Source organism: Episyrphus balteatus, chromosome 2 (assembly GCF_945859705.1).
Source record: "Episyrphus balteatus chromosome 2, idEpiBalt1.1, whole genome shotgun sequence".
Taxonomy (NCBI): domain Eukaryota; kingdom Metazoa; phylum Arthropoda; class Insecta; order Diptera; family Syrphidae; genus Episyrphus; species Episyrphus balteatus.
The window spans coordinates 87357669-87501847 of NC_079135.1; the positions used below are offsets into that span (position 1 = coordinate 87357669).

At 31.5% G+C, this 144179-nt stretch overlaps 4 protein-coding genes across 8 annotated transcripts; 2 read left to right on the forward strand and 2 right to left on the reverse strand.

Annotated features, from left to right (window-relative positions):
- Positions 1-37224: 37224 nt before the first annotated feature.
- Positions 37225-100955, reverse strand: LOC129909283 (autophagy protein 5). The gene is made up of 7 exons (XM_055986357.1): positions 100730-100955; positions 100571-100670; positions 100390-100495; positions 100196-100320; positions 100033-100130; positions 90261-90366; positions 37225-37580 (listed from the first exon to the last, which is right to left on the reverse strand). The coding sequence occupies exons 1-7, from the start codon at positions 100883-100885 to the stop codon at positions 37462-37464; spliced, it is 810 nt and encodes a 269-aa protein (XP_055842332.1). The 5' UTR covers positions 100886-100955; the 3' UTR covers positions 37225-37461.
- Positions 100956-103250: 2295 nt separating this feature from the next.
- LOC129909279 (protein ABHD11) lies at positions 103251-104590 on the forward strand. Its single transcript, XM_055986353.1, has 5 exons — positions 103251-103595; positions 103657-103830; positions 103898-104127; positions 104188-104316; positions 104378-104590. The coding sequence occupies exons 1-5, from the start codon at positions 103263-103265 to the stop codon at positions 104508-104510; spliced, it is 999 nt and encodes a 332-aa protein (XP_055842328.1). The 5' UTR covers positions 103251-103262; the 3' UTR covers positions 104511-104590.
- Positions 104591-108105: 3515 nt separating this feature from the next.
- LOC129909284 (protein unc-119 homolog) lies at positions 108106-114145 on the reverse strand. Its single transcript, XM_055986358.1, has 3 exons — positions 113500-114145; positions 108474-108646; positions 108106-108373 (listed from the first exon to the last, which is right to left on the reverse strand). The coding sequence occupies exons 1-3, from the start codon at positions 113898-113900 to the stop codon at positions 108255-108257; spliced, it is 693 nt and encodes a 230-aa protein (XP_055842333.1). The 5' UTR covers positions 113901-114145; the 3' UTR covers positions 108106-108254.
- Positions 114146-123435: 9290 nt separating this feature from the next.
- Positions 123436-135532, forward strand: LOC129909271 (zinc finger CCCH domain-containing protein 18). Of its 5 annotated transcripts, none has more exons than XM_055986339.1 (6): positions 123436-123680; positions 129619-131467; positions 131528-132062; positions 134215-134388; positions 134451-134591; positions 134661-135532. In XM_055986339.1, exons 2-6 carry the CDS (start codon positions 129683-129685, stop codon positions 134867-134869), a joined length of 2844 nt encoding a protein of 947 aa, XP_055842314.1. In that variant the 5' UTR covers positions 123436-123680; positions 129619-129682; the 3' UTR covers positions 134870-135532. The 5 variants fall into 5 exon arrangements, with proteins under 5 accessions (XP_055842314.1, XP_055842317.1, XP_055842316.1 ...); XM_055986342.1 differs by having other exon boundaries at positions 123437-123680; positions 134233-134388; XM_055986341.1 differs by having other exon boundaries at positions 123439-123680; positions 134215-134382.
- Positions 135533-144179: the final 8647 nt, after the last annotated feature.

The window sequence follows — 144179 nt, forward strand, 5'->3', positions numbered from 1 at the left end:
TGACGCGCATCGCGCATCTGTTTTGTCAAGATATCTTAGAGAGAGACAACTAAGCCATGGTCATTCTAAATGGGTTATAAGTTCGCAATTGATGGGCTTAAAATCCACAGGAATTTTATGTAAACTTTTGGCACACATGGGTGGGCTATGCGTTCATAATTGATTTGTGGACTTATAACCCACCCAAGTGGGTCAATAGTGCATTATGGACTTATGGCCTAAAATGAGATCATATAAGTATTTTGGGGTATAAATGGAAATTTATCACAACATCATAATGAAAAATGTACTAATTTTTAAAATTGAGTAAAAATGTTTTATGGAAATCAAGAATAAAAACAACTTTGAGGTAAAAGCCATTTATAATTTTACTTGAATTTATTGAGCCTTGGAGCTTTTATTTTACGAAAATCGTCTCCTTACTTTAAATTATCTCAAAAATCCGGCTGAAGGGAATATCAAGAAACTTCAATAGTTCTTTTTAAATATTGCTTATCACGTTTTGATCCCATCAAAGCTACAAAATGATCTTAAGTCCACTTTAATATTGTTTTGTAAGATTAAAAAAATCGAGATATACTGTATGATAAAATTTTTTGCGTCTATTAACATATAACAATAATCCTTTAAAAGGATATTTTAAATATAAATATTGTGATCTTGATTTACAAACAGATATACAAATTCTCAAGAGGGATTTTCTAATTTGCTTCAGTATCAAAGACAACCTAGTTTAGAATCAATAAGCCAATTCTGAAAAAGTTTAGTTTTCTCAAAAACGGCTATTACTATTTTTATAAAGAGAGAATCTATCTACACACTTTTTTAATTTCTAACTTTCTTCGTGATTTCAAAGGAAGATTTAAATGAAATATTTTTGTGTTGGTTGGGGAAAAAACGGTTTACCACGATGTTGTAAGTATTACTGTTGATTTTCAATAATCTATTTACTATTCTAAAGCAAGTTTTTTTTAGAAAATTTAATCCTTAGGAGGGAAGATACCTCCTCTTTAAAATAAGTGATTATCGAAAAAGTGAAATAATTTTTTTTTTCTAAGATCAATACTCGATGATAGGTGTGAAATAAAATACCAACAAAAATCAAAACGGTATCAAAGCGGATCTAGAGGTGCAAATGTGGTTTTCAGCTCATGTATTGGTAGTCTTTTGAATTCTGAAGTCAAAATGCATCTGAATTTCTTTTTTACAGAAAAGTAGATACCTACATTTAATTATACATTTTGGTATTTTCTGTTTTAATGATTTTTCAATTAAAAAATTTATATAATCAGCCAACTTTTTTTATATTTTGGAAGGGTGACATGCTTGAACTTTAAACGATCATGGTGAGATTCCTACAAAAAGTATAAAGTAGTCTTTTCAATCAAATCAAAAGTAACGTAATTAATAGAGAAAAACTTGTCACAAAATGTACATTTAATCGAATTTTGATTGGCAAAAGCTGCTTTGTCAAATTCATGGTCATTTCCCAGAGGGTCTTTACTTTACTAAGGCAACCCTAAACCACGTGCACCATAACATTTGATTTAAAAAACAATCTCAAGCACAAAATATCTTATCCAGCTCAATCCGCATTTGTTAAATATTATTTATACCAATCCATCACAACGACCACAATTTGTGGACATAGCATTTAATAACCAGTAATAATGATTTTCCAAGTCGTTCAATAAAACATAGTCCTCGAAAAATTGTAACTCAATATTAAAGCCACATTTGCATTCCTATGTGGAAAAAAAAATAATAAAAAATTAAGCTTTGTCGGTAAAATACACATGTCAATGGATCAAGTTTCATTTATTAAATAAAAACAATATTAAATATAAAAAACTTCAACCTATATATGTATATGTGAATAAAAACTATACTTAATCATAGATGAGATGGTAATAAAGATTAATACTAACGACAATAAATCGATAAAATTTCATTCTTTAAATTTGCGGTTCGTAGGCTATACCTATATAATACAATACAGGTAAAAGGTGTTTTCTATCATCTTATACTAACTAAACTACCTGTTTGCGGAAATTCCAATTTCAATAATATTTAGGTACAAAGTCTCAAATAGGTCATAAAACAAATTGTTTGGGGAAAAACCCATAAACAAATTTTCTTTTATTGCTCGGAAGTTATTGAATTGTTTTCTTGTGTACTATACCTACCCGATATATAGATGTGCCTTTTTAAACAACCTTTACCTGGATTTTGTAAGCACCAAAAGTCATTGATTCACATTCACAACAACACCTCTAAACAGTTCTCCTAGACATTCTGTCGGCACAAAAAATATATATTAGATACATTTTGTGTTCGTGTTTCTAGCTTGGGCTTGCATAACATACAATTTTTGTGTTTTTTTTTTTTGTGTTTTAGATATAGAACCTACACATGAAAAAAACAATCTGATTAGTGGTTTGTTTTTTTTTTTTTTTTGAGATTTAAGTGCTAATATTTGCAGTTTTAAAATTATTACATTTTATTTTTGTCAAGGGGAGTCAATTTGAAAAATGAACTTATGCAGTTTCTAAGTGTTATAATGGCCACGTTCTTTGGAGGTGGTAGATTATTAGTAGATTTAGTAATACTATCTGCACATGATCTTCTGGAAGGGTAGATAGGAATGTTTATTGGTAGAACTAGATTTCTACTAATTAGTAGTCCAAAAAAACGCAACTAATATAGAAATATTTAGGATAAGCTTTTTAGTGTAGATTTAACCTTAAGTTTACATTTGACTAGTTAACCTTTTTTTGTTAAGAGTTTTTAAGTGCAAGACTAACAAGTCCATGAGCATCAACTTTTCAGTAGCAACAAAAAACTGTTTTTTTTTATGTTAAAATTCCACAACACTTCAAATTTAGAGTATGCCGAGTTATAATCTAGCTTAAGATGCATTTAAAAAACTTAAAAATATAAACTTTTTTGTAAGTCTTTAAAGTCGCTGGACTTATGTCTTAAACTTAAGTTTTTATCTAGCTATAGCTTTTGAACCCTGCTTCCGATTTTAATAAATAAAAAAGCAGTAGATAAAATAAATCATAATACATAACATTTTCATAGGGTGTCATGACGGCTGCTAAAATAGTTTCAAACTGGTAAAATGTCATATAGTCAACAGTTAAAAATGCAGCCACCGCGAAAACATTTGAACCCTGAGTTCAATTTTAACGTTTTGAATATATATTAATAGAGTAATTCCTTACCTTTTTATAGATGTATAACAAAAGGGCGTACGTGTCAAGATTTCTGGGAAAATAATTTAAAACTGGTAAAAAATCATGCATTTTACAGCCAAAATTGTTGTTTTGATTTTTGAACCCTTTACTTTCAGTTTTTGTATTTTGAGAGGTCTGACATACTTAATTTCTTTTTAGAAAATGAATAATATACAATGAGAAATTTCAAAAAAAAAAAAAAAAAAAAAAAAATTATGAAAACTGGACTTATCTATGTTGTTTCTGAAATAAACGATTCAACTAGTCATTGAGTTCAGAATGTTTAATGGAGGTGTAACCTAAGTTTTTATAGTTAATGCATAGGTCTCGTAGTGTCTCTGCTTTCAAAAGATTTTGCACATTTTCTTTAAACAAAACCTGATGGTTAACCATTTAACAAATGTTATCTGAAATTTATAAGATTCTTGCTGTTTGCTTTCCTGCTATTGAAGCAATTTTAGAACCAGTTGTACAAAAGTGGTGCATTCTTGGTTAAAGTTTTAAACTCATCTATTTCGGTATGAAGATTGAATCAGACTTAAAACTTAGGTATACCTCAGCTTTTAAAATAATTCTACAATTGGCCCTTATGTTTTGTCTAGACATAAACCTATGTTAGGTTAGGAAAAGTTAAGTTAGGTTTATTAATGTTTTTTTTTTTTGGGTTATGGGTACCCTCTTATACTCTTGGTTTATAAATTTTAACGTTTTAGAATTGAAAGTAAATAAATCAAGGAAATGTGCCCTTTTGTTCAAATCAGCGATAAGTGGTGGTGTAATAACAAGTGAGCTTTAAGTTTATAATGGAGTTACTAATGCTTAAAAAAATGAATGAAATATTAGGGAAGCGGATTTTGATAATCTTTTTGTTCAAACATCAGAAATTTATAATACTTTAACTTCTATAAATTAAAAATTGCTGTTGCAAAGTTGTTTTTTTTTTTTTTTTTAATTAAAACTAAGAATTTTATGAACAAAAACAATGTTTTTCAAAAACTGTTTATATTTTTTTTTAATGTGTAACATTATATTGTAGGTGTCACCGTTCTGTTCAAATATTTTTTTATTTTTGAAGTCAAGAGAAAACTTTTTAATTTAATATAAATAAATTTTAAAAAATTGTTAAAATTTTTTTTTTTTTTTAAATCAATTTTAAAAATAATCCAAAAGTCTTTTTTTTTTGTTGAAATCGGTTGAATCGTTTACGAGTTAGTCAGAAATGTAAAAAACGGTTCTATGAAAGGTTCCATTAACCGTCTGTAGGCACACCTCTATTTTGCGAATTTGTTTTACATATACTTTTTCATGTCGCTAGAACTTTTGAAATTGATGTAGAATTTTCAGAGGAATTCAAATAGTGTATTAACAATAAAAAAAAAAGTATTTTCACCCTAAAGACACTTTTGTGTGACCACTTTTTATTTTTGTCCTGCCAAATTCGCACCCGTGTGCCGACAGAGAGTTAATTATAATGAATTAAAAACTTTTTTTTTAATTCAAAAGTACGAAGTTAACAGTTCACCCAAAACGCAATTTTTTTTTCATTTTGGTTATAGGTATGTCAAGTACCGTTTATTGTGGTCCTAAATATAAAATATTAATTTAATAAAATAAAAATCTCTTTAGCCATTTAAAATGCAGTTCAAGATAGTTATAGATAGACAGAATTGCGGAACCCATTTTTGTTTGTATTCTCTATCATCGTAATGATATAATTAATCAAGAATTGTTGCTTGTTCTATAGAGTTCATCTTACATATATCTCATGTAAAAAAAAAAAAACAGATAACACTGGTCGACAAAATTTAACTTTTTTTGCCACAAGAACCAAAATATACTTTTCTAGTAGTTTTTGGGGTGCTGAATCCGAATCTGAAGTCAGAAAAATTTAATTGGCCTTCGTTTTTGAAATATTACCGTTAGAAAATGTCAAAAAACGTAATTTTGGCTGTTTTCGAGGTTCTGTTTTTATGTGGGGTAATTCACTATAAACAAATTTGTAACGGCTATTATAAGAACAGATATTCTTCTTTCAAAAACTGTTTAAATTTTCCCGATATCTCTTTTATTGCTCGAGATATCTTAAGTTTCATTTAATAAGTCAAAGAGAAACTAAACTTAATCTAAAGTTTAAGTCACTGGTCACAGAATTTTTGCCACAAGAACCAAAATATACTTTTCTGAAGGTTTTTGAGTTGCTGAACACAAATCCGCAATCGGAAAAATTCTATTAGCCTCCGTTCTTGAAAAAAAACCTTTTTTTTTTCATTTTATAACGGTAATATTTCAAGAACGAAGGCTAATAGAATTTTTCTGATTGTGGATTCGAGTTCAGCAACCCAAAACCTTCAGAAAAGTATATTTTGATTCTTGTGACAAAAAAAGTTTAATTTGGTTGGCCAGTGTTGTTTTTGATTCAAAGACCGCTACTTAAATTTTAAATATCTCGGGCAATAAAAGAGATATCGGAAAGATTTAAACATTTTTTGAAAGAATAAAACTAGTTCTTATAGGCACCGTTACAAATTTGTTTATAATGAATTACTCCACATAAAAACATAACCTTGAAAATAGCCAAAATTACGTTTTCGGATTCAGTACCCCAAAAACTACTAGAAAAGTATATTTTGGTTTTTGTGGCAAAAACCTTGTTGACCAGTGTAATCTCTAATTTGACAAGCCTTCAACTTTTTTAAATATAAAAAAAAAAAAATGTGTAAAATTGTAAATTATATAATCAAATTGGTATGTGTATGTGTACTGAAGCTGAAGGTAAATTCTTTTTTGTTTAGGGTAAATTTCAATACGAGCAATTTCACAAGAACCAAGAAGTAATGAATCCAGGATGTTTACTTTAAAATAAATATAAGACATCTTTCTTTCGCGTTGATTTAGTCATCGGATCAAATAGTGTGATCTCGTTTGTAGACTGTGCCGGCATGCCGCCTAATTAAACGGCGCAGTTAAGTCTATAACACAACTCTATTCGCCTCGTCATCTATTACTACATACACATATCCATAGCACTGTGCAGATAGAAGTCTAACTGACAGATAAGATAGCAATATTTTCTTTTTTGCAATACATATATTTTTATAAGTAGGTAAGGCACTGTTCGATAATACGTTAGCGATCGTTGAAAAATCTATATATTAAAAAAAAAAAAAATGCTCTATAATGGCAAACAATAACTTAACAATTATAATATTGAACATTTGAACTTTTCTATATATGTATTGATTGCAAAATGTATAAGATAAGAGTGCGGCAAGTTTGCAAAATCAAATTAAAAGAATTCCAAAGCTCTTATCATTATTTATTATAACAAAGAAACCTTAAAAATGAAATGAAATACTTGTAAAGAAAAAAAAAAAAAATACCTTTAATGAAGTAAATTACGTCAGGCCTTTAAAAAAGACATAATTATTGCTATCAAATTGCTTTGTCCAATAAAAGAAGTTTATTGAAAATATAGAACACTGATTGAGTATTTGTTTTATATTTTTTTTTTATTCATTCATTTATAAACGTAATTTGTTTGTGTGTTTTTTTTAATTATTTCGAGTGAATGTAATTAATTAAATAATATCAAATAGATGTTTAACTTTTTATTTGTTTTGTGTTAATTTTAAGTAGGTACTACTAACTTATTAATGAATCAAGAATTTCCGTAAGGGTTTTTTTAGAGAATTCTTGAGCCATATTGTCGCCAATCTTTTTCACGTGTTATCAAGGTGTAAAAAAGTACTTGAAATACTTGCATATTTTGTTTCTAAGAGTTTTTCAGCTGCTAAAGGGTTAAATTATGAGCTTCACTTTGAGCTGTACGAAATAGAATAACTTGATCTGTTGTCGGTAATGCTTATTAATTTAAGATACTGTAATCGACAATGATACTGTAATCCTCAACTATTTTCTTAGCTTAAGAAAGCAGATTAGAGAAAAAGTGAAGTTACTTTGCTTCTGACTGCACCTTGCAGCAAATACTGTAGACTCCATGCAATATCCCACAGTGATATACCACCCTCCTCCACAAACAGTAGTGAAATAACTTCCTTATTCTTACGTTACGAACAAAATGTATGTAATAAGTCTTTGGCCACTTTAATAAATAAACTACAGGCCTAAGACCCAAAAATTGTGGACTTATGTCCCACATTACAAGAACATAATAAATCTTTTTAAGTATGTTTTTTTAAGTAGATCAGTATTCCATAATGTATAAAGATGTGAAATGTGTTAACAAGTTACAAGTGAAGCATCTTAATCTTGGAGGTCAAAACTGAAATATTGCGAAAATTAATGGAGGTTCATGACTGGGTTTATTTATAAGTTCTCAAAACCATGAAACTCAATCTTTTTTTTTCATAAACTCAATAAACTAGGCTGTAGCACTAATGCAATTTAATATATATGTATATTTTTTTTTCAGAAACTTCTTTGTGCAACTGGAGAACAACAAATCAATAATGAAGTGTATTAGAGCTGCTCTTGCTCAAGGTTCAAAACTTGAACCATATCTGTACAAAATCTTGACGTCCCACATGCTGTCGACTAACTCACGTACTCCACACCCCCTACCCCTACGACCTTACTGGTCGTTTTCCTTCATAAGTTTACAAAATAAGCAGAAGCCGTACCAATGGGAGAAGTAACTTTCCTATAGGAAAAGATAATTTTTTAATTTGGTATGCCAAGAATATTAATGTCCGAAAATGGTTAATAATAATAGCAATTTACAAGTTACCAATTCTAAAAGTACCTTAAAGGAAATGGTTATCCAGCAAATGCTTACAACCCCATATACACCACAAGAAATCTCCATGGAAAGACTAAACCGGGTACTTGAGACCATGATTGTACAATATGTCCAAGAAAATCACCGCACGTGGGAGGAACATCTGCCGGAGCTTATTTTTGCCATGAATACCAGCAACCAAACCTCAAACGGGTATACCCGAGTTTTCCTTAACTACGGAAAGAAATTAAGAATGCCTCGGCAGCACCAACTGCCAAACAGCTGCCTATAAGAGACCCCAGAAAGCATAATCATCCGACAAGAGAGGCTGAAGAACTTGTACGAACTCCAAATAGCTGCTGTATTTATAACTGAGTTGACGAACCTCGAGAAGGCAATTGACCAGCAAAGCCCTCTCTCGAGCAACTAAGGTGTCCCTATACATGACCCTTATCATCCCAGTCCTGCTATATGGTGCAGAAGCATAGACTTTAACGAAGACGGATGAAAACATCTTGGATTGTTTCGAGAGAAAAGTTCTTCGTGCGATTTTTGGTCCTGTGTGTATAGATGGTGATTGGAGAAGAAGATACAACAACGAGCTTTACGGGTTGTACAAGGACGCTAACCTAGCCAAGAGAGTGAAGGTGCAGCGCCTGAGATGGCTAGGTCACGTGGAGTGCATGGACAACAATGCTCCGGCCCGGAAAGTTTTCGACTCCAACCCAGAGGGACGGCGCAGTAAAGGAAGACCTCGTCTGAGGTGGCGCAACCATGTGGAAGGGTTCCTCAATCAACTTGGCGTGCGCAACTGGAAGCAGCGAGCTAAGGATAGAGCTGGCTGGCGAAGCTTGTTTGTTGAGGCCCAAATCCACAGCGGATTGTAGCCGCCTTACGGCGCTGGTCACCCTAAGTAAGTAAGTAAAGTGACGAACACGAACCTCGAAACCGAGCATAGGAGAATTTGTATACAAGAAAGTGCAAGTTCTCTCTCCTTCCGGAAAGCATATTACAGAATAACTAGCTTCCCGATACGAAGGGCCATATCAAGTAGGTACTAAAATTTGTTTTGAAGAGAGTGGGCAAAGGAGTAGATTTGCGAACTCCCCCACTAAGCTGTAATTTGAAAGATATAAAAGGAAGCAGTTTTGATGAAAGAAACTTCAGAAACTTCAGCAAAAAAAAAAAAAAAAGAATAAAAATAATAACCAACAGGAGGAGCAACAGGCAAAGGACGGAACCCTGCAGACAGGCACCTTTCCGCGGCCACAATCAGTTATACGATCATGTATTGTAATTTCCCCGTTGGCATATCCTACTAAAAAGAAGCTAAAAGGAAGGTGTTAAAGAAAAAGGAAGTAAGAAAGTATGGTGTCAACTTTTAACGAGTCAAGTCATAATCGCGAATATACTAACCATAAGGCTCCCCCCACCAGATGTAAGGGGTCTTATTAAAACTATAATCTTTGCCAGATCGTCCGTTGATTTGCTGGATTCGTCTGTCGATTTGCCGGGTGCGTGCTTAAATTTTTCAGGCTCACCTGTTGATTTGCGGGATTTGTCCGTCCATTTTCCGGGTTCGTTCGTTGATTTGCCGGATTCGTCCGTCGATTTTCCGGGTTCGTTCATCAATTTTGCCAGATTAACCTGTTGATTTTCCGGATCCATCCCTTGATTTCCCAGGGCTAACAAACCAGAACCCAAGAGCTATGAATACGAGCTAAACCTCAGCCTTAGAACAAAATTACAACACAAATTGGAAATGACTTGGCGAGTAACTCCTAATCCCAAGGCACGCTTTTCTATTATTTGACAAGTAATATTGAGAAATGCCTTAATTTCGACGTATTCGGTGAATTCGGGTGTTCTCTTACGTGAATAGTCGTCAAGATCAAAACCACCGCTTCCAATGAATGTTTGGTGGAAAAGACTACAGGCATATAACTCTACATTTCACCACTAATATGTCTTTATTTATTTTGTTATGGTTTGGATATGTCAAAATTGAACAGCACTTACTTCTGGAGCAGTTATTTTCAAACAGCGGGAACTTAATTGCGCACCTGATAACTTATATTCGTTCTTACCTAATGTGATAGAATTCGATTTTTCGATAGTATTTAATCATGAAATCTTCGTTGAAACTGGCTGTGAATTATATTTTGACAGAAAATTGATTAATGTTTTTGCCGGTTTGAGCAAATGGCCACCATTTAACGGCTAAGAGAAAAAAATAAATACAATAATTAACTGCAACAATTTTTACAATATTTTTGAAGGTTTTTAATACTTAAAAAAAATACTTATACTTGTCAATTAAAAGTAGAAAAACATGCAAACTTGAATTTTCTTCTTATAGATACCACAGAATAATATTGATGATCCAACATTTAATGACTTCTCAGAGAAACCAGCCAACAAGGTTCCCTCATGTCCAAGATACCTATTACTTCTTCTAGATAGTGGGCACATTATATTTCCGGAGATCATCGTCATTTAAGGGTCGCCCAAAGGCCATATCAGATAGCGTGGCTGTTATTTTCAGCTCAAACTACCTCAAGCCTTCAAATCTTGTCTCATGGTCAAGCTATCTACTAAGTTATTTATGTATCTTCAAATTTGAATTTTAAAATTTTGACCATTTTAAGCGCCAGTTTCGTATCAAATAATGCTATAAAAAAAACGCCCGTGTATCTTTCTCTACCCACACACTAAAACTAGAATTTTATCAAATCGAGAGACCTTATATACAAACACATATGAGAGCCTACAAGTTATCCCTATAGTATATACATTGATCATTACGTCCCTACTACTTGTGGATTCTCAAAATGTACATAAGTAGATAGGTATATGAATCTTTTTTGGAAATCATAAAAATTCCATTGAAGATACTCTACCTACTCGTACCTATATCAAATGCCTTTTCAATTAATAATAATCAAACAACAAAGAATACCAAATCCAAACTCCAACATAGCCTATAACTCCTTATGCCATCAGGTATCTATGTGTGTCTGAGTGTAGTGTATGATGATGACCTTAACGACCGACCGCCGCACTCGCCTAGAAAAAGAGACCTGAGCGAGCCCAGAGCCCACCTGAAGAGCTATGCCTGCAACACCAGGCCAGAGGCACCACCACCGAATGAAATACTTATCATTGGAAGAGACAACACAGGAGGTTCAATTCGAAGACAAAGCAGTAGTATCGCCAGACAGTATGTCGCCACCAAGTCTAACCTAACCAACGAATTCGAATCCGAAAACGAACGAAGTAAAAGAGCCCACAAAAAAAAACACACAGAAGAAAAAAAAAACAAAGAGAGGGATAAATAAAATGAATAAAATAAGCAAACCAAAGACCAAACTGAACGAACCGACAAGACACAAGAGTAGAGAGGGATGATGAGACGAAGAAGGCAAGAAGTGTACACGTTTGCCACCAATCATAATCCCCCGACGCCTATGGATTCTCAGAAAATTCAACAAGTTATCGCCTTACAATTTCTATAAATACTCCGAACTCGAGTACGGCTGCATTGATCCGCACATAATACATACGTTGGGTGAGTGCCAGTGCTAGAGCCAGAGCCAGAGCAGAGCCCACCATATAGTCAGAGAACCAATCGTTGTTTTTGTTGTTGCTGTTGGTGTTGTTGTAGTCGTTGCCGCCACTGGCCGCACCAAACCCGGGCATAGTATGCTTAGAAAGGAAACCAAATGAATGAGCTAACATCGGAATTATCGATGGTGCTGATGGATAGATGTGGTGCTGTGGAGGCGGAGGAAACCATGGTCGTATTATTGAGAACGTAACGTTTTGTTCTAGAAGGCGAAATCAACGATAAAATTGAGAAGAACTTATCTGAGACCTACTCAAATTAATTGGATTGCTGATTCCAAATTGTGTATTCATTTTTACAAATTCTGAAGTAGCAAGCTTTTATGGGAAATTATTACCACAACAGGAATATTCAGCAAATAGGAATGACCTTTATGTTAGACGAAAGGTAGGCTGAGGCTTGTCCTGAATTCTGAGGTCAACCCGGAGAGTTATGCCCCCTCGACATCAAAATCATAACAGCGCCGAATAAAAGAAGGACAGAAGAAAAAGAAGCAATGATCGGTTTGGTATAGACAAAGGAACAGAATTTGATTTCAGAATTTTTAATGAACTGATTGGTCTGCGAATGTCAAAAAAAATCTACAATTTGATAAACCTAACATTGGTTTATCTTTGACGTTTAAAACTTTTGAAATATTTTATTGACATAATAAGTCACACTCAGGCTGAGACCCCCTTATTTAATTGTATTTAGTTATTTCTGGTCTGAATCTGTTCCCAAATTAAAAATTTGTGTTATTTTTCGTAGAAGAGAGCGCTCACGATAGAGTAAAAAATTTCCCCCACCTTGAAAAACTCAAAAACTCTCAAAAGCTTGTGAAAACTGAGTTTAGGTTTATTTAATAAATCTGAATTTTCTGCGGAAAAGCGTCTAGAGCTCTTCTTTCAAAAATTCGGAAGAGTGACATTCATTTTTTTGTTTTTCGATCTATCCCGACTTTTAAGACCTGTATGGCAGGCCTACTGACAGCTCTGTAGATTATGAGATTTGAATACTGACCTCTATGACGGTGATCTCATTGGACTCAGTCCTTCGACTCATTTTGAGCCTCTGTACTGCTTTTTCACAGGCACTTTATTGTATGTTGACATTTTCTGTTTTTTCTCTCAATTTGTTGGGTTCCTCAAAACTGAATTACGTCTTCGACAATTACAATCTATAAGAATTATTTTATTTAGGTAAAGTCTAAAAATGTGAACGTGATGGGAAATATATCTTTACTTAAATGCATTATATTAACGTATCATTTATGTGTTATTATATTTTATTTGAGTAGATACACTATAGACTATAGAGTTTTTGAAAAAGATATAAATTTCAAATAAAATCACCAAGCCCGATGATGGATTACTAATCCGAAACGCGTCGCAAATTATTTAAAATCAAATTTTAAAGAAAATAAATGGTGTTTTCTATTAAGTTTTTAAAACTAAAATAAATTTAAAATAAAATAAATTATCTTTTAACCCTTTCGGACCCAGCGTTACTCTCATGTAACATTTTTTTAAAAATTCGTAAAAAATATTAAATTAAACAATTTTTTAGGTTACGATGGCTTAATTGAAAGATAATAATGCCTAGTTACTGGATTATTACAAAATGTTAGTCAAATATCATACCTTTAATTTTTTTTATCGAGAAAGGGACTGAAATTCATTTTTTTTTTTGCAAAAAAAAATTTTTGTATATATGGTCATAATTTAAAAAAAAAAAGATATAAAAAATGTTAATGCAGAAAGTGTTTTGTTTTTTTGCTTAGAAGAAGTAGCATACATTATAGTTTCATAAAAAGTTATTTTCTCAGTTCTCCGACTTTTTTTGGTGGTCATAGGCAGTGCATATTACTTACATATAACATGAGAAAAACACATTAGTTTTGCTATTTATTATTTTGGAAAATAACTTTTTGCTATTAATATTTCTTAGTTGTGATGTTTTTGACCCGATAATACCGAAAAAACATTTTTTAATATTGATTTTCATAGCTTGGTTTCGAAAGGGTTAAATAATAAAAATTTTCTTTTAAATTTATATCTTTTTCATATAATTTATAATATGGAGACAACACCACAAAATGTATAGAGTTTTTGTTTTGATTTTAGAAATAATTGAAATGGAACCATAGACTATATTCATATCGGTCTCAATCTCCCGACCTATTTTAACCCTCTACTGCATGAATTAATATTAGCGGACGAAAAAATTAAAAAAATGCTTTACATGGGTTCTTTGGGTTGTTTCAAAACGGTTTTCATTAAAAAAATTTGTTTAAATTAATTTTTTTAAAAAATTTTTTTATAAGCCAAATTTGGCTTCGTATGCATTAAGCGGTAAGAAATTTTACTAATTTTATTTATTCAGATTATGTAAAAAATACAATTAAAAATATCAAAATATAAATATTCATCATTTAAAAACAAAATCTTCTTCTTCCTTTTTCTCGGCGCTGTTATGATCTCGATGTCGAGGGGATCATAACTATCCCACGTAACTGCTTCACACTAGTGATCCGCCTGTGGGGTTCGCCGGGTTGACCTCAGAAATCGGCGGCAAGCCTCCCGGTTTTGTATTGTTCCATTTCTAAGGCCAACTGAATGCTGGTGGTTTTGCATTTGCTTGTACCAGGAGTTTTTAGGCCTACCTTTCTTTTTATTTCGTGTTGGAACGTTGTATGATATTGCTTTTTTGACGGGGTTCTCAGGATCTCTCCTTTGAACATGGCAATACCAACTGAGTCGGTCGTGTTCAATTTTTTGGGAGATGGTGTTTTTAACATGAAGGCTTCCTCGGATCTTCGTACTTCTAATTCTATCAAGCATTTAAAAACAAAATAAAGTAAAATAAATACATTGCATTACAAAAGGTTAAGAAATAATTCAAATTTGGCGCATTTTAAAACATGGAACCGAGAAAAGCAATTTGTTTTTGTCCGTTATATATATTTTTTCTGGTTCATATTCTTTCCACTGTCAAAGTGAGTCTTGCTCCAATATTTTCACCCACTCCCAGATCTTACAAAAACTATAAAGTAATAAAATGGTTGAAAAATATTATAGGTGAGCCCCCCTCCCCCTTAAATTTTTGTGGTTTCGCCGCTGGAATAGGGTTAACATGAGAAAAATGTCTCTAAAAGCGAAGGGGCTTCATTTCTGAAGTAAAACATAGCTTCCAAGCAAAATAACAATGAAAAGAAACAAAATTTTCTAACAAAAAAATTTAACAAATTGTGTAGATTTACACCCCCTTAATGCATACGAAGCCAAATTTGGTTTCCGTACTTTTTGCCCTCCCAAGATCAGGCCAATATTTTTTTTTTCAATAAGAATTGGTTAATAGCATACATAATTAGACAATCGATCAAAAATAAATTTTTAATTCCACTTTACTTTCCAAACAAACGCAGGAATTAACACTTAAAGTATGAATATATTCTACACTTTCGATTTCAATGCACACTTGTGATCATAAAATACACCCTTATATTGTGTCGGACACACAAAAAACTATCTCTATGGTTTCTCAGAAACACAAAGAAGGGGATTGTATTGAATCTTCACCATTTTTTTGTGACAGAGAAGAGAAAATTGCATACAAACAGACAAAACCATATTTGGCTTCGTATGCAGTAGAGGGTTAAGGTCCCTGTATTTTATTCCACTCGTGTAGACGGTCATATAACCGTCTGGGATTTGAAATGATTTGCATTGCTTCTACACGTGAAGTTTTCATAGCCAGACTAGGCTAGAGCATATAAGAAACAGTTGAAGATCTCTTTTCCGATTGACCAGGACTCGAGGTTGAAGTGCAAGACTGGAGAAGGCTGTCTAATAGAGATCTAGTTGTAGCGCTGGCTGTAGCGCAGAACTTGTGCTTGAACAAAATTGGGTCGCTTGCTGACCAAGTAAATTGGTTGAGTTCCTGTGAAAACTAACATTAACAGCTGATGCGACATAGTGGAGAAAATTTAACCCTACTTTAAACTTTTCTCTTCGGCATATCCATTGACATCAGTGGTCAGTAGAAGCTCAGTTCTACTGTATATAATTCTGCGAAGCTCGCAGTTTTTAAACCTTGGGTTACACTTGGTCTGTGCTAAGTTGATATTTTTCCTTAAAAGGGAAATTCAAATTAGAAGGAGCATTTAAGTTAAAGTATTTGAACAGTGGCAGGAATATTTCTCTTGGAAAATCAGCTGAGATTTCTAGTTTTGGATAAACAAAAAGCTTAACTTAAATCACAGCTTATATGAGCCAGACTGATCGAATTCAAAACTATCGTTATCGTTTTGATTATTGCTGTCTCTTTGTAATCAGTAGAAAAAGATAGGGACCCATAGCGACCATACGTGAACGAACGTCTACCGTGATTCGACCCCTGGCTGTTTTATTTGGTTCTATTTGTTTACTTTGTAAAAATCCGTCCCTGTGCTCATATAAGGCAATCTTTGTAGCCACCATTGCGACCGACATAAATGCACCGAAGCCCATGTCCATGTCCATAACGTATGCACTTCTGTTCTGGCTAAAGGCATATAGGCACAGCAAGTCAACAGCAACATGTAGGTATATACCTTATTCGATGAAGCTAGCTGCTGCTGTTGCTGCTGAGCAAGCTCTAGAATCAAGAATTGCAGTCATGGCTGTTAGTTGTGGCGGTTGGCGGACATTGTTGTTACCGTGAATAGAATGGAATGAGTTTGAACACTGTGACTCGGATAACAACTACCTTAGAGTGTAAGTGAACAACATGCAGACGCAGAGGAGAGATGAGTATCGATGACCGCATGTGATTAGAAGAGGATGCCAGTGCCAGTGCCAGGCCAAGCGCTCCATTGCTATTCACATCCAAGTTCGGAGCAAACAAACTGAAAAACGACCCAGACGTAGAGACGTCGACGTTGCTTATAGTCATCGTCGTCGTCGGTCGTTCGGCGGCGCACAGCGTTTACGCTTCTTTTAATGAATATACCTATACACAACATAATATGGGTATAGGGTGAGGAGACATTGTTTGGTCTCTCTTCATGTAGGTGTATTAGCTGCCACTGTTGAATTGCAGCTTAGAACGGAGACGGATGAGCCGATGATAATGGAACTTATAGTTAATTCACCAGAAGTGGGGCTTGGTTCTTGGGAATTTTGTGGCTATATACCTTGAATGGTGTAATAGGAAAGTTTGTATGATTTTTTTTTTGTTTTGTTTATTTTTTAAGGAGAAGTCATAGGATCAGTTTTTTGTTGTTCTAATGAGTTCCTTGTCTGGGGAAGGTGCAATGAGCTAAGGTCGTGACTTTTAAGAGGATATGAGGCTAGACATTTAAAGGTGGTGGTTTTATTTGAATACTTACATCAGGATTTGAGCTTAATCATGGTTTACTTTACCACTAATGAATTAAAACTTAAAATGGTTAAGACAGTAAGAAAAAATTAAGAGCAAACAAGGAAACATTTATTAAGTTTTTTTTAACTTTATATTATTTTTTTTTTTGTTGTGAGGGTAGGTATCAGATTAGGGGTAGGTATTTGAATCTAGTTTTTTAAGTTTATTAATCGTGTTTCAAGCAACTTCTGTGGGTTTCCTAAAGTTTATTGGTAAAGAGGCTATGCAGCAATTAAAATTAAGTTAGTTGTTTAAATGAGGCAATACAATTTTATTAATCACAGGTAATTACTTAAATGCGCATATAGTCATATCTTTTTTTCATTTGAAATTGAAACTTTTAACATTCTATGTTTTTGAAATACAATAAACAATAGACACTCGCAGTTATCTGATGGATATAAAGGAAGCCTTGAAGACAATAATAATAATAAAAATCCAAACTGATTAGATATGAGTTTATCAAAACAACATACGAGTTGTTTACTTTAACGATAAAATATAAACTGTTGATAAAAAAATACATTAATCTTTCTCACGATTAATTTCTTGGTAAAGTTTTTCTATTAAGTTTTGTTTTTAGAAATGATGATATTTATAAGTAATCCATTCCTAACTCAAATTACACTTGTGTAATAATTTTTTTTAGAGAAATGGAAGGATTATATTTACGTGTTAAAATGTTAATAAAATGTAACATTCAACTCTTGAACCATGAACATGCTAAAACAATACAGAAAAGATTTGTAAGTATTAGAAGTATTTGTATTATATGCCCACCTTTATATAGGAAAAACTATTCCGTTTTAAATTTTTTGAAAAATTGTATGTCCTGCGTCGGCTGTCTTTTTCCGTCTGTAAGTTAGGAGTCGTCCATTGACTTTTGTGAAGAATTTCGGGGTATTCTTCACAAAGTCAACAAACAAAAAATTCATTTTTTTGAAATTAGATTCTGCCTTCGAGCATAGACGATCGGACTGACCCAGGAAAGATCTTGACCATATTTTCCCGTTCTCAAGAATATTGCTTCACTTTGGCAAAACCCTTTCGAAAGATTTTCTGGATGTCCTATTCTACTGGAATTTTCCCTTTTGGATGGACAACGCTGATCAATTTTCAAATAAAAAAAAATATCTTGGAGAACGCAGCAATATGTCAAATGGCGATATGATGGTGTATCTAACCCAACAAAGGGACAAATTTTTACATCGTTTTGGATTTGCTGAAAACAAGTTTATAACGCTCAATAGTTCAAATGCGTTTGATAGAGCTTGGCATTGGCATCAAAGTCTCGTATTAAAATTACACGCATTTAGGCTAGGCGCACACATGCGATTTTAGTCGCGCGATTATTTAGTCGCAAAAATGGATCACACGGATTTCGATGCCGATGAACACACATGCTTCCCGCGATTAAAAATTTGAAAATTGTGTCTACAGTCATTAAAATTGTTGTCATCTAATTTGCGACTGAATAATCGCGCGATCAAAATCGCATGTGTGCGCCTAGCCTTAGAATCGATTATTATTCTTTTCTTAATTGGATTAGAAATTTCGTTTCGAACAGTTCAAGTTCAATGCAGTTCGTACTGGATGGATTCTAAGGTTCTGTTTTGTCTCCGACTCTCTTCTTTATTTTTTCAATGATCTCTCTGAAATTTCTAATCACATAATGAGCTGATGATAATATCTTCAGCTTCTCATATTCGTTTGTGGATTTGCACTCGTGTTCTTCGGATGTTGTACTTCAATGACAAAATGTGATAATGTAGTAATTATTATCTCGACAACATGGTCCAATGGAGAATAAGAAATAGCTTGGGATTTTAATGTTTTTTTAAAACTCAATACCTATAACCATGGTATAAAATGACAAGGTATGATCATTAGAGCCGCCATCTTACAAAATGGGGTAATAATGTTTTGACGTTTGGCATCTGGCAAAGTCAAAAGCAACAACAATTTCCAAGACAAATTTGTTTACAACAACAATTTCAATGGGCTGGGCTGTCAAAACCTTAAGTAGTTTTGACAGTTCTCGCTACTGAGTTTTTTCTAATGATCATACCTTCTCTTTTTATACCATGACCTATAACTTACTCTCAATAAAACGGAACCTTCCCTAATTCCACATTGAATAAACGAGGGTACAAAGCTTATTATCGATAAAAGCTTGCGCACAATTCCCACATCTTGACAAGTGCTCCAAAAACTCATTTGAGCTTTTTTGATAAAATCTTTTCTTTTTTCCTTCTATCTTAATATCCAGAAAATTCCTTTCTATTCTCCTTAAGCTATTACTGTGTATAAAGGGTAGTCTTATCCTTTAGTGCAAGCAAATCGCAATTTAACAGAACTGTTTTATTGTAAATTCTGGGTGAAAGGCTGTTAATTTTCAAAAACTTTGCAATAGTGTTTTCCGCTTGAATACGAAGCAGTTCTTTTGCATTTAAACGCAGAAATGCTTTAAAATTTGTACCAAAATATTTTGTGTTAAACTCAAAATAGACCTGAATGTATTGACTAAATCAAACGTACATAATGTACTAAAACACCGATTACCCCAGAGAGTGATTATTCGCGACTGCCTTATTACTTTTCTTACTTGCCGTCACTGATATTGCTAACAAAATTATGGCATTAGAGACGATTCTTCACATAAAAATAGTGTCGCAAGGGGTTTTTGAAGCTGTCGCTAGTTTGGAAGATTTTAAGGTTTGAAAGATTCAGTTTTAATTCTCTTTCAATAGCAGTCAGTGGCAGAGCGATTTAACTTGCATATTAACTAGTATACATAAATGTAATTGCCTTTTTCGAGAAAAAATTCTTCTACATTTTGTTGTTCTTGGTTCGTTATTTTGAAGAAATATCACGAATAAAATAACAGTCCTATCCTACGTTTCATATTTAAAATATGTTTGAATGTCTACTTCGAAAACAGAATCTTCTAACTAATCCTGTACTGATTTAAAATAGCTTTAAATAATAACTAGTTGTCATTAACATTTTAAACATCTTAAATTCACCAAGTAAAAAGTGTTTTGAAGTGTACATTTAGCCTTTGATCCAAATTAACAGTGTTTTTTTTTTAATAGCTCATGCACTCTTATGACTAAGAAAAAAAATACAAAACGCCATCCAAAGCACCTAAATTTCACCGAATATTCTAGCCAGACAGGTTGGAGTCAGTGTGTAAAATACCCTGGCACCAAGTAGGTACTGATACACATACACAATATAAGTATGTATCAAAATATACTTCAATCTATATGTACATTACTATATACAATACATATATATCTACAACACGATCGAATCAGGATGGATGGATGTACATATCTGTCCCGTAACGTATGTCTCTGCAGAAAAAAAACGGCTCGACTACGGACGGACTTCTTAAAAGGGTACAGTTTCAAGTTCTTTCATTCTCGAACTGTTGTTCTGCGCCTTCTATTTTTTTTTCTCTTCAGCCTTTTTCCTTCTTTGACTTCTTTAATGTTGTTTTAGTTTTTTTACTCCAATGCTTATAAAGAATGAAAATGTTTACAAAAAAATAAAAAATAAAATACTAAAAGAAGGAGGCTGAGAGGACAAAAAAAAAGAATTCTTTTAAAACTCCAGTTTCGTCCGGAACCAAAGCAAGTTCTTCTCTCTTTATCAAGATTGCCACTTTGAAGAAATATCTTTTCAGAAAATGTTCAGGGACATCGAAATGATGATATTCACAAAAAAAAAAAAAAAAATGTATAACTTTCTGCTTAAAACATAGAGGCTTCGCAGTCTATCAATAAACTTGAGCATTGAGCAAGGCTAAAATGATTTTTATAAACTAGTTTGGAGCTTAAATTGTTAAACACGTCTAAAAAAATATATTTCACTATAAAAAGTAAACAAACATACCTTCTTTAATTTTATAAAATGACAAATGTCAAAATGACACTTCGAAGAAGTAAGAAAAGGTACGTTCGCTTGCTGATTTTAATTTGAATAAAGAGTTTTTATGACAAATCTGGTAAATCTGTAAGACTGTAAAATATTTATCAAGGCTAAGTAGCTTTTTTTTTACCAAAGTGGCAATCATGATCTTGGTATGGCGATCGCAAAGGCACATTGGTTTTAAAGATGTGATTCCTCCTCTTATGGCAACCACAAGAGCCCCCTGGGGTCTATTAGAACGTTTTTTTTTTTGTTTGTTGTTGTTGCCGTTGCGTACCAAAGAGTGTACCTATAATATGTTCATATACATATATAAGTATCTATAGCATGTTCTATAATAAAGTGTGTTGGTATAATTTGTTTTGGAACCACAATGCCTCATAACATAAGTTTTTGTATTTCATATTGGTTCGCTGCTGCTTGATTTTCCCGCTTTAAGCGGTTTCACTGGCTGGCTTTTGCTGATGGCTCCACCATCCAATGCGCTCTATACCATACCAGTCATGCCTCATGCATCCTCATCCTCATGGTCGGTCTTTGAGATCACTTGAGATTGAGAATTCTTTTTAGGATCTGGTTATTTTCCTCAGGTCCATGATCGTGTTGTTTATCTGCCGAATGCCTTACCCATGGTTACTCCATATAAAGTCAAACATAGAATATCCATCCATATACCTATATACATTTATTTAGGTACTCATGCATAAATGGGTGTATTGGTGTGTATGTGTGATTTTGGACCGCGCCAGAAAACGCACACCACCCGACCGGACTGGCGACGCTATGTCTCGGATGACGATCTCAAATGCCGTGCGCTGGATTTTTTTTTTTGTTTTTTTTTGGGACTCGAGTGCAAGTGGATGCTTCCTTTTCTTTATGTTTTGTTTTTATTAGTTTTTTTTTTATTATTTTTTTTTTAACATGAGATCACATAAAAAAAAATAAAAGAAATGAAGACGCACGGATTTGAGACTTTACGAGTTGAAAAAATGAATTATCGGGTGCTAAAAACTAAAGATTTTTTTTTTCAGAACAAATGGTGCAGAGTGGTGTGGTGCAATGGTGGCCGGCCAGCAATAGAACGATCTGCACATTTTTTTTCTCAAGTTTCTTCTCATGATGAGAGAGGTATTATATGGCACATGAGTTGAGTACCCATAGCCATATACCCATCCATACCCATAATGGTTTGATGTTTCAGCTAACTGCATGCGGTTTTTTAAGATGCTTTCGAGTGAGCGGATGTGCACGTTTGTTTTGAAGAGTCTGAAAGATTTAGCTATTAAGATTGTTTTTTTTTTTTTTTCTAAAATAATAAATAATATGATCATATTCCTCATAGAAACTTGAAAGTATGCTCGAATATATATTTTGATATAGTTGCCTGAAAGTTGCATGATAGTTGCAATAAAGAAATCAAAAATTTTTTATAAACATTATTATTATTAGGAGGAAATTTATTAAACTGCATTTTTTTCGTCAAACAAAATTTGTAGCACTAAAAAATTAAAAAAATTTTTTTACCTCGGATCGGTCATTTTACTTGCTCTATAGGGCAAGTAGGTACTGGTTTCGTGTCGAAAAAAAATTTGAGGTTATTATTCAAAATCAACATTACGATGATGGAGAATTCCGAAAATGTGAGTCTCGCAATTCCGTCTGTGCGTCCATCTGCACCAATTTCCACAGCCTAAATGCGTGGACGGATTTTCTTTGGTACAGATGATTTTTATAGAATTCTGAAAGTTGTTTTTTTTTTTTGTTTTTTTTTTTTTTATACGTGTACCTCCCATACAATTTTTTCAAGTTATACCAAATAACTCGAAAACGGCTCTAACGATTTTGATAAAAAAATTTGTGTATAATTTTAAAAAACAAGATCCAACTTTTGATTTAAAAAAAAATTTTAAAGGTTACTAATGGTACCTGCCATAGAACCGTTTTTTTTTTTTTCAAAATATCTCTTACAATATTAACCCGATTTTAACGAAAAATTTTTATACAAAAGTGTTTAATTAACCGTAATATTAAAACTTTCAAAAAGAATACACTTCTGGATTTTTAAAAATATTTCAATTTTTTTTTTTTTTGAAAAATCTATTTTTTGAAAAAGGGTTTTTGAAATGTTTCGAAATTTTGTTTTTAAGTGCAAATTAATTATTTCTTCAAAATGGCATATCCCGTAAACAATAATGGCATGACAAATTGACCCCTTTGAACTGTTAGAGCTCGTCTTACAAAATATACTACGAATAGTATAAATTGAAAAAAAAACATTACGCATACACCCCAGTGACCCTCTTATTTGTATTTCATTTAAACGGTGACAAAGTACTGAGACAAGTTGAGTTTGCACTCTTTGCCATTTATAAATAAACATGGTAGTTGAGTCAAAATTTTACATGTGTGATTCAAAGATCTCATAGCCTTTAAAAAACAATATCGCCTAACCCATTTAAAAAATGAACCACTAACAAAAAAAAAAAAAAATGGCGAAAGTTGCGGAACTTCTCATTTACTAATCTGATATACAATAATAAGACGGAGATTTCTATGTATGGTATTAACAGCATAAGTCCATTTTTTCGAAAATGAGTTGAGTATGCAGAACTACTTAAAAAAAATCTATTTTCGTTTGGTCTTAACAGCATAACTCTAAGTAAAATAGTTCCAAAGATATTCAATGGCCCTTACCACACTCCTTTTTTAGAATTATGTTTGATCATAATGGCATAACTGCAACTTGTGCTGTTTTGACCAATCAAAAATGTTTAAACTTTTAAATACCTAAGTGTTTGGTCAAAACAGCACAACTCAGTTCCTTTCCTTTGTTGATCAATGACGGAAATGACGGGAAAATATTTTAATCGATTGATTCGTTTACAAAAAAAAAAAAACAAAATCGTAAGTCCGAAAAATAAAAATTCTTAAAAAAAACTAATTCCATTTATTGGCACTAAGGACACAACTCGAAATAATCTTATTCTTGAACGAAAAATAGTTCGGTCAAAACAACATATCTCACTAAAAAACATATAAATACGCTTACAAATTAATTTTTTTTACTTAATTTGTGTAAATATTATAATTTAAATAATAATTGCATCCCAATATATTTGTATTAAATAAAACTGGATTTGGGAGAATTTTTCAAGCTTTAAAATGCGACGACGATTTTGGACTTATGTTGTTAATACCAAACTCCATAGATTTGTTAGTACCAAATTTCGATGTATATACAGGCCTGCTACAAAAAATTCAATATCATGTTTACCTTACTTTCTAGATTAGGGTTGCCAGATATATTTTGACGAAACTAGTAATCGAGATGTAAAATCCCGGATTTTTCCGGACAAATAAGGACACAAAATGCATAGTTTCATAAAAACAAAAAAAAAAGCGGAACAATCTTTTCAAAATTTAACTAAAAATCACATTTTTAACCCTTGTTCCTGTAGCATTTTTTTTCTTATTTTTTCACAAAAAAAAAATAAAAGTAAAAATTTTAGCTAATATTACAAAAGTTGGAATGTACACTTAGGAGCAAAAAAATGGAATTAAAATGTTCGTTCTGTAAAAACGATAATTGGTCAGGATGTAATTGACATACATGAATGTCAATTGCACCATTAAAAAGCTTGAAACAAAAGCTTTAAATTAATCCAATCAACATAAATGAAGTATGTAAGGAAAGAAAGACTGAAATTGAAACAGTGAGTATCTGTAAAATTCAACATTAAAAAAAAATGAAGTGCAATTTATTGACAGACAACGTCAATAGTAACGTTAGGAAAAAAAGACTGAAATTGAACCAGCGAGTATCAAGAAAATTTAACATTTATAAGAAAAAGAAGTGCAGTTTATTGACAGATAGCGATGATACTACTGTATACATTTTTATGTTTTAACCAACAATTCAAAGTAAAAAATTCAAGCTTTTAAATGAGACCATGAGACTTGAAGAAACATTGTTTTATCCATTGCAATTTTTGTTTTTAATATAAATAATTTATTTGATTCCGTTTTTTTGCTCTTAAGTGTAGTTACAGTAAAAAAAAATTTAAAATTCCATTTAAATCCAATTGCTCAAAATTTTAAACGATTTAGAGCCAATTTTTCAATCTTCTAATAAACAGTCAGTTAACTGTTCGACGAATAAAGTTATTAGGCTCAAAAACAATCAGATAAAAACATTGAATTTTTCAATCAAGAATAATTTATTCTACAGAATAACAAATAAAATTGTCAAATTCAAAAATATTTAAAATTAAACGTCATTTTTATTCATGATTGTTTTTGTTTTCTTGTGTTCCACTGCATTTTTTCAAAATTCTTTCAAAACAGCTTTGACAACTGACACAATATTTTTGTTGAGATTATTAACTAGAATAATTTTTATTCGTCTCTGAAAGAAGTAGATAGTTTTATTCTAAGGAATAAGCTAGGTATATCAGCTTGTTGAAAAATTGATTTTTTCTCTATCCTTAGGATTAAGTACTAAATGATTGTTTAACTGACTATTGAAAAATTGGCCCTTAGTTAAATGCTAGTAGAATTTTTAGTAAGTTACTATTTAAGTTAAGAAATGGTCTTTTAGACTTAGGGCCAATTTTTCAATAGTCAGTTAAACAGTCAGTTAGTAGTTATTCCTAAGGATAGAGAAAAAATCAATTTTTCAACAAGCAGATATACCTTATTCCTATGAATAATCTGCTATCTTTCAGAGACGAATAAAAATTATTCTAAGGAATAATCTCAACAAAAATATTGTTCAGTTGTCAAAGCTGTTTTGAAAGAATTTTGAAAAAAATACAGTGGAACACAAGAAAACAAAAACAATTATGAACAAAAATGACGTTTAATTTTAAATATTTTTGAATTTGACAATTTTTTTTTTGTTATTCAGTAGAATAAATTATTCTTGATTGAAAAATTCAATATTTTTATCTGATTGTTTATGAGCCTAATAACTTTATTCGTCGAACAGTTAACTGACTGTTTATTAGAAGATTGAAAAATTGGCTCTAGCAACTTACTTAAGCGGCCTTATATTTTTCTTAATCGTTTAAAATTTTGCACCTTGAGTCTTACAATAAGGTACCTACTGTAATAAATAATGAAATTTAAATAAATTATTATTAAAATAAATGTTTGTTGGTCAGAGAATTCACTAACATTTTTTGAGTTTTGATTATATTGGAACAGAGCACAAAAAAGAATTGAGCAGATAATAGAGCAAAATAAAAACGCCTCGCTTTTAATGAACTCGATTCGTTTTTTGAATAAGGAATGAATTAAGAGTAGCATACAAAAAGTGAGATTTTTAAGGGCTTCAAAAGAGTAAAATCCCGGACAATTGATAGAAACTATCCCGGACGTCCGCCACACAGCCAAAAAAGAGTACATGTCCGGGAAAACCCGGACGCATGGGAACCCTATTCTTGATAAGAGTGGTAAAATTTTCGAATTACGTTTGATTTTAAATTTTTATGTATTTATTAGTGAATTTTAAAATATAAAAACAAATGTAAAATGGCGTATGGAAATTTTGAATAGCTACAAGTTGTGTGCACTGTATTTCAATTCCTCTTAGATTTTTTTATTATGATCGCTCTCCATGTTCTTACTTTGAGAAATAATTTTACGCAGGTTTATGTAGTATACATTTTAAAGAAAATAAAAATGAACTATTTTCACTAAAGGAAGGTGAACAAAAAAATATGCACTAATACAAGCTAGAATGTTAATAATTTTACGAGTTACTAATATTATGCTGCATAAAAAAAAAACCTTTTGAACTCTACTTATTACATAACATTTCGAAGTATTTCAAAAGCAAAAAGTTCTAAAGTACATGCCTTTCCTAATCAATTTTAGCTCTAGTTGAATCTACAAAACTAAAATATTTTAGGTAGCATCAAAGAAACAAATTGTTATCATTATTTTCGGGGATGGGGAGGATAACCTATCAAAAAGGCAATTGACATTCATCATAATATTTGGTAAAATTGACAATACAACAGAAAAAAACCCTAGAAGTGACAAAAATAAATATGATAAAACGACATTGACAATATTATTATTATTTTTTTTTTCGTCTTGTTGTTGGATTTCATTGGAGTGAACATTGGGCGCCGAAACGTCTGGCACTTCCACAATTTCAATATTATACCATACCAAGCAAAGCAAACACAAACAAAAGATATTTATTAGGTGTTGAGTAAATTAGAGTTTTATCACCCGTTGCCGTTGCCGTTGCCCTCTGTGTAACGTTCTTATTATAAACGAGTATAGCTTAGCTAGCGTTGCTGTTGCACTCAGTTCTATTATTTGTTCAGCATAATATGCATCGATGAACGATGAATCAGTTTTATCTATACGGGAAAAGCAGGCCACACTGCTGCTGCGTTTGTGTGTTTGGATTGATTGTGGTGACTTGGTTGAAGTACGAGCACTGTTTTTCCTTATCGCGCACACACCCAGTTGATTGTGAATTGTGATGAGTTCAGCGTTTTGTTAACTCGAACTTGTATCAATAATAATTAAGCTTTTTATTTGTTTTATAACACTAACAAATATTGTACATACTACATACATATAATGGAGGCAAGAGTACTGAACCTTTCCGCCTGTTTTTCTATCTATAATGAAAAAAGGGAAAAGGAAAATTTTCCTCACAATGCAGTCTTTCACAAACTATTTGTGAATTTAGGAATGGTTTTGAAATTGAACTTTCATATTGCCAAACAGAATGCCTATAATAAGTCCCTAGAAACAAATACACAATACAAACTTTACCTGTTTTTTGACAGGAAAAGAAATGTCGTTTTCTTGGGTGATGCTTTCCCATTTTGTGAAGCAGACGAAAAGTATATTGATGTAAGTTTCGTCCTTCTGGACTGCTAAAAGTGAAGTTGTTGATAAGGTACAAAAAGTAGGTTCTCGCTCTTACACAATTAACTCAGATTGATCGCACGTCATAAGACCATTGAGAAATGATCCAAACTTCGATTCTTGATCGACTCCAGCTTAAACCGATTTTTCTTTAGTGTAAACTTGCAGTTTTCTCGTCAACGCCAACGAGGAGTTTTCTGGAAGAAGGAAATGTAGCGATTTTTGTTTTTGTTTTCATAAATACTGAAGTTAGCACAATTTGTTGGTTTCTTGAAGTCCAGAAACTATCTATCTCATATTGAACCGATTTTATTGAGCTTTGTGTAGATGTCGAATTTAAATTTCAATAAAGTGCCGAGTTCCCAGCTGATGAGTGCATTTTCGTAGTAATAATTCTTAAGCGTCCTGATAAAGCCTGTTTCCAGAAATTAAAACTTTTACTGATGTTTTTTAGGTAGCTTGGCAATCAAGTTATTAGCACCTTTCTTCATAAATTGTCACTGTTTTTGCTTGTTTTTTTTTTTTACACTTGGAGGCTAATGCCAGTTGTTGATGCATATGCATAACCAATGTTATAAGTATAATTTTTCGCTGTGGAAATCGTTTTAGCACGAATAGTTTGAGACTTCATCACGTTCAGCTGTTTGATTTGGATTCACTTAGAATAACACAATTGAGTATTGCCCAGTGGATAACTCCGTTTATTGGTCTGTCATGCATTTACACTTTTAACCTTTTTGAAATGCTAAATCTGAGAGATGGTTGACAAGTTTACCATTTTGCAATTTCTGATATTGCATTGCATTGGAAACGTCTAATTTAAAGCAGTAGATTGGGCTAAAGATTCCTGTTTGCCGAAACAATGGTAAAGTTTTCCTTGACATTTTATTGGAATCTTTAACTATGAAGTATGTTTTTGTGGATGAGGTGCTAAGTGCTATTCTGATGCTAGTAGAACTACATAGTTATTTTAGATTGACAATCAGTTGGACGTTAGACTGCTTTCTAATCGCTGGGAACTGTTCTGCGAGCAAAGTTGTAAAATTCTGAATATTTGACACTAAAGGTTGCTAAAAAAAAGTATAATCATTGTAAGTGTCGAACCAGTAAGCCATCGTCTTGTTCTTTTCGTTCACTGTTGTTTTCATCCAAAAATGTTTCGTGCTTTAAAAAAACAAAAAAACAATTAACAAATGTTGTAAGTAGACCTTAAATATAGATGCTAAAATATAAGTACGAGACATTTACACTTAAAAATTTGACATTGGAATCTGCGTTGGTGGATGTTAGTCAGAATTAAGGACAACTCAGCCTGACTCTAGATAGCGACATTTTTTACTCCCCAACCAGATAGCAGTATTCAATCTATAACACTACCAAGCTCAGGCAGGTAACTGTCCAGGGAAGGTTCAGGATAACAGCCCCCCATGACCAAAAAGATCAGTGATGTTTTGTCTTTCCAAGTTTTATAAACAATGCTGATAAAAATATTCCGGATTATTTTGTACAGACTTTTATAAGTGTAATATAAGCTTTGTTTTTTTTACTCAGAAGTTACTTATTCTTTATTTTAAATGCAAGGAAAAAATAAATTAATACAATAAATATTTGTTTAGTTTTTGTTTTGCGAATAAAATCAAGAAATGAGTAAGTGCCGAATTATAGAATAAACTGGGCTACTACATAAAATGCTTACAATTAGTTATTATGACGCTTTTTATGATTTCAGCCACACAACCTTCTCTCAAAAATGATACAATAAGATTGGTGATAGCTTGAAAGTGATAGAGTAGAAACCAGTTGGAATCAAGCTAACTGCGATAGTTTTAAATTGCAGTTCTGTAATGTAGGCCTTATTAGCCGATATACCTTATTACCCGCATCTACCTTTGTAGTGTAAACTGTAAATCCATTGTAATATTTAGAGGAATTGACAAGTAAATGCGTTTTTTTTTCAGAAAATTGGACGTGCTAACATATTATTCGAATAAGTTGATGATGTTTAAAGATTGAGTTTGGTCAGATAAAAAAATTCTCATAAATTTCTATTCTAGTTAACAGAAATCAAATGTTATCTACTCGTTTTATTTCTGTGAAAAGATCCTGGTTTTGAATTTAATTTGTCAAGAAGTATTTTTATATCCGTCAAAAAAAGTTTAAAACGGTCAACAGTCATTCCGCTGATACAAACTCAAAATTCAGCTTCTTTTTAAAAAAAACTTACATCAAAATTGAATAATTTCTCAACTTCAATTAGATTCCTTCATGGAAATTCTATCTAAGAACCGTATTTTTTTTTTTTTTTCGAATTAGAATTAAATGCAGCCAGCAGCACTATGCATGATAGCGCGTGTGTATTCATTGCGGATCCGCATGTAATGGCACTGTACCAAAGTGGCAATCATGTACGTGGCATGCAACATCTTTGCTGGCAGTTCGCTGCCTTGCATGGCAGCAGCTATGTTTTTTATTTGTTTATGCTTGATATAAATTTAGAAACGAAGCCAGTGCTTTTTGTTGTGTGTTATTTTTTTTTTTTTTTATTGTTTTTAAAGCGCTGATGTTCTTATTTTAAACGACCGACGACCGACCGCACACTACGCAGCATGAAAAGATTTATCCATTTTTTAATCCTATACACTTATTATTCTGAGCGTTGCACGTTAGTATGCGTCTATGTGCGTGTACACAAATACGTTTAAAAAGAAAAAAAAATAAAGATTTCAAAATTCAGAGGTTCAAAAATTACATAAATTTTCTTAAGTAAACTTCCTTTGTTATGCTGAAATCGCCGCAAAGCCTCCCAGATTTTTATAGAGACGTCTTTAGCGTTAAAATAAAAGTTTAGGTATTATTTATTTTTTTAATTAGAAATTAAATTATTCGTTGAGACAAAATAAGATGTAAACAATAAATATGTATATAAATTCACATACCTACATATTTCTATTTTTGCACGCGCTTTTTTGTAGGAGTGGCTATTTTCGTTCCTTCCTTGCTTGAGCAGAAGATGCATTTTTAGTTTCAATTCTTGGCAAGTTTTATTTTTTTTTAATGTATTTTGAATTTAAATTTAATTTTACGTGGTAAGACTTTAAAAATTTAGGCAAATTGATGGTAAAAAATGTGATTTATTTGTTTTGTATGGTTTCCTATCGAGAGTGTTGGTAATATTAAAATTAATTTAAATACCTTCAGAGTTCAGACATGTTCGAGACCAAAAAAATTTTTATAATTTAAATATCATATAAGAAACTATAAAAAAAATCAAGATTTTCCTATAGGTATTCAGTTTTTGAGTATTTAAAATATATATTAAATCGACTTTGATTTGTTATGGGATTTTGCGATCAAAATCCAGGTTATACAGGGCTGCCAGAAATCATGATTTAGCATGATTTTCATGTTTTTTGAACTAAAATCATGTTTTAATGTTTTCGTGCCCAAAATCATGTTTTTTTTTATTTTTAATCCAAGAGAAAAATCTTTACAATCTGTTTGTTAACCAACAACCTTTTTCACTTGGTGAACTGTTATTTTTAATTAGTTACTGAATACATGAAGTATTTATATCAAATTAATCTTAAATGCGTACAAATTATAATCTTATTTATGTTTTCAAGTGTTATTCCTGCCATTTAGTAATTTAAGTTATAACTACAACTACAACTTTTTGAAAAAAGTGGGAAAATAACAAAAACGAAAAACTATTTTTTCCTACAAAGTCAATTTTTTCGGAAAAATAAACTATAAACAAAATGTTTGAAGATCTAAACTTTCTGCATCTAAAATGAGTTTAAAAATTGTTCACTTTTAGAATTTTTGCAAAACGGAGCCTATGTAGTTATACCTTTGATACTTTATTAATACTATTTTATAAAATTAACTCGAAATAATTTGTTTTTTTTTTTTCTCCCTAGTCACGATGTGGTTGTTCATTTTCTTTCATCAGTTTTTTCATTTTTTTTTATATCATGTTTTTTGAACTGAAATCATGTTTTTATCATGTTTTTTCAAAATTCGAAATGGCAGAACTGAGGTTATATTATTTTGGCTCTAAGATCGGGTAATCTTTTTAGCAATTTATTAAATAATAATCAATTAGAGCAGCTGTGCATAAACGTTTTCGTTGCTATGAAAGGACCCTTGTCTCGAAATGGTAACGGAGTTATGATTACCAGAGTTATGCGCGACAGAGTTACGCGCGTCAAAGTTACGCAAAACCTAAGTTACGAAAAACCGAAGTTATGAAACGCGCGTAACTCTGTCACGCATAACTCTGGTATTCATAACTTCGTCGGTTTCCCCCTTGTCCCGGATTTTTAGTTTCAATCGGATCTGACAAAATTTTAGTATGGTACAATAGAAGTTCACAATAATAAACGTAACTATAGCGAACTTTTTTTTCGAAAATATCAATATTCAAATGCTGGGGCCCTATTTTGTTAAACGATTATCGTTGAAACTACTTCGTTATCGTTCAAACGCAATTACGTATTACTATAGTCGTTTTATTTCAACGATACTCGTTAATCTTTATGACTGCCATTTGTTAGAATGCATGTAAGCCTCAAAAAAATATTTGTTTCTATTTAGTTTGACCAAATTACTTTCTTGTTTTACATAAATCATTCCTTTTCGTGGCTATTATTTACTTAATTACTTGCCGCTCGTTTCGTTTTACGTAATAGACTATTCATTTAGTAGCAGACACTATTGGAAACGGTCCATCGAATTTCGTGCCTTACTCTGCACTAAGATAGACTGAATTTCGACGCGGATATTTTCATTCAGCTTGGTCAGGGATCTCTAGCAATTCTTTTTTATTATTTCAATGTCATTTTTTTGATGAATAGTTTTTAAACAAACCTCAATACCTAAATAGTTTTGTAAAAAAATTTGCTCGAGAAAAATAATTTAAACGTATGTACTTATAAAAATCTTCAAAAAATTCGTAAAAGCATTAAAATTTTTGATTTATACACACATTTTTGAATGCAATATTTTAAGAAAATTATAAAAAAAACTACATGAAAAATTTTGTGATAGTTGTTGTATTTTGTGAAGAAAAAAATTAAACTTAAAAACAAAGACTACAAAAAAAAAAAAACAAATCAGCCCTATCAGAAGTTTCACGCGAACGAAAATATCCACCCGGAAAAATTTAATTTCACTTGGTATTCCAATATTGTGAGTTCTGGGCGAAGAGTTGTTCACGTCCGGACATCTCTCGGTATATTCAACTTTTTTTCAGGTTGTCGACGGCTCTTCTCTCACTTAAATTTTGGTGCCGAACAAGAAACTAGTTTAGCGGAAAATGTAAATTCCCTTCGGGTGAAACTCAGGCTACCTTTCCAAATTCCGGTCGAACAAAAATATTCCGGGTGGAAAACATTATACGTGAAACTCACGATAGGGCGTGTCAGTGTTCGTGAATTTCTTATGCTTCAAGTTTCAAGGTCACACTACTGAAAATTTCATTAAAAAATCGCTAGAACCGAAACCACTGTGGACTAGTTCAAAATTTTGTTTGATTAAGGAAGAACATCACTTTGCACTGTACGGCAAAGACCTCATCTTGGATAAATATTGAACCTTTAAACCTCGTAAAAAACCAGGACAATTTCATCATAGATGGGAGATGAGTATGATTTCATTGGAATAACGCACTTTAAATAGCTCGTTTTAAATTGTTAACCATAAAATAAAAAACCTTTAAGAATCAACTTGTCTTCAATTTTATACCAATTTTAACTTCTAACCTTAATTAAAGGTAAGTAACTCCGAACCGAATGTGAGTTCTGGACAAATAACTGTGGCGTTCCGTGCAGAGCCTGTCTTTTAGCTTAGAGAGCATTTTTCGATCAAAAGTTTGAGCCACTTCTTCTAATGTTGTTTTTCCTTTAACTAAATTAAAGAGTGGTGCAGGGTCATAAGTCCACGGGCCAAAAGTCCATAATGGACTACTGACTCACTTGGGTGGGTTATAAGTCCACAAATCAATTATGGACTTACAACCCACCCAAGGGTGTCAGAAACCCACAAAAAAGTAAGCCAGAACACCATAATGTCGAAAAAGATGTAGAAGGTGCTTAACGAATATTAATTTGTAAATTGTAATTTTTTTCAACAATATTTGTAAATTGATTTTTTAGTTTTTTTTATAATTTTTTTTAATAATTTTTTTTTTTTTAATTTTATGTTTTTTTTCTTAACTGACTCGAGTTTTATTTGTAAAGCTTATTGAAGTTATTTTCGAAAACTCGCACAAAACAAAGAAGAACAAAATTTTGTTCCAAAGACGATTAGTTTGGAGTCTCATAGTGATCACTTATTTTGGGAACTATCTCGCAAACAAAGCGGGCTAATTAATTATCACATCTAGATTAAAAACAAATAAATCCCAATTTCCTGGCGGAAAGCGAAGCGGAAAAAAATTTGCTCACATGAGAATGTATTTAAATTGCACAAGCCCACGGGAGAATCAATTTTGAGGTGTGAAAATAAAAATTCGCGCGAATTCTCCCGTGGGCAAAATTTTTTTCCGCTTCCCGTTTGGCTTGTGCAATTTAAATACATTCTCATGTGAGCAAATTTTTTTCCGCTTTGAGTTTACCGAGTTATAACATAAACATCTTTAGTGTGCGGTATTATCAAACAATTGCCAAAACGGGATTTTTTCATTTAAAGTTTTCAATGTTTATTCAAATGTTTTAAAAAGCTTTTGATTAATTGTATATATTTTTAAATGTTGAAAATTGAAGTAAAACCAATTTTTGAAAGTTGGTCTCATTTCACTTGGACTAATTTCAAGACACCAATTGAACATTTAATGAAGAAACTTTCGAAAATTGATTATTGTTCCAGTTTTGAATACTTATAAAGTAATTTTCTAAAATTCACTTGAATTTAAAAGATATTTGATCACTTTTTTTTATAAATGTTTTGGAGAAATATTGCTTAAAAAAATTAGAATATGAGAACTCAGCCGCATAATGAATTTTTGCTTTCCTAATTGGTTATACATTTTTAATCGATGGGCCAAAAGTCCACAGGAATTTTGTGTGAACTTTTGACCCACTTGGGTGGGTTGTAAGTGCATAATTGATTTATGGAGCCATGACTAGAGATTGCAATCCTGGGATGATTTTCCGATCCCGGGATTTCGGGATTTAAAAAATTCAATCCCGGGATCCCAGGATAATCCCGGGGTTTGAAAAATATTTTCAGACTCAACTTGGGAGGCAGAAAAAAACAAGTTTTATGCATTAATTTTTATTATTTACAACGGACAAAGAACAAAAAAAATAATATTCTTCATTAAAACAAACAAAACAAGTAAAACAAAAACAATATAGCTTTGAACAAAAACTAAAAAATATTCCTAACGGAATAAACTATAGGTACATTCGAAACATTAATTCATAATTAATTCAGTCTGTAGGTTTAGTTAAGAAGTAATTTAAAAAAAATGAATAAATATTAAATTAAATTGGAATTATTTTTATAATAAAATCGAATAAAAAGCAAAGGATCCAATGTTTTGGCTGCAAGTCTGCTTTTAAATTTGGTTCCAAGACTTACAGCAGCGGAAAATGCACGCTCGGGTTCAATGTTCGTTGAAGGGATGGACATTAAATATTTATGTGCCTGCTCTAAGTACTTTCCTCTTATCCCGTCTTCAAAAAGCAGCATCCCTCTTTTGATAGCTTAATTAAATTCGTTTCATCAGCCGCTTCTATATTTTGGTTATGTTATATGTTTTTGAGACTATTTTTTACTTCATTTTCTAATTCTTCGCAGCTTGATGGAACAGCAACAGGTTCAGTTCCATGAATATAGTCATCGGTGACAGCACCCACACGTTTTAAAATTGATGTAATTTGCGCTTTATTAATGTTATTTTGTTGGGACTTGAAAATAAATTTCTTACTTCTGGGCTTGAGTTTTCGAAAATTACTTTTGAGTTCTGTAGGTGAGCAAGAAAACCAAACTCATGCGATTAATTAAAGCTGTCCTCAGTTTGTTAAATTTTTCGACTGCTTAAAAAGAAATTTAAGAGCACCATCAGCTGTACACAAGTTAGAATCAGAACGGCAAAGAGATTCAACTGTTAATTTATTGGAGCCAGTACTTCAATCATCTCATTTATTAAATCAAAATCTGTTTCTTCAAACCTTATAGGGTGATTGAGATCGATAAGCGATTTTTGAATGCTCTGTTTTGAAAGTCCAAAGCGTTCAATCATCGTAAGAAGCCTATTCCACAATCAACTACATAGTAAGGAAAGTTCTTTCCATTCTTACATATTTTTTTTTGCCGAATTGTGTCTTTTTGTATGCGAATATTTAGCCACCAATCCCGGGATTGGAGAGCTATAATCCCGGGATTTTCGGGATCCAAAAATGGGCCGGGATACCCTGATCCCGAATCCCGGGATTGCAATCTCTAGCCATGACCCACACAAGTGAGCCAATAGTCAATTATGGACTTTTGACCCTGCACCTTAAAGAGTAGGTACGAAGGAAAAAAATTATTTCATTCTCATTTCTGGTTAAATGAACTAAAAATAAACATGGTTAAAAAACATTTAAATTCCACAAGGCGGCTCGCTCCTGAACTTATTTCAACATTGTTATGAGTATTTATGATACAAAAATGTATAATAAATGATGGTTTGGTATATCTCTTGGGAATAAAACATTAATTTACCAAAAAAAAAATCGTTCTAAATTTTCCACCGGATGTACACTTAATGTTTGTTTAACTAACACTCTCCGAGGCGTTATTGGCTATTCCATTCACGGTTATGGTGTCACACCTTTATGCTGACACACCGCTTTGCTCTTTGCTATGTGCACTTGTGCATTGAAAAACGATTGCTGTGGCGCATAATTTTTCTTTAATTTTCTTCTTTTTTTTTTTTTAATGTTGTAGATATTTGAGTTTAGTAACAACAACAACAGAAAATGAAAAACCTATAGATATGGTTAATATCTGTTTCCAATGAAGGTGCAGCTGCAATCGGAGCTTCTGTTTCCTTCCGTTTTTTTGTTTGTTTTTCTATAATGGGTATCAGAACATTAAGTTTTTCCAAGAATCTGATAAATACTCTTGTATAACAAATAAAAAAAATGTATTGAATAGAATATGATCATTACATGTCCACTAAATGTCCATTCAACAAAAAAATCCAAGTCGTGTTACTTTGTTTAATTTGCTTCTTAATTTCACTGTACTATCCTATTCAATAAATTGAACAAATCTCTTAAAATTCAAATAAATAGAATTGGTCTCAATATGCAGCCCTCTGGTATCCCATTTTTATTATTTTAATTTATCCATAAAAATCTTTCGACAAAAGGTCCTTAAAAAAAAACCATAATTTTAGAAATTGAGATTTTTTACTGTTTATTTATATACTTTTTTGTTTGACGTAAAATATGACAATGTTTTAAATATTATATTATTACATTATTATAGAAATACAGTTGTGCTGACAACAAAGCTGAATATATTAATAAATTTAATGCAATAAAGGAAACACAAATAATAATGAGTATAAGAAGCATCCCAGATCAAATTCATGATAAGAATTTAAAAAAAAAAATAAGTCATTGCCAATGCGCAGGTTACAAACAACAACGTTAGGCATTTTCATAGTTTATGAAAAGATGAAGGAAGTTGTCAGGATAACTCAGGTGTTCGGACATCCATTGTAAAGGTGTATCGACGTGAATATCGATGCCATGAGTGCGAATACCAACTGAAAAAAAAAAAAAAATAGAAAAAATTTACACTTTGGAAAAGTACTATACCATAAATCTTATATTAAAAAATAAATAAATACAAGCCACAGTGAAAAACTACAATAATACATAATATATTTTTGTATTTGATATTCTGGAAAAGTTTTGATTTATATCAAACGTTCAATACGTTAAGGAATTTATACAGTAGCCACTTTGCTGGTAAGGAAATAGAGAACAATAAATTTTCTTTTCTCTTTTGTCAAGGAAAAACTATAGATACACTCAATGCATTGGTGCGACTGGGAAACACGTACAAATATTATTGTTGAAAACTGTCCGCTTATAGGTATTTATTGTGAAGAGTAGGGTGTTATTATTCGAGGGGTCTTGAATAATTATAAAAATTCTTTATAATTTTTTACATTTTGTTCTTTTTGGATTGAAACAGTAGTCAATTTGAAATTTATTCTAGATTGGAATAAAACTAAAAGGTGTGTAGAAATTTGATTGGGAGATTGGGATATCACTTCAAGTGTAACGAGTGAAGGCGTCTACTAGTAGACCAAGTGAATTTGTTTTCAATAAATCAAATGATATGAAGTTAGGTTATGTGTATTGATAAAGTATGCGTTTTGTGGGTACCATTCAAATACACATGTAGGTACCTTGATTTCAAGTTTGAATCATAAATTTGATTTGGTCCTGAATTTTGATAGGGACAAAACTCCATTATTAGGTTCATAGTATGAAGATAAAATTTATAACTTAAAAATTTAAATTAGACGAATTTTTCGACAGGTTGAAGTTGAAACGTTTAATGGTTTTACAACGCCTGATTTACAATGTTGCGAGACGGCGGGAGCGAGCCGAGATTTTTTCTTGGCCATTTAAATCGTAAGCCATGCGGTAATGTTACTATTTGTTTTGGTTAATTGTTTGTTTTTGACAGGATATATAGAAGAAGAATGAAAAAAAGGAAATTATTTGGCCAACCATCGAAAACTGGATATCATTTTTACTTTTGCAACGCTCTCGTTTCGCAATATTGTGAATCAGGCATTGGTGTATAGTATAGGTACAATACATATTCTTCTTCTGAACATTTCTGATTGTTCTCGATTGAAGATACTTGAATTGAAAAAAAAAAAAAATGAGGTCGGCACTAGGAACACTTAGGAAGAATTTAGAATAATCATAAGGTTTATAGATTTTTAGAATTTAGAGATGCCAACATTTCGAAAACTAGAGTCAACAAAACAAACAAAAAAAACTCTTACTGTAAAATTTGTGAGAACCTCAGAAAATTACTTTATTAAGTTTTAAAAAACGAAACATGCGTCAAATTTCGATTTATAGTTTAATTAATACATAAATTAAATAAAAATGCAAAATATTCTTCAGTCTGGATTATTTTTTTAACCATTTCGAACCCAGCGTTGTTCTCATGTAACATATTTGTAAAAAATTCGTACCTATTCCATTTAATAATTTTTAGGTTTCGATGGCTTAATTGAAAGATAATAATGCCTAGTTACTGGATTATTACAAAAAATTAGTCGAATATTATACTTTAATTTTTTTTACCGAAAAAGGGACAAATTCACATTTTTGTTTTGCAAAAAATTTTTTTTATATATAATGTCATAATTTTGAAAAAATAAATAAAAATAAGTTAATCCAGAAAGTGTTTTGTTTTTTTGCCTAGAAAAAAAAAGCATACATTATTATTTTTGTAAAATCAATTTAATTTTTAATCATTATTATTGTTCCATAAAAAGTAATTTTTTCAGTTATGCGTTTTATTTGGTGGTCATAGGCAGTGCATGTTACGTACATGTAACATAAGAGTAACACATTAGTTTTGCTATTAATAATTTTGGAAAATAACTTTTTGCTATTCATATTTCTTAGTTGTGATGTTTTTGACACGATAATACTGAAAGAACATTTTTTAATATTGATTTTCATAGCTTGGGTTCGAAAGGTTTAAGCGGTAGTAATGACCTGTAGCTTAAACATACTGTTACGAAAAAGAAGAATTCTGTTTCTAAAAACAATTATAATCAAACAAATCTTGATTTCTGGACAGCAACCACGTTGTTTAGAAATGTCACCATGACAAGTTGTCAAATGAATTTAATGTAAGAAAGAGAGGTAAAGACAGAGACGACTAGCGTTTAAAGGGGAAATTGTGTGTGGAGAGTTTCGAAACAAATAAAAGGAGGCTGCGACAGGGATGACCTTCTTCTTGATCTTCAACCTCTTTTAAGGCAGACAGCGTAAGAAAATCATCTCATCTAACCAACAAAATTAACCTCTCGGGAACCAGAAATTCTTTTCAATAAAATTATCATCTTTCGAGATTATTTTCTTTTTATGATTTTTTTGTCAGACACATCTTTAAGGTTCTGCTCCTCTAGCCACTAATTCCACTTTATTTTTTCTTGGCAACGTCGAGATTTTGTAACACTGGTGTCAGGTGTGGGGTCATATTGATCAGAGCTAAGGATAGTTCTTACCAAAATGGACGCAGAACAATTGAAAGCACAGTTTGACTCTATAATCCAACTTATGAAAGATAACACCCTTAAAGAGCGCTCTTTTTGGGATGGCAAGTTGTCAGAATGGAAAGAGGAACTGAACCGGCGACAAGAAGCAACAGATGAACGAGTCGTTGCATTGGAAAAAACGTTCAGTAGAACATTTGATCCAACGGAAGTGCAACATTCGTCACCCCATTCCGAAGATGGAGCAGCTGGTGCAGCAGTCACGCAACAGCTACCAGCAAATCAAGTAGACGGGGGTAGACAAAAACAGAAGGAGCTACCAGAGCCTCGTATGGTTTTCCAACCAAGCGAAGTTTTCGAAACACCCCATCGGACTGTGGATGAAATTGCGAATCAACCAAAACGAACCAAAGCAAGTCAGCTTTATGGTGGCTCTCAGCCACGCTTCTTGAATTTTAGTGTCTTGCAACCATTTGATGGCCAAAACTCTTGGGTTGATTATGAGCGGCAGTTCTGCATAACAGCTACTTTCTACGGTTGGGGCGAGGAGGAAAAAGCATACGCATTAGCAATGCAGCTGCGAGGTGAAGCCCTGACAGTACTAAGCGCACTCCCAAGCGGAAAACCAGTTAGTTTCGAAGCGCTTACCAAACTCTTACGGCAACGTTTTAGTCTCGATACTCATACAAGTTTTTCTCTCCTCCGAAACCGTGTGCAAAAACCAAAAGAAACACTAGCCGAGTTTGCCGTCCAGCTGCAACGTCTCTCCGTAGCTGCATTCCCAGGTTGTGCCGAAAAAGTGGTAGGGGAAATTGTATTGAGCCAATTCGTTGATGGAATTCGTGACGAACAGGTCCAGAATTTCGTCGCTATTGGACGTCCTCAAAGTTTGCAGGATGCTCTAGGAATTGCTCTGGATGTCACTACTCGCCTCGAGCGCCGTGGTCACAAACATGTTTTTATGACAATCCCCGATCAGAGTAAGAGAGACGACCAGAAACAAACAGCTAACGAAAACCCTAAAGATATCCGATTTTCTTATACGTATTCGGAAAACTAGATACCACTGGCAATGTAGAGCGGAAGCCAGTGGTGAAAGAAATCACCGCTCCCTCATTAAATAATTCATCTTTTGTTTCTCCCACAGAATCCCCACTAGAAACCGTGACCACGGAAGAAAATAAATCCAGCTTTGTTGGCGTCGTCGGCGAGGCCAGCATCAATTTATTCGCTTATATCGAAGGCAAAAAATGCTGCATGATCATTGACTCAGGTGCAAACATATCAGTAATTTCTGAAAACTATTTGCCTGAGAATGCAAAAATTGGTGGCTCTCCTCTTCGTATATCAGGTATATCCGGAGGTATGATCGTTTCAAAAGGCACAGTTGAACTGAAATTTGTAATTAACCACCAAGAGCACCAACACAACTTTGCCGTGGTGACAACGAATACGCCAAGCATTTTAGGACTAGATTTCTTAGTTAAAAATGAATGTTTCATAGACTTTGAAGAGATGTGTTTGGAAATTCGAGGCAGGAAACATCCGTTGCACCTTCCGTGTGGAGCTCCGAACAGTTTACTTCTCACAAGGGCATCACATCTCTTGCCAGCACGAACAGAAACGTTAATAAAAGTTCAGCATCCAACCGCTTTCGAAGGCGAATTTGCATCGGTCGAGTATTCTAAAAATTGTGATTTGCCTGATGGTGTCTTGTTGGGCAGAGGGTTATTGGAACCAATTGACGATGAAATTTTTATTCGATTGGTCAATACTTCTTCAAAAGACATCACCATTCCACGAAATAAAATAGTCGGTAAGATGGAAAAAGCTGAGATTTGTGAGATCCCCCTAAATGAGGATAAGAACAGCTTAACTACAATTGATGACCTGGTGACATGCTCAAAACATCTTCTCACAGAGAAACAAGAACGAGAATTCAGAAATTTACTTCAAAAATATTCTTCTGTATTTTCAGTGGGACCAGCAGACTTCGGACGGACAAATTTGACACAGCATACCATCAGTACTGGCGATGCGAAACCAATTAAGCTACCGCCAAGGCGTTTGCCGATAGCTAAGCGAAAAGAAATGGACGAACTCGTCAAAGACATGCTGGAAAGAGGTGTAATCGAACCTTCAAACAGCCCTTGGGCAGCCCCAGTAGTTTTGGTGCGAAAAAAAGATGGGTCCACCAGGTTTTGCGTGGACTACAGGCGCTTAAACGAAGTCACAAAGAAGGACTCATATCCGTTGCCCTTGATGGAAGACCTGCTTACATCCGTTGGAGGATCATCTTGGTTTTCCACTATGGATCTGCAAAGCGGTTATTGGCAGGTAGAGATGAACGCCGAAGACAAGGAAAAAACAGCATTTACCAGCGGCACCGGCCTATGGCAATTCCTTGTCATGCCATTCGGGTTAAGCAACGCTGGTGCTACCTTCGAAAGGCTAATGGACCGCGTATTGAAGGGCTTTCCTGTGTATTTAGATGACATCATTTGCCATTCAAATGGATTTGAAGAACATCTAGCTAAGCTTGAAGACATTTTTATAAGATTAAAGGATGCTAACCTTAAGCTCAGTCCAAGTAAGTGCCATTTTTTTAAGAAAAGCGTTAAGTTCTTAGGTCATATAGTGTCCGAATCAGGGTTGAGAACGGATCCTGACAAAGTGGAAGCTGTTCTACAGTGGCCAATCCCAAAAACTAAAAGGCAAGTCAAAAGTTTTCTTGGTCTCTGTTCCTATTACAGAAAATTCATCGGAGGCTTCTCGACTGTCGCAAAGCCATTATTCGAGCTAACTGAAGATAGACGTCGTTTTGAATGGAGCCCTACTTGTGACGAAGCTTTGAAGAAACTAAAAACAACTCTTACTTCTGCCCCCATATTAGGCTTCCCGATTGAAGCAGGAACTTTCGTCCTGGATACGGATGCTTCAAACGTCGGAGTAGGTGCAGTATTGAGCCAAAAACAGGGTGAGTCGGAAGTAGTTCTAGAATATTTCAGCAAGACGCTAAACCGAAATGAACGTAATTACTGCGTCACTCGGAGGGAGCTCCTGGCAGTAATTCTAGCTTCAAAAAGATTCCATCATTATTTATTCGGAAGGCGTTTCTTATTGCGGACGGACCATGCTTCACTTAGATGGCTATACAACTTCAAAACACCAGAAGGGCAGATGGCTAGATGGATCGAAATACTCCAGCAGTATGACTTCGGGATCCTCCACCGACCTGGAGCTAAACATGGCAATGCCGATAGCCTTTCCAGAAGACCCTGTGGCAGTTGTAAGGTGTGCTCTCGTGCAGAAGAAAAGGAAAAACTAAACGCCGAAATTCTTGCTCTTCAGGCAGTACCGTTGACGATGGAAGAAAGGCAGCGAAAAGATTCTACATTAGCAAAGGTAAGAACGTGGTTAGAAACAGGTAATCGTCCATCGAAGCAAAGCATTGTCGGAGAAAACTCAACCGTCAAAGCATACTGGAGTTTGTTCAGGCAACTTAAACTTGTTAACGACGTCATTTCGAAGGTCTTCAAAGGAGATTTGGGAAGAGACAGTTTCCTAGAAGTCGTCCCCAAAAGTTTTGTTCCAGACGTACTGGCGTCCCTACACAACAGTCCCTGCGGGGGCCATTTTGGACATAAAAAGACACTGGGTAAGGTTAAAAGCAGATATTTTTGGATAGGTCGCACCACAGATGTCAAAGTCTGGTGTCTAAGCTGTCACCAATGTACCGCTCGAAAAGGCCCTTCCACCAGGACTCGTGGCAGACTTCAACCTAGCATCACAGGTGCTCCCTTCGAAAGGATTGCTGTGGATGTTCTGGGCCCTTTACCACGTACAACGAATGGAAACCGATTCATCATAGTAGTAATGGACTATTTTACGAAATGGCCCGAATGCTTCGCTGTGCCTTGTCAAACTGCAGAGGTAGTTATTAGTAAATTAATCGACGAAGTCTTTTGCAGGTTCGGGCTACCTTATTTCATCCACTCTGACCAAGGTCGCAATTTCGAGGCGGAAATCTTTAGATGTGCAATGGAAGTCTTGGGTGTCGAAAAAACAAGAACTACACCTTTAAGGCCCCAGTCAGATGGGATGGTTGAGAGGTTTAATCGGACGCTCCTCGATTACTTAGCCAAGTTCACCTGTAGACAACAAACTGAGTGGGACAAACATCTACAACCGGCACTTCTGGCTTATCGCACGGCAGAGCACGAGTCGACAAACTTCTCTCCAGCCCTAGTAATGTTCGGTCGCGAGCTCAAATTACCCATCGACTTATTACGAAGCACCCCACCGGAGGAAGCAATAACAATTCCCGAGTATGTATCAGAAGTTCGAAGGAGGTTTCAGAATGTCCATCAAGTTGTCCAAGCCAACCTACAATTAACAGCAGACTCAATGAAATCCAGGTATGATTTAAAATCGAAACCTTTATCTTTTGCAGCTGAAGAAAAAGTGTGGTTCTACAACCCGAAACGACGAGTCGGTTTTTGCCCTAAACTTCAATGCGACTGGGAGGGACCGGTGGAGGTTGTGAAGTGTCTTTCGGATCTAGTCTACCAGATACGAATTCCTGGAACTCGCAAGCTGAAGGTGGTGCATTTGAATCGTCTGGCGCGGTATGTGGAGCCTACTATGACTCAGTTGGAACTTTGAGTCTTGAAGAGGGGGCTATGTTACGAAAAAGAAGAATTCTGTTTCTAAAAACAATTATAATCAAACAAATCTTGATTTCTGGACAGCAACCACGTTGTTTAGAAATGTCACCATGACAAGTTGTCAAATGAATTTAATGTAAGAAAGAGAGGTAAAGACAGAGATTCAAACTTGAAAAAACTCTTACTGTAAAATTTGTGAGAACCTCAGAAAATTACTTTATTAAGTTTTAAAAAACGAAACATGCGTCAAATTTCGATTTATAGTTTAATTAATACATAAATTAAATAAAAATGCAAAATATTCTTCAGTCTGGATTATTTTTTTAACCATTTCGAACCCAGCGTTGTTCTCATGTAACATATTTGTAAAAAATTCGTACCTATTCCATTTAATAATTTTTAGGTTTCGATGGCTTAATTGAAAGATAATAATGCCTAGTTACTGGATTATTACAAAAAATTAGTCGAATATTATACTTTAATTTTTTTTACCGAAAAAGGGACAAATTCACATTTTTGTTTTGCAAAAAATTTTTTTTATATATAATGTCATAATTTTGAAAAAAAAAATAAAAATAAGTTAATCCAGAAAGTGTTTTGTTTTTTTGCCTAGAAAAAAAAGCATACATTATTATTTTTGTAAAATCAATTTAATTTTTAATCATTATTATTGTTCCATAAAAAGTAATTTTTTCAGTTATGCGATTTATTTGGTGGTCATAGGCAGTGCATGTTACGTACATGTAACATAAGAGTAACACATTAGTTTTGCTATTAATAATTTTGGAAAATAACTTTTTGCTATTCATATTTCTTAGTTGTGATGTTTTTGACACGATAATACTGAAAGAACATTTTTTAATATTGATTTTCATAGCTTGGGTTCGAAAGGTTTAAGCGGTAGTAATGACCTGTAGCTTAAACATACTAAAAGTGGCGAAACCAAGCCGGTAAGCTTTAGGCTGGAGGGAATTTTTCCCTTTTTTTGTATTTCGTTGATATTTTTAAACTAAGTGAATTACGAAAAGATCATATTGCACAAATTTAGGTTAGGTTAGGCTGTAGTGGTTGTCAGGCAAAGTACCCGACACACTTAGACCCTTATGGATCCATTGTGATACCACGAAAGACTAGCAAGTTAGAAAATCCTTAGGCGAAAACGTTCCCCAAATTTGAATCCCATTAAATTTCCCTCAACAAAATCTGAATCAATTTGCGAAATCGTCCTAGAAATTCTTTGCCAACGGGTACAAAGGTGTTAAGTCATAAATGATAGTTTGTCAGAAAATGCGATTGAAGTTGAGCTAATGTATGAAAATCGATGCATTTTTGAGTATTGATCGTCTTATTTGTATAGGAAAGAGTTGCTCTAAATTTATGTTTTTGATACCAAATAAAAGAGCAAAAAGAGCTTATTCTTGATTCATCAAAACCCGAAAAGTGCAATTTTGTGACTTAACCCCTTTGTACCCGGGGGCAAAGAATTGTCCGGTTTAGACTGCAACACTATTGAAGTACAATAGGAGTCGGAGAGTGTTTATACACTGCTGACAAACATTTGGACGGATTAAACACTTTGCGATGTCGTTTATTTTCGCAAATCTCCATAGGCATTTTTTTTTTATTTTAAGTTGTTTTTTTCCTCAGTGCTGTATTTCAAAAACTATCCTTTTGAATGTATGACATACTTAGACAAAAAAAAGATTTTTTTAGAGAAAAAATGGGTTGAGTTCGATATCCCGCTTTTTATATTCCCGTTTTTTTAAAATCCCGCTTTTAAAAGTCCGTTTTTCATTATCCCGCTTTTTATAATCCCGCTTTTTAAAATCCCGATTTTTATAATCCCGTTTTTTATTATCCCGATTTTGCAAGCAAAACTAGTTGTTTTATTTTAAAAAGTCGCGCGATTTTTTAAAATAAAACAACTAGTTTTGCTTGCAAAATCGGGATACTAAAACAAACTAATATTTACTTTAAAGTTTCAGAAGAACAATCAAATCGTGATAATCCCATAGATTAATAATAACATAAAATGATCACAACACCTTAAATTAAGTACACACTACATAATCAAAAGAAATTTCATTTAAATATATTTCAACTTATATTTGGATGCATTTCAACAATTTTGATATTTAAATAAATGAAATTTCTTTTACTTGTGAACTCAATTTAAGGCTTTAATCATTTTATATTTTTATAAAAGAAATACCGTTTTCATAATGTGTTGAAGGTACATATTGTGTGGGTAAAAAATCAGTTTTACTAATTTTTCGTATAATTCTCATGATTTTTTATTTGGATTTTCGGGATTTGACGGGATTTTTAAATGCGGGATTTCAGAAAACGGGATTTAAAAAAGCGGTATTTTAGAAAACGGGATTTTGAAACTTTTTTTTCGGGGTTTTCGAAAAACGGGATTTTAAAAAGCGGGATTCCGATACGCTCCCAGAAAAAATAACAAAAACTGAAAAAACGGGAAAAACCATTCTTTTTTAACTTTTGACGAAAAACTTATGTTAAAACATATGCATTTTTGGGTATAAAGTGCCAAACATCAATTTCTTCAAGTTTAAAACTCAAAATTTCGTTTTTGACTTCTTAAAGAGCCAAAAAATCGTTAAAAATGGTTAACTCAACTTAAATTCAAATCTGGCAATGGAAAAGGGTTTTTGATCGAATTTATTTTAATGAGGAAATTAGTCTTGACTTATTTAGCACTGAATAAGATAGTTGCCCCTAATGTTACTACCTACATCCCCATAATTTTCTGAGGGGCTTTATTCAATCGATTACGTCTAAAAACAACTAAACTTGGTAATTTAAAAACAATCTTAGATCTTAAACCAGAACAATTTGACTACCCTGAGAATAATTTTGTCTTGAAAAGTACTTTATAATTTGAAATCGCATAGTTATTTATGAAGAATTTTTTGGTCTTAAAATAAACAATCTGGCGCAATTTCCTTTGGCGTAATTTCCGGTAGCAATTTTTTTTAAAACAACAATTATCTCTTGAATTTATGTTTATGCTTCACAAATAAAGAAAAAAAAACTCAAATTTTCTTTTTAAATTTCTGAAATTTCATTTCTTTAAAAGTAGTGAATTGAAATTAAATTGAACAAAAAAATTATGGTTAAAGAATCATAATAATTTAATTTAATGTCTAAAAAAAACAAAAAATTATCAACCACACAGTCATCATATTCAACATGAAAATTTTCTATGTATGCATTTTGTATGATGGCTATTTTAAGGGTATATATTTTTAAAACATCACACATCCTCCATCATTTAAAAAAATGATTTCTTTTAAATTTATTTTCCACTAACTTGGCGGCCGGCGCCAACTTTTCAGTGACTCATTTTCGGTTTTTAAAAATAGATGAATATCTATAATTCTTGTGTTTCGTGTTTCTCGTATGGTGGCGACTCAACGTCTCGAGTAGTTTGCATTGGAAAATTTTCGTGTCCCATGATTTAGTGATATTTTTAAATTTTAAAGCAAAACTGTACTGTTTTATGATCTTTTTTGAATAAATTTAAAATGTTTTAGCTAAAAGCCATCAAAAAGATTTAGAAATAATTTTTTGAGATTTTCCTAAGATAATATTTTACTGAAATTTGTAAAACCTTTTCATACAATTCTCAAAAACTTAATCACGAAAAGATTTTAGTTGGGACTATTGCGGTTGTAGAAGTCTTACAAAAAAGAAGATTCAAGTAATGTAATAATTGGAAAAGGTCTTAAAGTGAGCAGTCATCCCAATGACTAACTGATAATCCATTTGTTAGAATATTTAGTGTGTACCGTTTACAATTCTTAGAATCATTTGATGCAAAGATAATCTAAGAATTCCCGGTTCGGTGGCGATAGCAAGAATTCTTTTTTTTTAAGTTATTTATTTTTCAAGTAGAATCAACTCAACGCAATTTATTATTATCTGTCATTCTGTGTGGCGCTATGTATTGTACAATGTCTGTATCTAATCTAACAAACAGTCAACGCCTCTTGAGTTATTGTGTGCTGTTTGTCCCTGTTCATATCTATCTTTTAGCGTCACTGTTATTAATAAACAATGACTTTTGACAACATTTAAAAACATGACATCAGTTAAAATTATTAGATACCTAGATCTACCAAAATTTTTGTCAAGCCAAAACACAAACATTCGTGTTTGATATTGTTTGGTGTTTCCTGATAACGAATAATTTTTGATAAAATTAATATGACACATAATTAAATTTAATCCCAAAAGGTAGAATTTTGTGAATGAATTGTATACATCTATAAATGAATCTACATTTTGTATTTATCTTATAATAAATAAAAATTAAATAATTTTAGATTAAAATTAATTCTCAAGAAAAAATATAATTTTAATTAGAACATGGCTTTTATTATATTTTTCTTGAGAGAAGAAGGATTACCTACTTATCTTTTATCAACTGTGTTTTAAAATTGCTAGTTTGAAACTATGTAGTTATTAAATGTAAGTTCTCAGAAATTATTGTTTTTAGTTTATCGTTTTATAACTAAAAATATGATTTAAAAAAATCAACTGTTCCATACATTGTTTTATATATTGTATCACAACCAAATTTGTGATCCCTTTTAGTATTGTAAGGTTTGTTAGAAAAAACAGACATTTTGTGGAACGAAATGTAGGAATTTTTCAAAACTTAAAAAAGGGTGTTCGAAAAGTTTTTGGAACACCACCACCCTGGTGAAATACGCCATTTTGGAAAACTTGAATTGATCTATATCTTCCAAACTTTGGTTATACCTTATAAGTTATTTGACCAAAGTTATAACTGTTATAATCTACATATCATTTTCTGATACACTGTTATGTTAGGTTATGCAATTTTTTTTTGTAATTTATATTTTTCTCATCAGTTACATAATTTTTTCTCATAATCATGGACTTTTATGATGGGGAAAAATTAAAAAAAAAACGGACGAGTTTTTTGAAAACCTTATTTTTCACAAAAATTCTAGTATTAGATTAAATGTCAAAATGGGTAAATGTGGAAAAAAGTGTAAGTTTTTTTTCAACAAAATCTCATGTTATATCTTTTAGAAAGATCTCAATGTGTTTTTTTAAGGAGGAGCAAAATTCCATGCTTTCATAGAAAAACTTCAGCTGGAAACACTGGTTAGAGACTTGGAACTTGGGGAATATTTGTTTTTTATTTACAGTGGTAACCAAAGCTTTATCACAGATTTCAGGTGTACTATTATAGTTATAGTACTATTATAACATCTGTTTTTCTGGTTAACGAGATACCTCGGGGGATTTGTTTCGCGAAAGGCATTTTGATCCCATATTTTATGAAATTTGCTTTCAGGAAACTTAATTCGGTATTAATACTTGGGTTTTAGCACTAAGGGCATAATTTCTTTTTATGGGATGCTTCGCATTATGACCGATTTTTCTGCTTTACTTTTACAATCGAAAAAATTTGAAAATTGGCATTAATCTGTTAAATCTTTTTTCTTAAGCCAAGGAAAGCGTACTTCACTCAATTGCATTTTAGAATATTTATCACTTTGTTCTTTATTTATTTATTTAGCTACATTCGAGAAGTAAATATGTATATCAAATGGTTTAAAGAACTTGTCACTTCACTATCAATACTTGACGGAAACTCATTTGCCTGACACTTTTGCGAACATCATAATGACAAAATTGTTGTTTGTACATATATTTTTGTTATCAAAAAAAGATTGCCACAACAAATTTTCGGGAAATTCGTGACAAATTAAAAAAAAAATCCCTAACAATTCATTGTCATTACAATTTTTTTATGATCCCACATCTTGACATTTCTACAAAACTTTCAATATTTTTATGACACTGAATTTACACAATTGTCAAGTGGTCATTTACAAAATTGTCCCCTGTAACCTGTCGCATGTCTATGAAATAGGTGCCTGTTGGTAAAAAGATTCGGCCGACATAAATATTATTATATTTTTATATTTTATCGTTTATTTTATTTAAATCAAAAAAAGTATTCAAAGTTACTTCTGAAATAACGAAACTACTTTTTAAATTGTTTTTATATACTTTTTTTTTTAAATTGTTGAAGCCGTTTTTTTTTTTTTTTTTTTTGATAATATTTTGTGTGTAGAAAATTTCAAAAATATTTTAAAAACGAATAAGTCGACATATTTAAACAAAATTTTATTACTTTTGAAAAATTTGATTTTTCAAAAAAAAAAAAAAAAAAAAAAATTGAAAAAAAAAATCCGAAATTAATATTTTTGAAATTTTGTCTTAGTTTTTAAATCAAAGTTACTGATTTTAAGTAAAAGAGCGTATGAACCAACAAAGTTCTGAGATAGGTACTAAGTAAAAAAGGACACATACGCAAAGAATTTTGGCTTATGTGCCTTTATTGCTTAGTAAATGGTTCATACGCCCTTTGCTTAGTATCATGATAGAAAATGGATATGTGCCCTTTTTCATTTGCGGTTTTGGGCTATTACAAGTTGGAAATACGATTTTTTTATCTCACCCAAAAATAAGGTACTGCTTAAAAATTTCAAATATGCCACAAACTCATTTTTTGATTTTTGGCTCATACGCCCTTTTTGCTTAGCACGGCAGTCCCATATTAACTTTTGAAAAATCAATTTTTTAGAATGAAAAGTATTCAATGCGGTTATACTTAGGCAACGATGAACAAACTGTTTCTGTTATTCCTGAAAATCCCAGAGGATTTTTTTTTGCTCAAATTACTTGTTTAAGGATGTCATAAAATACAAAAAAAAATATACCGTTTAAATTGTCCCTTAAATAAAATTGAATCGGTCATTGCAAAAACCACTCAAGTCATATTTTTTCTAAGATCGATTTTTTTGCCTGAAAATCGTTGCTCAAAGGTAGATGCGTATTTTGGGTAAAAAGCAGATAAGATAATAATTTCTTTCCCCTTCAAAATATATCGGTTATTCCAAAAACAACTGAAGTCCAGGGACTTAAAAGGTTTTGCATGCACTGTTTGATGGCAGGTGTAGTTATATTTTGAGTTTAAAATCGTCTTGATTGTTTCAACAACTATTCAAGTCTTCAATAAATATTTTTTTTTTTTAATAATTTTCAATAATAAACCATTACAAGATTCGTAAAAGAGATTATATTGATTAAATTATAAACCACCACATATGCTATTACATTGCTAAAACAACTTAAGTCCAAAACAGTTTTTCGGGTTTTTTTCTTTATTATTTCTAATAAAATATGACGGTTATTTTACACATTGGTTTCTTACAATTCAAATACTAAATTAAGCTTAAAAAAGTCGTTCGATATTCGTTTGCTTGAGTATGAAACAGTTTTTATTGGTTCTCGAAAGATTCAAATTTTTGACTTTAAGTGGTTTTTGAAATAACCGATTAAATTTTTCTTACAGCGGTTATACAGTAGATCTTCTGGGAAGGGTCTTATGGATATAAATTGCACAAGTACGTGCAATCTACAAAGGTTACTTCCCAATCCAGTTCAGTTACTTCCAAATCCATTCAATTAATTTTTTTTTTTTAACTTTAATATTTGATTTATGTATTTTGTTTTTATGTCATTTGTTCTAATGTCACACTTTTTACATTATTTCAAGTCATTGTGATGAAGCAATATAATTTGTTAATAAATATGAGTCAAAAGCAATTAAAAAATATAATTTATGAGTTGTTAAAGCTTTAAATACTCCATTGATTGATTAGTACAATAATTATAATAGAAAAACCAAAATTTGTGTCACATCGTCACATGAAATTTTTATAAAAGTTTTCTAACATTACTTTAAAAAAAAAGTTGGTACGACAACGAAATTTCGAAAAAATTCATCAACATATTTTCAAAAAAATGATTTTTCAAAAAGAAAAGAAAAAATAAGTATGTATTTAAAAAACTCAAAAAATTTTGTTTTTATTTTATTAGTATGTTAAGTTTTCATATTATAGTTACTTTAACGCTTCTGGAACAAAAGAGAAATTCATTAAATTCTAATATATTTTTTTATTTGTAAATTAATTATTATTAATAAAATTTTTCTCTTTTCAAATAAAAATTTCACTATCATCCATGAAAAAAAGTTCCATGAAAAATAGTTTACAAATCTTTGACAGGCTCCATCCTAAATTAAAACTTTTTATTAGACATTTTTATATCATATCATTTAATGAACTAATTTTAAAAATTCGCTTTAGACTATCAATAAAAATATAAATCTTAAAACAAACTTACATTTTATCTCTATTTTTTTTTATAAACTAAAAATTACGTTGGCGCTAAGATATAACCTTTGCTTTCGATGCTTTATGTCAGCGCAAGCTAAATTTCACAAACGCACATCACGCTATTTATTTAAAATAAATCATCAATGTAGATTAGAAAATATCTATCTTTAAAGTTCTTTGTTTGCCGTGAATAGAAAAAAACAAATGTCTACAGTGGGGCATTATGATTTCAGAACTTGTAAATATTTATTTTTCAAATTTAATTTGGTGTTTCAAGTTAAACATTTTATGACCTTAATGTTATCAATCGATTTATTAAAATTCTACACTAAAAATAAACCTACTTTTGACTTAAAAAAATCTCTAAATTAGATTTTTTTAAAAATTCGAATTATCCTGACTTTTCTCTACAAACTCCCCAATGTACAAAGTGGGACAGATAAAACGAAGAGACAAGAAGTTACGACTTACGACGAGTTTGTTTGTTGTATATCTCAAAGTGCAATATATCTAACCAGATGTAGACAAATGTAATGGTTTTATAAAAATATACATCATGTACTACATCCATACAGGTATAGAAGCTATTTTAGGAGTAAAATTCTCTATAACCATACATTTAAAGAATTACAGCAGCACCAGAAGTTGTACACATTACACACTCAATAGAAATGTTCTATTTTGTTGTTGTTGTTGTTTTTTTTTTTTTTTTCATTTTCAAATGAACTTCTTGGTTGTCGGCCAGCCAAGCCCCTCTGTGCTTCCTAAATAGTATTTTACATAAATTGTTTTCTCTGTAACATTTGACGTCAATTGAATGCAAATTTTAAACTACTTAATCTTAATTGTTTTAAATAAAAATTGCAAAACAATTTTGTTTTGAAATCGAAAGAAAAGACAAAATTTATAAAAAAAAAAAATACATTTAGGGGGTGTATATTTTATTTGGCATCGGACAATTGAATGCACGTGCTTTTTTGTTTTTGTCAATCACGTTATTCGAAAAGTAATTTTGTAAATATTTTACGTAAGATTATTCAAAAAATTATACACACTTTTCAAAAATATATATTCTGCAAAAGTTTTTATTATAGGGTGTTCCTAAATTACTAAACTGATCAAAAAAGATAAAGAATTTGTTGAAATTTGAATGTAACAAGTAAAACACTTTGTTAAATTATTTGTATAATAGTTTTGTGTTTGTTATCAATTATTTTCAATAATAAATATTATTCCTATTTTCTGTTTATAACCGATAAGACGTGTTTTTCGTTACAAAGGTCTTTCCTAAAACATAACTTTCTACAGGTTATGGGCCCAGAAGGACGCTAAAGGCCATAACGAAGTTATAATTAAAACACGTTTTTCTAAGAAAAAATTCGAGAAAAAATTATTTTAATTTGATTCCTCTATCAGCAATTTTTCAAGATGGCTAACAGCGGACTACCAGGAATTGAAAAATTAAAGGGTCGTGACAATTATGATTCAGTGGGGGAAAATAACAGTGAAGACAGCAGTGTATCGATTCCGGATGTTTTGCCAAGAGAATTGGAACAGTCCGTTGAAACAGAAACCCAAGATGCGGATCAGAATTGTTTAAATGAAGTTGAAGATGAAATAATATGTATCTCCGAAACATCAAGTGAATCTAGTGAAAATGTCAACATTCCAAATACGACAGCAAATTCAAATGAAACTATACCAAGGAGAAGTAAGCGTACTCCGAAGCCTGTGGTAAGGGATGGTTACATTTCGTATTCCGTAACAACAGATGAAGTACATGATCCATTGACGTTGAAGGAAGCACTTGAAAGATCTGATTCTGAATTGTGGCGGCAAGCAATGAATGAAGAAATTGATGCTTTACGAGAAAATGACACTTGGAATCTTGTAGATTTGCCTGTCAGCAAAAGAGCTATCAATTGTAAATGGGTGTTTAAAACAAAGCGTGATAGTGAAGGCAAGATTTCACGGTACAAGGCCCGGTTGGTTGTCAAGGGTTGCGCTCAACGAAAAGGGATTGATTACGAAGAAACTTTCTCCCCAGTAGTGAGATATAGCACCATACGCCTTTTGTTTTCTCTGGCCGCACAATTAGATTTGGACATTGACCAAATGGATGCAGTCACTGCATTTCTCCAAGGAGATTTAAATGACACGATATATATGATGCAACCCGAAGGTTTCACCGATAACACTGGTAAAGTATGTCATTTAAAGAAATCACTTTACGGCTTGAAGCAGGCCAGTCGTTTATGGAACCAAAAGCTCAACAAAGCTTTAATTAAATATGGTTTGAAACAATCAAAAATAGATCCTTGTGTTTATTTTACTGGAAAAGATTCAAACATCATAATAATTGCAGTATATGTTGATGACGGGAACGGGTCGTTATTCTGTATTCCAAAATTCTGTATGACCAAAATTCTGTATCTGAAGAAAAAATTCTGTATGAACATAATTCTGTATTCCATTATTCTGCTTTTCTATTATTCTGTATTTCAAAATTCTGTAAATCCAAAATTCTGTTTTTCAAAACTCTGCAAATCCAATATTCTGCTTTTAAAAATTCTGTAATTCTAAATCTCTACATTAAAACATGTCCCTTAAGTAAGCAGAGCAAGTACCCCAAAATTATATCAAGTGCTCCCCTACTTTTGGAAAAACTTAATGTTCTGCTAACTCGATTTAAAGTTAGCAGAGCAATTGCCAGAAAATGCCTTAAACTGTTAGTAAAAAATTCGGGTTAGGTATAATATTTAGGTGCCAAACAAAAATTCAAAAAAAAATTTTTTTTTCAAAAATAATTTTTTTTCTGTGATTTTCGAAAAAAAAAATTTTTCAAATTATCTTGAATAATTAAGTGCTTAACTAATTAGAGTTAAGTACCCAATTTTTGAGATTTTCCATTAAAAAAAAATATTTTCATTTTCCATACAAATTCATGTTCTACTAACTTGAATTTGTTTTTTTTTTTTTTCAAAAAATTCCACTTTTTCGAAAAAATTGGACATAAATAGTTGAATGTTCGACTAATTTGAATTAATCGCTCCATTTTCCGATGAATTTTCCGAGATTTTCATGTTCTGCTGGCTTTTTCGTGTTCTGCTGGCTTGAATTTTATTTTTCTCAAAAAATTCAATTTTTTCGACAAAATTCGAATGGAGTTACTAAGTGCATGACTAATTTGAGTTAAGTACCCTATTTTCCGAAAAATTTCCCGAGATTTTTCATTAAAAAATATATTTTCATTTTCCATGTTTTTTTTAAGTTGATCTTTCTTCGTTATTAAACATAAAACCATTGACACACAATTTATCCTTACCTTTATTAGGTTTTAATGATTTAATATTTTCCAAAATTCTGTAAATGATAAAAGATAAATTGTTTTGATAATGAAAAAAGTGCGCACTTTTTTCATTATCAAAACAATTTTTCTTTTATCATTTACAGAATTTTGGAGTACAGAATTTTGGAATACAGAATTTTGAAATCCAGAATTTTGTGTTTACAGAATTATGAATTTACAGAATTTTAAAATACAGAATTTTGAATTTACAGAATTTTAAAATACAGAATTTTGGAATACAGAATTTTGGAATCCGAATTTTGGCCCATACAGAATTTCGACCCCAACCCGTTGATGACCTCTTAATACTTACGAAGAATATTGATGTGAAAATTAAACTCAAGAAATATCTTAACAGCGAGTTCAAAATGAAAGATATGGGCGAAGCAAGATTTGTACTTGGAATGCACATTCAACGAGATCGTTCCAAAGGCATTATCCAAATTGACCAGGAACGCTATATCAACGACATACTGACTCGATTCAAAATGAATGATTGTAATCCTGTTAGCTCACCCATGGATAATAACCAAAAGCTTAGCAAACAAATGTGCCCACAAACGGAAGAAGAGAAAAACGAAATGATGCAGATTCCATATCAAGAAGCAGTTGGCAGTATTATGTTCGCTGCACAAGTTTCCAGACCTGATGTTAGTTTTGCTGTGAGCAGTGTTTCCCGATTTAATAACTGCTTTGGTAAAGCTCATTGGATAGCAGTCAAACGAATCTTTCGATATTTGAAGGGGACGTCCGATGCCAAATTAGAATTCTCAAAGAAGAAAAATAATGAACTAATCGGTTATTGTGACGCAGATTGGGCCAATGATAGTCTTGATAGAAGATCCGTAACAGGTTACGTCTATAAATCCTGTGGAGGAGCTGTATCATGGAATACTAAAAAACAGCCCACAGTTGCTCTCTCATCAACCGAAGCAGAGTACATGGCCGTTTCCGCAGCCACTCAAGAAGCTTTATGGCTTAAAGGACTGGAAGCCGAGCTGATTCCAAGTTCTCCCAAGTCAACAACCATTCTATGCGACAACAAAGGTGCAATAAGTCTTGCGCTAACAACTGCATATCATCCTCGAACAAAGCATATCGATGTCAAACACCATTTCGTTCGTGACAAGATAGATGAAGGCTTGATTAACTTAAAATATATAAGCACAGCAGAAATGAATGCAGACTTTCTAACTAAAGCTTTAGATTCCAAAAAACATAAAATTTGTTCTGAAGCAGTAGGTCTCAAATTTAATTAAATGTTACATTCAGTGGGAGTGTTGAAATTTGAATGTAACAAGTAAAACACTTTGTTAAATTATTTGTATAATAGTTTTGTGTTTGTTATCAATTATTTTCAATAATAAATATTATTCCTATTTTCTGTTTATAACCGATAAGACGTGTTTTTCGTTACAAAGGTCTTTCCTAAAACATAACTTTCAACAGAATTATATTTTTCAGTTTTATGTAGAAATTTTTGAAATAAGGACTGATAATATATTTCAGCAAATTATATTTGGTCATTAGTGGGGATTATAGCTATAACAGTTGAGAATTAGTGGAATAAACAATTTTAACCTATATTTGGCATATGGGTTAGTGTTTCGACTTTATTTGCTTCTTCATTTGAATGTATAAAATCCTTATCAAATAGATCTTTAGGTAAAAGGTATCAATATCGAGGTATCTGGAACGTCTATGCCAAGCAATACAAGTTAAAATTAAAATGGAGACTTAAAACTTGGTAATTTATAATATTAAATTTTGAACAAAATGCACAAATGGCTCGCGTGAAGTTGCTAAAACTGTTCTATACAAACACTTGGTTATGGAAAAAAGTAGCATCTAAAATGAATTTGAGCTCCAAAATAGGAAGCAACTTGTATCGAGATGGATTTAAAAAAAATCAAAATCTTTAGAGCCATTTTAAAAAAGAAATACATTTTATGAAAAAAAAAATAATAATAATGTTGTAGCAATAATCAACCAACACTCAAAAAAAAACTCTATGTCCCGTTTTCAAAAACTTGATTTTTCAGAAAAAAATAGAAAATTTATTTTTGACTTACATTATATTAAAATTATATGAATGCAGGGTTTTTGTTTGAGTTGACAGATGAAAAACAGGTATAACTTTTTTCAGAGACGTCAGATTGCCTTGATTTTAAATTTTTTTTTGGAATAAGCATTAAAAAATACCTTGAAATCATGTATCATATGTGTATATAATACCATAGCCTATTTTTGCTAATTTTGAAAATCTCCATTTCGCGATTTGACCTTGAAATCGCGACAAGCGGACATGAGATTTTTCTAGACTTTTGAGATATGTTATAGAATGGCAAAAGGAAGATATTGAGCAAAAAAAAATTTCTACTAACATTCATTCCGAGGTTAAACCCTTATTTGACTGGATTATTTGTATATAATAGTTTCAACGAAATCGAAAAAATCGTTTGGCGTGAAGTGTTAGAGAAACTGAAGTGCCAGCCCAAGAATAAAATGAATAAGATAACAAAGCCTGTATGCAAAATATGCACAGCGAATTTCTGATACACTGAGGGAAAAGCCACCATAAAACAACGTAAAATCAATGAAAACCACATTGATTTAACTATTATTCGGAATGATTTTGCGTTGAAGATGAACATTTTAAAATCAACGTGGAAAATAAGTTAATTTTTGATAGTTTCGTATCTTAAAGTCACATAATTCAAAGAAGTTCAACTTTGAAAAAACGACGCTTCAACTTCAATTTATTTTTTCCCTCAGTTGAATTTTTTGTACCTTAAGAGACAACGTGCAGCCGAATAATTAACGAAGGACTTAGGCATAAATATGCTTATTGGTATTCAAGAAGAGCTAGCCAAAAAAATGAATTGAAGTGCCACGACATTTACCTCGCCGACTGCTATTTTGGACGTCAATTCTGATCCTGATCACCATACGATCGACACATTTATACCTACAAAACGTACGAGCATTTAATGCCAAGCTGATAAGAGAAGCCAATTTTAAAAACAAAATCAGAAAGTATAGCCTGTGCAGAGAGCCATGTCCCATCATCTAGAGTCTAGATTTTACACACAAGGGACTAGAAATCTGTAGTTCAATAAATGTACGAATTTTTCCAAGGTCCAATACTGACTCCGATCTCCAAACACTAATAGTCCAAATTATCGCCAACACAAGGAATAATGTAAGAACGTTCAGCGTCGGAAAACTTAAATCACAAGAGATTGCGGTTTTCTAAGAAAAAACTACTACGACACCAGCAGAAAGTATATAGACAACCATCAGTGGCAACATTGCCAAATGCCAAGTCTGAAAAGATAGGTTTCACTAGACAACCACAATGAAATTCCTATCATAAAGACGAAGAAGTGAACATTAAGTTAAAAGTTCAATAAGTGACCTCCACTCCAAAATGAGGCCTTACCTTTTGGTCGATGTCGATTTTGGCCGACCAAAATAATAAGGCAAGAGTTTGCTAAACAAAAAAACGACTTTGACTTAATATTACTTATTTTTTATTTGTTTCAACAAAAAGAATGTACACTAAATTGATAGAGAATGTTGTAACAAACAATTCATTGCTTTATTTTTTGCCGTAGGACATTCTGAAGTCGAGTTATTCCAAAAAACGATATTTTTGGGTGTTTTCGCACCGGTTTTGCATGCGTTCATTTATCAATAGCTCTTTAAAATGCAGGACATGAACAGGGCTACAAAATAGGTTAGAAAAATGTCAATCATGATATAAGCTTTTTTCGAAATAATGACAAAAATGTGTTTTTTAACAACAAGAATTTGACTTTAAATGGCTGCCATTTTATATTTATTCACTCAAATGCAATGAAATTACATAAAACGATAGAAAATATTATAAGGAAGAGAATGTATGTTTAGTTTTTGGTCTACGACAATCTGGAGCAAAGATATTAGCTTAGAAGTAAAATATCCCAAAAAATGCATTTTTGTGAATAACTCCGCTAAAAAGAATGATCAGGTGGTGAGAAATTGGGTTTAAGCCTTTTAAATATACCCCTATCGATCCATGAAATAAAAACTGACAGTGCCTCTCTGCGCAAGGTGAGGCCCTTTTTTCCGACGCTTTGACTGGAGTATATTTCTGTACAAGACTTTTAAAATAAGAACTCTTTTCAGGAAAAAATTCTAAGGGTAACTTTGAAAGTGATTGGAGAAGAAGATATTTTTTTTAAGAATATTACTATTTTCTTAAAACCGCATTTGAAAAATAATTCAGCTATTGGTTCTTAGCCAGACAAGCCCCCATATTGTATTAATTTCGAAATAAATTTGTTCAGCCAAATGACGTCAATAAGTAAATATATTTTTAAAATTGTTTTGAAATTGAAATTCTTTCGTTAAACTTTGACATGCACTGCACATGTTGTATGTTCGAGTTCGGTTGTGAATTGTGATTAAAAGAGAAAAAACTATTTGCATCATTTATTAACAAAATTTAATGATTTTGGCAGCAATATTGAATTGGCGACGGGAAAATTTTCTTTATTCAAATAACAGAAAAGTTTATTTTGTTCAATTTCAAAATCAAATCAAAACAAATAAATTACTCAATTTAATTTTATTTTAAATTTTGGGCGTGTCTGCGTAAAGAAGTCAGCCAATCATTAAAATGTACTTTTGGCAGGAAAATATTGAAATGCATTGCAGGTTTTGTGGTTTTTATTATTTTGTGTTTGTGTTTGTATTTTATTTTTTTTTTTTTAACAAAATGTACATCTGCATTTTAAAAAGCAACTAAATACTAAATACTACCTTTCGGAATATTCGAAATGATTTTGTAACAGATAAAAATATGCAAATACATGAGTCGAAAAAATTACGAGAAGGTGTTCTTTTTAAATTGAAATAAGGACCCTTGAAAAGCTTAAAATAATAATAAAGGCGTGTCTTTCACGATTATGACAAATTGAATGTTTTTTTTTTTCGGGTCGTACTTTTCGAAGGCAGTCTGATGGTCATTTGCAGTTTTGTCGTATCTGACTTACCTTAAATCCTTGTAATTTAACATACATTTTGATATAGGATTGTTGGGAAATGTAATTTTAAGGGAAATAATTACACACGAATTGATTTCATATTTTTGAATTTGATTAGTTTCCAAAACTGTTTTAAAAAAATTAAAGTTTCTGATATAATTTTTTTTTTAAATAAACTATTAATTGTGTTCTTCTTTTCTTAATAGCTGCAATATGTACAATTTTACATATAAAAATAGTTTTATATTATTTCAAAAGCAATAAACAACTTAATTTATTGGTTTTTAGCCAGACAAGCCCCTTATTTTGGGAACAATCCCATGACAATGACGTCAATTATAAGTAAATCTATTATTTTGAATTCTAATTTAAGTTGCGAAATTTAGTGAAAAATGGGTATGAAACTGCATCACGTGTTGCACAAGTCACGTTTAAATTTGGGTTTTTTTTGAATTTTTTACATAAGAACAATAGTTTAGTATCATTACAATAACAAATATTGAATGGTTTTTGGCAGTAGAATTATTTTATTGGCAATGCGGCGGAAACAATTTTTACTCATATGACTAAAAGTTTTAAGAATTTTGTTTATTTGTTATTTTTAATGTTGGGTGTGTCTGCGTGTATTAAATTGGTAGAATTACAATTTTGGTTCGAAAATATTAAAACGCCATAAAAGGACGCGAGGAAAATTTGTAAGGGTTTTGATTATGAAATCAGGACGCCTGCTAATATATACAGGGTGCCCCGTAATAAGATAAGGACAATAAAAGGGTTGATTTTAGGTTTATATTTTATGAAAATAATTGTTCTACATTTAAGTTCCATCTGCAATATTGATACCGATGATTTAAGAAAACGCTTAAAAAATCAAGAAGGACACCTTAATTATTTCTTTATAACTGCACTTTAAATCGAAATTATCTTGAACAATAAATTTTTTACCATTAGCATATTTGAAAAGCAGAAAAATACATTTTTTTTTAAATATTTTACCTAGTGTATTTTTCCCAAGTATCAAACAAGGTACCTATGGGTTTTCATTTCTTTATAACGCATCAAAAATAACCTTCTTAAGATTTAACATTTTTTCTACTGGTCTATATGAGACGGAAAACATTCTTGTTAAACATTTTGAAACGGTTTTACTTACAGTATTATGAATCATTTTTGATTTTTTAAGTTTATTTCTTTGCTATTATCATTAAAAAAAGGAATCGTTCTTTAAAATGGATAAGAAATAATTTAAGTAACTAAATTTTATTTCTTTGCCTTTTGGAATTGTTGGCGTTTGGATATTCATCATTCATTGCAAACAAACAAAACCGACTTCCATGTTTTTTTTTTATAGTTTATACAGGGTGTCCCAAAAGTAATAGATCAAACGAAATATGCTGATAGGCCAACTTTAGGGCTCTCAGAATTTGGTAGCTTAATCATCCCAAATCCTTACGGTTTTCGATTTAATGCAGTTCTTGTGAAATTTCGAAAAATCCCGACTTGGCAAGAGTATTTTGCTTCCTCCGCTCATAATTGATTTTTGTTTTTTACAATTCTTTCACTAAAACATTGCCAAATAATAAGTAATAACTAATTAATCAAAATATTTTTTATTTCATACGCCATTTTGATGCAAATTTATTAACAGTTCCATGTTTTATAAAAACTCAATTTCATACTTTTATTTCAGAATAACACCTTGAAAAAAATTTGTATGGTGTGACACTGGTTTATTGCTATTGTTTTAACTTGCCGTGTTATTGCAGTTTTTAAAAATGTATAAAAGTTTTCAAAGTTGAAGTTAGAACTAAAGATATTACAATTTAAATGCAACAAAACAGGGCTTTTCAGAGCAAAATAACAAAGAAAAATAAACACATTTTCTCGGCTGTTGTTTGTTTATTTCTTTTTGAATAAAAGCCTCGCTTTTTGTTTATTATTTTGCTCTGAAAACCCCTGTTTTTTTGCATTCAAATTGTAATAACTTTCGTTCTAATTTCATCTTTGGAAACTTGTATACATTTTTGAAAACTGCAATAACACGGCAAGTTTTTAAAGTAATAAACCAGTGTCACACTATACAATTTTTTTTCGGGATGATGCTCTGAAATAAAACTACGAAATTGACTGTTTGTTATTTCTTATTATTTGGCAATGTTTTAGTGAAAGAATTGTAAAAAACAAAAATCAATTATGAGCGGAGGAAGCAAAATACTGTTGCCAAGTCGGGATTTTTCGAAATTTCACAAAAACTGCATTAAATCGAAAACCGTAAGGATTTGGGATGAACAAGTTACCAAATTCTGAGAGCCCTAAAGTTGGCCTATCAGCATATTTCGTTTGATCCATTACTTTTAGGACACCCTGTATAGCCAAAACCTGACGAAATTGAAATGGGACCACACTGCGGGCACCAGTTTTCCATTATTATCAGCTTTCCAGAATTATCAAAATTGGATCACTCAGTCCAAAGTTACGAGGTAACAAACATAAAAAAAAAGTATAAAAAAAATACAAGAAAATTGGATAAATCCTTAAAATTGAGGTCTTTAGGTCATTAAGAGATATTTTTGCAGACCAAGAACTAAAGCCTTTGGAAAAGAAAGGGGAGACACTTTTTCCCATAAAAGTGTGTCGCAAATTTTTATTGGTTTGTTATTTTATGACCTTTAGTTCAAACAATGCGTTTCGCCCAGACACAACAGTTAGGCTCATCAGTTTTTTGGGCACTAAAGGGAAGAATAGTAGAAGTGCACAACAGCATCTAACTGATGAGATGAGCCCAACTGTTGTGCCTGGGCGAAACGTAATATTTAGATAAAATGTCATGACAAACCAATTAAATTGAATTTATTTCAAAAAAATTCTTCGTGGTACCTAAGTTAATTTCAGATAATATTTGAGGTTTGCCTAGGAATCCGTCAATTTTGAACAACACAGTGACCAGTTTTTATTCAATTAAAGCATACAGAAATAACTTAGTGATAATGTCAGACTTTGGCTTGTTATATCAATGTCAAAAGGTTGCTTAAAAATATATTGAACTTTATCAACAGCAAAATTTTCCCTCAGAAAACATACATGAGTAAATTGGTTACATCAAATCACGCGGACACACCCAAGTTTAAAAACAAAAAATAAACAAAATTCACAGACTTTTGTCACATGACATAAAAAAAATACATTGCTATTAAAAAAATGTTGCCAAAATTAGCAAAAGTTTGTTATGCAAATCCTATTTGCCTTATATGGAAATTCAAAGAAATTCAAATTTAAATCAGAACTTGATCAACAGCACTTAGGGTCTTCATATCCATTTACAATTGATTTTACATTTCGGTATTTTAATAGATTTAAAGAATTAGAATTAAAAATATATTTATTTATTGACGTCAAGTCACGGGACTGATTCCAAAATTAGGGGCTTGTCTGATGGCTAACAACCAATGAATTGTTTTATTAAGATTAGAAAAAAATAAAAACAACAAATAAGAACAAAAATATATTTAGTTTTTAAAAAAAATTGCTGCGAAGAAATTTTGGTATTGCTCGAAAAACTCAAGATTTTAGTTGAGTCAAATTGATGATTAAAGTGAAAGCTTACGAAGTTCAAGTTTCAAAATGTCGTTCTGATAAATAAGAATTTTTTTAATATGGCGATCTTCTAAAAGAGTGAAAGTCTACTTTTTGTGCAATACTGTGCATTTTTAACATGTATCTGCTAATTCTTCATCAGTATTCAGGAAGATAAGTATTTGTCGAATTTTAATTGTTTTTGTTTGAATAAAAAAAAAATAATTTTCTTTTCTAGAAATTAAAAGTTGCAGATAGCAGATATTAATAATTACAATTTGTCGATGTCGAACAACTTGTACAGAATTTACACAAAACGTTTGGAATTTATTTTGTAGGTTGTAATTTCTACATCAGCCACTGTCTCTACCAACGTGTCACTTAAAAATTTTCAACAATTTCTATTGTTCTATCAAGCGTATAATAAATAGCCCTCTATTATTTGCAAAACAAAGAAAAAAAAAATTCTCCTTTTCATTAAGTTTTTTTTTCTACTAAATATGATTTCCTATCACAAGATTGTTAGCAAAAAATATGATTATTCCAAGTAGATATAATTTATGATCTTATGTAATTTCAATGGAATTTTGTGTCAACTTTCGTTTCCACTTGTCGTTGTTCTAGTTCCATAATTCAATATGAAAAAAAAAACAAATGTTTAAGTATAAGTTACTCACTTACGATTCAACAAATTGGTAGACTTGGATTGGATGTTGTTAATGTGTCATTATAATTTTATATAAATATTAAACAATCACCAAAGCCAATATGACTGTTTGGTATACTAATACATATATGTATATTAAAAAAAAAAAACAATTGTGCAGCATTTTCTAGAACGTGTTTAACAGCATGTTTTGAGTACAAAAAACTACCTACCTTAATACATACATCATCAAAATAATAATATTTTTTTTTAAATGGCGGGTAAAAGTGACTAATAAAGAACATAAAACAACTTCCCACATCTACAAGTCATATTTTATCTATATTTAACGGGAATATAGCAAAATATTAAAAAATAAAAAAAAACTCGTCCAAGTCAATTTTGTTTGTATAGAATTGTGACAGAATTGTGTTCTTTTGATTTATATTTAATAAAAATATTTTAACTCTCCTCAATTGCCTTACATAAATTTTATTGCACAAACCACAACCAAACGGGAAATTCAAATAAAATGTATGAGCATTATAGCGTAGGTAAATACTCATAACACATGGAAACTTATGTTGGAAAGTAAGCAAAATCAAAACTTTAATAATTGCCAGCTAATTTATGGTTAATATCTATGACGATCTAAATTTTCCCACTAGGACTTCCAAAGATATTGCCACTAGCCATAACGACGACGACGACCAACGCATTGTCAACTTTTTTTTTTTCTTAATGAACACCTTAGAATTCAAATTATTCAGGGCCGGAATCAGTTGTGTACGCATTACCTCCTCTATTGATAAGCGTCAGATGGATCTAGTCTAATCGGACTTTACTTGATGAACTTATGAGTGCGAGGATTAACAGAGTTCTCATAAATGAAAAAAAAAAACCATTGCGATTTTTAATAAACATTTCAGAAAGTGTGCTCATTTTCCAAAAAAAAAAAAAAAAAAAAAAACAAATTCAGTACAAAATATATTTCTTCCTTTTTTAATTCCATTTAGATTTTCTTTCTACATTTTCTTGCTACATTTGAAGAAAACGGAATGCTTTTATAAACATCTTAACTAGCCACTGTGTAAGCAAAAAAAAAAATTTAAGAAAACAAGCTAATGTAAGTATTCAAATATCGAAATTCCCGTATTAACAAGTAAAGGGTTAGCCGATTTTAAAATAAGAATATAATTCTTAAGATTAGAAAATGATCATTAGAACTCAGTTGCATTTTATATTTTTCCAGTAAATAAATGATACATTAACTGTTTAAGTTTTTCTATAGAAAAAAAAATTACGCATACGCCACAGTGACCGGGAAATCTTTGAATTTGTCACTAGACCGAACTGCCTGAGCAAGTTTCTCAAAATATAAATAAATTCATTGTTAAACGTTTATGTTTGGTAATTTTTGTGATAATCGGTTTATAAGTTTTTAAGTTTTTTTTTTCACGACTATAATTCAATGTATTTTTAATTAATTAACTAGTGGACAAAATTTAAGGAATACAAAAAAATCCAAATTTTTTGAGGCTTTTTAAGCGACTGTATTTCAATTGAAAATGGTCGTACTGGAATTTAAAAAAAAAAATTAAAAGTCGAACTTTCTAGTTTTGAGATGTTGCAATGAAAACAACTTTTTTCAAGCAACGTTTTTCGCTCAATTCTAATAAATACTGAAAACACAAGAAAATTTAGGAAGGTTTTGAAATCTTGAATAAATTCCGACAAAAAACAATCCTTACATTATTTTGAAAATCAATAAGAAAAGGTGTTTTTGGTGAGATAATTAGGCGCTTAGCTGGAAATATCGAGAAAAGCAATTACAGTACCTTGCCATATTATTAGGCCCAAGCAAAAAAACTACAAATTTTCATGTTGCTGAATTTTTAAAGTTTTTGTCGAAATATCCTGAATTTTTTGTTGTCTCATTTACTTACTCTTATCATATAGATACGGATTGACTTAAAAAAATTTAAAGAATTCAAAAATTTTTGATTAAAAAATAACGCGCAAAAGGGAATAAGCTCCAAAAATTGTATTTTTTTCGCTTGGGCCTAATAATATGGCAAGGTACTGTATGTTGATTGTGACTTTTACAGTTTAATATGCCCACAAAAACTCTAAAAGGTTTCGATTTTATCTTTTTATTGTTTAATTCGATCGAATTTTTGTCATTGAAACATTTTTATCAATAGAAATGCATACAAAAATGGAAAAAAAAAAACATTTTTGTTAAAGATTATTTTCGTTTAAAGTTAAAATCGTGATCCTTTAATTTGTTTGCAAGATTTAAAACCCCTCCTTAATATTTCTGTGCTATCAGCGTTTGCTGAGATGGTTAAAGGCATAAAGATCATTTTCCATTAAAAGTTCGATATCTTAGCGTCGAAGTGGTTGTATCTAACTTTTTAAAAAAGTGAATTTAAGCTGAATACAAAAATTATTCGATTTATATAATGGTTAAATCGGAATTTTTTTTCAAAAAAAAAAAAAAAAAAACAGAAAAAATTCGAAAAAAAATTTGTCTGTAGGTATTTGATAAAATTGAGCTGAGCAAGATCCTTAAAAAAAATTTCCATCGTAAGATCACGAAACTAGAAAGTTTGTTTTTTTTTTTTTTTGCTCAAATAACTTGGTTAATATTATGTATGTAATGTGAAATATCGTCTGATTACTAAACCCCAGAATAGAACAAAACATCAAAAAGGTTCTTCATATACAAATATTACACATACGCCACAGTGACCTATCTAATTTTCTCTCATTTAATCACTTCTTGATGAGGTAGAAGTGTCAAAAAGAACTCTACATCCCTAGAAGAAGCCGTATGTCCGTCGTTGGAGCGAACATAATGAACGGATAAAAGGTTTAACGATCGATACACACTGGAATTTTTTTCTGATACCAAATCAGCCGCTTGTTTATTTTCATCTCATTAGTTTTTGAAAGAATATTGAATATGATTTTTGGTGAGGGATTGTCTAAGTGATAAAGACGATAAATGGTTGTCCACGTCAATATTCTACTTTTGTTTTGTCGTCAAGATAATCCATGAATATGAATAACGTTCGAACCATCAAAAATTACTCTGAGGTCCTTATTCAGGATAAACGTCAAAGAAATTGCATTATTTATCGTTTTTTTTTTTTTTTATTATTTTGAAGTTGAAGACTAATCGGTTTGATAAGGATTGAGATAGCAAAGGTCACATTGAAATAGAGTCTGAAATGCCGGTTATAAACAAGATTCTGAGAAACAGGATTTAGCTTGGATCATTAGATCGCTCACCAATTGGAGATGGTACGAAGAGATCTGGATTGTACAATTTTTACAATTTAAAATCCTTGTTTTTTCTGCCTTTTTAAAACCTAAATTATTAGTACAAAATTTCTTACTTTAACAGACAATGAAGAGCCTACAGACAATGGTCGTATATGGACTATCGACAATCCAGCACTGCTATTCAGCCAACACTATATTGAGTGAGTGGCACAAGCATAGCATAAGCACAAAATACATGTATACAATCATAGCCATAGATCGACCGGATACCTGCCTTGGAGTGAGACGCAGCGGGTTGACCCCAAGACGACGACGGCTCAGAATCGGCTTGGTTCGACTAAAATCGTCGGCGCACCAAACCACACCAACCAACCAACCAACCAACACTCCTATTCCAATTCACAGTCATATCCACTATACAAACCATTTACCTGACAGAATTTAACACGTGATCCGTTTGTGCTGAATAAGCGGGAGAAGTAATGAAAACGAAGCAATAAATTTCCAAACTGGTGCCGTCATGTCTGGCATGGTTTGTGCGACTCGATTCGGTGCGATCCGAATCCGATCCGATATTGGGTTTGTTACGAGAAGAGGAATGAAGGGAAAGAGGAATCCGTAGAATGGAGCTGAAGCCGACCGACCAGCTCGTTTTTTTTTTTTGTTCTGATCGTTGTCGTTGGCGTTTTCTTTTCAATGTTTTTTTGTTTTTGTTGTTGTTGTATAGCTGAGGCATGGCGTTTGATATAATCAACAAAAGCCAGGCGTTTTTTTTTTTTGTTACCTTTTCTTCGAAATCTTTCTGATTCTTCATTGATATTGGAAATATTTCTTTTTTTTTATTTATAATTTGTTCTTCATTTACAAATAAAAAAAAAAAAAATTTCATCTGTGTGTGTAAATTCAATCTAAAAAAGATACAATACCAACACATAGATAAACATGACGATCAACACAATTAAATTGATATAAACTGGTTTCGTTTGCTTTGAAATAAAAGCGGCGGATTTGCGCTAGCATTTCATTACTGGTTTTTAATATCACGTTATTCGTCAATTGAATTGGGTTTTTTAAAAAAAATTGTTTTTTTTTTTTTTTCGTTGAGTATATCTAGAAAAAGAGAGAAGTATCTGAAAGATAGAATTTATATCGAAGATATTTATTAAGTTTTTTTTTTTGTTGTTGTTTTTGTTTTAAGTTATACAACATGCGAGGGATGCTGCGCTGATGCTATTAAATGATCTGCGATCAGCATCAGCGACGACGGTGAGTGAAGTGAAGGCAGTAGGTAGATAATGAAGCGACGCGACGCAGCGCGGCAACAAAACGGCGTTATGAATGAGGTGCCTGGCTGGAAAAATAAAAAAAAATATAAGTCAATTGACAACAGAGAGGCGAATCTTCGTCGTGGCGGTAGGTGACAATTCGCTTCAATTGGCCTCATTCATAAACCAGTTGAATACATTTAGTATAAAATATATAAATGAGTATTTATTTCATAGATACCTACATAAAAATGTAGGTAGGTATCTCTGAATATAAAAACACACGTTTGTTTTTTTTTTTTTTTTTTTTTTGTATTTTTTTGTCAAGTCATTTGAGCTAGTTTTAAATTTAAATAAATAAATATGCATATGTATCCAAGTAATCAAACAAGTCAAGCAACAAGTAAAAAGCAAACACCTAAGTCTTTCCGGCGCCAGATTTAAGTCGCGACCAATATAAAAATGTTAAGCGTGGTGATGGTTGTTGGTTTGGGCTCTGATGCTGGATATGAGAGATGTTTGAATCTTGAATGTTGATGGTTGACAAATGAATAATTATGTATTAAAACGACATATAAACAAAAAAAAAACTGAGGAAATCAAGTTCATTCAGAAAGCAAAGATTGTAAATATTTTTTTTTGTATTTTTTTTTTAAACCTTATTAGCGTAAATGCGTATCGATTTTTCATATACCAGCTATAGTTAGGTATAATAGCGTGGGTAAATTTAGGCATTTTTCATTTTGTATAGGTATTACGTAAGTTTTGTTTATTATTACAGCTTATAGAAAGCTATAGTTTAAAGCTGTTAAAAAATTTTAAAAAAATATTCCAATAGTAGATGTATTTTCAGAATTAAGTGGGTTGTCGTATAGTGAAAATGAGACACAAGTGTATTTGTATAGTTTCACTAGTATTTCACTTAGAGATCAGTTAGTGGATGTGGGATATTGTATAACTTGGATTAAATTTATTTTTAAATTTGAGAGCTAGATTTAGTTTTTTATGAAAAATTATGATAAATTTGCATATTTTGACAACAGATACAAAATTAATATCTATATAAAATATGGACGAATTGAGTTTTTGTTTATGCATTTTGTGACAATCAAAATAAACAAACAAATCTTTTATTTATACGTTTCCAGTTTTAATTTTTAAATCGTTTTTATGGCCTATATGCATGTATTTTTCTTGTGTATGTCTGTCATACTTTCATTATTTATTAAAGATTTATGAATAAACTTATATACATTAGATATTTTTTTGTTTGAATTTGTTTTAATTTTATTTGTTTTAAATAAAATCATCAAAACAGGACGACAATAAACAGATTCGAGGTTCTTTGACTCTAATACCTACCTATGTAAGTACTAATAACTGAAGGACCTAAATCAGGGAAGTGCAAAATTTTAATTCAAGGCAACAAACCAACATTAAAACAGATTTTGTTGAGTACCTATACCTATAAATCTATAGTACAGGTAAAATAGGCATTTAAAAAAAAAAATTGTTACACTCATGAAACTTGGCAAAAAGTTTGCTTTTGGGATTTAAGAACCAAGGACAAAAAAAGTCTATAAAAAGAAAGTTGGGTGGAAGGGTGTTTTTTCGCGGACAAGAGGGAGGGGATGAAGCTCAAAAATATACTGAAAAAAATTGTAAAGTCGAATATCATCACATGACACATGTTTTCAAGGTATTTTTTGATGCTGAATCTAATGACATAATAATAAAGTCAATGCGATTGCTATAAGAAAAGTTATTGCCGATTAAAAACAAGGTTGCTTGTTTTTTGACTTCAACAAGTAAAATATAACCAAAACCCATGTGAAAAACATGCTACACTGATGAAATTCGGGATGAAGGTTTTAGATAAAGCAGGGACAAAGGATTCATAAAGTTCTTAAAATAATTTTTGGTGAAAGGGTGTTTTTTTTTTTTGTGGGTTAAATTGTGTGTGAGGAAGGTATCATAACAGCTGACTTAAATTTTATTAATTTTTAAAACTTGGTGTAAATGTTTTGGTTGGTGTGAGAATTAAGAATCTATAAAGTGTACAAAATTATCTTGAGTGAAAGGGTGTTTTTTTTTTTTTAAGAAATGATGAAATTTGGAACTATTACCACAAAAACTAGAAAAAATTGTTACACCAATGAAAATTGGTAAAAATGTTTAATTTATAACAGAAACCAAGAATCCGAACAGTCTATACAAATATTTTAGGTTAAAGGGTGTTTTTTTTTGGGAAATAGGGAAAAATCCGCGATAAGTCCGATAAAATCAATGGTATAAATGGTACCCTTACGAAATTCATTAAATATGTTCTCTTTCCCATGGAAATTACGATTAATGTTAGTCTATAAATTTTTTTATGTGAAAGGGTGGTTTTTTTTATATTTGAAAAAGTGTGTAATTCTAGAGTCATATTAGTGGTACCCTATTGAAATTTAGCAAATATGTTACTTTTAAGATAAGAAACAAGAATCTAAAGTGTCTATAAAAATATCATGGTTAAAAGGGTGTTTTTTTAAGGGGGGAAATCCCTCCAGACGACACCTTTTTCACTATTTTTTTATGAAAAACTGAAAGCACTTATTGAAATTTGGAAAAAGACAAGATATTACTGACATTATCAAGAATTGAAAAAAAAAATTTTGAAATGAAAAAATAACAAAATGGCGGCTCTGGAGCCTTTCAAAGTTGACGCCTCTTGTTTGCGCCGTGCAATGTACAGGTCCAGGAAATCATCTTAAATCAAAAAGGAAATTTTTTTCCGTTAGATGATATTAGTACGCATTGCATGAACCTAAATTTATTATTTTAAATGAAAAATAAAAATTAGAAATCAAAAGAACGAAAAAAAAACTTTTTTTTTTACAATGAAGTAGTTAAAAAAAATATTTACTGTACAAATTTTATTCAACTTTTAGGTTCATGTTGTGGCCAATGATTTAAGGAGTAATTTGCTTCAAATTTCAAGTCGAAAGTTTCATTAGTTTTTGAGTTACATTGCACGGCGCGAAAAAAAACTAGTTTCGAAAAAAATGCGTTTAAAGTTTTCGTTTTCGTACTATGGTAGTTTCGGGACTATCTAGGCACTTTTGAGGCTTCATTTAAGGCTAAGACCACTGAAAATAGTTTAGATAAATAAATTTACTACGCAAAAAATAATGCAAAAATAAAAAATTCCGGAGGGATTTCCCCCCTTAAGTGAAAACAAAAATGATGGGTCACCCTAATAAAATTTTGGAAAAACATTTTGTAATAGAAAGCAAGAATAAAGAGTTTTCATAAAAAAAATTTTGGTGAAAAGGTGTTTTTTTTTTAAAGGGACAGTAAAATCTGCAATTGGTCACAAAAAGCCAATGATTCATTTTATTCTCAATTGGATCGCTCTATTCTTGCTGCGTATAATGACATTACTTGAGGGAATGCTTAAGTTGAGAAAAATCTCAACTTGAGCAACGACTATGAATTTCGCTCTTTATCAATTTATGTGATATGTTTTTGTTGCTATTTTATATTTGTTATTTTAATCAAATTACATGGGATAGTTTGAAATGTAAGTGATACAAAAAAACTTTATACCTATAACAATTTTTTGTAAAATACAATCATAATTTCAGCTACAATTTTGTAGGATGGCGTTACTTTTTTCATTAAAATTGGCATCTTTTCAAATTAAAATTACTTAGGTATAATTTTTCTTAATAAAAAAATTAAATACATTTTTAAATTGAGTTTTAGTTTGAGGCTGAAGTAGCGTAGGTAGGAAGGTACATCAATTGAATACAACAATAAAATCATTTCGGTAACAAATTTGATATTTTTTTTAAAATAAATAAGGACTTTGAAATTTTACACATCGAAAAAATATTTTCATTTGTACTTTCATTATTTTAAAATATTAGCAGAAAAACCTGAAAGAGCCGAATAACAATAACTACACAGAGAAAAATATGACCCGCTAAAAACTAACAGATTGCCATATTGTTTTACCGTCCATAAATTTCATAAGGAAATCTTATTAAAATCAACGATTAATAAGGTTTTTTTAAGGAGATTTCTTATTATTTTTATAGAGAAAATCTTATTAAAATTTGACTGAAAAGTTGCAACTTAGCACTACAACAAAAATCGCGATCATTATTTTCATGGCAGGTTGGTTCAGGCGGTAAGGTAGGCGACTAATGATTTGAAGTCTCCAGTTCGATTCCCGGCCTGGTTGTCGTTTTTTTGTTTTTCTTTTCAAAACCCTACAAGTGCATATTTTAAAACAATAAGGAAAACCCGATTGTTTTAATAAGGTTTCCTTCTTGAATGGAAACCATAGAGAAATCTTATTGTTTTTGTTCTATTTTATGTGGTCTATTTTTCTCTGTGTATATTTGAAGAAGGTAGTAAAAATTGAAGTCTTGAGATGCTAAAAAGCCTTCAATTGGGTGAAGCAAACCATGTTGGTGAGGTAACGGAGTGCGTAGGGTAGTGGACTTTGAACTAGCTTGGTCTAAAATGAAAAATTTCTAGACTAAGCACCACATATAAATAGAATAAAGAAGTCTGATGATCGCATTGGCATCCGTGGTAGCACCTTCAAGTTGTTGTTCAAAGATTATAATTAGCAGCTTTTCTTGATTAAGAAATTAAATTTTTATGACATATGATTTTGCATTGTGCTACTAAAAACATGCGGGATTTTTTGTTTTATTATTGGAGTCAAAAAGGTTTATATACAGTAGGAAAAGAAAATGCATTTCGTTGGATCTTCGCGCCAACGCCAACTATGATCCCAGAAATTCATAAAAGCTTGTAAAACAGGGGTTTCGACAAAAAAAAAATACTTATTTTTTAGAATAGTAATCACTCAATTTGAACCGATTGAAAATTAGTGATGAGTGAAGAAAAAAAGAACACAAAATTCCAAGCTTTATTTTAATTAATTCTCTCTCATTAATACTAAGAAGTCAATATAAACAAGGTTGCTGGACAAAATGTTAACTTTAAACCTTAACATTTAAGAATCGAATGCTGAGTTTTGTTCAGACGAAATTCTAAATTTACATTAATTTTATTTGTTTGTGTATTTGTTTTATAAATTAAGATCTTTATTTTGTATTGAAATTGGTAAATTGATTGATAAATGGACGTGGAAAAAATATTAAAAGATTTGTTTTAGTTTTTTGGAAAAATCCGAAGCTTAAAACTACAAGCTAAATACTTAATTAAGGTCGAAGATAAAAAAAAAGTACCTCAAACAGATTTTTTTTCTAAATCCGATGTTTGATCACAATTTTTTAAAACACTTAATTTTTCTCTGTTCTACTTTTCTATATTTGTCAAATATTGGAAATAAATCCGAATTATTATGGCTTAGAAATTGATGCTGCGCATCGAACTTTATGAATTTTTGTGCAATTTCAATTAAAACATCATAATTTTTGGTAAGTTTTTCTTATGACACTGAGTCGGTTTTTTTTGTACTTTATAAACGATTATTATTGGATAAATTTGGAAACTTACTTTTCAATTTTCTTGTATAGGTACTCAAGGTTTCCTTGATTCAATTTTTTCTAACCGAAAAACGTGGAACATTAAACTTCATACTATAGCATTGCATCATTATACAATATTTGCATTCAGCAAAAGTTATATCATAACATAAGGATCGAAATATTATTTCTTCGGTGCCAATTTGCCGGTAACAGGCCACCCAAGCTATATTTGTGTTATTATTTTTTTTGTTTCCATTAAACAATTTCTAGAAATCCAAAACATTTATGATTGTACAAGTGTTTTATTCCAAACAAAATTTTTTTTAAAGGTGCATACTTAGTAAATTGTTCAATATTTGAAGTTACTTTTAAAAACGAAGCAAAACATTATATGGCATGTTTAGTTTAAATATTTACATATTATTTATTTTTAAATTTTTATGACGCACGAGTTTATTTTTATTTAGCTAAAAGTAATTTCACGCTAAAACCACAAATGTAAACAAAGGACTAAAGTTATTTTATAAAAAAAGACTGTTTTCATCAAGTCTGGCTAAAAGTAAAAATAAGACGCAGGTTGTGTAGACTTATGTATAAATATTTAAGTAGACTAAATACATATTTAAAAAAAATCAAGGTTGAAAAATGAAATTTGGTACACGCTTTTACTATACCATACCATTACAAAACAGCTGTATGAAACATGTAGCTTGTGTAAAAATCTGTACTTTATGAACTTAAAAATTTCAAAAGTTATGCTGTTTTCCTTCTATTTCTGGGTAATTCCATGAGAGCAAATAGGTTTATTGGTTTATTTTTTTTAATGTTTTTCGCTCTTATTTTTATTTACCTATTCACTAAATTAAGTATTTAAGTACATTAACACTTAGTACCTATATTAATTTGTTTTATTGTTTCTAATATTAAAAGTGTCCTAAGTATTGTGCTGTCTGAGAATATCTTCAAATAAGGTGTAACGGGTGTGACGCTAGAAAGTCACATCCGTGTAGCATGCTGGTCAACAATATCTGAACGCAAAAAATATCTTAAAATTGTATTATTTTTTCAAATTTATTTTTTAATTTTACTACTTTTCACAGGATTTTTCGTTGAATGGGGAACATTTTAAAATCAAAGTTAAATGAGTATAATTTTAAGTAGATTTTAAACATTAAACATCTTTAAAATCATTTCATTTCAAGTTCTAAAAAAACAAAAATAAAAAAAAAAAAAAACTAGCTTAACCATTGGGAATCGAGCCTGCTAAACGTATTCCCGAGTAATTTTAGTAACACGAATTACTCTGAAGTTACTTCAGACTTAGAGACTTAGAGGTTAGATTTACACTTATTTGCTCACGGGTTTGCACTTATATTTACTTTTTATATGCGGTGTAATGATGCATGCTGGATTTTTTCTGTCTCTTACAGTTCACATCTAGTTACTACAAAAATAAACATAAGACACCGAATAAAATCCAGTACAAATCGAGTCGTGCTTGAGTTAGGAAAGTACCAATCTGGTGTACAGAGTGCTTCTCCGCTTTTTGATAGAACTAGGTTCCAGAATTGGATTACCAGGTTCTAAAACTAGTTATGTCTGCTATCTCAGACTGTAGCTTAAAGTGACGTCTGCTATCTCAGACTGTAATTTATGGTGACGTCTGCTATCTCAGACTGTAATTTATAGTGGCTACCTCAGTCGAATTCGAATTATATAATGTATATGGATTAAAATTGTATTAAGAAAATTGTATAATGTTAAGACTCTAAGAAAAATTAAATTTTGTAAACCATTGTAAAACAATTAATATAAAAGGAAACAAATAAAATGAACCTCAAAAGCTAAAGTTTGTTGCTTCTTTAGTTAAACCCTGGATCCGACGAGTTTATCCAAGTCTATGACAAAAAGCTCCACATCTCTGATCTCTGCGCCTAAAATAAAACATACTCTGATTTTTTTCAAATTTGTAAACTATTTCTGTTTTCATGAAATTTTTCATACTATTTCATCTCAAAAATTTAATGACATATCATTTTAAAGACTAATGTCTTTTTCGATTGGTTTCACTCAAGGATTCACTCATTCTGAAATCCAATAAAACAGTTTCAATCTTTTTCACTCAATTCTGAAATTTTATATCTGTATTGGTGAATAATCAAATACAAATTTTTTGCTTTTCTACTAGGAAATTTTGTTTGACATTTAATTATTTAAATATTAGTGATTTTGAGTGAATTCTGTTTTGAAATCAAGAAGAGAATTTTAATTCTGAGAAGCGTTCTGCCTGTCATATTTGGACGAATAAAACACTTTCAGAAGGCTTCTGAATGATTCCGGACGCTTCGGGAGAGCCAATCGAAAACGACATAATACAAACAATATAGAGAAAACAAATTCATAAAGCATAATTTAAAAAAAAAAATTACAGTAGTATTCTACATTGAAAAGAAATTCCCTGGTTTAAGTAAAATTATTGATAAAATGGAATTGAATGAAAAAAAAACAGGGCTTTCACAAAGACACCTGTCAGTCACCCCATTTTACGGTACATATATAAAATCGTATGATTTAGAAATTTAAACATTCATACTCACTAAACTAATATTTGATAAATCATTTTGTTAAACAATGTTGGGGTAATTTTTTTTTTTTTTTTTTTTGGCGATCAGAAAAAGCAGACAGTAATGTCGGTAAATATTTGCTATCTTCGCCTGTTATATCTCACCAGAAAATTCATATCATTCTATAACTTTTTTTTTAAGATACGAGACAATTTTAATTTACGTATAATTAAAACATTTTACTTTGTTTCAGAATGAAGATTAATTTATCATGTCAGTTTTTAAACGAGAAGAGTAAAAAAATTTATTAAAATTACTTTAAAAAATAGTAAAATCCACTAATCAACGGTTTCTAAGATTATTATCCAAAAAAAAACGTATACAAAATTGAAACAAACTCTTTTTTTTTAAGGTAACAATTTTCCATTGACTGCAATTCTTGAAAAAATATATCATTTCGTCAATACTGACAATATTTGAAAAGCAATTTTTTAAAAACTGTTGGATTCACAGAGATGATTTTAGGCTCATAGTAAATGGAATTTTTTTTCTCTTTGAGGGCACAGTAGATCGTTTTCTCTTAAAAAAAAATTGGTCTTTCAAACTAAAATCAACAGAGATTGAAAAACCCAGGTATTTTTTGAAGTTTTTGATCGACAGTAGCAACATTTGAGTTCGAACAAAAATTTCACTTTTTTTTTTGTCATTTTCCCAACTTCGCCATCAATTAAAGTATAAGAATTTTTGAACTTTGACAGCTTATAAATTCTAGGTGGTTTAACTGACTCACATGTTTTATATATTTTTGAAAATATATATAATGATCTTCTATCAGAAACAGAAAAAATCAAAAATGGGTACAAATTTGACGAAGCTAGAATTTTTTCAATGGGTGAAGGTCCAAAAAACCGTTTTTTGCCCCTAACTTCAGATTTCGGGGGTGTTAGGGACTTTTTAAATACCGTTTCGTAATCAGTGCGACTAGCTCTACAAAACGTGATAGGGTCCACCCGCGTATATTTTAAAACCTGATTTTTGTAACACAGTGTAATGTTTAAAATAAAGTGCTCATTTCTCAACAAATCAAAACAAGACATAAAGCCATATTTTATTTTATTTGCGCAGAAAAAACAATGTCTCGACGCTGAATAATGTGGCCTTTAATCCAGCTTAAGAAAAAACACAAAAGACCGCCCATATAAATTTCTCGAAAATAACAAAACGAAACGCATATTAATTTCAAACAATGTATTATTTCAAAAATAGATCACAAGGATTAGGTTCTTGAATAATATATTGAATAAGCCTTTACCATCACCTCGTCCGGGCATAGATATGGTATAGGTTGAGGTACTTAAATCGACCCGGATCAGAGAATTTTGTCCAACAAAACACCTCATTCTCTATCTGTCTTGTCTTCCCACCTTTCCCCTTTTCTATTCAGGTGATGAAAATAAATTCCCTTGTAAAATTGACGACTCATACCACCAAAGAAGAACAGAACAGAAAACAAGAATCTCTTTTATAATTAATAGCGCATATAAGATTGCAAAATATGCCCTACTATAATGGATGACGATGTAGTATTATTATTATTGAGTTTCCTTCATGTAGGTAGAGGAGGTACCTATTTACCCTACCCTACCCGAAATCTTGTTGTGTACACCAAAAAACTAGAACGAAAAACATTATTTTTTGCCATCAACAACATCAGCCTCGAAAATCATCTAATTTCATATATATTCACTCACAGAATTAGTCATCCACAAAAACGATAAATTAGTATTTTATTTTGCAACAATCTTTTTTCTTAATCATATGCATAGTATCTCAGGGATAGAAATGAGGATGGTTTGGGTTGGTGTATATTGAGTGAAGGGCATATCTACCACTAGAACTAGCACCATATCTATAGCAACATTTAAAATTAGAAGTAACGAGACAAATAAAAAAAGTTTATAAATGCGACTCTATCTATCGTATTATATGCGTGCAATGTATTTTTGTGCTCCGTAATGATGTGATAGGCTAAATAAAGCCCCCCTTATTTTTGGTTCTCAGAAATTACGTTGCCTGCGTGTCTGTCTTGCGTATTAAATTTGCAGTGCTAAAATGCAGTAAACAACATTGATGAGGAAGAACTAAAATGTGTTTTTTTTTTTTTTGTGTTACTGACAACATGGGTAATTATTGGCAAGTTTTGCATTTAAAAAAATCGAGACGCTTCGATGATGGAAGAAAGTAATAAGTGGACTTTTGCTTTGTTTTATTATTTTATACTCATCAACTAGCCCAGTATTCAATACATTTTCGTTTGATAACAGAATATCAATTCTATGAAATAGGGTGTGCTAAAGTCGCTTTTTTTAATAACACGGACAATTTTTGGTCCTGTCTGAATTGATGATGATTGGAGAAAAGAAATGTAGATATGCTATTAAATTTTCGCTAAAATAGACAATGTAATGTTGTCATTATAGGAATTCTCGAGAAAAACACAGTCTTGTTAGAATTACTTGAACCACTACATACACTAATTTTAATCAAAATCGTAAGACTCGTTTTTGAGTAAATTGCAATAGATACATCGAAAACGTTACATAGGAGATATTCTAAATTTTTTTTTTAAATTTGGAAGTTACTTTAAAATTATTTGTACCAACTATCAACTAAATGCATTTTTAGAGCTTATAATTTTTGGCCATTTGACATTTACTATTTACTGTTTTCCCATTTTTACCCTCTATTGAAATAATTTTCATTTCCCTTATAGTTGTTGTCATTTCATGTTTTCGAACTGAATTCTTAATAAAGTAACTGCAAAAAAAAAATATAGGTGAGCACGAGCACAGCCTAAGCCTTCAAACATTAACTTGTGAAATTTGATAATTTTTCCCCACATAAATCAGTGGGATTTTTGGTTAATTAGGGTTCCGAGATTTTTGAATGTAGCATGTAAAATTTCAACTTAACTACTATATAAATTTGACACTCAATTAATGGACTATAGATCTTAAGTTGTTTCCTATAATCAGTGATTAAATTAGAGGAAACTGAGAGGGACACTGTGGCGTATGTGTAGCTTTTTTTATAGGCAAATTGTTATGCAATCGCTCTCAGACGAGTTGGTCTTTGCTGACCATTCTTTCACCTTTAAATGGAGCACACTTATATGTATATTGGGGTTAACGATGAACCGAAAGAAATCGAATACGTTTGAAGGGAAATATTTTTGGTGGGTTGGTGACGTTTTCCCCAAGACTAAAATTCCCAAACTGAAATCTCCAGCAGCAAAATCTCCAAAGAGAGAATCCCCAAAAAAAATCTCCAAGCCAAAATCTCAACAAAAAAAAAATATGTTCAAGTAGTGAATCATGCGATTAAATCGCAAACTGAAATGCCAAAGTTTCAAAATGCTCTCCTGAAAAGTTGCAAAAACCGACTTATGCTGTTATACCTTTTTGCCACAGATTTGTCATAATAATTTGCTTTTTTGTTTTTGAATGGAAATGATAGCCTTATCCTTTTATAATTAGCTTTTCCCGTCTTTAATTTGATCTTCGTACAATAATCCCATCTATAGTAACTATTTTTATGAAAAACCACAGACACTTCTACTTGTTAATACCTTGATAAACTTTAAGTGAATTATTTGTTCTTAAAAAAAAAAACTAATCGTTATCATGTCATAACGGTAAAAGAATGGCATGTCCCTGCTGCAAGAGTAACGGTGTTAGTAGACGAAACTGGACATTGGGGATTTGGAGATTTCGTGGAGATTTTGGCAAAAAAAAAATTGTTTCTTTGGAGACTTTCTCTTGGAGATTTTGGCAAATTGGATTATTTTTTTGGGAGATTTTATCTCATTTTTTTTTGGGGGGGTTTTCGTACAACTCCCATTTTTAAAATCAGTTGAATAGAAGTAAAAACTGTATGCTGGCTGGTAGCAAAAAAAATTTTATGTAGTACATCTCGTAAACGACTCAAGTTTTTTTGAACTTTTCAACAAAAAAAAAAGCTTCGGAAAGAAATAATTTGTTTTCTTCTGATGACTTCTAAGTGATGAGTTAATTTTATAGACACTTCGAACAAAGTCATAAATTTTATTTTAAAGACATCTGGATCTATTTGTTTGGGTTTTTTTTGTAGAAATTATACAAGCTTAAGTAATTTCCCTCAATGTTGAAAATTTGATAAAAATGAATAATTTTCGAACAAATTTTTTGACAAAAAATCTTCAAGAGATTCCTCAAAGATTTAACGAAATATTTGTAATGGTCTAAATAGTACAAATGTCCAAAAAATTGCTGCTAGAAGTCCAACAAGCCGCCTCAATTTATGTTTAAAGTCATTGATGTTGCTGATATAAGCAATGTAGTAAGTTCTGAAATAGGCCCCAGGTTTATAAAAATATTTTAATTGCAAATAATAATTTTTGCAAAGAAAAATTTTTACTTTCACACAACAAAATTTACATAAATGTACTATTGCATCTGATAATTTCTCATATTATTCTTCACATTTTTAAGATTTTTTTAATTAAAAAAAAAAACAATAAATCTTGGCAAAGACAAGATTTGAATTTGAAAAAAAAAAAAAAATAATACTCGTAGTATGTATTTGAAATAAGGAGAAAATTAAACAAGTTTGTAAAAGGTCGATATTTTCATTCAATTAGGTAATCAAGAAAAAGTCAAAGTTCTAACTTTGCGAATAACTAATAAAAATTGAACATTTTTGGTAATTGGTTGACGTCCTTTTTTCAATACTATTATTGTATATAAACAGTTTTTGTGAAAAACTATAAATTATAAATAAAAACAATTTGTTTGTCTTAATTAATAATTTTTAATTTTTACGCCAAAAATTTTTTTGTGAGAAACTTTGTTGGATTCAGGTTCAGCATTTCATTAAAAATAAATTAAATTATTACATCAGAACTTCCCACTTTTATACATAATTCTGAATAAAATTTGACTACAACCTCCTTTGTATTGTAACTTTAATAGCCAACTATTTAAATTTATGAAAATGAAACTTAGCATATTAATATTCTGAGCGTTCTAATAGTTCCTTTTTTTAATAAACTTTCTAATTGTTTTTGACTATAGTTCGATTTATGGTAACTAGAGTTTTCTTCATAACAAAATAAAAACCAACAATGTAGTATCAAATTCAATGACTCACCATCAGCATCCTAAACCAAAAAAAACTTACAAAATACAATCTCAATAAAAATCTAAAGCTATCCATTGCTTATCCCATCCCGAATAAAAACATATTATTTACTGATTCCAAAAATGAATTAAACATTTGATGTTAAGAATAAAAAAAAAAAACAAAATGTTGCAGGAATTTCATCGGCAACTTCACAGAGGCTGGCTGTTTCGGATGAAATCGCTTGCGTTCATCAAAAAACATCAAAACTCTAGCGACTTCTGTAGAAAAAGCAAATATACATATTTATACACAGATAAGAAGAAGAAGGTACCTACATTGTATATATAGCTTATACACGAGGCCAGTGTCAAGGGAAAGCAAAAAGGTGTGAAGTTAAAAAATAAATCAACAACAACAAAAATAAAAAATATAAAAAAAAAAAAATTTAAACAAGTGATTCGAGATTGAAGAGAATATAATGCTTGCACCGCGCGTTCCGGAAAGGTGTGATTCAGTGGATCACGGTAAGAGACGAAAGTGTGAAAAAGGAAGTTTTGTGCACACAAAAATAACACCTCTACTAAAAAAAAATGTTACATATATCACAAGTTTTTTGTTTTTTTTTTTTTTTTGTTTAATGATATTTGCTATTCGCAGCTGTAGCACGTTATCAGTATTATAAACTCTACGATTGGTAACACGACAGGTTTTTGAAAAAATACATTTTTTTATTTTTCTATATATCTTCTATGCAATTGGTTAGTATTTAAGATCAACTAAAAAACAGTTTAAATTAAACCAATTGAATCATATTTAGTAAAGACTGCCTTTTATTTAGAACTCAAAGAATTCAATGTTTGTATTGGAACATCTGCAATTTTTTGTGTTATTCGATATACACGACAAACGTCCTTGAAATGGTTTCAAGTGGATACTGGATAAGTGGAAAATTGTATGGGAATGTTTTAGAATATCACGTAGGCACAAATCGATTAGAGTTATTTTATCATTGTTTTGCACTTGGCAACTATTTTTTACACTTTCATGATAGTTCACAAGTTATCGTTGCAATTTGTTAAGTTATGGAATTAGTTTTTATTTACCATATCAAAAATCTTTCAATAAAATAATGTTAAATTTTATTGTAGTTTCACTTAAAAGGTGTTGAACGCTCTAGAAAAAGGCATGTAATAATTTTTCGCTAAACTGATTTTTTCAAAAGTTAATCGAGTTCAAAAAATTCGAGTGATTTTGGGTCACACAGCAGAACTGCCACAATGTGCTCCATTTTTAATACAAATAATTTACATTACCTTGCACAGTAGTGTGGTCCACGTTATAAGGCAAAAAAATAAACCATATAATTCATTACTTCCCCACCCATTATTTTGCTACAGATATCTATACTAACATATGCTGAAAGTTTTAGCTCTCAAAAGTAAAAGGAAGAGGGCGCTCATCAGCTTTGAAATATTAGACTTTGTTACCCTTAATGTCTGATTATATGGTAATAGGACTTCGCTTGGTTTTGGATTTTGGCTTAAATATGATAAGCACGCATACTTCCGACAACCAAGTTAATGATTTTCATGTTTCTTTGGTTTTGAGTCATTCATATTTTACTGATTAAATCTGTTTTGTTTTAACTTTAAGCAAAAAATACTTACAGACGAATTTAAATGAACAAAAAAATCTGTGAAAACATCACTTAACTAGTGGTTTTTTATGAAAGAAAAAACATATCATGAAAAACTTTACCACGTCACAACTTAATTCACTTGAAAAATTAAAAAAAAGTTAATTACTAGGCATGAGCACCTAGCTAGAACAGCATCTGAGTCAAAACTTTGAGTCTGTTGAGCACCCACTTACACTTCACCTAAAAAGTTGACATTTCACGTGAGTGATACAAAACACGTATGCAACCAATTTTTGAGTGGGGAACAACGGAAATGTAAAAACCAAAAAATTGGACCACCATATTGCACAGTTATAAACCAATCATTTTACCAGTTAACAGTCAAATACATTTTTAACATGATTTAAAGTGAGTTGGAGTTTTTTTTTTATTTTTTTTTTTATTTTTGAGGTAAAATATGTTTATTTGTCATAATGATATTCGGAAAGAATGTGAAAAGTTAATAAGAACGAATGGTATTTATTGACCAATATCGCGATTGCATTAGGTATTTATTGCAAATTGTTTAATTGCGGACACATTTATCTAAATAACAATACAAAAAATCTCCAAGAATACTATACTAAATACTTAATAAAATAAAAAATTTATTTTTTACAATCGCATTTCTTTCCATTTACATACTTTCTAAAGATCATTGTGACAAGTGAACACATTAAAAAAAAAAAAAAAGTTAAAAAAGGTCCAGTTCGACACCATTATCTCTATCTTCAAAGCGTCAAACTATCGAGAAAAAAATGCTCAAAATTTAATATTGAATATTTTTCGTTTTAACTATTATAGTACAGGTAAAATAGGCATTCAAAAGAAAAAAAATTGTTACACTCATGAAACTTGGCAAAAAGTTTGCTTTTGGGATAAGAACCAAGTACAAAAAAATGCTATAAAAAAAAGTTGGGTGGAAGGGTGTTTTTTCGCGGACAAGAGGGAGGAGCTGAAGGTCAAAAATATACTGAACAAAATTGTTTGTTGAATATCATCATATGACACATGTTCTCAAGATATTTTTTTAATCTGAATCTAATGACATAAAAATAAAGTCAATACGATTGCTCAAAGAAAAGTTATTTCCGATTAAAAACCAGGGTGCTTGTTTTTTGACCTCAACAGGTAAAATATAACCGAAACCCATGTGAAAATTCGGGATGAAGGTTTTAGATAAAGCAGGGACAAAGGATTCATAAAGTTCTTAAAATTATTTTTGGTGAAAGGGAATTTTTTTGATGGGTTAAGTTATGTGTGAGGAAGGTATCATAACAGCTGACTTAAATTTTATTAATTTTTAAAACTTGGTGTAAATGTTTTGGTTGGTATAAGAATTAAGAATCTAAAAAGTGTACAAAATTATCTTGAGTGAAAGGGTGTTTTTTTTTTAAGAAATGATGAAACTCGGAATTAGTACCACAAAAACTAGGAAAATTTTTTTAAAACCAATGAAATTTGGTAAAAATTCTTCATTTATAACAGAAACAGTCTATACAAATATTTTAGGTTAAAGGCTGTTTTTTTGGAAAATAGGGAAAAATCCGCGATAAGTCCGATAAAATCAATGGTATAAATGGTACCTTTACGAAATTCATTAAATATGTTCTCTTTCCAATGGAAATTACGAATAATGTAAGTCTATAAATTTTTTTTATTGTCCGCGAAACAACACCCTTCAACTCAACTTTTTTGTATAGACTTTTTTTGTACTTGGTTCTTATCCCAAAAGCAAACTTTTTGCCAAGTTTCATGAGTGTAACAATTTTTTTTTTTATTTCTTGATTTTATGTACTATTTTACCTGTAGGTACTATTATATAAAGCAATAATTTAAATGAGTCCATTTGAAAAATTGAGGCGGGATTGGGAAAAGGCCACGTGAATGGGGAATACGTCAATTTGTTTTAAATTACAAAAAAGGCCTGGTAAAAATGTTTCTTCTAATTTGACTCTACTACTTAACGATTTTTTTTGTTGTTTATAAAATAATTTTTATGTGAACAAAATATTTGTTAAAAAAAAAATTCTTTTAAAATGTAAAAATGAAATGTTATTAATTTTTTAAGGGTTAAACAAAAAAATTTGGGAGTAGGGGTAAATAAGGGTAAGGTATTTTTTCGCAAAAATTGACTTAAAACTTGCTAACAGTGAAAATATTCATGAATTTATTGTTTTGGTTAAATCTAAGAATTTTGTAATTTAAAGAACCATTTCAAAAACAAAGAATCGAATCCTAAATTTTTAAAATAAAAATTGAATTTATAAAACGAGTTAGTATATTGTTAAAAAGAAATCCTTATTCATATAATAAAAGGAAATCTACAAAAATCATTGGATTTATTTGCAATTGATCAAATAAAGAAAAAAATGTGTTCAATTCAAACTTCAAACATCGTTCTTTGAATGCAAAAATTCTTCTTTGCCAAACATTAAGAGCTTGGTTGTTTTGCTGACAGAAAAGCCCTTTTGATTCGGTTAAAATTACTATTATTTTTATTAGAAATTAGTACTATTTTCACTTAGATACTGTAGTCTTTGGCAAATTTGTACCTTGTCTATTTTACTAATTTTTTACCGTTTTTTTAAATTTTTTTGTTTTTTTACTCATTTTTTGGTTCAATTCATTAAATTCCCTAGACTAGAATTTTTTTTAATTTTTTTGTTTTTTTTTACTCATTTTTTGGTTCAATTCATTAAATTCCCTAGACTAGAGGACATTTTTTGAGGTTATCTTGAAAACCTGACCTGATGAGGCAAAATGGACTTCGGATTTGGATTTGGATAGCGACCCTAAAAACCAATGAACCGAGGGCCACTTCCCATACAAAATGTGCGGGGTCCTTTTCTAACAAAATAAATTAATTTCTTTGTAGAGAATTAAACGGAGATTTTAAATGTTTCCTTGCATTTTTTGTAAAATGATCCGTTCTTGAGGTATTGAAAATAAAAGTCAAGAGTATGGATTATGAAGTGATGATTGATATTTCAGTCTAAAAAAAATCGTAGAAGAGTCAAAACAAAAAGATACACAGAGAAAAATATGACCCGCTAAAAACTAACAGATTGCCATATTGTTTTACCGTCCCTACATTTCATAAGGAAATCTTATTAAAATCAACGATTAATAAGGTTTTTTTAAGGAGATTTCTTATTATTTTTATAGAGAAAATCTTATTAAAATTTGACTGAAAAGTTGATTTTTTTTGCAACTTAGCACTAGAACAAAAATCCCGATCAATATTTTCATGGCAGGTAGGTTCAGGTGGTAAGGTGGGCGACTAATGATTTGAAGTCTCCAGTTCGATTCCCAGCCTGGTTATCGTTTTTTTTATTTTTTTGCAGATTTTAAAACAATAAGGAAAACCCGATTGTTTTAATAAGGTTTCCTTCTTGGATGAAAACCATAGAGAAATCTTATTGTTTTTGTTTTATTTTATGTGGTCTATTTTTCTCTGTGTATTTTATCAGAAACAAATTTCCCACTTTCTTGTGAAAGAAACTAAAATAAAATGATAATGATTGTGTATATAAATACAATTATCGAAAATCACGAAAAAAAAACACGAGTTTATTTTGAGCTAGTGTAGTTTGTACATATAACTTTGAAAAAATTGCACTAACAGCCTTTGTGAATTTAAGGAGTTTTTAGCACTCTTTTTCAGATGTTTGACACACTTGGGTGGGTTGTAAGTTCATAAGTGATCAGTGGACTTAGGTATAACCTTCCCAATTGGGTCAATAGTTCATAATAGAACTTTGGTCCCAGCACCGACTTTTGCTATGTGGTGGGCGATTTTAATGACCTATTCAACTTCAGCATTTTTCGCTTCAGCTTCGTTTCACTATGTTCAAGTAGGAAGTATCGAACTTGAGTCACCATTAAAACAAAAACGGTTTTAAGTCAAACATACATTATACATACATACATAGTTTTAATGGGAACCATCACTTTTGGATTACAGAAGTTTTTTTTTAATTTTTGACGGTTTCCTAAAAAAAAAATGTTCCAATAAGTTATGTAGGTACATATATACTATATGCTATAGCTACAATACATTTATCAAAAAAGGACCCCTTTGTAGACGAATGAAATTCAATTCCTTGTTAATCGTTGAATCAACAAGTTGCACATATAGTCACACCTCCAAGAACTCAAAAAAAAAAAAAAAAAATAATAAAAAAAAAACACCTCACACATATTGTTCACGATAAATCTTTATAACCATCATAAGCACTGATAAGCACACTGGTGTTTCAATATCTTTTAAAAAATAAATACACTCACATCCATTTCTTTGCGTACGACCTTTTCAAATATAAATAATACAAGTGTTAAATCGCAGCAATTTGTTGTTGGTTCTTGTTCTTTATTTTTTTTTTTTATTATCATGACCTCACCTTTTCTGTTGGAATTGGGAAACCCAGTGTAATTTGAATTATCCGTAAATAGCCAGTTTCACACCTTTCTACAAAAACATCTGGGGGAAACCCGACTCGGCATCGGCAAACTGTTTCTGTTTCACAGGAACAATATCTCAATGCAAATACCATATTATTCGCATGACCATTGTCGAGTTAAGGACACCAAGTCACACCAAGAGCATCTCTCTACAATACAACCTTCACATGTTGTCCTACCTGTTTCGTGTATTTTCCATTGGAAAATGCGTTTTCGAGATTTGCTTTTGAATTAAAGGGCGCCGCAGGACAAACAATACACATCGAGATTTCCAAGGAGTAAGAGTAAGGAAAGAAAAAAGCCATTTATAAATTCTATGCCTTCTGACAATGAGTGGCGTTGATGAATGTACCACTACCAACCGTCAACTCTGCAGAGAGGATGATGATACAAGGAATACCTGTACACAGGAATAGGAAAAATGTTGGCCATTGAATAATATTGTATTGTTGTATGTGACCATATCAATGGAAGAAAAATCGTTCTAGACCGCCTGGCATTTTTATTTTTCTGATGCTAGAGATTCGTCTATACGGCATAAAGATAGATATCTTAGGTGAACTTATGGTTATACTCAATCTTTACAATTGTGTACGAACACTTTTTTTTTCAAACAAAATAGGGATTTGGGAAATTTGGAATCACCTTAATTGTGTGTGGTGTGGAATTTAGGAATTTATTTTTTGTTTTCTTTTTACATGCATATGTACATTATATTATATATAAATGATATGTGCTTGTGCAGAGTGTACTTACCGGCGTGTCGAACAGGTGTTGAAAATTCGGTTAGAAGATCTTGAATTGTCCTTTTTTGCCCAGATTCGTTGAGCGGGGCTATTAATTTTTGTAGGTATGTCCCATCCTAGATGAAGAGAGAAAAAAAAAATAACAAAACAAACCATATGAGGGGATTACGTTAAGTCTGACAAATCATTTTAAAAAATGCATGACAAGATTGGTATTATAGCAAATATATGTTTGAAAAAAAAAAACAAAGGTATTTCAAAGATTTTTGTGTGCATTGTTACAGGGTTTCAAAAAAGTTTATATTAAAAAATTTTTAAATGAAAAACGTTATACAAAATTTAGTATTTTTAACTCTAGGTATGTGTGTACCTAAAAAATTATTTGGTCATATCATAATTGTTAAAAAAAAAAAACAATGTTACTCGAAATAAATTTCCTTAGCTTTAAAACTTTATGGCCACCCGAATACGCTTATAGAACACACTTATTCTTTCGATATTTTCCCCAGTGCTTCGGTTTATACATAATTTTTTGAAGGATTTAGAACTCCACTGCAGATTGAGGGCTTAATATCTGCTGTTATAAAACCTGAAAAATTAAACCTTAGTCACACCTGTTTTCTTTTCTCTTTTTATCCGGAAACTCTACGTTTTGGCCAAACTTCTATATTTATTGTATAAGGCATCTTTATTGAAAACTTTTGAACCCATTTCCGCACCTTTTTCACCTTAATGAAACTTTTGTATGAGATTCATGCCAAATCATTAATGAAGCAAGTTGGTCCTCGAGAACTGTTATAATAACACATTTTGCTCGTTTTCATTTTGTACCATTGGCTTTAAACAAAAAAAGCTCACTCACGTTCTTTGTTTGCGGCCTAGAAAATCTTTGACCCAGGAAGAAATTGGCAAAATTAATATAAAAGGATAATAATGGTCCAATAGTTAGGGGCAAAATACGGTTTTTTGGACCTTATAACCCAATGATAAAATTCTAGCTTCGTCAAATTTTTACCCATTTTTGATAGAAAATAATTATACCTTTTCAACAAACATGTGATTCGGTTAAACCACCTAGAATTTATAAGCTGTTCAAAATTGGCTTAGAAAAAAAATTTCACCGAACACAAAAACAAAGAGGAGTTCAATACAATCCTTTTTTACTAGGCCAGACAACGGCAACACTTACAGTTATAAGTGATACAATTTTCGAAAGGCGGTATTGTACATTATATTCCTATTTTTAAATCAATATATTTCAAGCAATTGTTTTTGAAAGATTTTTCTAAAAAAAAAATTGACAGCTAGAGAAATTATCGAAAAAATTACACGTTGTGTCACGTCGAGGCGCGCCGTGTCTCGTGTTATGTTGCAACTCATTCTGACGCATTGTGTGGCATTGTGTCGCGTTACGCCCACTTACTATAAGAATCATTGAATTTTTTGGACTTAATTCAGAATTTACTCCAACTTTGAAAAAACAACCTTTTATCCGAAAGTCTCATAATGCTCCCAAATGTAACATTATTACCAAATTTTATTAGGATATCCCAAAAATGTTGTTTCCAATAAAAGCATGATATTCTTATAGACACTTAAAACTCTTGGTTCCAATCTCAAATGTAACATATTTGCTGAATTTTAATAGGGCATCATTCTTAGTTTTTGCAATAAACCCCTTACCACATTTTATCTAAACCTTTTAAAACACTCTGTCATATGAAAAAATATATAGCCTAACTTTTTCGGAATTTCCATGGCAAAGCCCACATTTTTTGAGGGGATTTTATGAGTCCTTCGCAGATTTTTCTTATTTTCCGAAAATAAAAACACCCTTTCACCAAAAATATTTGTATAGACTGCTTAGATTCCTTATTTGGGTATCATTTTTGTCACAGTTATTATGTTACTTGTTCTGAATTTTAACTTCTTCCAAAAAAAAAAAAAAACACTATTTACATAACTCAAGATGATTTTGTAGAATCTCAGTCTTTAAATTCTTAGTTCTTATAAAAAACGATATTTTTTCTACAAGTTTAAAAAATAAAAAAAATTATGTCAGCTGTTTTTCACACATACAGCTTAGAGGTCTAGCTTTCGTTAAAATATTCACTTTAAAGAACTTTATTCCTATTTAAAAACCGTCAACGTTGTCGAATTCGAAGAATTTTCTCAATATTCATCAAACGATATTAAATTTACAAATATTCAATCATTTTATAAACCAAAATTAAATGTCCGTAAAAAAAAAAACTATTAAAAAATTCTGGAAAAGACTACCTATTTATAATGTAAATGTTCCCTATTTTAATATTTTTAGGATCAGACTTTGTTGATATTTTTCAGGCCAGCAAATTTTATTTGTTTTTAAGATCACATCAGACTGTTGTTTATTTTAGATGCAGACAAAGTATCTTAATCAATGGCATCACAGATATACACTTTATGTATGTATGTAGAAATAGCTAGCCGAACTAAATGAAAAAAAAAACGAGTGCTTAAGTTTTTTGTCAATTGTTCTTTTCGTTCAAAACAACTTCGATAGTCTCCCTTTATTGTACGAGTAGTGTGACAAATTCTATTTCGATAAAAATAGATTTTAAGTTTATTTTTAAATTATCATGTGATAATTTTGCTTTTCACATGATAACAGTCCTCAGTAGAGGTGATTGATTTTAAAAGAATTTCGCAAGTGAAACATTCCGTAAATCAATTGAATTATAAAATTGTTTTACAAAAAAAAATGCTTTTGCCCAAAAACAATTCAATCGGGGTTGGAAATTGCAATTTTTTAAGGCGTGGCAATGACGATTAACAATTGGATACCGGACAGTAAGGTCGATTAGAAAATTGTATTTTTAAATTTAATTTATCTAAATATCTAAACCGTGAAAGACAAGCCTTCAATATAAAAATAAAATATAAGAGGAAATGCCTGTTACTTCATTTATCTGTTTTTTGTTCTAAAACGGTTCCCAAGTGTAGGTGTTTACTATTCAAAAACATTTTGCAATGTAAGATTTTTTTTTCAAGAATTTCACCCTAAATAACGGTCAGTGCTAATCTTATTTACATATTTTAAATCTTTATCGAAATCATGAAATGTTTTTATTCAAAGGTGTTTAAATCATTAGACAAGATGAAAGGTGTAGGTTTAGCCCAGTAGTTTGTAGTTCATTAAATTAAATGTATCTTATTTATTTTAAATACCTTAAACTTGTTTAATATTAATGAAAGTATTGTGGTGGTAGTTACATATAAAGAAAATTAGTACCTCCATATCGCTGGCCGAGAATTATAAGGTTGTATGTTTTATGGAAACCCCAGCAGACATACAACCCTATAATTCTCAGCCAGCGATATTTTGTCCAGCTCTCACGAAACCTACGTTTTTTGAAGGCACTCAGAACGTATCTTCTTTAAAAACACTGCGTTTTAAATTTGTTTGCATGATTAGTCAACTGTTAGTTAACTCACTTCTTTAAAAAAAACTGGTCCTAAACTATTTAATTCACATATTAAACCATTAGAACTAATAAGCATTCCTTCTTAAGACATACAAAATTGAGAATACGATTTTAAAGACTTAAAAATTTAACATATTGCTTTGTCTGGGTATCGGAGAAAAAATTCCAATATTGAAGAATTTTGTTTGTATTACAAAAATTTTATGAATTAAAAATTTATGCTTTTTATGGATTTCTTATTCAAACTCAAATTATGATTTTATTAAGTTCGTTTTAAACTTATAAATACCATTGCACGGATTTTCCATGTTTTTTTCTTGGGATGTGTAAATTCATTCATTTAGGTATGAGGGAAAACTTTCTCAAAAATTGACTTGGATACAGCGTACAAAATATTATTTAAACACAACAAATAGTAGAGTAACTAAAGCAAATTATTAGGAAACCCGGCCGAACAGCTCTGATTTTGACGATTTTTTTTTCAATTGTAGGTAATTAAAAATACTTTAAAGTCTATAGATTAAAAATTGCCGATGTTGCCGTATTGTTTTTTTTTAATTTAAATTTAATTTTTTTTTTTACAAAACCATTTTTTTGCTTAAATTTCATAAAACAAATGATAGCAAACGATTCTCTAGGTAATTTAAGGGAAAAAAATATATAGGAGTAAGTTACAATCTTCCATCGTTTAAGCGATAAAAGCAATTTTCTCGCAATCTGACTTCAAACACAAAAAAAATATTTTGAAAACAACGGCAACAGTAACAACATGTTAAAATACATTTTTTTTAAAGTTAGAAGCTCATTCTTATCTCTTAAAGTTTAATCCACTAAATTTAAATAAAAGTTTTTGAAAAAATAGTCCTCAAACTCAGAATTAAAAAAAAAAAATGTTATTACAAAAATTTAAAATGAATTTTTTCCAATCTTTTTCTAATAAAATATGAATTTATTTTTAAAATATTGTTGGCCATAAATATTATCAGTTGAATTCCGAAGCAGAAAAGGTAATACATTTCACTCTTTTGAAAAAAAATTTAAAATTATTTCAATTTCAATGAGTTTTTTTTTTTGATAAAAACTGAATTTTTGCATTGAAATAATTGAATTTCTCAGAGACTTTGCAATATAAGAACTTTAAACTTTTGCTATTACAATAAGGGCTATTGACAGAATAAAAAATAACTTTATATTTAAATGTTGAACTTTAAAAAAAATAATAGTGTTAAGTTAAACTTGAAAAGACCTATGCTAACCGCGTGGTGCGTGAAAAACTTGCATATTTGGCCTTGTATTTTTTTTACACTTTAGATAATGTAGTAAGCTTAGAACAAGCTATTATCTACGATCAGAGGCTCATCAAAAGGGCATGTTAGTGGATAGTAAACAAAAAATACAACCTCCCACATGCACAATATAAAACAAATTAATTACGAAAAAAACTTACAAGTTATAAAATTATAAGTACAAAAAATCCAACACATATAATTTATTTAAAACATTGATTAATAATCACGATTGTGGAGCACTGGTTCGAAACAATGTTTTTAAACCCATTTTCGTCAAATTAAAGTCTAAGGATGAATGATTCAACTTAAAAAGTTTACTCATGCGACTAAGAGGCTCATTAATACCATAGTTTGTGCTATGAAAGTCGATATGCAAAGGTTCAAATCTTCGTAGGAGGTGAGATCCACCCGGATAATTAATACCAATACAAGCTAATAGATCAGAAGCGTCAATTTGAGAACTAATAAGCTGATGAAGAAAGATTAAATCATTTTTAACACGTCTCTGTGCTAAAGTTTGCATCTGAAGAAGTTGAATGCGTTGTTCATATGGGGGCAAGTTGAAAGGATCGGTCCAAGGAAGACCTTTTAGAGCGAAGCGTACAAAATTGTGTTGAATAGATTCGATTCGGTTTTTATGAACTTCACAAAAAGGACTCCATACTTGAGAAGCGTACTCAAGATGCGGTCGAACGTAGCAGTGGTACAAAGATAAAGTAACAAATGGATCATCGAATTCCTTTCTTCTTCTTCTTCTTCCTTTTTCTCGGCGCTGTTATGATCTCGATGTCCCACGTAACTGCTTCACACTAGTGATCCGCCTGTGGGGTTCGCCGGGTTGACCTCAGAAATCGGCGGCAAGCCTCCCGGTTTTGTATTGTTCCATTTCTAAGGCCAACTGAATGCTGGTGGTTTTGCATTTGCTTGTACCAGGAGTTTTTAGGCCTACCTTTCTTTCTATTTCGTGTTGGAACGTTGTATGATATTGCTTTTTTGACGGGGTTCTCAGGATCTCTCCTTTGAACATGGCAATACCAACTGAGTCGGTCGTGTTCAATTTTTTTTCATACTCCCAACGTTCCAACTCGCAATTCTCAGATTCTGTCTAATCTGCGGCAATACTTTGCTAGCCCCCGGAATCCGTCTAGCTCTGACCCGAGCATTGCTGCTCGGTCCAGGATCAGTACCATTAGTAATGGTAGTGCCTGGCGGGGTAGTGTCATTTCCTTGGACGAGTACTTCCATAATGCTTCAGTTCACAAAATCTTGCGAAACGTTGTTGTTGTTGTTGTTTTGTTTCGACGCGTGCATGCTCCAGTTTTGTATTTGATCTATCTTTAACAGCACCGGTGATCTCCAGTCGTGCCAACCCAGGGACTGGCATGCACACTTTTGGGAAAGTTTACAGGTGTTAAGTGTCGCTAGGTTCACCTTGGTGTTTGTGGCCTAGTTAAATTTACTCCTTTAGTCGCCTTTTACGACAAGCGGGGAGGCGCTGCAGGAATATTCTAACCCGTCCCTGCACAGGGAGATCATCGAATTCCTTTGCTCAACGTTTAATAAAACTAAGCATTTTTGTATCAATCTTCATCAAATTTGCTGATTGCTGTGCAAAGGTCTTGAAATAAAGCACTTTAAAAGTTGCAAATATGTCTCACAAAAGAGATGAGGCAAACTATATAGGGCTTGCATCAAAGGCATACAACAATGCGACTCGTGCCAAATTAAGGCTCAAGGCTACTGAATAAAAACTGTGAAGTTTCAAACGGAATCATAAAATCCTATAAGTGCCTTAACAGTCCAAATGCATCCACAAACTTATAGTTAATTTACATACTTACGTGTCGTCGTAGCCCTTAAAATTTCAACATCTTATATGAAAAAACAAGCATTTGAAATAAAACAAATTGAGAACTAACCTAAGCCCCAAAAATGGCAATATAAGGGGACCGGGTGGAACAGCTCCGATTTTGAGGACTTTTTTTCAAACGAAACGAAACATGAAGGACTTTCGACAGCCTGCCAGCGATCTTTTTAGCATTGCTATTGTATCAACAAGAATCGAAAATTCTATCAAATCGTGAAACAATTTAAGCAGTATTGCCAGCCCAGAATAGAAAGAAGCATGACATGGTTACATGGGAATAGGGTAGGAGGTGCTCAAGTGAGAAAATGAATTCTTGGGACACACTAGCGTAGTGTAAGTATTGGTTTCGTGTTGAAAAAAAATAGAGGTTTTTATCAAAACCAACATTACGATGATGAAGAACTCCGAAAAAGTGGGTCTCGCAATTCCGTTCGTCCGTCTGTGCGTCTGTGCGTCCGTCTGTACACATTTCCACAGCCTAAACGGGTAGACGGATTTTCTTCAAATTTGGTACAGATGATTTTTTTTTTGTTTTTTTTTTTATATTCCGCTTAGATTAAACTTTCAGTTTCTAATGGTTTATCAATTTTTCCATCACCTTAGGAAAACGAACATGGATGGATGAAATGTACATATGTGAACAAAATTCGCCTATACAGATATAGTTTTCCTTTAACTCTGACTACATTGATGACACGGATTGAATTCGTAATTAATAAGTTTTTTTTTTTTCAAACATGGCACTGCCTAAAAATGGGCAATGCAGATCTTGTTTACATTAAAATTTTTTTTTTATATGGGTAGCAATTAAGGAAAACTTATTATATCTCCAGCTTTCATATGCCTTTATATTTTTATATATATTTTTTTATCTCAGTTTTCATTAAGTTAAAATTAGTTTTTTTATAATAATTCTAATATATCTAGAAGATATATGAAGTGCAGTGTATTGATTAACATTTTATTGATTTTCCGATTTAACTAATTTATGATATTTCTACGTATAATTTTTACTTGCGATATAGGTACTAGAGGGCAAGTTTAAGATTCGTAAAGAAAATCGAACTCGAGATAACAATTTTACATGACATTACGATGATGGAGAATGCCAAAAAAGTGGGTCCGGCAATTCTGTCTGTCTGTCTGTCTGTAAGAACCTCGAGCTACAGCCTAAACTACTGAAGCGATTTTGTTCAAACTTGGTAGTTAACAGTTTTTGGTGATTCCCTAGAGGGGAAATTGAAATTTTTTTTTTTTATGACCAAAACTAACGGTACCTGCCATATAACGGAAATAGAAAAGTTAATTTTTTTCAAAAACGGCTCTAACGATTTTGATTAAAATTTTTATGTGTGGTATTACATATAAGAGCCAACTTTTGAAATAAAAAAAATATTTTTTGTACCGTTATTAACGGTACCTGTCATAGAACGGTTTTTATGGTTTCTGAATATCTCGTACAAAATTAACCCGATTTCAACGAAAATTTTTATGCAAAAGCAATTAAATAATAATAATATTAAAATTTTAGAAAATTTTCAAAAAGTGCATTTTTGGATTTTTAAAAAATATTTCAAAATTTTTTTTTGAAAAATCAATTTTTTGAAAACGGGTTGGTGAAAAATTTTGAAATTTCGTTTTTATGTGTAAATTAATTATTTCTTTAAAATGGCATACGGGCAATTCCATGGTAACTCACTTTACATTCACAAAAATTTCCAACACATAAATAATTTTTTTTTTTTTTAATTTTAATGTAAATTGATACGAAATTACTATCCATGAATGGAGCATAACTATTACTTTCATAACTAACTAAACAAATTGTCTTTATTTTTAACATTTGTTTGGGAAAAATAAAAGTTTGATGGTAACTCACGTTACAAAAATCGGACACGAATTTTAAGAGTCCGACAGTATGAAGTTTTTATGTGATAATTAAGAATCTTAATTTGTTTTCAATGAAGATTCCATACATACAAAATTACAAGCTTTTAATATGAGTGACAAAACCAAACATTTTTTCAATATTTCGAGGAAAAATTTTAAAATATTTAGGTAACTCACGTTACATTATTTTGGTAACTCATGTTACCTGCGATTTGTGGTTCCAAAAGTAAAGAAAAGATGCATTTTCACTCAAGTTTTTTTTTAATCGAATAGTGTGTAACGAAGCTTGTTTAAATGTTAACTTATTTTAGCACTCATTAGGGGATATTGTCATCGTCACTATTAGACTCATCATATTTTCAGTTTGCTTGTTTTTCCGTCATTTTCATGTGAAATTCTTCTGTTGTTGTCAAGCTTATGCTATAAAAATGCTTTAAGATTATTAAACTCCCTGAATTTTATGTCTATCCATAAGGGAATACAACAAAGAATCTTTTTTTGCAACTTGCATAAAGAGTTGCCGTTTGTAAATAGTAGTTTGCTAATAAAAAAAGTAAAAAAGACTGCATAATTTGTTCAAAATTCGTGTCCACTTTTTCATGGAATTACCCATACCAACTTTTTTTTTGAAAAATGTTAGAAATTTTTTATATATAAACAATTATTTTTTTAAAAAACGGCTCTAACGATTTTGGAAATTTTTTTTCTAAAAATACCTTTTTTTAAATTTAAAACGGTGTTTTTTGAATAAAAAGCTTTAACATTAGAGTTACTTTTAGCATAAGAGCAAGTACGTGCGACCCCAGTCGTGCATTTTATTTAATATGGAAGAGCTAATTAGGCTGATTCTGAATGGAAACTCCCGGGGAAATATGTTCGAGAGAGGCTCCGAATCCAAAAATTCCAAAAATATGATTTCTTTTCTGTTTTATTTTTGTTCCCTTGCCGTTAGTATTGATGAAAATGCGAAAAAGTCGAAAATTTTTATTGGAAGCCCTTCTCACGAAGGAGTTTTTCTGGGAGTTTTCATTTAGAATAGGGCTGAATATTTTCTTCTTCTCAATATCAAGCACAATGCATCTTTTGTTCGTTAAATAATGATAAGAGAAACATAAAAAACATTAAAAAAAACTAAACCAATAACAACTGTGCGGATTAAAATCGATTGATCAATAAAGTTTACAGACGGATTAAAATGCATCCCATGAACGTGTACGACTTCAAATACCTACAGTCTAGAAAATGAATGTTTTTAAAATGTTTCTTTACCTCATTATAAAATCTAACAGGAATGTTCTTAAATGATTCATGATCTCCAGTTGGTTCCATTAGTCGCCTATTAACAGCCCAAAACTGATCAAACTTATCTGAAAGATAAATACAAAAAGAGATTTTACAAAAAGTTCAATTTCATCGTCATTTTGAACTTTACCATTAACCAAACCCAACCACAATTGATTATGATCTTTTTTCTGCATTGCCGAAATAACTTGTCCCCGATGTTTGAGAACATCTGCTTCTTTTAAACAAGACATAAAATGCGCTTCTAAGATGTCTCTAAAAATATTGATTAGAAAGAAATTGTGTGAAATAGTGTTTTTGACTTTATAAACAAAAGAAGTATACTTTGTTGCAAATTTGACTAGAACATCTTCAGGAAATTTGGAAAAATGAATTGTCAAATTCCATGGAAGATCATCTTCCTCGGAGTGATACAAATCAAATAATACTCCTGAAATGCATGATTAGGAGGTGTTTAGCATAATAAAAACCCATAAAAAATTGGTAGACAACAGAGTCAACTTACCAATTGGATAGTGCAACTTTAAGGGAATTCCATTATAATCAAACCAAACGTTACCATCTTGTTGGTCATTAGCAATATATCTATTAAAATATTTTTTCACCTAAAATGCAACAATACAATTTTAAAAATCTATAAAAGAAGAAGAAAATAAAAACATACTTTATCCGTAACTAGAGGAAGGTAACTCAATCGAGAAACCATTAAATAGAATTGATTGGGCTGTTGTAGTCCAGCTATTTCATCAGAATCAGCTTGAAAACAAACTGGAATCTGTCCTTCCCAAACAATACGTAAAACTTCACGATCATTTGCCATTTTAATAATAATAAAATGGAATTATTAAATTTTTATGAATTTTATTAAAAATGCTTGTTTGTTTTCTTTTTTTGTTAGAAAAATGTTTTGACTTTTTGGTGTGGTGAATATTTTTTGACAGATAAGAAATGTCAAAAACAACTGACGATGAATAGAATTTAAGGTTAAAACAGAAGGGAGATAAGAAATCACAATTTGATTGGGCCAGCACACACTAGAACGATTTTCAACCTAGTACGCAGATCGGGAAAAAACAAATTTTATCTCTACAATTTTAATCTCTACAAAATATTGTTTTATACCGTGCAAAATTTTGAAGTTGGAGAAATCAAGTAAATTCGGGTTGGGGTCGAAATTCTGTATGTTGCAAAATTCTGTATTCAAAATACTGTATGCCAAAATACTGTATGTCAAAATTCTGTATGTGCAAAATGCTGTAGGAACAAAATTCTGAAAGTCAAAATTCTGTATAGCAAAATTCTGGTTGGTCAAAATACTGTATTTCAAAATTCTGTACATCAAAATTCTGTAAATCAAAATTCTGTAAAAATGCTGTAAAAAAATATCGTTTTGATAATGTAAAAAAGTGCGCGCGCACTTTTTTACATTATCAAAACGATATTTTTTTACAGCATTTTTACAGAATTTTGATATACAGTATTTTGCCGTACAGAATTTTACAAAACAGAATTTTGCATGTCAGTATTTTGTTGATACAGTATTTTGACGTACAGAATTTTGTATTTACAGTATAATGACGTACAGAATTATGGTATTACAGTATTTTGACCCCACAGAATTTTGTCGTACAGAATTTTGACAAGCAGAATTATGACCCGCTCCCAGTAAATTCTATCAATTTACAATTTTTTTTTCTTCTTTCAAATTAAATTGTTTTTTTTTTTTTTTTTTTTTTATTTGATCCTTAATTTTATTTATTTCGTCTTCACTTTCCAAGTGTAAAGAGTCCCCCTAAATTTTGTTTGAATTTTTTTTCAATTTTGTTTTTTTTTCTTGTCACAATTTTTCCAGCAGAATAATGCTTCGAAAATTAGGTATTTGTCCACGCAAAATTAAGTGGAGACTTTTTCTTTACAGCGGCTCTAAGTATTTAAATTTTACGCGTGAACTGCGTACTGCTTTGATCCACGGATCAAATATTTATACAACTGGCCCTAAGAAATTAAATTTTTCCCCATCTGCGTATTACTCTTAAATGTTAATATATCAAAGGACTTACTTGAACTACGCGTAATCCAGCGATATCAATGAGTTAAGCACTATTCACATGAGCATGAGTTGATTTTGACATTTCTTTCACATGAGAGTTTTTAATTCGTCCCGAATGAAGTTTTAATTTGACAATGTTCACCACCAAAACCAAAACAAACATGATTTTTAAGGTTAAGGACGTGCGAACTTTTTGTTCGTTGGGAATGTGCATTGTGTGGAACGCGAATTCAATCTGACAGTTCGTACCAACTAAAATTCTTTTCGCGACGAATAAATTTGTTTTCTCAAATTTATTAACATTTTATATTAAAAAGGGAATAAATGCATCATAAACTCAAATATAAACTATATTTCTATTGATTTGTTGAGAATTTTTGAGGAAATAGGGCTTGAAACTTGCCTAAAATCACTTTTTCTTATTTATTCGTCGTTCGTTGGTCGTTCTCATGTGAATAGTGCTTTAAAGTGAGTATTCAACTCACTGATTTCGACAGTATAGCTGTAGTTCAACTCTGGTTCAAGCATGTGCTTTGCTCTTTCAACATAAATAATTCTTGAACCAATCGGCGGATTATCTTCAATACTAATGATCGTTGAACCAGGGCTAAACTGCAGCTTTACCATTAATTTCAGAAGATAAAAGTTGCTGAAACACGGATTAAATATTTGTTCAACGGCCCTTAGGAATTTCAGCCGAGTTGTGTGCACATTTTGGTTGCCAAATGTAAATTTTGTTTCTGTATCAATTTAGTGCACGGAATACAATTTTTATAACATATATTCTTATATAAAATAGGTACAATGACAACCCTACATTGTCTGTGCAGTTGTGTCGATTTGGGAAAATAAGGTTGAGAAAAACTTTCAAAGGCTTTTTCCATTCGACACATCAAAAAACATTCCAAAACTCATTTTAATACAAAAAAAAAAACGCTGACGTTGATTAGTTCTTCCCTGAGGTATAAAGAAAAACATTGGTTTGACAAAGCCTTCGATTAATTTCTTTTGACTTGCGTGAATTTTCTTTAAAAAAAAAAACTATGTCCAAAATTTTGAACATGACTGTACACCCTACAAATGTACACCCTATATTTCAAATTCACCACGACATTTGCCTTTGAGGTGAAATTATTACTGATAACAAATGTCAGTTGGACAAGAAAAATCTTTGGTTTTTTGTGTGGTTGCTGGTTCATCTGTTCATAACTTGGAAAACCAAAATAAAATGCGAATATTCTGCAGGACGTTGAGGAAAATTCCCAGCTTTCAAAATGATATCTTCAAAAATAATTCATATAAATTGCAACGGGCAAACTATAGCTCTGATATAACTCCAATAAAAATGGCTGTCAATGTTTTTGAATCCAAATCAACGGATCCAAATGCATCACCTTTGATGATCATGCATGGACTTTTTGGATCAAAACAAAACTGGAGAGGAATTAGCAAAGCTCTTGAAAGTAAAACGAAACGAAAGGTAAGAACAACAAATAGGTACAACAAATAGGTACAAGAGTTCTCTTTAAAGAAATAAACAGATTTATAATGTAGATGCCAGGAATCATGGCGATAGTCCACATGTTCCTGAACATAATTCAGCTTGTATGTCTGCTGACATTGCTTTGTTGATGCAGGAAGAAAACTTAAAACGAATCTCAGTTATGGGTCACAGCATGGGTGGCAGAACAATGATGTATTTTGCATTAAAATACGTAAGTTCTTGCCTTTTCTTGTACATGTTGGGTAAGCAATTGCTTTATTATTATGTCATCCGATTAGCCTGAGCTGGTGGAAAAGGCAATCATTGTTGACATATCACCAGTATCGATTCCAAAGAATTTTGGACTCATGGAAGATATATTTTTTGCAATGAAAAATATGAAAGTATCGCCAGATCTTCCGATGGCAGATGGAAGGGCAATTGTCGAGCGTCAAATGAAGGAAGTTGTCCATGATAAGGAAACTGTTGACTTTATCATGCTTAATTTAAGAAAATTAAAAACTGGAGAGTATGTTTATTGTTAAATTTGAATATAAAATACCAAAATAGTTCTCATTTTCTTCGACAGGTTTGTTTGGGGTCCAAATGTAGCTGCATTGAATGCCAACTTTTCACATTTTAGAGCTCAAACATTTGATATGCCACCATTTAATGGACCTGTGCTATTCATTGGTGGAAAACGGTCCGATTTCTTAGAGTAAATTTTTTGTAATTTGTACTTTTAATTATAACTTGACTAATAAGAATTAATGTTACAGCCCGGCTGATTGGCCAAAAATTAAGGAACTCTTTCCTAATGCTGAATTGGAATGGTTAGATGCTGGACATCTGGTTCATTTTGATCAACCAGCGAAATTTATGGATTTAGTTTGTAATTTTCTTAAGAGTTAAAAATGTGCAATATGTATGTCCAACAAACACAATTTCAAATTCTAGGAATATTTGACAAATAAATAGCAAATTTATTTTAATAGTTTGATTTTATTTACATTCAATGGTTTACCGAAATAATTCTCTTGGTTAAAATTATGCTTTTTCGATACAAAAGAACACCCAATTAGTTTAATTGTACCTCATTTTCAGAGTTTAAACTTAGTCACTGTGGTGTATGAGTAACATTTTTTTAAATACATTTTTATTGGTAAAAAAAAAGCTGGAAGTTTAATTTTTCGTATATTTCTATACTTGCAGTTAGGCTGCTGTTTTCCGTCAAATCCATTATAATCTTTATAATCCACCAAGTGTTTATTGCTTGAGTTACAGCAGTGTTTCACAGATGCCAATCCGAAAGAGCCGAATAACAATAATCATACTTCTTGTAGGCGCTAGTAATAATGCTAAGTTCATTCATTGAAATGTTGATAAGCTAAAAAAAAAAAACTACAATTGGGTGAACTCGCTTGGAGTAGGTTCAATACTCAAGTGTGACGGAAAAAGTTTTTCGAAATTACTAGACTAATTTTGAAATTTGAACTGACCTAATTTGCGAAACTATCACATTATGTAGTGAAAACAGGCTATAAGTTTTACATATATTCTGATCTCTAGGGTAGTATCGTTTTTCTATCGATAGACGACCTTTGTCGATAGTCGATCTTAAAAAAATGAATTTGTGAATCTCTATTGTGAACGAAATTTTTTGTTTTATCTTTCGATCTTTTTCGTTTGCAAATTTGCTATCGACTCAAATTAAGTTCATAATTCACATTAGCAAATATTTTTGTCGAAAGAGATACACAATCAGCCCTATTGTGAGTTTCACGTGGAATGTTTTAAAAGCTATCGTGAGTTTCACCCGAATGGAATTTACATTTTCCCCTAAACTAGGTTCTTGTTTGCCACTAAAATGTAAGTGAGAGAAGAGCTGTCGAATACCTAACAAGTTACCTGAAAAAAAAAGTCGAAAATACAGGGAGATGTCCGAACGTGAACAACTTTTCGCCCGGAACTCACAATAGGGGAAAATTGAAATTCGTTTTTTCCCTCTGGAATCTTGTTCCCGTGAAATTCACAATAGGGTTTAATACTAAAACAGATAATGAATTTTATTAATAAGATAGACTTTTATTATATCGAATGTTGAACGAAACTCGCAATAAGGGCCAATATCTGGCTCGAAACATTTTTTTTTTTAATTTGTAAGAAATTTAAAAGAAATGAACAAAAGACTTTTTGCGATGTTAGTAAAAAATCATTACTATACAAGAAATAATGGAAAATAAATAATAATGTATCCCTATGTTCAAACCCAAGTATTTGGAAACCATTCGCGCAAATGATTTTTTTAGGAAATTTATTTGTAACTGGAATGTTTTCTCTTACGATTTTTGTTGATTACTCTAAAATTAATAAGTTCTCATATTTTTTTCACACATCGTGCATTTATTACAGATTTTTGTCAATTCCGTTTTACATTTTTTTAAGAACAGATATTCCGAATACATAACTAGCTATTTTTTGTTTTTGTTTTAAATAAAACTGCAAGCCCTGGTGGGCGGCAGAGTGTACCTTTACATTTTATATAAAGGTACACTAGTTTTTTTTTCTTTTTTTTATTATTTTCATTTGCTAAAATTTGTTTAAGTTTTATTTAAAAAGTATTCTTTCTTAACAGAATCATTTATTTTTTTTTTTATTTTTGAATAATATAATTATTTTTTTGTTTGAAAATGATGTGTGGACAGAATTCTTCTTTTTTTTACTGAATTTGATGTGTGTGTGTTTTTTTGTTTGTTTGTGATTTGCGATGAAATTAAACTTAGGAAATATTAATCTAATCTTTTGAAAAATCGTATAACCCCGTGCGCAAATGTGGCCGAGCAAAAGCTCATTTTTTTAAATATTTTTTTTTAATTCTTTGATTTACGTTTTGTTCTATTAAAATGGTAAATTAAATATTTTCTTTACTTGCTTTACAAAATATAATTATTTGGTGCTTTTATTTTATTACATACACATAAATGTAGCTTCGTTTTTTTTTTATGGAAATATACAATTTTTATAAGAGTATTCCTTAGTTTATTTTTTGTTTTTCTTTCTAAATAAAAAACAAAAAGCGTTGTTGTTGTTTTTTTTGTAATTTTTAAATACATGTAATAACTATTTCAAAGGCATAATGTATGTATTGAAGGGAATGATTTCTTTCTTGTTTTTTTTTTTATTGAAAACATCAGTAGTCTGCATTTATTATAAAGTTTTGTATTTTATGGAAATTGTTTTGAAAATTATGTCATGTAATTATCATCTTAAATCAGAAATCTTAGAAATTGAAAGGTTTTTGTTTAGTCAGGATCTTGATTGATATGAGATATGATGATATGAAGAACTAATCCCGTACATTTATTTTAAAATTGTACACATGATTATATCAACATAACTATGGCTAAAGTCTTTTTGTCACAGAACTAATAAAAAGTTAAACGTCGTTATTTATTGAAAACAAGCCGTAGTAAACTTGACGAATTTTTTACATTTTTTTTACAACAATTAACAATTTTTAAGAACGAGAGGCGGATAAACCACCACTCCGAAATATTTCGGAGTACTTTAAATAAGGTGTTCACCAAGTAGTTCAGAGTAACTAAAACTTCAGATACTACTCTTAATTCAATCAAGAGAATTTATTTTCTAGAAACGTACCATACAACATGTGGGTACACCGTAGGTGGTTCTAATGAGGAAATGAGTTCCACGGTACTAAAGCTCTATATTTTATAAAATTGGTCGCCATAACTCTTTCCCGTAGTATAACAAGTACATCAGCGGTCAACACATACTTACGTAAAAGGGAAAAAGTTAATTAAGAACCCGAATCAAACTGGATAAATGTGTGGCCTACAGCTTGTGAAGAACTACGGCGCAAGCCTAATGAATTAACCTCTAAAACAGGTAAACAATTCATAATGACATATAATCAGTATACTAGATGATTTGAATTTGAAATTCAATTCTAAGCACTTATCTTTGATATTTAGACCTTTCTAAAAATAATTGGTTTCTTTTTTAAACCCTCCAAAAAAATGGTCGAAACAATACAATAAGAATGAACATGTCTTTGAGAAATAGAGATCATTGTCGATGACTTAAAACCTTTCTAGTAAATAATCAAATTCTTTCATTTTAATTATAAAACCATGCTTATTCTAAAACTGATGTTTTCAATAACAATAATTTATTTAAATATATAATAAAAGCATTTTAATCTGGAATGCAAACAAAAAAATTGTAATATTTTTTTATATATAATAATAATAATTGTACGTGGTAAGTAAAATTTATAATATTTTTTTATCGTTATATTTAAAAATAAATATGTAATAAATAATATATAATATATAAATTAACAGAACACATCTTATTTAATAGCAGTCTAAGGCAAGGGTGATTAAAAAGAGGCCATTTTAAAAATTAATCAACATAAATAGTTATGTTGAATTAGCCAAAAAAAAAAAAAAAAAAAAAGAAAGGAGATCAATCAATATAATAATAATTATTTCTTTTTAAATATTGAACAGTATACACAGATATATTTTTGATACTCGTAGTTTGATTTGTTATTCTTTTTGTTTTCTTTTGTTCAAAAATATTAAAATAAATATATTTATGTATATTTTATATTTTTCTTTGAATTAAGTTTTAAACAACTAAACCACCATCATACGCATAGTCTGCTTTATTGTGCATAATGAGACGATCTTCGACAAAATAAAAACTATCAGAACGTGTGTCAAAGGGACTGGCAATCATTTCAGCGACTTGAAGAAAATAATAGAATTTATTTATTACATACACAATACAATAGGTATACAAATTTTTAAATATTTTTTTTAATTATTAAAATAAAATTTTACTTACTTAAATCTGGAGGCAAGTTAGGAAACTCGTAAATGTGCTCGCATGTATTCTTTGAAAACGGTATACAGTAACCGAATTCAAAATCAAAAGTCTTGAGTAAACGATCTCGAAAGAAGTGTCGTTCGATCATTCGAAACCTATTTACAGGCTTGCTGCCGACAGTAAATTCAACCCTATAAAAAAAATTGATATTTCCAACATTTATAGACTTATTTTCAACGCATTGTTTTAAACAAAAATGTATTTGTGTAGTAAATGTTGCAGTAAAATATTTTTTTAATATACTCTGAACAATATTCGTTACACTGGACCATCATTGCATAATATGTATATTAAGTCGTGTGTATTTGATCTTTAATATATTGTTTCCACCTGAAATTTAGTATTCGTAAAAAAAAATCGAACTGGAGATAACAAATAAGACATAACATTACGATGGTAAAAATTACAAAAAAGTGGATTCCGCAATTCTACAACCCAGGCGAGGCCACTGAAGCATCAAACTTGTTAGTTTTTTCAAATTCCCTAGAGGGGAAATTCAAATTTTATTTTAAGGACCAAAACTAACGGTGTCTTCCCCACAAGCAATATTTGAAAGGTTTTTTTTTTCAAAAAGGGCTCTAACGATTTTAAAAATCTGTGGGCTTTGGCAAATAAAGTTTTTTTTTAAGCATTATTAACGGTACTTGTCATGGAACCTTTTTTTGATTTATAACTGTCATCGAAAATTTTTAACAGAAAAGTTTGAATAACCGTAAAGTTAAAATTTTGACAAGTTTAAAAAAAAAAAAAAAATTCAGGGGATAACCATCCCTGAAACGTTGCACCAAAAAATAAAAGATAAGAATTAAATAAAATTGACTTTAAGCCTACATTTAAAAAAAATTATTTTTTTAAAGATATTTAAATTTTTAATTACATATTCTACTATCAAAATTAATGATCAAAAGTATTGAATCGTATTATGGTGGAAATTTATTTAAATTTCCTCCTTTACTGACCACAGAAAAAAAAACAAGAAAACAGAAAAATCAAAAAGAAAACACTTTTACTTTTAAAATTTAGCTATTTTGTTCTAATATCGATTGTTACTGGCTGAAGATGAGGATCAGGTGATACTCATTCGAAAGCACTTAAAAATGTCAGACTACTTGAAAACTTTACAATTGATAACTATTTGAACGTTTATATTCATATCATGCTGCGGAACAAGACCTATGGATCAATTCGAGAATAACACTAACAAGATATTCAAGTAACCTATGCTTCGTAGTTGGAACTCCATGGTGGATCAATCTAACAAGCACACTTTTCAACACGGTATGAAATATTGATTGTTGATTTTATTGCGGTTTAAATTGAGGAGTCAGTTTTTCAAATATTTTTTTCAGTCCGATGGATCCATCGTTAGGTTTGACAGCACTTCATTTTGCATTTAAAGGATATGATGATGATGTTTTAAACAAGTCTTTATATTTTTGCTTTTTAAACTCAAGGTGGAGCAACTGTTATAAACTTTTTCTAGTGGAGTCAAGTTTTTTTTCTGAGTACACTATCTAGTTATATAAAGATTAGGCTTGTGTCGTTCGCAAAGGAACTAGTTCAATGAAATAGTTCATTTTGGTGAACTATGAACTTAGTTCACCTAACGTAGTTCAATTTAGTTCGCGATTAGCGAAGATTGAAAAATCTTATAAGTTTGAAGAACAGAATAAATCCAGGATTTTAGGCTATTGATTATGTCTTATAGAAAGAAACTAAACGTTCATGTGTTTTAATTGCAAAAAAGAAGATTAAATTTACTACAAAATGCTGGGCTCAAAATGTTTTCTCTTTTTTCATTGAAAATTAACCTATTCGAACCTATGTACATATATATTTTTTCGCATTTTTTGTTTTACTCAAGTTAAAAAAGAAACCATAATTAGCGTTTTCCCAACAATTTGCCAAATAGATTTATTCTGTTGTTACAACTTATGATTCAATTCATCCTTATCATCGAATTCATTTTACAAAAAAAAAAAAAAAAAAATGAAATGCACGACTGGGGTCGCAACTCGCAAGTACTTACTCTTATGCTTAAAGTAACTCTAATGTTAAAGCTTTTTATTCTATTATAATAACGAAAAATCTAAAGTTTGATATTTTCAAGAAATTTCATTAAAATAAAATCTGTTCTTATAAATTGATTAAACACCGTTTAATCAATTTTTTTTTATTGTATAAAAAAATATTTTTAAATAATTTTTTTATACATACAGGGTGTCCCAAAAGTTAACGTCGAAATGAAAACGGTAGATAGGGTAGGTGGTGACAGTTATCAGAAAAATAATTAAAAAAATCGCAGTCATATATTTTGTGAGTTATGGGCATTTGAAAAAAAGTCGAAAAAATGGTCACCCTGTGACGGTTTTTCATGTGCCGTGACTACAAATTAAGTTTTCTCATTTTTTTCTTTTGCTACGCAACCTTGAATGACCCTGCTACCAAATGCATTCAAAAATTTTAACTCAACTGCATCAGTTTTAAAGCAAATATTACTTTTTTGCCCAACTAAGTACTAAAAAATTTTTCATGACTCTAATTCAATGAACCGGCAAGTTACCTTTAAAGTTGGTGTTCTCTTTTCAAAATGGTATAATATTGTTGAGAATATTCCATAAATAACCGAGATAAAATTTTTTTTCTTAAGACATCTGACTTTTTTATTAGGTAATTTTCCTATTTTATTTAAGTTTTTGTGTTCTGAAAGGTTCTGAAAGGGTACAACACTTAAATAATATGTTTAACGTTTTTGAAAAAAAAATGACTTTTTTTTTCCTTATATGACAGGTGCCGTTAGTTTAGGTCCTAAAAAATAAGTTTCAATTTGTCCTCTAGAAGAGAATAACCCAAAACTATTAACTATCAAGTTTCAAGAAAATCGCTCCATTAGTTTAGGCTGTAGCTCGAGGTACACACAGACGGATAGACAGACAGACAGACAGAATTGCCGGACCCACTTTTTTGGCATTCTCCATCATTGTAATGGGTCATATGCATACAAAATTGTAAATGCTTTTACTTGAAAAATTGTAAAGTATGAACGTTTTTTCACATTTTATGCATATATACCAATTATGGCAAAAGTTTTTGAAAAACTGCTTCTGAAGAGACTTAGCAAAATCATAGAAGAAAGATGGTTAATCCCAAATCATCAGTTTGGCTTTAGAAACAAACATTCCACGATAGACCAAGTTCATAGAATAACGGATGTAATAGAAAAAGCATTAGAAGAAAAACAAGTATGTTCAGCTATTTTCTTAGATGTTGCTCAAGCCTTTGACAAGGTTTGGCATGAGGGACTTGAGTACAAACTGCAAAGGCATCTTCCCAGACAGTACTATGAAATATTAAAATCGTACATCTCAGACCGATTGTTTAGAGTAAGGTACGATCAAGAATATTCGGAATTGAAGAAAATAGAAGCCGGTGTACCACAAGGAAGTGTCCTAGGTCCTACCCTGTATTTACTATACACAAGGGATATCCCAGTTGGTAATCACACCATAATGGCTACTTTTGCAGATGATACCGCAATTTTGGTACCCGACAAATGTGTCTCTAAGGCAGCAGTAAAACTACAAAATGCCGTCGACACAGTCAGAGATTGGACCGAAAAATGGCGTATCAAACTCAATGAAACAAAATCTTCACATATAAACTTTACAAATAAAAAGATAAACAATATTCCAATATTCATTAATAATCAAGCTGTACCTTACGCCAATACGGCCAAATACCTTGGAATGACTTTGGATGCAAAGCTAAAGTGGAAAGAGCACATCAAAAAGAAAAGAGAAGAACTAAACTTGAAATATAGAAAAATATACTGGTTACTTGGTAACAACTCTGATTTATCAACCCAAAAAAAAATAATGCTGTATAATCAAGTACTAAAGCCTGTTTGGACCTATGGTATCCAATTATGGGGCTGTACAAAGAAAACAAATACCGAAATCATCCAAAAATTCCAAAACAAAGTCCTTCGCTATTTCTTGGTACATAAGAAATAGCGATCTACATCGTGACTTACAAATAGAAACGGTTACAGAAGTTGTTAAAAAATACGCTGTATCGCATAATCAGAGCAAAGTCATACCAATTCTGAAATGGTGTTCCGTCTTGAATACAAGAAACCATGTTCGGAGATTAAGAAGAACCAAGCCTCATGAGCTTATGGTTTAAAAAAATATGGGAAAGTATTAAAAGTTTAAACTTCCCCCAAAGTGATTTTACAAAGTTAAGAAAGAAAAATCTGATGTCGATCTCTCAAAATTGGTCCTGATAAAGAGGTGGTTTTAGTGGTAAAGAGTCCCACACTACTTGGTGTCGAATACTGCCAAGTGTCTTTTGAAGATTTCCTCCCGTCAAAAAAAAAAAAAAAAAAAAAAAAAAACATTTTGTGCATATCAAACCTAGTTTATACTTATTAATTTCATATTGCTAGTATTTACTATTTTGTATGCATACTCTCGAATGTCATGTTAATTACGATTACGAATCCTAAACTTGCTTATATCGCAAGTAAAAATACGGGAAAATGACTCGGCCTTCAAGCTAATCAATAAATTCTTGAAAAAAAAACCATTGCTCTAATACAAGTATTATAACGCTAGACTGTCTTACTAACACTCGGTACTGAATTGACAGGTACTAGGGGTTGAGTGAGTTGATACCGACGAACTTAACTTAATCCATATTTGTTTATACGGTCAAGCCATGGAATATTGGACAGTGGACTTAAAAAAAACAGAAAATGAATGTCGCACTTTTGTCCTCATGATACAAAGTTTCCCAAGGAAACTAAAATGACGGAGCCATACCGACTCGCCTATTAATAATAAAGGTGTGGGAGTAAAAACAATATGGTTATTGTGTGAGTATTGTTTAGACTATTTGCAATTCTGTTATTAAAGTCTTATAAGAATGTTATACAAATAACAAATCTAAAAAAAGACAACAAAGAATAAAACAATCAACTTACGTAGCTCCTACAGTTTTCAAGTTAAGAAACGCGGGTGTAAATTGATACCGAACATAACGCCCAGCATTCGGATCAACTGGATCATCTAACAGCGACAGTTCTTCTGTAGCCAATGTTGCTTCTTCGATAGATCCCTCAGGGAATTGTTCGCTAGGTGGTTTGGCGATCTCAAAGAGGACGGCACCGCTCTCCAAATCGCGTATTTTAAAACGTGTAAAATCTATTTCGTATATGTTTGCATCTGGAGTACAGAGATAGTCTTCTGTTATTTTATTTAGACGCAGAGCATCGTCTGGACTGATGATCCTTTCGGGTGAAAGTTGACTAGGCTCTAGTGAGCTGCTGGTTCCTGCTCCCGATTGTAGAGAGTTGACCTGTTGTGGTTTCCCAATCACACTCATTGCTGCACAGATTACAGATTTTGTGTTTTTATTCTTTTTATTTGTTTCACTAGCAAATATATTTTAGAAATAATTGAAGAATTTCTTTATGCATTAAGTTTGGGATTTGGGTTTTTCTTTGTTGAGTTTTCTACTTTGTCCTGTGCTGTGTGCTCAATGCAGTGGAAAATCTTTTTTCGTTTTTCCAATGTATTTTTCTTTTATTTTTTTTTTTCTACTCGTACAAATCGAATCGTAGAAATGAAAATGTCATTTTTTTTTTTCTTATAACTACTCGTTAGTTTTGCTTTGTTTTGGAACTTGGTTTACTCGTTGATATGCATTGGCTGTGTTCCTTTGGGCTCAGCAAAGTACTTTTTAGTACTTCTGAATCCATTCAAATACATTTTTTCTGTAGAAGAAATGTAGTTGAACACCACAGTACACATAATAAGGTAATATATTCCGAACGTTGTCAAAATTTGTTTGTCAAAAATGGGCACCAATCTGTCAGGTCGGCCTTTAATTTTTATATTTCAATCGCAGTAAACAGGAAATTTGTTTTTGTTTTAATTTATAAAATGTCATTTAAAAATATTATAAATTGAAAAATAACAAATTTTCTTCGTAAAATGGTAAATAATTGTTTAAAAATTAGTGGTGTGCGTTGTTTATCGGTTTTTGTGCGTTTTTCGTCGGTATTTTAAACAATTAAGAATTCGGTAGCTGACTTGGTCCACAGTACACATAATAAGGTAATATATTCCGAACGTTGTCAAAATTTGTTTGTCAAAAATGGGCACCAATCTGTCAGGTCGGCCTTCAATTTTTATATTTCAATCGCAGTAAACAGGAAATTTGTTTTTATTTTAATTTATAAAATGTCATTTAAAAATATTATAAATTGAAAAATAACAAATTTTCTTCGTGTTTCATCGCGGAAAATGATAAATAATTGTTTAAAAATTAGTGGTGTGCGTGGTTTATCGGTTTTTGTGCGTTTTTCGTCGGTATTTTAAACAATTAAGAATTCGGTAGCTGACATTGGTCGCCAAAGTGTCATGTTTTGACAATCTGGCGACCAATGTCAGTTCGGAATATATTACCTTTTTATGTGTACTGTGGACTTGGTCGCCAAAGTGTCATGTGTTGACAATCTGGCGACCAATGTCAGTTCGGAATATATTACCTTTTTATGTGTACTGTGCCGTGAAGGTGTTAGTGTCGGCGATTTTTCAATAAAGCCTGGCACGCTGTTCGAGCTAAATTTTAGCTGAGATAAAAATCCTATACAAGTTATCAATAATTTGTATGGGATCCATTTAAGCTCAGATAAAATTTTTCGATAATTTGTATGGGAGCTAAAATTTAGCGCGAGCTGCGTAGTGACACGTGCGTCAGTTTTTCAAAAAGTGACGCGAGTCAGTTTTTTAAAAAGTGACGCGCGTCAGTTTTTCATATGTCGTTTTCCAAAATTCAAGGAGTGACACTACTCCTATAGCTATATAATAACTCCGAAAAGGACTGATTTCAAATTCCAAAATTGAAAAAGGAGTGAATTTTTGGAGCGTATTTTCTTCACTCCCAAAATTTTGAAGGAATGACGGAGTGATTACCAATACTTCTACATTTGACTTTTGTGAAGGAAATTATATTTATTTACAAAAAATTCAATAAAAGCCCTTTTCCATTGGAGGTGGTAGTTTACTACTAGTAGGCGTTTTGGTTAATCTAGTACTATCATCTACTCATGCTCTTCTTCCCGAGTAGATACGATTTGTATTGAATTCGTTGAAAGTGCGTTCCATTGAAAATCGCTAGTAAACTACTAGTAGTACTTTGCCACCTCCCAAAGGAACAGGGCTAAAGTATTGTAAAAAATCACTGAAAGTGAATTTAAAAGATTGTAGGGGTATTCACGATCCGGTGTAACAAAAAGGTGTAAAAATGCAAAATTTTGTTTTCTACAACTACAACTACAATAGACAAATTTTGCACCATTGTATTTTATTTTTGTATATTTGGTTGTTTTATTTTAAGAAAATGTTACACTTTTGCACTTTTACAACGATACAAGACCATTTGCATCGAATCGTGAATACCCCTTGTGTTATTATTTTATTCATTATTTCGTATTACAAACACATGCAAAGCATACGTCACACTCCACTTGTCAAATTCTTCGTGAACAAATTAAAAAATTGCACAAAAGAGGAGTGATTCACTCCCATAATTTTGGAAAACGACAATAAAGTGACGCGCGAGTTACACAGATGCAAGTCAGCAAACTTGATGACGGAACATATGTGTTGCTTCGCAACCCATAATGTAATTTAACACCACTTTCCGCTGACAATCGATACATTGCAATATTCGAAGGCCAACGGAAAGTGGATGCATTGACCTTAGCTTTAAGTGATTAATTGATAATTTCAATAAAACTAATTCGGGAGTCGCAATCGACCCGAAGAACAATAAACACTGTTTTCTTTGGTAACAATATATTATAATTAATATATAACTGGCGCAGTCGGCAAAATAGAATTTTTTTTCGTTTAACTAAAAATCAGTCGAAAAAATAATTAAAAAAAAAAAAAAAAAAAAAACTTTTGTGTTGTTTACCATCCACAACCCCGCCACCACCCTGATAAAAAAAAGTGAATTTGTGTTGTTTACCATCCACAACCCCTCCACCACCCTGGTAAAGAAGTGACTTTGTGTTTAATATCAACCTTGAAAAAAAAAGATATAAAGATATACATATATATAATTTAGACTACAAATCAGTCGTAATTATATTCTATCGTAAATTGTGATAATTCTGTGAACAGTCATTAATCAGTGCTATTCTTCAAAATTGGTCGAGAAAGCAGATCTCAAGAATTTGACGCAAATCGTGGAATTAACCATAAAATGGAAGCGATTCTACAGAATATTGTAACCACTTTAAACACACTCACTGCTGTCCAACAACAACAGCAGCAGCTCACTTCGCAGCAGCAAGAGATTCAAAGACAACAGCAGCAACTATGGGAGCAGAGAGTGCCAGCAGCTTCGGCTCCACCAGCTACATCAGGGTTACCGCTTTATAAAAGCATAGCTCATATAAAAGCTTTTGGAGGAGCGAGGGATGAGTTAACGCAATTTATCACCTGTGTTGACACCCATCTAGCAGATAACCCAGACACTGAGGATGCAGAAGTATATAAGGCTATATACAATATTAAAATCGTTGGGGAGGCGAAGACCATTCTTTATATAAATGGACCAAAGTCATGGAAAGAAACTAGGAAGCAACTTGTTCAGCATTTCAGACCGGTGATCGACATCAACAACGTCTGGCATAAAATCAACAACTTGAAGGTAAATAATATTTTAGACTTATGTAATAATATAGAATTAATTTTAAAAGAGTGCCATGATTATGCACTGTATGAGTTAAATCATGTAGAAATAATTAATTCGTGCAAGCAATTATTAATAGCTAAAATAAAAGAACTCACCGTAGGTCAGTTATCTAGGGAAATAAGAAACAAGTTTGATTTAAGTGCAATTATCGACATACTAAGAACGTATATTCCAGATAGTGAGTGGAATTTAAAAAAAAATTATAGAACTAGTTTCGTAAATAGATCCAATTCAACACCCACCGATAATAACAGAGTTTGGCAAAATAACAATAGTCATGTACCTCAGGCCCATAACAGAACACACAATAGTTCAGGGCAAGCTAGGCATCCTTTTAATACTAGATCTGGACAGACGAGACAAAACAACTGTAGATATGGACAAGAAAGACAAAATAGTGCACAAGTATTCAATCCTTCAGGTCAGGTCAGAAATAGTCATCAAAACCCACAACCGATGGATGTAGATTATTTAACAAGTAGTATTGAACCAAGTTGTTCGGGGGAAATGGGTTCCGAAGAAATAAATAATATCGATCCGGCATCGGATTTTCGGAACTGAGCCTCGGACATAAAATTTTTTGCAATTTTACGATAAGTGATAAAAAATATAGAACGTTGATTGACACTGGATCTACAGTAAGTTTAATCAACTCATCTAGGGTTGATTGTAGTAAATTCCCTATATTAGAAACCAAATCAATTTTTTTGAATACGATTAACAACAAAACAAAAGAACTAATAGATATTGTTGTTACTGACGTACCAAAAGAATTCAGAATGGGAAAGAATAGTAAATTAAAATGGCACAAGATGAGTCTAATTAATAAAGATTATGACCTTCTTGTTGGGATGGATATTATAAGTAGAAATTTCACTAAAATTGATATGAAAGGAAAAGTTATAGAATTATGCAATACCGCGAAAATAAAATTATATTCTGGAGAAACATTAGAAATTGAAAATTATGAACTCTCAAGTGAAACTGCAAATGATGTAGATCTTTCACATTTGAATCCACAGGAAAGAGAAAAAGTTATTAAAATTTTAAAACGGTTTCAAAGTTTGATTTTTAAAGAGGGTGGTCCGCTTACAAATACAAATTCTATAATGCATGAGATAAGAACAACAACGGATCAGCAAATAAATTCTAGAGTTTATAGATTACCCCCAAAACACGAAGAGGAAGTTCGTAGGCAAATTTCAGAAATGGAAAAACAGGGTATTGTTCGAAAATCTAACAGTAGATACTCTTCTCCCATTGTTGTTGTCCCGAAAAAGATTGGAAGATCAGGTGAACAGAAGTTCAGGCTTTGTGTGGACTATAGAAAATTAAATGAAATAACTCTTGATGACAAGTACCCTCTGCCTAATATAGATAGTATATTAGACAAGTTAGGGCGAGCCCAGTATTTTACAACTTTGGATTTAGCCAAAGGCTACTACCAAATAAAAATGAGCCCCGAGGACATTCATAAAACTGCATTTGTTACTCCAAATGGTTTATATGAGTTTACTCGGATGCCTTTTGGCCTTAAAAACGCCCCAGCGACGTTTCAGAGGCTTATGAATGAAATACTAAGGGAACACATAAATAAGATCTGTGTTGTCTATCTTGACGATATTCTCATATTTTCCACTAGTTTAGAAGAACATCTCATTGCCATCAATACAATCTTTAAGACACTTGCCAAACATAATCTCAAGGTCCAATTTGATAAATGCTCATTCCTTCAAAAAGATACAGAGTTTTTGGGGCATATATTAACTGATGAAGGTATGAAACCTAACCCTGATAAAGTTAAATGCATTTCTGATTATAAACTGCCAACATCAGAGAAAGAACTAAAATCATTTCTGGGTGTAACAGGATTTTATCGGAAATTTGTAAAAAATTACTCAAAAATTGCATATCCGATGATTAAGTACTTAAAGAAAAATGCAAAACTTAATTCAAAGGACCCAGAGTATATACAGGCATTTGAAACTTTGAAGAGAAATATCACGAACTATCCTATATTAAGATTTCCTAATTTCCAAAAGCCTTTCACTGTGTTTACTGACGCTTCCAACTTTGCTATTGGTGCAGTGCTGACCCAAGAAGGGCAACCTGTTTGCTATGCTTCGAGATCCTTAAATGATCATGAGAAGAGGTATTCACCCACTGATAAAGAATTTCTTGCTATTGTCTGGTCAGTGACATATTTTAGACCCTACCTCTGGGGAAATAAATTTAAAATAGTCACAGACCATCAACCTATTAAGTATCTTAATAAAAAATACAAAGGCAAAGAATTTTCCGCAAGAAATCAGAGATGGTTACTGAAATTGTCTGAATTTTATTACACAATAGAATACTTAAGGGGTAAAGACAATAAAGTGGCAGATTTTTTGAGCCGCATCAAGGATGTGAACCAAATAGACGGTGAATCGGACTCAAATGTGGCAACTGTCCACTCAGCACCAGAGCAACAGTTGGATCATTTCTCAATAAAAGAAGAAATAGTTAATAAATATAGAACTCAAATAATTTTATCTAATAATGTTTCAACTGAAGTCGAAGTGTTTCATAGTAGAAGAATCATCCATGTAGATATGACTAAAAATCAGTTATATTGGGAAGATCTCTTCAAACGAACTCTTACAAAAGGAAAAGTTGGAATTTATACCGAACTATCGTATCATGAGTATAACAAAATTCAACAGTGTTTAATAAAACTTTTCAAGGACAATAAAAACCTTTCATTTGTTAAGTGCACACTTAGAGCTCTCGAGGTAAGAAATGAAGCAGACGTTTGTAAACAAATTTCTTTATACCATATCAAAGAGAGTAGTCATTCAGGAATTATTGAAACATATAAAACTTTGAAAAATAAAGTTTATTATCCAGGTTTAGTCAAGCAAATATCGAAGGTTATAGGAAATTGTCAAACATGTCAAGAAGGCAAATATGATAGAAAACCTATTAAACCAAAATTCAAAATTTCTGAAACACCAACAGAAATGAATGAAATATTACATATGGATATTTATCATTTTAATAAGTTATTTTATCTAACATTCTTGGATAAACTTACAAAAAAAGCTTATGTCTATAGCTTAACTAGTAAGAATTGGGTAAGTAAACTGGAATGTATTGAAGAACAATTTTCCAAGTTCGGAAATCCAAAGAAAATCGTTTGCGATAACGAATTCCAATCAGAAAATATAAAAGAATTTTTCCGAGAAGAGGATGTTCAAGTTCACTTTACCAAACCGAATTCCCATACAGGAAACTCTGACATTGAACGTTTTCATTCTACGCTACTTGAAATTTTATTAACTATAAAAAATACAGATTTAACTACTAACCAAAAAATTCATAAAGCAGTTAAAATATATAATAATAGGTATCACTCTACTATCGAAATGAGTCCAAATAAAGCAGTAGAGACAGAAGCAAATATTTTAACTGAGAAAGCCAATAAACGTAAGGAACATATTATAAACAGAAGAAATTTAGATAGAGAAGAGTACAATGAATGTAGAAGTGAAGGATTTATAAGAAATTATAAACATTTACGTCATAAAAATGAACCTTATTTTAGAAAGAAAAAACTACAAAATGTCCATCCAACAACAGTTAAAAGACCTAATAAATTTGCAGGTTCTAATTTGCATCATGCTTTGGACAACTCTAATGACAGCAGTGGTAGCGGACCAAGCACTTCTCATCTCGCAAATCCAAACTAATAATGGTTATACAATCATCAATCGAGGAACAGTGGAGTTAATAAATCAAACACAAACCATTATTCATATAATAGATTCAGTAGAAATAATGACCGTAATCGAAGGGCTTGAAATAAATTTGCAAAAATTGAAATTAGAAAACAACATTCACATATTAACAGAGATTATCAACATCAAAGCCAAAGTTAGGGCTCTAGTTTCCACCTTTCGGCAAAAGAGAGGCTTAGCTAATTTTATTGGAACAGGTCAAAAATGGTTATTTGGAAGCATGGATGATTACGATAGACAAGACATTCTAGAACATTTTAAAGTTGTCGATATTAATAATAGAAATGCTATTGAAAATCTAAATAAGCAAATAAGTATTAACAGAAACATTATGAATAACATCAATAATTTCAATGAAGTCATTAAAGAAGACAGAAAACACATATTAGAAGCTTACAATAACGTAATTGACAATCAAAAGAACTTAACATTAAAACTTTTAAAAACAGACCAACTTTTGAAAATTAAAATACTAGAAGACAAAATTGACAATATTCTTGACAACATAGCATCTGCTAAACAGGGTATTTTACATCCTAGCATATTGACAGGAGAAGAAATAGTGAGTTCTGACTTAGATTTTTTTAAACTTAAACATTCAAAAATAGGAGCATTTAATCTTAACGGTACAAAACTAATTTTAGCTATTAAGCTTCCGAAAAGTTACATTCAAACTCAATTAAAAATGATTATTCCAATGCCCAACAAAGATTTTAAAGAAATTGATATGTTAACCACAGAATTCATTGAACTAAACAGAATTAAATTTAACTATGATCCCAACAATATATACATTAAAAACTTGAATAAAATGGATAATTGTTTAAATGATGGTTTTTGTAAATTTAATATTAACAACAAAACGGAAATAATAAATATAGAAGAGAATCTTGTTGTTTGTAAAAACCTAAAAAAAGAAATTGTAAATAATGGTTGTGACGACCGAAATTTAATTTTAAGTGGAAATTATATAATAAATATTAATAACTGTACCATAAATATAAGAAATATTACAATATCAAATTTTAATATTGAATTTGTACATAAATTTTCATATGAAGAAGACCAAAATGTAATCATAAAAGAAAAATTAAGTTTTGAAACTATGCTAAAAATATATCAAATTGAAAACCTAAATCATATAAATGAACTAAAATACCACAAAAATAATAATTATATAATAAGCTCAGTCACAATCTTTATTGTTATCATAGCCATAGTTATAATTGCAGTTTTAATAGTTATAATTAAAAAAAAGAACAAAAATGTCAAAATTATTATAAAAAATATAGAAACAAAACTGCAAACTGCAACAAACAAAATTCAGGAGAATCTTGAATTAAAGGGGGGTGAAGTTACACAGATGCAAGTCAGCAAACTTGATGACGGAACATATGTGTTGCTTCGCAACCCATAATGTAATTTAACACCACTTTCCGCTGACAATCGATACATTGCAATATTCGAAGGCCAACGGAAAGTGGATGCATTGACCTTAGCTTTAAGTGATTAATTGATAATTTCAATAAAACTAATTCGGGAGTCGCAATCGACCCGAAGAACAATAAACACTGTTTTCTTTGGTAACAATATATTATAATTAATATATAACTCGCGTCAGTTTTTCAAAAAGTGAAGTGCGTCAGTTGATATATATATATATATAATACCTTTTTATGTGTAGTGTGGACTTTGGAGACATGAAAATTTTTCGATTCACTTCAGCTGCATACTAAATTAATTTTGTGTGCATTGCACAGAATATACCTTTTGTAGACAGCGAGTACATCCAACAAAAATTATCACCACTCTTGTGAAATTCTCCCTAAATTCTTCACTGATGTCGTTTTCCAAAATTCAAGGAGTGACACTCCTAGCTATATAATCACTCCAAAAGGAGTGATTTCAAATTCCAAAATTGAAAAAGGAGTGAATTTTTGGAGTGAATTCTTCACTCCCAAAATTTTGAAGGAGTGACGGAGTGATTACCAATACTTCTACATTTGACTTCATGGACTGCTTGTCAAATTGTTGGGTGGTTGTTTTAACTTTTTTTGTGAAGGAAATTATATTTATTTACAAAAAAAATTCAATAAAGTATTGTAAAAAATCACTAAAAGTGAATTTAAAAGATTGTGTTATTATTTTATTCATTATTTCGTATTACAAACACATGCAAAGCAAACGTCAAATCACTCCACTTGTCAAATTCTTCGTGAACAAATTCCAAAATTGCACGAAAAAGGAGTGATTCACTCCCATAATTTTGGAAAACGACATGAATACTACCAATTAATCTGTCAAAAATTGAATTTGACATTTCAAACGTCCACGATTCCAATCAAAATATTTCCCATTCCATTGGAAACTGGAATAATGTCCGCCATATTGCTTTACTTGCCATCCATCTGCATCAGCGGCATTCGTTCGATTTTCTTGGATAAGCAATTAAAATAATTTTTTTCTGAAGTCACCAAGATTTCACGAAATCTTTTTCAAACAATAAAAAACCATAACAAATTGGAGCAAACACTCAAGAAGATTTGAATAGTGGATTTTTTAGATTCTGAAGAGGCCAAATTAAACGACGCGATACGTTTTTCGTACGCATCAGGTAAGATGTAAAAAAGCAAATTTCAGGAAAGCCCTTCCTCTTTTTTTTTTTGTCAAAAATGGGGGAAGGGCATTGATTGAAATAAAAATAAAAATATATAAAAAATCTTTCTAATATGTTTATTTACAAATAAATTCTGTTTTTATCCTTCACAAAATCAGTTGTTTGTTTGCTAAAAATTAAAACAAAAAAATAAAAGAGTGTAGTTTTAACAAAAAAAAAGTCGGTTCTTTAAAAAAAAAACAGTTCTCTTATAAAAAATATTGTGTAAATAAGTAAAAAATGTATGAAGTAATCGAGTGCGAAAAAAAGACCAAAATCAAGACCATTAACATTCTCGCTGTTCGCCAAAAAAATGTCTTGAAAGAAAATTTAAAAAAATGGTGCAAGACAGTCGCCTTGTTGTTTCGCGCATCCATTTCGCGGTCGTAATGTTATGGCCAACGTTTTCAATTCAAGTTTATTTTTGTTTAATTTAAATAGTATTTTTTTTTGTTCTGTAAAACAAAAAAAATTAAGACAAAAATGTGTTCCAGCAGGGATTTTCAAAAATGAAAATATTTATCCAAAAAATGTTGAAGGTAAGAAAACGGATGCCGAATTCTTTTTTTTTTTTTCTCTACAGAGATCTAGAATCTCTTCATTTAAAACAAAAAAAGGTTACAATGGGGAATATAAAAAAAAAAAAAACAAAATATATTCATTATTAATTGACAAATATAATGAATAGAAAATGAGTGGGGAAAAGCATTTCGAATGCAACATTTTTATAGATTTCTCTAGATACCACCTGTGAAAGTGCCCCTTTTGAATATGTTGTGTTGTGTAAAATATCGATGACGTTTCAATGGAAATTGAGAATATAATTGGGGACGTGTCCTTGAGAGAAATAGAACAAAAAAAAAAAAAAAATTAATTGTTTGTGGTACCTATTTGTTTAACCACTGAAGGATATTGTTGAAATATAGATTTTTCTTTTTTAAATTAGTAGGGAACATGCAAGTTGAGTTGGGTTAGTTTTTTTTTTATTTCTAAAATGTTTTTGAAAGTATTGGTGATGCCCTTACATGAATAAAGTCTGTTCAATGAAGTTGTTCTAGAATCAAGACTATTTTGGTATAAAAAGAACAGCAATTTGCTTCTCAAAAAGGGTTGTTTTTTTTTGTTTCAAATTACTTTTTTTGTTTTGAGTACAAAAAATAGGTACCTACATATCGTCGGCGTAAAGCAAAATTGTTCTAAGTCCTTAAGAAATCCTATGTACTTAGAACAATTTTGCTTTACGCCGACGATAAGTATCTTGTTCTATTGTTTCTCATGAATGTCCCTATTCTGTTTATAGCCTTAGAGCCCACAGGAACTGGTGTTCTCTCATTTCCCCTAAGCCTAAAGACATCAATTTTGACGCTGCGATGTTTTGAAGACTTTTCTGTTTAATTTGTTGTTTGTTTTTTTTTTTTTTTTTTTTGAATTCAAAACTCTCCAAAAATAGAGCCAATATGGTTAGTTGAAAAAGTTTATATTTCGAGATTTATTTGTCGCATGGTCGATATTTAGGTATTCAGGCCCAGGGGAAATGACAGAGCATCAGTCTTTATATTCAGAAAGTAAATTTGTGTTAATTTATTAAATGGAAAATTCGCGTTTTGTGTGTTTTCATAAACGTCGCACATAGGAGTATTTGCAGTAAAAACCTGGTCATAAGTCGATTTTCTGAAAATCAAAATTGACACCAAAAAGTTTGGCAAAGTGGGTGCAAAATAAACATGTGTCAATATGCTGCACTCATTTTTTTGTTTTTCGATATTGTCTTGTTAAAAAATGAGTTAAAAGTTAACTGTTACATCTACCTCATTTTTATTTGAATGCGAAGTATTTTGGTAAGTGTTATTCTATATCGTCGGGTTATTGCGAAAACTCACTAAGTACACTTTTGATTGATTTTAATCTAAAAATGCAAAGTTGTGAGTTTCGATCATAGGTTTCAATTAAACTACTCATCAAAAACATCAGAACAACAGAAATACTTTTAAAACTTGCTACTTTATTGCTTCTCCATATAAATTTTTCATATTTAAAAAATTAAAACTCAAAATCAGTAAAATGTTACTTAGTGAGTTTTCGCAATAACCCGACGATATGCGATATCGAAATGTTGTGATAGAAATCTAAAAAAATTTAAATGGAGAATTCTTCTTCAGTTATTTATCAACGATATTAATAAAGTTTTGAAAATGTTAGATAGTTTTTTCTATTTTAATTCGGGCTTAGAACTATTATCTAAAAGCTTGATATTTTTGGTAAGCTATTATTTGAACTTTAATGATTTTGTTTTAGTATGCCCGTTATTCTGCGATGAATTGAAACTTATAAATTAGTTTATATATTCTTTAACACAATGCAACAAAAATTGGGTGCTCTTAGGTGCTCTTTAGAGAATTGAGGGTCAATTAGTTTTTCAATTTCTGATAGAAAATACTCCTTACTTTATGCAACGTTTTTTATGTTTAAATTAAATTTACTGATGTTATTAGTGAATTTATTTTGGGTGATCTTAATTAAGGTTGGGGAAGAGAGAAAAGAAACTGGGAATTGCGTATTAGGGATGAGGAAAAAAATTTGAGAAAAATAATGTCGACAGGCGGAGTACAGGCCATTAATCAATTTTTTTAGTTTTTGGTAAAAAAATAAAAATAACAAAAACTAGGTTTATATTGTATTTTCTTTTAGGAATACTCATTATAAACAGAAATAAGAACAAAAACCACGAAAAATAATTATGGCCAGGTTTTTGATGACAATACTCCTATGTGCGTCGGAAATCTTCGTTAGTAATATATCGTCTTTTTGCTTTGTTGCATTAATGAACACAAAAAGTGTGCAGAACATTTTTGCAGGCTTGGTGAGTTCTGTAGCCATGAAATTGTGTCTGCGCAATCTGCCCGAAGTTGACGACATAATGACGTTTTCCAACAGCATGTACTGCAGTTGGACTAAGTTAGTACGATCGCAAATATGACTTTATGAGCACGACTAACGTAGGCCTAAGTTAGGCCGCCGTTTATGAAATACCCTTTCTGTGAAATTTAGAATCTTAATTTATTTTTAATTAAGATTCCATACATAGAAAATAACAAGCTTTTAAAATTTAAAAACAAAACCAAACATTTGTTCAATATTTCGAGAAAAAATTGAAAATATTTAGGTTACTATTGTTGCAAAAATTAAAAATTGATGCATTTTCTGTGGTTGGCAAGCTTTTGCTTTAAAAATGCTTTTAGATTTTCTATACTCCCTTAATATAATTTCTGTATAATTAATATTAATTTCTATATATGTATAAGGGTATACATATGTGCCCTTAATTCACTGTGCAAGTCGAAATCTTTGACATGTGCGCTGTTGACTGTTTCCCCCTATTTCGGACCTTAGAAATCGATTGGTATTATTAGTTTTTCGATTTGTCGGTACGACTTCGAACAAAATTTTTTTTGGAAGTTATTTCAATAATTTTAAGCATTTTGCCCGGTTCAAAGCCATTCTTCTTGTTTATATCGCTATTTTTTCTGCTAAACGTTATTTACTACCAGCATAAATAACTGGCTTTAAAAATGTATATTTTAGTTATGAATGTGTTGCCGTTGTGTTGTAAAACATTTTTTTTTACATTTGAAATCAATTTGTGAGAAAATTGCTTCTACCGCCTAAACAATTTAATCTTATCCTTCACTCCCATATAATTTTTTTTCTGTAAATAATCTAAATAATCTTTATATGTACATCATTTTATTTATGAAATTAAAAAAAAAAAGTTTTGAAAATAAATTTATTATTCGTTTAAAAAACAAGACTTCAACATCGGCAATTTTTAACACATACAGCTGTGTTCAAAATAATAGTAGTGCCTGCAACAAAATAACATTTTTTATATTTACGGTGCTTCTACGGTTAAAATTTTAATTTCTTTGATGTCAAAGTTTGTAACGGTCAATTACTAATAAATGTATCGTAGTTTTAAAATGAAAAAAGAAGGTGCCAAATAATTTGTCATTGACCTTTGGTTGTTCTTTCTAATTTGACCTGTTCAAAATAATAGTAGTTAAAATTATTTTTGAAGAATTTAAAAGCGGTTTATAACTTACAATATTTATTTTTGGTTTAAAAGTAACTACTAGTATAATTTGAAAACTTTTTCAACAAAAAACGATTTGTTTCGGTTTTAATCTATTTTAATTTCGAAGACCAAAACACTGCAGTTCGGATAACAGAAACGTATACGAGAGCTGCTTGAAGAAGGGAAAACCTACTTTTAAATTCAAGGTTATATTAGGATGCTCCCCTACAATGGTAGCCAATGCAATAAACTCAACGAAAAATATTTCTTTGTTAACAGCGTTTTTTTTTTTTACTACCGACGTTTAAGAAAATTTGATCTGTAATTTGCTTTAGTTACTCCACTAAAACATAATAAAACGATAACAATGCAAAAATCCAAATTCCTTGAATTTTTTCAATAAAATCTTGCTAAATTGTTAAATAAATTGCATAAAATTGTTTATTTTTCCTTATGCTGGTAATAAATAAAGTTTAAGCCGAAAAAATAGCAATATAAACAAGAAAAATGACTTCAAACCGGGCAAATAGCTTAAAATTATTGAAAAAACGTTCCGATAAATCGAAAAACTAATGATGCCAATCGATTTTTCAGGTAAACTTTTGTTTATCCTTAGCAATTATTTGTTGTTGTTTCCCGTGCAAAATTTTACTGAGCTTAGTACTGAGTTACCAAAAAACACTGCTATTATAAGCTTGGAAACAGAGCGTAACAACGAATTTTGAGAATGATGTTGCTTTGAAAAGTATTCCTACACCCTTAAATATGTATTTGTCAATTTCTATATTTTCTACACTTAATTTTTATTTTGATCGTTTTTTTTTTTTTATCTTGACCGAAGCATGTCCTGGGATTGTACTCTATGGGGGGTCTAGTAGAAGAAGCCTCTGTAGCCAAGATAGGGTGGACTAATTTCTTCTTAACACAGCACTAATATAGCTGCCAACCATGAGCTTTTAATATGTTGCATTCAAGCTACAGGGGAGAAAAGGTCATGGGAAAACTTCAACAATTAATTCGGTTCTTACTCATGGCAATCAGTAATCCCTGGCACTTTGGATTTTATCCGGCTGGGAGTCTTCTTCAAGGATTGTTAATTTCGAAAAGAAGTTTGTGCTTTGGCCAGTATCAGAAAAATATTATATTAAAAATCTAGCTATACCTTGTGACGTTAACCATAAATAGTAAATGAAGGTTCCTACCAAACACTAACTGTGTTATAAGCTGCTCAGAATTATACCCAATTGTGCAAAGAATCGGGTTAGTTTTGTATGTCTGCAGGTTTTCCCTTAATCAAGACCCTAGCAAGCTGTCAAACAGTTTAAAAATGTTGACTTTCTCAAAGTTCGAATTTGATAGAAAACTGGATGCTTTTGTTAAAAATTATTACATAACATCTTAAGTTTAATCGAAGCAACTTAGGTTTTATATATTGCAAACCAAGAAACTTTTATAATTTTCCCTTAAATTTTCTATTTCCATTAATATTCAATATTTTACAACATACCATATACTCACAATTTTACACATTAAAAGCCAATCCAATGTTGCATTTTGAACCCTGCTTTTCCAAACCAATTTAATGAAAAAAAAAAAAGGTTTAACAAGTAAAAACAAAGACAAAATAACGAAGTTTTAGGGTAAAAGTGTAAGAAAATAAATATAATTATATTTAATAATTAAACTAGAATGTGCTAGAGCAACTCTATTTCATAAATTCTTAATTTTTCTACTATAGATTTATTACCAATATGAAACATTTCTTCAATCATAAAATATGATCACGAAAAAGCTAATAGAATCTTTTATATATAATTGATGCAGATTGTTCATTTTGGGAAGCATCGAAGTTTGCTTCTAAGCAGTAATTTCCAAGAACATCTTAAATATGGACTCAGAAGATGAGTCACGCCCTGGTTCGTCGGCGTCCAATTCATCGGATTCATCAGATGATAATAATTCGGAGAATAATTCACGTGCATCGAGTCCAGAAGCACCCAAACGTTCGAAATCTGGTTCGGTAAAATCGGCGGCATCCGTCAAATCAACGACATCTATGAAATCTGGATCGAATAAGTCGGGATCGGCAAGTCCCCAATCGGGTGGCGAACGAGCAGTATCACGTTCGTCACGCGTTAGCTCGCGTTCATCGAGAGCTTCATCGAAATCGAACTCTGGTTCATCATCATCATCGTCGTCATCGTCTAGTGATGATGATGACGAAGCTGGAAGTGCGAAAGAGAACAACAAATCGCCCAGCAAACCTGCATCATCTCGATCAAGCAGCGAAGAAAGTGGCAAGAGTGGCAAGAGTGCTAAAAGTGGCACTCAGAGGCAAGGTGTAGTGTCTCGCAATCAATCAATTTCACCCGTTAGACGAAAATCTCGAAGCTCAAGAAATTCTAGTGTATCCAGTGCTGGTGGCAGCATAGATGATAATCGTGAAGATGGCGCTATTAATATGTCACACGAAGATTTGAGTGATGTAAGTGAAATGGATTCCGAAAAACGTCTAGATCATGGCCACAAAGAGACCACTAAAATGTCTATTGATGACGAAGCAACTAATGGATCTATAACAAATACAAATGATCTTGATCGTCCACAAGAGCCTGAGGAAGAAGAAAAAGAGCATGCGACTGAAGAAAATAACTCTCGACATAGCCGTAATGAGGACGACGACGATGATGATGATGATGACGATGATGCAGGTGAAATAGTTGAAAACTCGAAAAAGCAAGATACAATTAAAAAAGATGATGAAAAAGAAGAAGAACAAGAACGGGAACATGAACGCGAGCGAGAGCGGAGTCACGACCCAGAACAGGAGGATGAGCCAATCATAACCGACTTACGACAAAAACTTGACAAGAAAAAAGCGTGCCAACAAAAAGTCGCTGAAAAGTTAGAAGAAGATAATGAGTCGCAATGTGGAAACAAGAATAATGGCAATGTTGAATCGGATATCGATGATTTAGTAAAGAAACACGATGAAGATGCACTCGATTTCGAAGCCGAGGAAGGAGAATGTCCTGAAGTCAGCAAAGAGGAACAAGAGAAGATTGATGAAGATGCCAAGAAAAAGGATGAATCTAACAAGTCCGATGGTGAAGCTGAAGAGGGTGAAGAGTTGGAGGAAGGTGAGGTTTCAGATGAAGATGAAAAGCGTCCCGAAGAAACAGAACCCAAACCAGTATGCAGGTTTTATACACGAGGTCAGTGCACTTGGGGCATGAGTTGTCGTTTCTTGCATCCTGGTGTTACCGACAAGGGCAATTACACAATGTTTGATATGGTGCGACCAGTATCAGTTCCTACGGGAGGAGGTCGGCCACCGTTGGCAGCTGCCTTTGGGCATGATAATTATCATGATTACCGCACTGATAGACCACCTCTTCATCATCGTGCTCCGCCAATACATCATCATCCGGCCATTCCGTTTGTTGCACACCATGACCCCAGAGCCATTCCACCTGTTGCAGCACAGGATCCTCCTATTGTCGAAAGCGCCTGGGAACGGGGTCTACGCACTGCCAAGGAAATGATGCGCAAAGCCAACAAGCGCAAAGAACAAGATATGGACTTTGAAGATAAGAAAATGAATTTGACTTTGTCCCCAGATGATGTTGAAAAAGACAACTACTACATTAAGGACAGAGCTACACCACCAGAAGTAAAGTTTTATTTTAAAATTCATTCGATAGATTTTTATTGAATAATTATTTATTTTAAGGTTGTTCCACAATATCCAAGACATCAAAATTATCAAGAGCCACCTGGTCTATATCCACCACCGGAGCGTTTTGCCAGAGGACCACCACCAATTTATGATGATTTAGATCCTTATGGTCGCAGTGCTAGGTATCGAGAATTGCCAGCTCATCGCATGCCTCATTATGAGGACGAGAGAAGAGTGCGTCCAGCACGTGAAGTGATTGTACAAAGAGTCGAACCCGTTGGAAGAGGTGACGAATGGAATGATCCATGGATGCGTTCCAAGTCGCCAGGTGGTCGTGCTCTGTCGGATCGTGAGAGAAGCGACAAACGTCGCCGCGATAGACGCAGCTATAGTAGCAATTCATCTTATTCCAGTTCAACTAGTTCACAATCCGATTCGAGTTCGGAATCTAGTCGATCGCCAAGTCCAGAGCATAGACGTCGCTATAATAGCAGTTCACACAAAAGTCCACCACCAAGGCGACATTTTCGAAGTGGTGGTGGTGCTGGTCTTCGATCGCCTAGTCCCCGGCGACCAAGGCGTTCTCCAAGTAAGATTTTTTTTTAATTAAATGATTTGGTTAATAAATCATTGTTATTTTAAACATTTTAAGATCATTGTAACATTAAAACCAATTGCATTAAGTTTGTTGCTTCGAAAAATTCGTTTTGTAACATAACTTTTCAATAATAACATAGATAATGTTGTGGGCACCATTTTATTCTATCATTTTTCAGTCATAAATTAAATGCATTTATTTACATTTACATTCTCTAAAAAAAAAAAAGAAAAAAGAAAAAAAACAGGAAGCTCTGGATCTGAAGTGGAGATCCAAAAAAGAAAGCTTTTGGAAGTGCCTTATTCTTTTTAGATCAGATCTCGATCAGGGGTTGTTCAATAAGTTCGGTAAAAAATGACCGAGCAGATCGAGGAATCCAGAGGTTACACTCTGTTTAGAATGAACGAACACTATTTGTTTTATTTATTTTATTAAAAAAAAAAAAAAAAACAAAATGCAAGATGAAAGATTTCTCTTGTTTATTACACAAGAAAAAATAAAAAAAACAAAGTGTGTGTTTTGAATTCATCTTCCTTTGGAGAAATGTTCTGCAAATCATAGAATTTTATCTCACAAATTTGAAGCAGAAACCGTAGAAAAAAATCTGATAAACTTTTGGTGTGTTCAATCACCTATCAGAAAGGCTATCTGGGATACCCGTATCTGGAATATGTTTTTCAACGCGATTTATGTCTTATTGTTCAGATAACCACAAATAAAATATGTTAATATTGAAAAGAGAATATTATTTTATCTGAGCAAATTACATTTTTTTTATTGTTGCATAGTTTTTGCAAAATTAGCTTGATTTTATTTTTTTAATTGAACAAATTTTATAAGTTCAATTTGACGTTTAACAAACAACTGTTTGTTTCCCTTGTTTACGCAATTATTTGCTGCTAGGGTGTTCATTTAAACCTTTTGCGGAATTTTCTATTTTTCTGCAAAAGTAGAAAATTATCTCGTTACGTGAATACCCTTATTTTAAACAAAAGATAATTATTTTGTATAATACAGAACAAAACCATAAACAAAAAATAAAATTATAATTTATTAAAATTGTTAAACTTTGATATCTGGGTGATTTTTTACATGTGGCTTATAATGTTAACCAAATAAGCCCTTCAATTATGTACAAGCACAACAAAAAACCTTGTTGCAAATCACTAGTAATTTTGTTTTGGCGTCAAATACTTTTGGCAGTCGTGATTGGTTCCATCGTTTCAAGATTTCCATTTTGCTAAACGAACGAAGATCTTTCTTCTTTCTTAGAAGTTAACTGCCAAGCCATTTCCAACCGATTGCTACATTCGTTGGAAATGATTGAAATAATAGGAACTTGAATTTCTTATGATTTGAAGCCAAGTTGTGAGTTTCTGTAATGGTCGTTATCCACATTTTAAAATAACTCTGAATGGCAGAGAGTAAAGAATATTTAAAGAATTATTATCTGTAAAGCTTCACGTATTTTCCTGAAACACTTATTTTTTTCTTTGAGTTGTTTTATTTGTATTGTATAAAAAATTCACATTTTCGGATTAGGTTTGTTACAGGATATTGATTTTTTTTCCTGAAATGTTTAAAGAATTTTTGACTAAGTTAATGTTTTATCACTTCTTTGACGTTTTGAGTCTCGGGCTCAGGAATTGTATCTTGTAATTGTATCTTTCTAATTGAGGGTCAAATCAATTTTACTAACAAGCAAAACTTGATCTTTATATCAATATTTCAGCCATGCATTTCATTTCAAAATTGTTTAAGCGATTTAAAATTCAATGGTACTGTCAGCCCAATGAGACCATATATATGGCCTTTATATACTTTAACCCTTTTAAGTTTTTCGGTACTACCTGAAATATTATGGACCAGCCTCTCCTCTTACATTTCGTTAGTATCCCAGCAATGGATTGGGTCTCACATTTACTAAATAATGTAACTTCACTCGTTTATGAATAAGCCTAGAAAGAAGTTTAACGTTAAGTAGTTTCATATTTTAGACTTGGATAAGTTCAATTTTATTGTCACTAAAAATCTGTCAGCATGTAGTTAGTAACATTTGTTTCATCTAGCATTTGTGCTCTGTTCTGTAAACATAACAAAAACGTTTTTTCTTCAATTTTTTGTGTGTGCTACCTAATCAAAGGCATTGTACGTTCACCAGTTGCAAAGCGGCGTGGACATTCTTCACCTTCTCCAATTCCAGAAAAACGATCAACATACAGTCCGAGCAATCGTAAAAGAAGAGCTTCTCCACCTCCAAAGAAATCTGGAACTGATAGAAATAAAAAACGTCGCGGATCAAGTAGCTCTGGTTCGAGTAACACTTATTTATTTTCAATGTCATTGAAATTAACAACTTCTTAATTTTTTTTTTTGCAGGATCTTCTGATTCAAGTGGCTCTGGTTCGGATTCATCGTCATCATCATCTGAAAGCTCGTCACAATCTAGGGGAGCAACTCCAGTTAAACGCATGCGCACAACTGATAAAATAGCTAACGAACGTAAAGCTGTGAAAAAGAGTAAGTTTTTAATTTTTTGAAAAAAAAAAATAACATCAATTTAATATTCTTGTTTTTATTTTAATTTAGTTGAAGCTGTCAAGAAACGATCACCAATATCAATTGAAATTAAAAAACAAGCTACTGTTGGAGCATCAGCACTAACATCACCCAGCAATTCAAACTCATCAGACAAACCAGAAGTAAAAGATATGAAGAAGAACAGGCGCGAGGAACTACTAAAACAGCTGAGAGCTGTCGAAGATGCCATTGCCAAGAAAAGATCCAAATTGACCTGATAGATTTAAGTGGGCATTCAAAATTCAAAAATCATCGCAAAATAAAACTTTATTCTTCAAAACTTGCACTCGTTGCAAAACCATACACTAATATTATCTGTAGCTCCATTAACGAATGCAGCCACCTCCGTGAATACATATATATTTTTTTTATTTTAAGATCATTATTCGATATAAAATGTATATGCTAAGTTTAACAGTTTTAAATGGTCGTCTTTGTATCAATCAATCCATACATAAATTGAGATAACCTCAAAAGAGACGATACAATTTAATATGATTTTATTTCTCTGAGTATCGTGGGAATAATATTATCTATAAAAAAAAAAAGAAAAAAAAAAAAAAAACAAATTGACGATATTGTTTTTGTTTTTAAATTTAACTTAACCGTAATGAGTTTTGTTAAAATTTCTCCATTTATGTAGCAAGCTTAAGATTAAGAACCAATATTTTTGTACAATTTAATGGAAATGATTACATAAAAATGTCTCCAAAAAAAAAAAAGAAAAAAAAAAACTATGACAATTATTTTACACTCGGCTGGATATAGACTTTTTTTTTAATTTAATAAAGATGAGAATGGCTTCGTGTATAACTCATACTAATGTGACTTAGTTGTGGAAATGTTTAAAAATCATAAATAAACACATGATATGAATGTAATGTTTTATCTTTTAAATTTTTAATAATTCTAGAAAGGCAGTTTCACTTTTACTGTGGAGTTATTTGATTGATTTTTTTTTGCAAAAACGGAACCCAATGAATAACAATGATATACATACTTGGAGGGTCAGCCCTATTGTGAGTTTCACGTGGAATGTTTTCCGCCCGGAATATTTTTGTTCGCCTGGAATGTTAAGATCTATCATGAGTTTCGCCTGAAGGGAATTTACATTTTCCGCTGAAATAGTTTCATGTTCGGAAGAGCTGTCTAATACCTCGCAAATTACCTGAAAAAAGAGTTGAAAATAAAGGGAGATGTCTCAACGTGAACAACTTTTCGCCCGGAACTCGCAATAGGGGAAAAGTGAAATTCAATTTTTCCGGGTGGAATCCTGTTCACGTGAAACCCACAATAGGGCTGAGTATATTCATTGGTTTTGATAAGTTTGTATTGCCTCGCTTGGCCAATGCTCAATTGTGACGGGAATTTTTTTTTTTTGTTTAATAAAATAAAAAATTACTAGCCATAAGACTTTGTGGTAGCAAGTTAAAATGGTTGTTGTATGGAACTTACGGAAGATGTCAGCATAATCCAAGTACGAAATTTGAAAAAGAAAAAGTATGACTTAAAGGGCAAAAGTACTCTTTTTTACACTCGACCAAAAATGTTTTGAGAACTGGAGTAAGGCACCACGACAATAAAGTTGTATGATGAATCCACTAAATAATAGTCTTTAAAATTCAAAACAACTTTTACTACGAGACGATACATCCGTGAAACAATTTTTTTTTTTTGTAACGTTAATATATCAAACAACGTGATAGATTTTTTCTGACGAATTCAGCATAAAAAAAAATGTATAACAAAAACATTTTAATTTAGTTGTCCTATGAATCTACACCCGGGCGTAGTAACCGTCCATTTTGTATGAATAATTACCAAACATTATGAAACACTCTGGACTATCGAAGAATGTATCTTAAAATCTTAAATAAATAATAGACCGAGAGCACACAGCAAATTTTGGGATGGAGGTATAACCAAAATGTAAGTATGCAGTTTTATAGCCTTATGCCTTCTAATAAAGTATTCGAAAGTCTGGCATCTTTAAATTACGGCTTTATATGGTTTTCGGGGGGTTAAACAACGCGAGTTTTCCAATCAATGTGAGAAGGCTAAGAAAGCAAAAATTCACATTCTGAATAAAAGGAATGATGCTCTGTAATTTCCCCTAAGCCTCAATACCTCAATCTCGGTGATACGACAAATAGAAATCAAGATATAACCTTTTTTTTTACTAACCATATCAACTCATTTCTTGGAGAGTTTTGAGTTCAAAATAACAAACAAAAAATTAAACAGAAAAGTCTCCAAAACAAAGCCGCTTAAAAAGCTTATATCTTGAGTTCTATTGATCGCATCGTCAAGATTGATGTCTTTAGGCTTAGGGAAAATGACAGAGCATGAGTTGCTCTATTAAAGAATATGAAATAGTGTGAATTTAGCCTACTTATATGAATTGGAAAACTCGCATTTTGCAACCCCCTGAAAACAATACAAAGCCGCGATTTAAAGCTGCCAGACTTTTAAATTCGTTATAAGAAGACATAAGGCTATAAAACTGCATACTGACTTTTGGTTATACCTCCACTCCCAAAATTTGCTGTGGGTTCTTAGACTATAAATAATAACCATTTTTATCAGAAAACAAAACCGACTTCTATGGATCTAAAGTTGGTTTTATGTTTTTTTTTTCTAATAGTTTCTATGGCCAGAACTAAACGAAATTAAAATGGGACCACATCAGCTTTATAAAACAAAAATAATTATCAAAATTGCTTCACTTAGTCCAAAGTTATGAGGTAACAAACTTAAAAAAAAAAAAAAAAGACGAATTGAATACCTCCTCCTTTTTGGAAGTCGGTAAAAATAACTTTTTCTATGTGATTAAGAGTACGCCTGTGTAGTTCGCGAACGAACTAGTTCATCTTGGTGAACTAGTGAACTTAGTTCACTTATTTAGTTCAATTTAGTTCGCGAATAAGATTTTTTTCAACCAACTAAACAGCAACCTAGACAGAGGCGTAATATGACATTACAAAACAGCTTGCGCTCACCTTATATTATCATTTTTTTATATATATCTATAGGAAGTCCCATCTGTATAGGGAATTTTCAAATTTGGTCCTTGTCTCCTTGTCTTATACGCCGACAGCGCCCTTTTAACATGACAGACGTTTAAAGAATAGGGGTTCAGAAACCAAAGTGCATATGAAATTGCATCCAATTCTTTCTGGAGAATTAGATTTAAAACAACACATTTCCAAATACGGAATGGATTTTTCGAAATTTCACATTTAACCGAAATTTATAAGGATTTGGGATTAACAAGTTACCAAATTCTGAGAGCCCATAATTTGGCCTAACCGCATATTTCGTTTGAACCATTACTTTTCCGACACCCTGCATACTGATTTTTGGATAAAAGAATAAGGTTTTCTTCTCACTAATCTGTCATATGGGGCATTTCACGTGAAACCAGCAGCAAAAAATTTCGTGGGTCGTCAAATTTGTTCATATTTGGTATATGTATTCCTCAATCGATTTAAAAAATACATCTGGAAGGATTTTGAATTTTAAGCCTTGATAGCGGAGTTATGGGCTTCTAAAGTTTTGGAAAACTCTGGGAAGAGTTTATTTGAAAAATTTATATATATTCAACGAAGGGGTAACAAAATTATTTTATTAGAGTTTGTTGGTTTATTTATATAACAAAGGTGATAAACAATTATAAGAAAACCAGGTCTTGCTTCTTGAACGTTGAAAATACGAATGAGAAAATTTCTGACAAATAATTTTCTCAATAATAAATATTAAAAAAACGATTGCTTATGTTTTTCAATACCCCTTCTCAATCGTTTAATCCAAGGCGTTGGCATAAGTCTTGAAAACGTGTTGAATCCAGGGACTTTGTTAACATATCAGCAAGTTGATCTTTTGTACCAATAGGTTTAACTTCTATCAATCCATTTTGAATGTGGTCTCGAATGAAATGATGTTTAATGTCGATATGCTTCGATCTCTTCGTTTCTAAATTTGTTGCCATTCCAATACAGCCTTTGTTGTCTTCAAAAATTATTGCAGGCTCATTTTGAATTTGATTTAAGTCTTGCAATAACCCCCGAATCCAAATAGCTTCGGAAACAGCTGCACTAAGTGCCATATACTCAGCTTCACTGGAAGAAGTTGCAACTGTTGCTTGCTTTTTGCTTGACCAGGAAACCGTGCATCCAAAAACTTTAAAAATATATCCAGTAACCGATTTCCTATCATTTATGTCACTTCCCCAGTCAGCATCAGCGTAACCAGTTAAAGGGTGATCATCAGTTATTTCAAAAATAAGGTTTTTCTTCTTAGTGCCTTTTAGATACCTCACTATTCTTTTGAGTGCTTGCCAGTTATTTTCTGAAGGCTTTTGTTGATACCTTCCCATGTATCCAACTGGAAAGCATATATCAGGTCGAACACATAACATGATATACATGAGGCTTCCAAGTAATTCTCTGTAAGGCTTGTTAAATTCTTGCTCTGATTTTGTCAATTGAAGTTGTAATCCTTTTTCCATTGGACTTCTTGTTGGATTACACTCTTCCATCCCAAATTTTTCAAGCAGCTTGTCGATACTTGATTCTTGTGAAAGTCTTATCACATTTTCTTGAACATCGATTTTAATTCCAAGGAAAAATTTAAGGTTTCCACAATCTGACATTTTAAAAGTTGCTTCTAGTTTTGTCTTAAGTCCTTGTAATTTCAATAAGTTCTTTCCAGTAATCAATAAATCGTCCACATATAGTATAAGTATAATCAGGTCATCTTCTTCTTGTCCCATCTTAGTGTATAAGCAATAGTCATGTCTAGATCTCTTGAACCCCAACTGAATTATAAAATCATTGAACTTCTTGTTCCAACATCTAGGAGATTGTTTAAGACCATAAATGGACTTATATAATCTGCAAACATCTCCATCCTTGACTGAAACCCCTTCAGGAGCAGCCATGTACAATTCTTCTTTTAGTGTGCCATGCAAAAATGCAGTTTTTACATCAAGTTGGTGAAAGAGAAACTTGTTTCGTAAGGCCACAGCTAACACAGTTCGAATAGTGGTTAGTTTCGCAACGGGTGAATAAGTCTCTTCATAATCTATCCCAGCTTTTTGCGTAAACCCTCTAACTACTAGACGAGCTTTGTACCTTGTGGGTTCACCATATTCATTTTCTTTAATTTGGAATATCCATTTGGGCTTCAAGGTCTTTGCATTTTTCGGTTTTGTAACCACTTGCCAAACATCATTTTCTTTCATAGAGTAAAGCTCTTCTTCAATAGCCTTGAACCATTTTGGAGCATCAGAACGTCTTTGGATTTCATCATATGAATTAGGTACACTTGGAAGTCGGCGCTCCCGTTCACTGCGCCTTGTAGTTATCTCATTATGAAGATTACCACTATCAGTTTGTGAAGGGAGCGCAGCTGCATCTTCCCAAACATCAGTTTCTTCATTTTCTTCTTCAACTATTTGATGTTCATAGTTTTCAGCTTCATTCACATCGCAATCAGTATCTTCATTCGTATCGCAACCAGTATCTTGGATATTTTCAACACCAACGAGTACTTCAGATACCTCTTCCCCTTCTTGCTCGTGGGTGTCGAATATCGTTATTACGTTTTCGTTTTGGTCATCTTTTTGAACTTGATTGAATGGAAAAACATTTTCATCAAACTTTACGTCACGGGCAGTGAATATTTTCTTATTTTGGATGTCCCAAAGCTTGTATCCATTTGGTACGTATCCAATCATGATTGATTTTCGACTCTTGGAATCCAGTTTCTTTCTTTGTTGACTTGGAATCCATGCATAAGCCTTGCATCCAAATACTCGGAACTTTTCAAAATCTGGTTTCGAACCATACCACAACTCTGCAGGTGTCTTCTTGCAATTTACCGACTTAGTTGGTGTTCTGTTAATTAGGTATGTTGCAGTGAGTGCTGCCTCACCCCACATTCGTTTCGGCATGTTGGATTGCAATAACATCGTTCTTATTTTTTCAACAATAGTTCTGTTGAACCTTTCTGATACTCCGTTTTGCTGAGGGGAGTAAGAGATTGTAGGTTCAACTTGAATCCCCATCTTCTTGTACCACAGGTTCTGTTCTCTCGAGCAATATTCTCTCCCTTGGTCAATGGTAAGCTTAGAGATCGAATGTCCAAACATTGATTTCGTCATGGCTTCGTATTCTTTCATTGCTTCAAAGACGTCAGATTTTCGTTTGATAACATACACCATAGCGAAATGCGTATAGTCATCAATGAAAGATACGAAATATTTGGATCCATCCCAGTTAGCTTCATCAATGGGTCCACACACATCGGAGTGAATTCTTTCTAACACTCGAGTTGCTCTGTTTCTTGTGCCATTGAAGGGGTCACGACTATGTTTTCCCTCTACACAAATATCACAGAAACCAAGGCCATCAACGGAAGTCGTATTGAGTCCTTTTATAAGATTTTCTTTTGCCATTTCTTTTAAGGCTCCTTGTCCAACATGTCCCAAACGATTATGCCATAATTTGATATCAACAGTCTTACATAAATTTGCTGAAAGATATTGAATCTCAAATTCAATTTCATACAAACTGCCATTTAGATATCCTTCGGCAATGAGAATACCATTTTTAACAATTCTGGCTATATCGTTGGCAAATTGGACATCAACACCAAGACTTGTCAATCTTCGAACGGAAAGTAAGTTGTCTCTTAATTCCGGTAGATACAGAACATCATTAATTGTCAGGTCGATATCCGTGTTGCTTCTTCCATGAATAATTCCAGCACTTTTTGCAATTAAAAATTGACCATTCTTTGCAACATTGATTTTTACTGGTTCTCTCAGTTCTTTCTCTTCAGAAAAACACCAGTTCACATTCATCAGATGGTCACTTGCCCCAGAATCAAGCTTAAATTTTATTTTGGAGCTTGACTCTTTGAAACTATTACAATTATTTCGATCCGACATCAGACATACCCGCTTTGAATTTTTATTGGGTTTTTGACTATGTCCTGATTCAGAATTTCGACAATCTCTCGCTAAGTGCCCTTGCTTATTGCATTTGAAACATTTGCCTTGAAATTTGAAAGGTTTCTTAAAAAATTTCTTTCCAGCAAATGCTGATCTCACATGATCATCTTCTTCATCTCTGTCATTTAACTTTGCTTCTTCTAAAAGCAGTCTGTCTTTGGTAGTTTGAAACGTTAAATCACTGCTACTAAGATTTTGTAAAGCAGTAACCAACGGATCAAATTTTTCAGGCAGGGAAAGAAAAAACTGAGCTAGAAGATCACTTTCTTCTAATGATGCTCCCGACATCTTAAGCTGCCTTACCAAATTCTCAAAATCAGTGATGTGCTTAGCGGCTGAATCACCATCTTTCATCTTGAGCTTCGACAATTGCTTTCTGAGCAACATCTGATTCACCACAGACTTTGTTGCAAAAGACGATTGGAGGCTTTTCCACATCTCTTTAGCTGTAGTCTTCTCACGAATGTAGCTCAAAAAATCATTATGAACGAACGCTACAATTCGTTCTTTGGCTTTCATATCCCTTTTCAAAAAATCTTCGTATCCCACACCATTTGCTTCAACGACATTGGTCAAAACATCTCCCAGATTAAGCGAGTCCAGATGGGTCTTGACCCTAAACTGCCAATCATCAAATCCGCTTCCATGAAATTGCGGAATTCCATAAACCGACTCTTTAGTTTCGCCCATAACCTATTAGAGTTTGTTGGTTTATTTATATAACAAAGGTGATAAACAATTATAAGAAAACCAGGTCTTGCTTCTTGAACGTTGAAAATACGAATGAGAAAATTTCTGACAAATAATTTTCTCAATAATAAATATTAAAAAAACGATTGCTTATGTTTTTCAATATATTTTAATGATGGATTATATGCAAAATTAGACGTGCTTTTCAAATATGAAATCTAAACCGGAAATAGATTTATTTTTTCGACAGAAAACCGGAAGTTGGCACTTCAAATCCAAATTTAAGAAACTACATACCAAATTCCAGAGTGGGATCTCAAGCCGTCTAGAAGATACATAGATTTTAGTGAGGGGTCTTCGTGCATGTAAAACCGGAAGTATCCAGTTTTCTCTGCTCTGACCCAGCAGTTTGTACCACCCCCAAATTTTTTTTGCCCATTCGATAGAACATTGGCTGAATATCATTATCCTGATTTTTCGCATTCGCGAAATTCACCTTTCAGCCGCCATCTTGGATTTTAGTTTTTGTTGAATATCTCGATTTCTATTTATCCTACATAAAAGTTGTGTATACAAGAAACGTAGGAAATTAAATTTCGCGTCTTTTATGTAAAGAGAACTTTTTCGATATTCTTAATATTAAAAAAGTTACAAGTCAAAAAAGAAAAAAAAAACGAAAAAAATGACAATTTTAAAGTTTTGAGCACTTTTTATCAAAATTGAATCATTTATTTTCAAAACATGATAAGTCCACTTTTTTTCAAAATTCGTTTTTTTGACTAAATTTGTACTCCAGGGATAACCACGTCTGTCTTCAAAATATGAAGTATCTACTCCATCTATATCCGATTTTACAGATACGCGAAGTATTTTTTTAGTATCAAAAACAGAATAAGTCCCGGACTTATCATCTTTTGAAAATAAACAACAGCTTCTTTTTGTGTAAATGCTATATTCGACTAATGATTGAAAATCTTAATTTTTAAGCTACTTTAAGGTTAAATAAGTAGTCCGGACATTGTATTTTAATCTCTAATACAATTGTTTGATGGACTGGGGCTTAAAGCAAAATTGTATATCCATTTTAAAACTAATTACACATCCGTTTATTTTCAAAGTATGATAAGTCCAAAAGCGTTTTTATTTTTTATTATTTGAACTATCGCTCCAAAAATTAAAAACGAAACGGTATTTTGTAGCTAGGCAAGAGTTCTACAGAATATATTTTTTATACATTTTGCTACACAGATCAAAAGAAAATAGAACGTTTTTTTCTTCTCCTGAAAAATTAAAAATCATGGACTTATCATGTTTTGCAAATAAATGATTCAATTATGAAAATGAATGAGGAATCAGATTTCAATTAACACAAGATGATGGTCGTTGAGTTTCATGAACTTTTTTGAATATTTTTTATTTATCTTACGACAAACAAAAGATGTTGATATAACAACAAATTTTAATAGTTTTTGTTAAGGTTCTCACGAATATTTTAATAAATCTTTGTTTGTTTCTTTTCAATTTAAAAATGCTACCGGGTGAAAATTGTATATCTTCTTTGTAGACATAATTACGCATTATATTACTTGACAAATTATAAAATTCACACAATAAAAAAAAAGAAGAAAACAAAAAATGAACTCATATTTTTCATGGAAAATCTTAATTTGTATTTAAGATTTATTGATTCACTTCAAGGTCCCAATCGACACCTTCAAACAATCATAATCAATCATGATATTTATCAAGTCCAAATGAATTGTGTTTATTCAAAAACAAAGAGTTAACATCTTTATAACTCCCAAATTATTAGTCTTTCATTT

Excerpts from the sequence above, each read along its gene's own strand:
- LOC129909283 (XM_055986357.1), bottom strand. The coding sequence starts at position 100,885 with ATGGCAAATGATCGTGAAGTTTTACGTATTGTTTGGGAAGGACAGATT. Across the intron at positions 90,367-100,032 it reads CTGTTAGATTTTATAATGAG|GATGGGACATACCTACAAAA; the intron begins GTAAAGAAACAT and ends CTCTTCATCTAG. Across the intron at positions 37,581-90,260 it reads AACACCTGTTCGACACGCCG|TTGGTATTCGCACTCATGGC; the intron begins GTAAGTACACTC and ends TTTTTTTTTCAG.
- LOC129909279 (XM_055986353.1), top strand. The coding sequence starts at position 103,263 with ATGTCAGTTGGACAAGAAAAATCTTTGGTTTTTTGTGTGGTTGCTGGT. Across the intron at positions 103,831-103,897 it reads TGTATTTTGCATTAAAATAC|CCTGAGCTGGTGGAAAAGGC; the intron begins GTAAGTTCTTGC and ends TCATCCGATTAG. Across the intron at positions 104,317-104,377 it reads AAACGGTCCGATTTCTTAGA|CCCGGCTGATTGGCCAAAAA; the intron begins GTAAATTTTTTG and ends TTAATGTTACAG.
- LOC129909284 (XM_055986358.1), bottom strand. The coding sequence starts at position 113,900 with ATGAGTGTGATTGGGAAACCACAACAGGTCAACTCTCTACAATCGGGA. Across the intron at positions 108,647-113,499 it reads TTGAAAACTGTAGGAGCTAC|GGTTGAATTTACTGTCGGCA; the intron begins GTAAGTTGATTG and ends TTTTTTTTATAG. Across the intron at positions 108,374-108,473 it reads TAACTTGCCTCCAGATTTAA|TCGCTGAAATGATTGCCAGT; the intron begins GTAAGTAAAATT and ends ATTTTCTTCAAG.
- LOC129909271 (XM_055986339.1), top strand. The coding sequence starts at position 129,683 with ATGGACTCAGAAGATGAGTCACGCCCTGGTTCGTCGGCGTCCAATTCA. Across the intron at positions 132,063-134,214 it reads GCGACCAAGGCGTTCTCCAA|GCATTGTACGTTCACCAGTT; the intron begins GTAAGATTTTTT and ends ACCTAATCAAAG. Across the intron at positions 134,389-134,450 it reads ATCAAGTAGCTCTGGTTCGA|GATCTTCTGATTCAAGTGGC; the intron begins GTAACACTTATT and ends TTTTTTTTGCAG.